Genomic DNA, 143,077 nt, shown 5'->3' on the forward strand with positions numbered 1-143,077 from the left:
TGATATAGCAATAAGTTATAACAGTCACATTTATAACGTAATAACAATATTGACTTAGCCTTGAAATATAACTACATAAAAATTAAACACGGATTTCACTCAAATGTTTTTTGTTCCATTGGTCATGCCTGAAATGAAGATAGAAAGTTGCAATCAATAAATGAAAAAAAAATGATAATAAAAAATTGAACACGGTAAAAGTATAATTTGATTCTTACCAAGACTCTCAAGGGGCGTCCGTTCCAGACTCTTAATCATCGGCAATTATGTTAGAGTTCACAATTAGATCTATAAAATCATAAAAATTAGAAGTTAGAAACATTAAAAACAATTAAATCATCATTTAAAAGCATATAGACTTACCTGATTTAAGTCTATAGCTCTCGGCATCAACGCCAACGGTATCTAGTCCAATGAGCGTTTCACTTATCCAATTCTGTGTGCAAACGAGGGCCTCCAAGGTTGACAGTGACAATGAACTCCGATAAGCATCCAACACGTGACCTCCAGTGCTAAATGCTGACTCTGAGGCAACCGTAGTGACAAAAATGACTAGCACATCTCGGGCTACACGGGAAAGGACTGGATACTTGGTAGAATTAACTTTCCACCAAGTTAATAACTGAAATACATCACTAGGTGCCTCGACAGCTTCCATAAAATATTGTTCAACCTTAGATGTACAATGCATAATATTCCTTGTTGACATGAGTTGATGATACTGTCGTATAATACGATGGCCTCTAACCCCTACAGATGGGTCAGTATCACCTGAGGAAACTGTTGATCCCGTCGGCCTCGAATGTGAGGAGCTACCAGCTGCGGATGAAGGCTAACAACTATTACTGTAGTGATTATATAAGTCATCAATATCACTTCTTAGTAATGTAATAAACTCTGCAGCCTTCACTGCCCCGAGGACGGAATTTACCCAAAATTCTAGAACGGTCAACTTAACTCGGGAGTCAAGGATCACAGCTACAAATAACAATCTATTTATCTTCTCAATATTCCCCCAATATTTATCATATTTGGTCTTCATCCTCGTAGCCATAACAGATAACAATCCATCAGAGTCAGTACAACTATTTTCCAACTGGAAGTGAAGCTCCGAGAGCTCGCTGAAGAATGAGTTCACAGTCGTATATTTGGATCCAGATAGCCGCATGGTTATGTCATAAAAAATTCTTAAAAATTCAACAAAGTAGCTCACACTGGTCCAATCATGTGCGTCCGGCGCATCGAGCCCCCGTCCTGCTGGCTCCAACAAAGCATACCTCAGGCCCCTATCCTCGACCTCCATCCGCTCGAATGCTTTTTGGTACTTCTGTGCCACATCCAACATCATGTATGTAGAGTTCCATCGAGTCGGAACGTCCAAGCACAACATACTAGAGCATTCAATTTTAAGATCTTCTGCAATTGCCTTAAACTTTACAAGCCTTTGAGGAGAACCCCTCACATATCGTACAATATTGCGGACTCGGGTTATGGAATCATTAACCTCTTTTAACCCCTCAACAACTATGAGGTTAATAATATGAGCATAACATCGAACGTGAATAAACTCGTGGGCCCGAATGACATCATCTCTCACCGTCGTGTTCCGCTTAAACCATTCAATTGCTGTTTCATTGGTACTGGCATTGTCAACTGTAATACACAGCACTTTTTGAATTCCTCAGTTCTTTAAACAATCATCCACCTTCGCCCCAATGGATGCACTTTTATGATCCACAATATCTTTAAAGCCAATAATTTTTTTATGCAAAATCCACTCACTGTCAATGTAGTATGCTGTAATACACATGTAGCAGACGTTCTGTATAGACGTCCATGTGTCAGTCATAAATGACACTCTCTAGCCAGTGGTAATAAACATCTTCCTCATCTCTGCCTTGTCTTTCGCATGTCTCTTCATACAATCTCGCATCACCGTATACCGTGATGGAATGGGAAGTCGTGGCTCAACAAAGTTTCGAAACTTTCGAAAGCCTGTTTTCTCGACTGTGGTAAATGGCATCTCATCAGTAATTATCATCTCTGTAAGCATGTTCCTCAACATCTTCTCACTGTATTGAGGGATGACCAATTTCTTAGTCTGTGTACCATCAGTGGCTGTAGAAGTTTGGTAATTGAGGTTGATCTGATCAGTGGCCGCCAATCCCTTCGCTATCTTATATCATTGGCAACCATTTAGATGTGCTATTAACACACTGGTACCTTGCTTCTTCGAATGGCATCTACAAAGTGATCCACAGTAATGGCTACTGGGTTCGCCACATCACCAGAAATTTTGGTGAAATGCTCCCATGTCCACGACCTCTTTTTAGAAGGCCGTGGTGGTTGATCTTACTCAATGGGCATTTCCTCCTCTTCGTTGAACATATCTTCATCCTCTATATCAACTGGAAGTGGGAGTCGACTACTCGCACAAGATGTAGCTGCTCTAGATGTAGCTGCCCTAAATATGTGTCTAGGGATGGAAGTACCCACCAGTGTAGGAGTTGTAGCATTGGCATCCACCACACCCCCTTGTAGATGATCATCTCCACTACATTTAGGATCCATATCACAATCAATGAAGCTGAAAAAATAAATTAGAAGCAAAAAATTAGTTTAAAAATAAACTAGGCTATATCAATGAAGCTAGAATGCATCTAGTTAGTTAGTTAGTTTGTTTGTTTTTCAAACCTCAATAAAAACATATAACACCACCACAAATAAATGGAGCAACTCCTACTAAACTATTCGGTTTGAGAACATACAAGTTGAGACTTGAGAGTAAACATCTATCAAACCTTATGAGTTTAACTTGCCTAAAATTATAAAGACAGGCCGATCGAGAAAGAAATATGTAGCTAACACCCTAATTACGTACGTCTTACGATCAATTTAGATTTAGAATTCACATCTCAATTGTGCTATTATTTTTAGAAATGCTCCCATGTCAAGTGCTGCATGCATTAATATCTATGCATTGGCCTGGTGCAATCAAAAAGTCAACCAGCTGCAGAATTTTGAGTTAAAAAAGCCCATAAAATATGGATTTAATGTACTTTTTTTCTTGGCAGGATTTAATATTATTGTGTAAAGGGAGATCATGAAAGCATAAAGTACTCCTGCAAGAAGAATCTTACATCGACCTTGTAAATTTTATAAGGAAAACATCCTAAATTTACAGGAGATACATAAATATATAGCAAAAAAGAAAATAACATGTTAAATAAATATATAATTATTGAAGGCTAAATATTAAAGCCTAATTATAAGTATTCATACTAGCTAATTAAATCCTCTCATAAATTAATTAAGATGAAAGTATATAAAGGAGTAGTACGTACGTAGATTTTAAAGCGCACATAATTAATTAGGTAAAGTCATAATTAAGTAGAATTAATGCATGAAAATCGAGGAGGGTGTGGTGGGAAGTGGGATTTGCATTGGAGAAAAATCAGCGGAGGAGAGCCCGTGCCTTCTTGGAAAGAATACATGCATGCACTACCTACCAAACCAAACCATTTCTTCTCCCTGTCAATTTCAAACAGGAAAAAAAAAAAAAACAAAAAAAACAAAATTACCCGGAGGGCAATTTTTGTTATTTGTTAGTAGCTTTAATGATAGACAATGTGTCTATATTAAGCCTCTCCTTTGATCAACAGGGTCCCTTGGAAATTGAAATGCTACTACATGTCTTCCAAATAGAAAAAAGTATGAAAGCATAATGGCATTGGTCAGCGATTTAGTTGTCTTTTTTTATTAACCCAGATATCAAAAACCCACAAGGGCAAGACAGCATTGAGTAAGAAAAGAGGCATTGGTGCATAATATTTATTTTAATTTCATGATGTTTGATCTGCGTACACCCAACGAAAAGCTTCGTATATATTTTATGTTAACAACAGAGAGCTCATTTCTTGATTCAAATAGCCCATTTACATCTCTTGATTCTCTTGCACATTTTATCAAACACATTACATGCATACAACACAACATACAATTCATCAAACACATTTCTTTACTACAAATTTATAAAACCAATTCACAAGAATCACTCAAATATCCAATTCATAAGAGACAAAATGAAAAAAAAATTAAATTGCTAGTGATGGAATTTAGGGCTCGGAACCCCTTACTCTCACCGTAGGTGGAAGTTGAACAGAGGAGTAATGAGGAACGGCAGCACGCCGACAATAGAGACCCTCGACGTGAGACATGAGACACTTTAGCTACTCACTGGTTCGGACTCCGTGAGACAAGTGAGAGAATTGAGAAGGAAGACCGAAGAAGGAAGGGGGTCCTGCTTTTTGGACCCCCTAGTGTGATGAAACGACGCCGTTCCACTTAAACATTAAGTGGAACGGCGTTGCTTAATTTTTTTTTTTTTAAAACTCAGCTGTAAAACGAGCTGGGTTTTTGTTTTTAAAAAAATCAGAGTCGGAGTAGGAGTCGGAGCCGCAGGAAGCTCCGATTCCGACTCCGACTCCGATCATCTATTCGGAGCTACTCCGAATTCATATGACTCCGACTCTGTCGGAGTCAGAATCAGAACGGATGTTGGGCGGAGTCAGAAATTTCAGAATTTTGCACAGTCCTATATGTGACCTTGCTTATAAAAAAAATGCAAAAGATATCAACGAGATCCTATCCTGCTTTATTTTACTTCAAGTAGTTAATATTTTTTGTTTTTATTTTTAAAAATTAACTTATTAACCTAGAAAAGCATGCCACACGCATTAGGGTGTGCAAAATTTCAAAAATTCTGACTCCGTCCGAATTCCGTTCCGATTATGACTTTGACGGAGTGGTAAAAAATCGGAGTAGCTCTTAATAAATAGTCGGAGTCGGAGTTCGGAGCTTCGAGGAGCTCTGAACTCCAAACTTCGACTCCGATTTTTTTAATTTAAAAAAATCCAGATGTAAAACGACGTCATTTTACATCTGGATTAAAAAAAAAAAAACTAAACGACGCCGTTGAATGGCGTCATTTCATCACACGGGGTGTCCAAAATGCAGGACCCCCTTCCCTTCTTCCTTCTCCTTCTTCTCTGAACCTCTCGGATCTCCTCTGCAACTCGCAGCCTTTGTTCCCTCTCTGTTGCCGCCGTTGCCTCTTTGCACCTCTGTAGTGCGTTAACTCCGTTCTCCTTCACTTCTCATGCCAACCTCCATTCAGTTTCAGCCTTTAGTGTGAAATTGTTCGACTCCAAGCCCTGAATCAAGGAAATTTAATTTATGTTTTATTTTTTTCCATGTTGTTGGGTTGCCTATTAGTTGTTTTGGTGAGAAATTGTTGTGATTCTTGTGAAGTTGTGTTGTAGTAAGGAAATGTGATAGAATTGAACATTAGTGATGCATTGGACCGTGCAAACCAGTATGCATGCAATGTGTTTGATAAAGCATGTAAGAGATCCTACTCCTTCAAAAATCAAAACCACATGAGCCAATAGAACAAAGTTAGTAATATAAATTGTAGAATAGTAAACTAATAAACTAATATAATTAAAATTCAGTACTTTTTAATTTCATTCTAATAAACTAAAATCTTGTAGAGATGCAGGCCGATTCTTTGTACAATCTGTGTAATCTATCTACATATAAGGCTACTTAATGTTTAATGGAATATTTTAGGAGAATTTGGGCCAAAGAAAAAATGAAGTGCACGTGTTACACGTCACTGCATTAGCTAGGTTTTGATGATTTTAGTGAAGATTGGAGCTAGACATGATTGGTGTAGAGCTAGCAAAAGCTACAACTTCACAAGAAAAAAAAAAAAAAAAGCTAGCAAGAGCTACGTATGAAGGATATATATATATATATCGTACTTGATCTGCAGATAACAAAAGCTATAAGTTTCTTGTAAAAAAAAAAAGTGGGGTTTGAAGCTTGGATGATAGCCTGTCATTAGATTATATATATTATTGCTATATATTCATATGATCAACTTTTCTTTTACTTTATTATAATCAAGTTCACTTATATAATTGATACAATACTATCACTAATGTGATTAATAAAAAACATTATTAATATTTCGGTTTTTCATGATTGTAATAGATTTTACAATATTATCAATAAACTTATGATTATACTTACATGGACACAAAAGATCAAAAGGATAAGAAAGACATGTGAAAGAGTTTTAATAAAGTAGTCTTGCATATTGAAGCGCCACAAATCAATATTGGCATTACCCTAAGAAACCCTAACCAATATACTTAGATTCCACCACATATCATAGACAAGGTCATCACATTCACTGCCATATAATGTATTCAGACCCCAATTAAAGAAGAGAAATCACTGTCAAGCTGGGGTCTCCTTGCCTGCACCTTTCTTGAGTCATCAAGTCATATCTACAAAATTTTTTTTTTTTTGAATGATTCTTCCTCCATTTGTTTAATTGGTTCTTCTAATTTTTTCTTTCTATATTATTTTTCATACGCAAGCATTATCGTCAGATCATGCATATTAGGCAGTGAACGTGAGTTATGATTTATTTCAGTGGTCACAAGACACTCCATCTTAAATGAGTTGATGCCTTTCAATGAATTGATGTCTTTGTTCATGTATGTTTGTTTATGTTTAGCTTCTAATTTATTTTTCTCCATCTTAATTTCTTAAATGAGTTTATGCCTTTTAATATAGCTTAGTTATTTTTTAAACTAATTTTTTGCTTCTAATTTATTTTTTTAGCTTATTAGATTGTGATATAGATCCTACACCTAGTGGAGACGATCGTCCACAAGGGGATGTGGCGAATGCTAGTGCTGCTGCTCCTACACCGATGGGTACTTCCACCCTTAGAGCCACATCTAGGGTAGTTATATCTAGAGCAGTTACATCATGTGCGAGTAGTTGACTCCCAATAGATATAGAGGGCGATGATATTCAACGAAGAGGAGGAGATGCCCATTGAGCACGATCAACCACCACGACCTTCTAAAAAGAGGTTGTGAACATGAGAGCATTTCACCAAAATTCCTAGTGATCGTGCGAACCCGCAAGCAAGATGCTACTACTGTGGGCAACTTTGTGGTTGCCATTCGAAGAAGCAAGGCACTAGTGTGTTAATAGCACATCTAAATGGTTGCCAACAATATAAGATCGCGAAGGGATTGGCAGCCACTAATTAGACCAAACTCAGTTACGAAACTTCTACGGCCACTAATAGTACACAGGCTAAAAAATTGGTCATCCCTCAATACAATGAGAAGATGTCGAGGGACATGCTTGCAGAGATGATAATTACTGAAGAGATGCCCTTTACCACAGTCAACAAAAGAGGCTTTAGAAAATTTGTACAAACTATTGAGCAATGATTTCTCATTCCATCACAGTATACGGTGATGCGAGATTGTATGAAAAGGCATGCGAAGGAGAATGCAGAGATGAGGAAGATGTTTATTACCACTGGCCAGAGAGTGTCATTTACGACTGATACATGGAAATCCATACAGAACGTCTACTAAATGTGTATCACAGCACACTACAATGACAGTGAGTGAATTTTGCATAAAAGAATTATTGTCTTCAAAGAAATTGTGGATCATAAAGGTGCATTCATTGGAGTGAAGATGCGTGATTATATAAAGGATTGAAGAATTCGAAAAGTGTTGTGTATTACAGTTGACAATGCCAGTGCCAATGAAACAGCAATTGATTGGTTCAAGTGAAATACGATGGTGAAAGATGATGTCATTTGAGCCCACTAGTTTATTCATGTTCGATGCTGTGCTCATATCATCAAACTCATAGTTGTTGAGGGGTTAAAAGAGGTTGATGATTCCATTACCAGAGTCCGCAACATTGTGCGATATGTGAGGAGTTCCCCCCCCCCCCCAAAAATCTTGACAAGTTTAAGACAATAGCAGAAGATCTTCAAATTGGATATTCTAGTATATTGTACTTGGACGTTCCGACTCGATAGAACTCTATATACATAATGTTGGATGTGGCACAAAAGTACTAAAGAGTGTTCGAGCGGATGGAGGTCGAAGATGGGGGCCTGAGGTATGCTTTGCTGGAGCCAGCAAGACATGGGCTCGGTACGCCGGACGCACATGATTGAACTAGTGTGAGGTACTTTGTTCAATTTTTGAAAATTTTTTATGACCTAACCATGCGAATATCTGGAATATCAACTCATTGCAACGAGGAATATTATGCAGTGTACGTTTGAGGTTGAATGATATTTTATGGAAGCTGTCGAGGCAACTAGTGGTATATTTCAATTATTAACTTGGTAGTAGGTTAATTCCACCGACTATCCAGTCTTTTCCCATATAGCTCGAGATGTGCTAGTCATTCTTGTCACTACGATTGTCTCAGAGTCAACGTTTAGCACTGGAGGTCGCGTGTTGGTTGGTTATCAGAGTTCATTGTCACCGTCAACCGTGGAGGCCCTCGTTTGTACATAGAATTGGATAAGTGAAAAGTCCATTGGACTTGATACCGTTGTCGCTGATGCCGAGAGCTATAGGCTTTATATGCTTTTAAATGATTATTTAATTATTTTTAATGTTTCTAACTTCTACTTTTTATGATCTATAAGATCTAATTATGAACCCCTTATCTTGATGTGCTATGTCTCTATAGAAATCTTACAAAAATAAGTTTACACACTGGCGTGGCTAAAAGCGATACGTTAAATCTACTAATGTACTTTATAATTCAATGTACCATATCAAGCCACATCAATTTATTAAAAAAAAATTATAAAACCAAACCAAGCATTTCTCTTAATTGATTCGAATTAAAAAGAAAAGGGTATTTATTAATACTTTTCTTTTTCCTCCAGAGCAAGGTATAATTGATGCTTTTATTTTCCTAAGCAAGGTAGCAAGTGATATTTCTTAATTTTCTGAGCAAGGTATTAAGACATTTGAATTTTCTTGAGCAAGTTAATGATCGATGTTTCTATTTCCTAGGGTAAGCCATTAATTGATATTTGGGTTAGCATCCTTATCCTATTGGTATTGTATCACCCAACACTACACTCAAGAAGTAAATTACCACGGTTAGATTATAATTGCAGTCAGACATTGTCTGGATCAGTAGATCAATCAGTAGCGGACAAGATATATAAGCTTGTTTTTTCTGTATATAAGTAAATCATTAGGAATTGCACCATTCACATGGATATAATAATCATTTTCAACAGTAAAGATTATTCGTCGTGCCTGAAGGTTGCAGTCAGAGTAAGAGAAATTAGATTCCAAGTCTTTTCCTTATCTCACTGGAAGATATATCCATGCGGAACCTCTCTTCTGGTATTGATATAAACATGTCTTGTAACTCTTCTGGAATGTCCAATTCTTCGAGAACCTGCAGAAGGTTTATACATTGGCATTCATGAAAATGATATCTTGACCAGAAATAAGATCGATGAGAAACTAGTGTGAAGACGTAGCAGACATACCTTGAAAGTACCATCGACATTACGACCACCCACAAGGAAAGTGCATCCTGTGTTCTTACATCCGAGGAGTATCTCTATCATCTTCTTGTAGTTTCCATCATAGTATTTGGGCTGAAAAGGCAATATATATGTTTTGGTAACAATATGCTAAATCATCATGCAATGTGATGCTTCAACCTTCACAATATCTATTATCTAATCCCATGAAACAACTAGACATAAACTTCTTAAAAAATCTAAATATTAAAGGTTCTATTTTTTACTGCTTTTCTATATCGCCTTCACTGTATGTTCTGGGGATTTAAGTGCAAGTTTAGTTAAAGAAGCTTCCCCTGGTCTTAAATTTATCAGGCTGTGAAAGTGTTTCTTCCCTCTTATAAATGAGATTTTGCAGGTTTTATTAATTGTTTTAGTAATTACTTTATGTAACTAAAAACATTTGTTTCAAATTAATAAAGCAGTAACTATTCTCTAAAGTTCATATGTGATTGGATTTATAAATTTCTTGTACGAACCTTTTTCTTTTATCGATCTTGTCTGAACTTATTTTAACAGTTTTCTGCAAATTTTATGTGGATTGTTTACATGTAAACAAGTCGTTAAAAGTTGGGTGCCCATTAAATCAAATTCAGGGGATTGTTTGAAATTTCTCTGAAATCTTATTTCTTCCTATTTTTTGCACCAATGATCAGTCCAGATTCCATATAAGTTGTTTTATTGGTCTTCCCGAACTCAAAACTACAGTCTACCTCTAAATGCTAGCAAATAGATTGAGAACACAATGTATGCTACAAGATAACATAATTTTGCCCAGTAGTCACAGCCCCATCTGGAGGACAAAAGATTTAGAGATTTTCCTAGGAGCAAAATATATGAAAGTAATTGCATTCTTCTCAAAAACCTGACACCAGAAATTGATTTCAAGGAAAAGAGGTTCAAACAAATGAAAATCTTAGCTAGATGGATATATCAGAGAATGTGATTTTTTTTTTTTTTTAGTTAATAAGAGATTTTATTCCAAGTAAATAAGCATAGCCCAAATACACATGATGTATACAAGTGAGTACTCCTAAATACTAGCTAAAGCAAAAACAGTACTAAAATAAAACATGACAAATGTTCCCATCCCTTACAAGATTCTTCACCCAAAAACTTAAAAGTGCTAAAGAAAAAATCCCTAAACTCCCCCATAGAACATTCACAAGTAAGCTTAAACAGAGAATGTGATTTAATAACATCTGCTTTACTTCCATTGAAATAGAAAACAATGATGATGATGATAATGATATAAATGAACCATATGTCAGGCAAATAAGCTTAAAATTACCGTACATTAATTAACCTTGCTGCAGTGTCAGCACCAATTACAAAAGCAGAGCCTGGAAATAGCTCAGCTTTCTTATAAAAAAAGGGCTGATTGGATATAATTACTGTCTTCCCTGCCATTCAAAGAGAGAAATCATTAGGAAGCTGGGAAATATATTAGATATAGAGCTGCTATCTTGAACAACAATCAGTTTAATGAAAATTTGAGAATAAAGAAAAAGGTGCAAATTGTTTTCCAATAAGAAAAATATATTGTTCAACCATGGAATTCCCAACACCATACGAATCATAGGCCGATCACCAACATGTATCAATCCTAGATCAGCATAAATATGTATGCATACGAAAACAGTGAAACTAAATATAGAACCTCTCACCAAATTTTTCAAACTGCTTGACACGATCTTTGATTTGGGATACTGATAGTGGAGGTTTGTCGGCATTAACTGCAGATATTTCAAAACACGGATATCCGTCACCACAAATGCTGCACAAAAGATAAGTAAAACGGATGATAAGTGTTTCATATATATTTTCATTAGCATTGGGATACATAGTCTGTGAGTTGTATGTAAATGTTTAAACTAGAAAACAATTTCTTGAAGGTTTCCTTAAGGAGAAAACCCAACATCCTCCAAAATAAATGTATATCCCACATTCCCATTTTGATTTGCACTGAGATCATTCATAAATTTTTTTGAAATGTTTCGTATATTCCATATCTGGTATTTAATCACTTAACTAAAGTAAAAGTTCAGGAAAAAGGAAAAATTAGTCATTAGCCAATTGACGTAAGAGACATAAGCTCTTTTCCAGTTGCTATTTTTCTAAGATTCAATGGTTTTCTTTTTTATTTTATCTTAAAAGCAGATTAAAGTAATTGCTAACCAGACCTAGGCCAACCAAAACACCCTAACGAAATCTCAAGGACCATGCAGGCCACATAATCAGCGAGACCCCTGAAGAAACACAAAGTCACAACAATTTTTTTTTTGGCACCGGGTGTCCCGGGGGTGCACAGGCTCTCGGCAAGGAGTTTCTTGCAAGTGCACCTCGGGTAATTCAAAGGGAAGTTCCCCCCAATCCTATGGCCCCTAGAAATTTTTTGCATCCAAGAGTATTCAAACCTTAGACCCAGAGGGAGCATACCACCAAGATTAAGGCCTTTACCACTTGAGCCAACTCCTAGGGGGTTACAAAAACAGAAAAGTTGTATGAAAGAGAGTTGTCAGTTAAGGCTTTGTTGAGCTCAAATGGCCCAAAAAAGGAAGAAAAAGGTAAAACCAATACAAACCCTCCCAAAACAAAGCTCACAGTCTCCAAAAAGAGAAATTATAGTCTCTACTAGTTTCTAGCAACATGAGAATCCTCCCGATACCAAAGGATAGCACAATCAATGTGAAGAATAGCTAGCACATGCAACTTTCTGGAAACCAGCCATCTAAAACGTGACAGCTTCTAGAATATAATCAATATACCTAGCAGCAACTTCCAAGAGCTTGAGGTGGCCATCATGTAACGGATTGAAAGAACCAGATAGAATTATCTTCCTTTCACTGCTTGATGTATTTGTGTCTGCAAAACAGTTCCTAGATGATTGACAGAAAACAAAAACTAAAATTCACTATACTAATCGAGATTGATACGAGCCAAAGGTCAATACCGCTTGAAAATGGAAAGATCTTAAAGCATATTTGCCCATTTATAAGTTGCTCCAATTGTTGATCGACATCGAAATACTTTTCACATTCATCAGATACATCAGATTCTGTCAATCCAGTATCAAATGTCGCTGTAACTCTGCATGCATTTGCCATTGCCTGTAACCAAAAAATAAGAGTCTAATTAAAATGCAAGTGTATTTTAGTGAAAACATAAGAAACAGATTGACGAGCTAGATCAAGCATGTCATGTTTAGCAAAACCGGTTGTAAAGAAACAAAGGGAATGCTTTCTGTTGCCAAAAAATCCTTTTCTCAAAAATAAGCAGAGAAAACACATTATTGGCAAAGGAGATAAAAACAATTAGCTCCTCAAATATCAAATATTTGAATGATTAGACTTGATTATCGTTTTTACATTCAACGCATACCTTAAGTAAAATATGACTTGAAACCTTGTCTTCTTGCTCTCTAGTTTGCAAACCCTACATTAGTCAAGTAACAGGACATAAACACACGTCACAATAATTACAATTAGATGAGAACCTAAATTATACCATAAATACCTTTGACAGTGTAACTGTAGATACCCAAAGCCGGTCAGCTGTCCTCGTTGACAAGCAAAACCTGTATATGATGATGAAACAAAAGGCTAAGCAGGGATGAGTTAAAAATAAATAAAAAATCTCATATCAGAAGGAACCTTGCAAAAAAAAAAAAAAGAATTTTACATACTACAAGATCAGGAATTTTCAACAAATGAATATTAGAAAACTAACTTAAAAAATAAACTTGCAAGACCAATAGTAATATTCTAAATATGATTTAATTCCAATCTCTAGCTGAGATTATCTTTTTCAATGCCTAAACATTGAGCCGACAAGCAGAAATGGAGAAATGTATTATTAATAGCTACAAGACCAAAACAGGGTGCAAAAAACCGAAAGCCCTTCTATTAAGTTCAGACTATCCTCTATACAGATAGATATGTCACCATGAGCAACTACACCGATCTTTATATGTATTTGTTACGTCTGAATCTGCTCTGAAGAGAAAGGTTTAGATCTTTCGATCTTATGTCGTGAGGGATGTGACCCATGTTAGGTCCATAAGATACCACAACTTTTGGTGTTCTATGATTCACCTCCAAATAGCGAGTAGGTAGTTCAATCCTTTTTATTATTCTCTTAACACCAACTATATCGATCTGACTATTTAGTAAATAGAAAGCGGAGAAGTGTGCTAATGGAAGGCATAATTTGTACCGAATAGTTAGATAAAGATGCCTAAGTTAGTTAAATAATGTCATGTTCATAAAACCCATGAATCCATTAAAGTTGCCAATTTTCTCGAGAACAAGAAATGCAATTCACTACTCTAAAAAAAGGCTTATTCGCAAGAGAAAATGAGTTCCTCTGTCTGTTCATCCATGATCTTTCTTCTTGATACTAAAAATTAGATAGAACATACCGATGGTCCCCAAGTTTTGGGCTCATGCTAGCCAAAGAACCGGTAAAACCCAAACCAACAACTGGATAACCTATTGATTTCACAAATAAAGGCCATATAAGCATATGATTAGCAAGGTTGTTAAACATTCAATCCTTTTTTTTGATAAGTAAGATATTAGCCATGTAATAAACATTTAATCCTTAAACTGATAATGCCAATGTAAAGCTCTGGAGAGAGTCTGGGGGCAGTCATAGTTCTGGCCAAACCCAGTTTAGAAAGGTGGGGAAGGAGTGGAATAAATAAGAGACCGAAATATGTGGAAAAGAAACATGTAAGCTCAGCTTCTGAAACTACAACAGTCAAATCATGTGCAAAAGTCAAATCATGGAAATCTCGTGATTAAAACTACAACACCTTGAAACAAAATAAAAAATCCAAGAGTTTCAAAATTTTGCAAAACAAGGATCATCAATTAAGAAATATTTTTTTTATATAACTAAGAAGTTTATTAAATTACATAATTAGGCATAGCCCAAATACACAGGAAGTGTACAAGAGAAAGACACCTAATTACAAGCTAACCCTGACAAACAGTACAAAAAAAATTAAGGTGCGATTTGGATAGTGAGTTGAGATGAAAGTTGAATAAAATGTTGTTAGAATATTATTTTTTAATAGTAATATTGTTTTGGGAATTGAAAAAGTTGAATTGTTTATTATATTTTGTGTGAGAATTTGGTAAAGTTGTAATGATGAGATGAGATGAGATAAAACATTTCTTGTATCCAAACGGGACCTAAGACTATTCCCATCCATTACAATAACCTAAGCCCAAACTTATAAAAAAAAAAAATAACCTAAGCCCAAAGCAGCAAAGTATGAAAAAGAAAGCTCTAATCCCTTCCACTGATCATTCTCTATACTCAAAACAGAGCCCATTCCTTGCATTCCATATGCACCACATAAGACAAAGAGGTACCATCTTCCAAGCGGTTGCTATTTGACGATTTCCTAGAATCCCTCTCCAAAACGCCAAAAAGTTCATCACCGTCTTGGGCATCACCCAAGCAATTCCCACCTTAGCAAAGACCTCGTCCCATAAAGCCTTCAACACATCATAATGAAGGAGAAGATGATCCGCCGATTCACCACATCGTTTGCAAAGAAAGCACCAATCCATTGCAATGACACCGCGCTTTCTCAACTTATTGATGGCAAGAATTTTCCTGTGAGAAGCCAACCACCCAAAGAAAGCTACCTTAAGAGACACCTTGCATCTCCAAATATTTTTCCAAGGAAAAAAGTCAGTAGAAGAATGTGGCAAAGATCTAACCGAGAATTTCTTATTACCAAACTAATTCCAAAGTAATCTATCCTCCCCTCCAGATTTTATGTTTAAAGCATAAAGCAATCTGTAAAGATCAGTAATGTCCCCCACTTCCCAATCCTAGATGTCTCTAATAAAGCTTACTAACCACTGAATAAATCCAGCAGTGTTATCCAAGTAATCAGCCATGGAAGCACCTTTATTCAAAGCAATTATGAAGAGAGAGGGGAAAACATTCTTCAAGGCCCCATCCCCACACCATAAGTCATGCCAAAAACTGATCTGGTTTCCCCCACCCACCTCAAATCTGAAATTTCTGAAGAACTCCTCCCATTCATTATGAATGAATTTCCACACTCCCACACCATATGCCCCTCTTATTGTTAACGGAGATAATTTAGGCTATAAATACATTGGAGATACTTACCTTGTATATCACTTAGGTGTTGGAAATATGGCAACACTGATGTGAAATCTCTTCTATATAATGAAAGGAAACCAAAAGGGCATTCAGACCATTTTGTCACTTATTTCGTTGGAGCACCAACCACCCCAAGTACTCCCATACTTGGCATCAATAACAATCCTCCAAAGAGCATCCCCTTCTTGATACCTCCACAGCCATTTCCCTAAAAGTGTCTTATTGAAAGTTTTCAGCTTTCTAATCCCCAAACCTCCCAATGAAAGAGGAGTACAAATCTTATCTCACTTAAGCAAATGGAATTTCTTCTCATTCTCCATTCCGCCCCACAAGAAAGCACGAAATATCCTTTCTATTCTATTAGCCACTCCTACAAGCAAAGGAAAAAGAGATAGGAAATAGGTTGGAATATTGGATAAGGTGCTCTTGATTAAAGTGATTCTACCACCTTTGGACAAATAAATCATTTTCCAACCAGCCAATCGACATTCAATATTCTCTATAATCCCGTCCAAAATTGCCTTGGATTTATGAGGTGCCCCCAAAGGAAGGTCAAGATACTTCATAGGCAAGCTAGAGACTTTGCAACCCAAAATATCAGTCAATTCCCCTAGATTATTGACCATACCTATAGGGATCATTTCAAACTTTGATAGGTTCACCTTTTAAGCCGGATACGGCTTCAAAACATAGCAAGAGTGCCCGTAAAGAGCGGATCTGATAAGGATTCGGCTTATAAAGGATCAAAGTGTCATCTGCCTAGAGTAAATGAAAAACATTAATGCTGCCATACGAAGGACTGCCCAAATGAAAAGCCCGAGATGAATCCCCTATCTACCGCCGCCTTCAACATTCTGCTCAACACATCCATAACTAAAACAAAGAGGAAAGGGGACAATGGATCCCCTTGTCTCGATCTTTGGGAGTTGTTAAAAAAACCAGCAGGTGTGCCATTAACCAAGACCGAAAATCTAACTATAGATATGCAATGCTTCATCCAATTACACCACCTCTCCCCAAAACCATATCTACCAAGGGAATAAACCAAAAACTCCCAATTGGCATGGTCAAAAAGCCTTCTCCATATCCCAATTTACAAAGGATGCTAGGAACACAGCCTCTGATTCTACTCTCCATGCACTCATTAGCAATAAGAACAGAGTCAAGTATTTGTCTTCCCTTGACAAAGGCATTTTGAAATTTTGTGATGATCTTCCCCATAACTACACTCAAACGGTTGGCGAGCACCTTCGAAATGATCTTGTACACTTCTAATAAGACTGATAGGAAGAAAATCCTTCACCTCCACGAACCAAACTTTTTGAGGAATAAGTGCAATGAACCGGCCCAGTGAGTCCTTTCTTCCGTGATGAACTGTTGGCACCAGTCCTACATTTTGTCTCTGTGGACCGAGAAGAAATGGGGCTCAGCGGGAAGAGGGGAGGCGTGCAAAGGTTTCCTCGGGCCAGACGGAGATTGGCCGTAGCATTAAGACTTTACTCAAATTTCATAAATGAGTGAAATTCAAGAAAAACATTCATGACGTCCTCCTTAACAATGTCCCAACATGCCTAAAAAAATATTATGGAAAATCTATTTGGACCCAGAGCTTTATCTATGTCCATTCCTCTTATCACGTTGAGCACCTACTCCTCTTCAAACATTCTCTCAACCCAAAGTGCACTAGGCTGGTCAATTGAATCAAACACCAGCCTATCAACCTTAGGACGCCAGGAATGAGGCTCCATAAGGAGCTTTTTATAAAAATGAATGATGTGGTCCTGAATTTCAGATCGATTCGTAATGACACTACCTTCCGAATGGAGCACCTCAATTGCGTTATTCCTTCGAAGAGAATTGGCAACTCTATGAAAGAACTTGGTGCACTTGGTCCCCTTCCTTCAACCAAAGGGTCCAAGACTTTTGTTGCCAAGAAATCTCCTTCATGAAAATGATTTTTTCCAGTTCAGTAGCAGCACCAAGTTTCCTTTCCTTCTCATCAACCGATAGAACCCCAACAACCTTTTTTTCATCAAAGAAAAGTAGCTCCTCAAAAGGAAACTTTTTCTGATCCATGATGTTCCCGAAGACTTCCTCATTCCATTTGCTCAAATCCTTTTTCAATGCTTAAAGTTTTCCTGCTAAAACAAAACTAGGTGTACCCGACAACTGATAAGAGGACCACCACTCTCTCACCTTATCTACAAACCCATTGGCTTTTAACCACATGTTCTCAAATTTAAATTATTTCCGCCTCTCATGAATACCTCCATAGTCCAAAAGGATGGGAAAATGATAGGAACTTAATCTAGGGAGATTTACATAAGTTAGGGAAATGCGCCTCCCAAGAAGAGGAAACAAGAAATCTGTCCAACCTGGACCATGCCCTCCCGTTCGACCAAGTGAAATTGCCTCTGCCAAAGGTAAATCAACCAAACCCAGGTCAAATTAAATCAGAAAAATCAACCATGGCCAGACCAATACAAGAATCCCCCGACCTTTCACAAAGAAACCGAGTGATGTTAAAATCGCCACCAATACACCACGCACCCTCCCACCAACTACACAAGCCAGAAATCTCATCCCAATGAAATCTTCTTTCACTATCAACATTAGGCCCATACACGAAACCATCATTCACATTCATAAAAGAACAAGCCACCAAATATTACCCAACGAATTCTTCGACCAGATTTACAACTCTTTTATCCCACATCAAAATAATACCCCCAAAGCCCCTTGAGAAGCTAAAGAGGCTCATCCCACATAAGAACAACCCCACAAACTTCTTATAATATTTCTGTCAATGAATTTCAGTTTGGTTTCTTGCAAACAAATGACATCTATTTCCATTCCCAAATCAGATTTCTTACACAAAGGCGCTTACACGGGTCATTCAACCCCATACATTCCAAGAGAGGATTTTTGGCTTCATATAACATTGTTGTTCATCCTGTCTTTGTGCCTACCTCTACTAGCACTACCTTCCTTGGTGTCATAATTGATAGAGCAAACCAATCTCTTAAGCTCTCTTTCTTTTTTTGACCAAGATCTAGCCAAGAAAGGTTGTCCCAATGGCGATGAGAAGAGCTTTAAATTGCTCTTTGAAACCTTCGCAAGAAATCCCTACACAATCATGGATTTCACCCACCTTCTGTAACACCCAATTAGAATGAGCACCTACACAAGAGCAAGCTGGAGGCATAAAGCAAATGGAACTAGGCTCATCCTCTGAATCTTCCAATCCATTAAGAGAAGCATCCACCCTAGATCCCCTGCATACCAATTATAAGTCAAGCTTTTCAATAGACCCATCATTCAAAATCCCCAAAACATCATCCTCAGTAGTGCACAAAACCCTAGAAAATTCCTCCTCAACATTCAACTGGGGAGACACCCTCTCAAATCCATAAAAAACGGCTTAACCAGAAGCTAAGGGGCGCAACTGGGGAGAATCCGAATGAATAGGGACACTAGGAGCGCTAGCAACGCCTTGAGGACCGGGAGAGACCTCATTACGCATGGCCAAAGAGGTTTCCTCAGCCTCTCCACCACTGCTCTCCCTATTCAAGACAGAAATCGGCACTAATTCAAGAGCTAGAAGGACATCGGCGACCTATTCTATGACGGTGAAGAGATGCCCTAAACGACCGCCCACAGTATTTGAGAAATATTCACACTCGGGCCTGAGGAAGAGGACCCAGAAGGGTGTTTGACCTGCCAAGATTTGGAAACGGGCCTTGAAGTCGGTCCTCCAGCCTTTTTGGTCAAGCCCAGCCCATTGCCCCATCCATTTGCCGTCTTAAGCCCATTGGCGACTGGTGAGAGTGAGTTTAAGGAGAGGTTTGGATTCAAAACTCATCCCAAATCATCTCATCTCATCTAATCATTATAACTTTCACAAACTTTCATACAAAATACAATAAACAATTCAATTTTTTCAAATCTCAAAACAAAAATAATATTAAAAAATAATATTCTAACAATATTTTATTCAACTTTCATCTTATCTTAACTCACTATCCAAACCTCTCCAAGTCAAGTGGGACATTTATCCCACTACTCAAGCCCATAACTAGATTCAAGCCCGTGTCTATTTTAGTCATTAAAACTTTAATCTTCTCCATGACACCTGATAGCTCAGCTCTGGCAACCCACAACACCCCTTCTACTTCTCCCACCATTGGGATACCCACAAAATACGAACCGCCACCCCCACATTCCTCCTTGTGATGCCACTTGTCAACATGTGATGAAAGCCGCGACCATTTTGAACATCATCGCCAATAACCTTCCCCTTCCTCTAACTGTCACCCTCCCCAGTATGTGAACTATTTCCTGCCGGAATAAATGTCGGTTTCTTCAAGACTGATACATATGAAGCACCCTTTGAGAGGGGGGCCCTCCCCGAAGGCAACAAACCATCGGACCCCTCCCTATACTGAACCTAAGCATTAATGGCCTGATCATTTTGAGCTCTGTTTTCATCTACCAGAACAGAGAATTTAGAGCCAACCACTGTGCAAGCGTTGAACCATGAAGTCTTCCCAGCCTCTACCTTCAGAGAACCCCTCTTATTCTCATTCCCATATTCGTTCAAAAGCAAGAAACGGTCCCTCGAATTGGCATGTCGCTGTATAATAAGGACATCATGGCGATCCCACAACTTTCTGACAAAACCATCCCGCCAAGGGTGAGCCAAGCAATCCTCCATCACCTTAACCACCCATGACACCGTCGACACACAAAGAGCTCGTTTGGATAGTGAGATGAGATGAGATGAGATGATTTTAAATAAGTTGAATAAAATATTGTTAGAATATTATTTTTTAATATTATTATTTTTTTATTTAAAAATATTGAATTGTTTATTTTGTATGTGAATTTGGAAAAGTTGTAATGATAAGATGAGATGAGATAGGTTGAGAGTGTTTCTATATCCAAATAAGGCCTAAGAAAAGACCACCATTCTGCTCCTCTTAGTAATGAGAATGAAACTTCCACCCCCATTCAAGGAAAAAAAAAATAATCTTTGATTCCACCTTCAAACATCTAGAGCTCGACATCAATCCCACCTCTCAAAAGAAAAGAAAAAGACCAACAGAAATAAATGATTTCCCGATTAGGCAAAGAAGAGAAAGGACAAGATTAGTTCCGGCGAGAAGCGCCAGAATTAGTCATAGTTGACCGTCAAAGAGAAAGTCAGAGAGAGAGGGACAAATCCCCGTAAAATTTAAGAAGTATTTTTGCAATAATAATCTACTGATTTCTGGTTGCAGCATCTTGCATTGAAGATTAATGAGAAACTTTTTACTTGATCTTCTTAATCCACATCCACAGATGAATAAACTAATCCAGTTTGCAAAACTTGAGAATATCAGTCATAATAATAGTCCGGAGTAAAAATTCTTCAAAAGTCAAATCATTGAAATCTCTTAATTAAAACTACAACAGCTTGAAACAAAATCAAAATTCCAAGAGTTTCAAAGTTTTGCAAGACAGGGATTGTTGATTAAGAAATATTTTTGCAATAATAATTGACTGATTTCTGGTTGCAGCATCTTGCAGTGTAGATCCATTTTTACTTGCTCCTTCTTAATCCACATCCACACATGCCTAAACTAATCAGAGTTGGACACAATCTGAATGTTTTAACTTTTAATTAAATGTTGTAAGCCTATCAAAATTGGAAGCCTACACTGATTATCGGCCATGCCTAAAAATGTTGTAACAAGCTCCGATTCAGTAACTGCTTTTTGCATTAAAATTTTGAACAATACCATCCTCTCGAAAAAGACATATTACTACGGAGAACTTTTAATTATTGGAACAGTACTTTTATCACTTAAAAGGCATAAAATGACCAATAAATTAAGCACGCTATAAGCTGGAAAACAATATATGAATACCAATCACTACAACTATTACGTCATTTCAGGAAGTGAACATATTCTCAGGACCATTACTGACCCGGCCTAGAGAGCTTGAGTGCGCGGTTATAAGCCGACAAAGCCATTTCTTCTGCCGTTTGTTGGCTACAAAACTGAGCAGGAATCTACAACAAAATTTGCAAACAAAAATAAATCCAATGAACTACAAAATTCAATTGAGAATTGGATAAAGGACGGAAACCACGAAAAATTTTACAACCTTGCCAAGTAATTGGATCATGGACATTCGGGAATAAGGTATCACGGCTTCAAGGACTGTATTTGAAGCTCCAGGCACCGACAGCAACCACCCTATAACCTGAGCATATGTTCTATTATCGATTAATGAAAAACCCATTCATTCATTCATGTTTATGTAGTATAGACACATATTATGGATAGTGAGAGAGAGAGAGAGAGAGAGAGAGACCAGAGAGGCTCCGCCGGCGAGATAGAGAACAGCCTGATTGGAACTCGAATGAACAGATTCAACGACGGCGCGGATGCAAGCGTCCGTCATTGTCTTCACGTCTCTACTCTGAGATCAAATCTTTGTTCATCCGGGCATCCTGCGATGGATTATGTAGGACCACTCAACATCGTCCTTCGATTCCTTTGTACTTGTTTTAGACAACCAGCGAGAGCGTAACTTGAACACAGGGTGTCCGGCGTCAATCGGTTGGGCAGACCGAAATTAAACCGTTTCACTAGTTAATTTTAAATTAATTTTATATAAATATTAAAATCATAATATTTATAAAAATTATAAAATTAACTACAAGTCTAAAATTATAATTCAAATAATAAAAATATCAAAATTAAAATCTTAATAATTTTATTTTTATATATAAAGATATAATTTTAATTTTAACTTTATGAACAGATTATAACGAGTCAAAACAGATTGATTCGTTATCAATTCGTTAAGAAATCGTATTTTAATGAGTTATCATATTTTGATCTAAATCTATTAAAGTTAAATTTTAATCTATTTTTATTATATTATATTCGTATTAAAGTTATATTCGTGTTATATATTGTTATGTCGCACTGCACGCAGTGGATTAGCCAGATAGCTCGCACTGCACGCAGCGGATTCCTTCGTTTATGAATGATCCCTTTATTTTCCTCCAAAGTTGGGCCGCTCCTTCGCCCACAGCGTGAAGCGTAATGCTAAATACTTGAAATGCTTCAGCCCATGTTTTGTAGGCCACATGGGCCTGGCCATGCGGAGATTACCCTCGTTTTGAATATGGGTCGGGGGCATCTTATTATCCTTATATTCACAAGGGCTAACCTAAAACAGCATGCTTTACGTATTGTATCAGATTTAATTCACTAAAAACAAACAAAAGTTAACGTCCATTTGGATAATAAGAATATTTTATCTCATTTTATTTTATTCCATCATTATAATTTTTTTAAATTTTTATATAAAATATAATAAATAATTTAATTTTTTCAAATCTCAAAATAATAATAATATTAAAAAAATAATATTCTAATAATATTTTATTCAACTTTCATCTCAACTCATCTCATCTTAACTCATTATCCAAACGGCACCTAAAACAGCATGCTTAGATTGAACAATATCCTTCTTGAATATGATGTTATGAGTTGCATACTATAATTGGAGCTCTCCTAAATCCTCTCTCGCGCTATAAGCTTGCTGATAACATTCATTGAAATACTTGAGTTGGTCTTCTCTAATAATATCATATTAAGATCTTCTATAGAGTTTTAAAACTTAGAACGTATGTGAGATATGTGAAGTGTGAGTCCTATAGTATTTATTGATGTAGACAGATCTCTTGGTTAAAAGTTTGCAAGCCAACCCAAGAAGGTGGACGGGATTAAAAAAAAAAAAATGGTCTTCATAAAGTGGTACAAGCTCTCCAAGTCAACTATCATGGAGACTATTGGAAGAGATAGAGAAACGATGCAAAATACATATTGGAGCATGAGTGAAAATTGTCATAAAAGAGGAGTTCCAAACAAAATTAAAGGAAAGTGTTAAGAGCACAAATGACGTATTGGCATCATGTTCTATTGATCAGCAAACTTGATCCTATTTGGGTTTTAATTAAGTATATATAGTTAAGTTGAGGTAGAGTTTGGTTAGAGATCCATCACAAAAAAGGTTCAAAAACTAGCTAAACCTAAAGTTAGCTTGATATTGGAGGGGTTGATGTTGGCTCAAACTAAACTGTATAAGACTGCGTTTGGATGTTAAGCTGAGTTGAGCTCTCTATGAATAATAGTGAGTTGAGATGGTGAAATGAGTTACGTGGAGCTCACTTAAGATGAGTTTAGATATGTTTAGATGTTAAGATGAATTTAAATATATTTATAGGAAGTTAAAAAAAGATTGTGAGTTTCACGTGTAAAGAAGTGTGAGTTGAAAAATATTGTAGGTCCCTCGTATAAATAAATTTTGAATTGAGATGAGTTTAGTAATTTGAAAGTTGGGTATTTAGATATTAGAAGTGGTCCAAATATGAACTGAACTTAATTAAATTGAGTATAGTTAAGGAACCAAACGAGCCTAAAACACTTGGCATTTGCTCGAGCGAGAATGTGGTAGAAATCATGCTCAAAGTGCACTCAACTCCGGCTTAAACAAGATTGAAATATTGCAATTCTAATAGATTTTGGAGTTTCTATATGTGACATGACTAAGCCAATAACCTATATAAACAATATTATATACGATTAAAAAAGATCAGCCATCTTGTCTTACTTGAGAGAAAACATTGTTGACAGAGATTGCCTATAGTATATATTGCTTGGTTTTTTTTTTTTTTTTTTCAAAGAGTGAGGAGGGGAGGTCAGTGTACCTTTCCCTCTAGGCGAGACCGGCATATTCAGATTGAGATGTAGCTATTGACTCGTGGGAAGGGCAGTCCGTCATTGCAATCCCACCAAAGTGCCGGCGTGCAAAGCCCCTAAAACTTTAGTTTATAATAAGTTTACTAAGACAAAACATTTTGAACTGGTGGCAGAAAAAAAATGATCCCAAAATTTTGCGACTGGACTAGCTAGTCCTTGGTGGTTATATATTGCTTGGATAGATGTCTTAAATTCCATTATATTTTGTTAAGAGCATGATCCAGATCATCCATTCTACTAATTATGTGGCCACCGCGAGCTAGAAAGCGGCACACAGCCTGTTTCCAAAACCTGCCTAGACTCATAGGCCTCGCATGAGTAGACTGGTGTCTTTGTCCGCGCGATGTGCGGAGGAGCTATACTCCAATGTCCATTCATTATGATGATAATGGCTCCTCTTTACCTATCAAAGCCGCCTCTCGTCATTAATCATTAAACAACCTACAATTACGCTGTGTCTTCTTTTTCAGTTGAAATTGGACTTTTAACCTTTTGAACACTGTTTTTTTTCCTCTCATATATACTCAGCCCGGACCCAACCACCTTCCTCAAGTCTCTGCAACTTTCAGTATCTGCATCCATTTTGAAAGCTTGGAAGGAAGACGTAGAGACAACGCTACTGGACCCATTGTTTCTCTCGGTGGCTGCATGCCATTAAATATATTAAAAGAAAAAAACAATCAACACCACCAAAAATTAGAATAAATATTGCTTTTATCGAATTATATATGTATCAGATTATATATCCAATGCAATGATTAACAGCTAGGAGAAAAAAAAAAAACAATGTGCCAATGGCCGAGTTGTGTGTGGAATAAAATGATCGGCAGTATATAAAAATCCCAAACAAAGTACCCAAATGCACTTATAATAATGAAGAAAACAGAAGACAATGATTGTAGCCAGAAATAGAGAGGAAAAATGGCTTGGGAAATGGCAAACACCAGATAGATATATAGGGGAGAATTAAAGAGATGCTCCGCTCCCTAATAAAAACCGTCTGCTACCAACAAATATTCTGTGGAACAGGTGTCAACCCGTGCACTTATGAGTGAAAGTAATCACTGTTCAGAAACACAGACAGATCACCAAAAGGTGTCTGTCTTTGTTGAAGGGAAGTGTCGTATATTTAACTCTTATATTTCTGCTGTAAAGCATGCATGCAGTAGCCCTGCCTTTGTTTTGTTATATATGACAATGGCCATAGCCAGGGCCGGGCCGGGCTCGATGCATGCATTTACATTACATTAATCTCACGCAGCGCTTGCCCTAGTCCTGTCCTGTCCACGCAAAAGTTCTGTATCTGCTATAATATAATAATATATCTACCAGGGGCGCTCCACCTCTAACAGAGACTATATATGCAAGTGGAAATAATTTGTACTGTTTGCATGGATCATGAAGATTTCTTATAATTTTTTAGTGAAAAAATATTATCAATTTGAAAAGATAAAAATATTATAGGTGAATGTCACTCTATTTGATGATAAGATCTTTAACGATTACAAGCTGTAATATTTAATATTGTGAGGTTTAGATAATATTATTGATCATGTATCTAAAAATATATATTCTTCGAATCTTCTATGTATTTTATAGGATAGAAGATGAGGAATGGGGTATAGTGCAACGGTCTTGTAATTATGATCATAAGAGTAATGTTAAATATGGTAGTGTAGTCTGCAAATCTCAGTTACTCATTTATGAGCTTGCATTCAAAAATGAATTTGAACGAGTTGTTTTTCAAATGGATCTCAAATTTGTCTATTTTTTTAAAGAAATTGCGTGCATGGAGTTTACATAACTTAATATTGCATCTAACGTTACTCATTACGGTAGTAATTCATATATGTTCGGCGACAATAAAGTGAAGTACATTAAGATTGTGTTTGGTTGTTGAACAAAACTTAGTTCATTTCAAACCAATTATTGATGAGACGTATTACTTTTTTAGCTTTTCATGAAAAAGTTAAATTCATATCTGCCTACTTCATACATTTTAACATAAAAGATTAAACTCATCTCAACTTACTTCATATATTTTAATTTCAAAAGTTAAACTTATTTCAACTTAAAAAAATTAAACTCATCTCAATAAAACCCACAAAATACTATTATTTACAACTTAACTCAATTATTTGCTGTAGCCTAAAGTAAACTTAGTTATGGAATAAGAAACGAATAAAATATAGCGTCATTGTACAAAAGAACATTAATGTAATTTCTTCTTATAGAAGCTCGTGTTTAAGATGAAAGGATATTAATTAATAAGGAATTTGGGTTCATAAATTTATAGGGATTTTTTTTATTATTTTAAAATAAAACTATGTATAAAAAAAGAATTCTTACGCCATTTATGATTTATAGGTCGAATTTGACCAAAACGAAATGAAGTTACAAAAAGGGATCACCAAATGTAATAATTAGGAATGTAATTGATCCGGTATATACCGGTTTTGGAAATTGAAAACTTTGGATTTTTTCGGTTTCGATCCAGTCTGGTCCGATTTTCCAAATTACCATTTACACATATGACACTATATATATATGTTTAATATTATAATTTTTTTAATATTAATTGTGAGAATTTAGTAGTTATTATTAACAATTACTTATTCTTTAATGTTCAATTATAGTAGTATAACATGAGTAGTATCTAACTTATCAGAGAGATTAATAAACTTGAATAACAATATTAAAATAGTATAATTAGTGTCTAATTATACTAGTATATTAATTTTATGTTATAAAATTAAACTTGAATAATAAGATTAAAATTTCATGTTATATTAATTATAAATGTAGCATATAATACATATAATAATAATAATATAAAAATTACATATAATATAAAAAATTAAAAATATATATATACCGTTCCGGTTCGGTTTAAAGTGGTTTTCAAAATATAAAAATCAGTACCGTATCAGTTTAGGATCAGTTTTCGTTTTTAAGAATTGATGGTACTGCACCTAACCAATTACAAACCGGACCAACTCACCGGTTCGGTCCGATCTAGTCCGATTCAACCGATTTTTCGATTTTTTCTTACACCTCTAGTAATAATGTATAGTCTGTTTCTAATTACGAGATTGAAAGTGGGTCATCTAACTCTTGATTATTTAAACCTAACTATTTATAGATCAAAGTGAAATAAAGCTATGATGGGTCCATAAGTACTCATCCAACCCTTCAAATAATTGCATGAACACAACCATTTAATTTGTATGTTTATCCTTACAATTTTTGTTTATAAAATTTGATCCAAATTAATCGGAATAAAAAGTTATGATGGATTCACGTGATGCATTGAATTCAGAGTAGTTCATCCAATCCTTAATTGGTTAAACCTTTAATTTCTCAAATTTTTATACTCAATCATAATTTATACCAAAAATGCTTAAGACAGTCGCCTGCCTCAAGCGCTGTGCAAACGGTTGTTGAGTTGGCAAAAAACAAAACACTGCGTTTTGTTTTCTTTTTTAGTTTTTATTTGTCCTACTGCAAGACCTTTCCCTTTCCTCCATCCCAAATCACGCTGCAAGACCTTCCCTCTCTCTCCTTAGACCCACACTGCAAGATGACAAGACCCTTCCCTCTCCTTCATCCCAAATCACGCTGCAAGACCTTCCCTCTTTCTCTCTATCCTTAGACGCAAGCTGCAAGACGGCAAGACCCTTCTCTCTCCTCCATCCCAAGACCAAACCATTTACCAGCTGCTATAGTGACAAGTTAGAAAAATCACACAAAAGTCCCCCCACCCTCTCCTAACATTAGCAATCAAAGCTCAACAAAATTTCAGCTCCCTATCAAAACCAGTCAGCCTCATCACAACCTGATACTCTAAAATGAAAAATAAGCAAATTCTCACTATTTTAGGAACAAAAACCGAATTTCTAGAAAGAAAGAGAAATATTAACAAAGGAAGAGACTTAACATTTTGGAGAAAAATGAGGTGCAGAAACTTACAAGACCATTTTTTGGAAGAAAAAACTTTTTTCAATATGGAAATACGAAATAGAATATGTTAAACGAAATTATCCTATCTCGTAGACGCTAGAAACTCAGAAAGGAAGTTGCCTGTTTTAGAGTGAGAGATGAATAGTCTAAGGAATGAGACGAACATTTGTTTTCGTTCGAGCTTTAGCACTTGAAGATCAATGTCTCACACACTCAGAAGCAGGAAATAGAAAGTGAAATGAGTTTTTCTACTTTTGTTTTCGCTTCTGTTTTCATATTTTTTTTAAAAAAAATAGCAGCTAACGTGGCATGTGACATGTCAGCCAACTGCACGACATCTATATGGGACGACTGTATATAGAAGAATTGAATTTATTCACTTAAATTAATGACTCAATGTGTTTAGTTCATAAATTATCAAACATAATGGATTGACTTAAGTGGTAAAGGCCTTGGGTACTAGTAGTATACATGTTTCCTTTATTAAGATCTAAGATCCGAATTTTCTTGGGTGCAAGTAATTTATAGAGATTATCAGACTAAGAGATTTTCTTATTGAATTACTCAATGAACCTGTCTCTGATACCATAACAATGTTTGTAAAACCACCACACTTCTCTAGGGTGGTGAGTTTTCATTTATATAGGTATATACGAGCAGAGTACAATTTGAATATAAAGAGATAAAATAGGAAATATAATTACAAGAGATAAACTGCATCTCCTACAATTAAGGAGGAAAAGATTAAGGAGGATTCCGTAAATCAATAACTGATTTACTGGAATCCTCTACAATGTGCACTTGCGGGAAAGTACTCCTTGTCGAGAGCTTGTACACCCGACTTCCTGAAACACTCTCTTGAGTACCTAACTTACATTTATGTCTAGCTTGTTTTTGTAAATGAGATTAATTGAAATAAAAATTAAAAGTTAAATAAAATATTATTTAATATTAATTTTATTTTAAAATTTAAAAAAATTAAATTATTTATTTTATTTTATATTATAATGTAAAAAAATTATAATAATAAAATTAAATGGGAGGTGAATAATAATCAAAACAAACGAATCTCAACTTAAAAAAAGGACAATTCCTTTTATATCCCCTAAGGCCTTTTTATGTGGGGTTGAGCACCACTGGCAAAAACGGCTACTTCGAGAGGTTCACATGTCAAATTAGCGCCAATTTATCGCCCCATTATCCATAGTCCATGTCACGACATTTTCCAATCAACTGGTTTGTAACAATACACTGGCGTGGTCAAGAGCGCAGTGGTCTTTACACGTGGCTCATCGATAAGGAATCGTACTGTGGATCCACTAGGCAAGGAAAGATCGGGACCATTAATATATGGATGATGCTACAACTTCCGCTGGGCTCCCGCTGGAGCTATAATATATGTTTTTATATGTTTTGATGTGTTTTTTTAAAAAATTATTTTTTATATAGATTTTTTAATTTTTTTTAAAAATAAAATAAATTTAAAACATCATTAAAAACATTTTCTTAATTAAAAAATAAAAAAAAATTATTAAAAAATACTTCTTTAATCACGAAGTAAAATAAAAAATTATAAAAAAATATTTTTTATTTTACTCCGTGATTAAGAAAGTATTTTTTAATAATATTATAAATTTTTTTTATTTTTTAAAAATATTTAAAATTATTAAAAAAATCTATATAAAAAAAATTAAAAAAAAAACACATAAAAATATATGCTAGGAGCTCTAGCATTATTCTTAATATATTGTGTGGCCTTCGATTTTTACTGGCAACCTAAGTGACCACAATCATGCCACTGTCTCCCTAACGGTTGTTCATAAGCAACAGAGCTTAACCATGGCTGTCCAACGCATTGACTCTGGCTATCTCTTCCAGTCTGGACCGTTCGATCATTTCCCTTCATTAAAGAAAAAAGGATGCCCTTTTCCAAAGAAGATATATAGGAGGATAAATTTTCTTTCTAAATTCTAGGGAAGAAATTTCATTCAACTCATTTATAAATATAACAAATATTTATTAAGTATGTGACAAGAGTATATTTTTTTAAAATCGAACTTAAAAATTAAAAAAAAAATAATTTATTAAAAATCATTTTCTGTCGCATACTTAAAGAGCATATATTAGTTTTTAAAGTGGATTTGATAAAATTTAAGTCAGGTGAAACTTCCTCCAATCCAATTTAAGAAAAACTATATTTATTTTTCAGAAAAAAAAACTGTAAGTCCATCCCATTAAATTAGTTAAAGAATTCATTTTTTTCATGTCTCTATCTTTTTAGAGAAACTAACATCATTCATTCATAAAAAAAATTTACATCCATGATGGATTTATTCTGAAATGTCACCATAACAAACATGACATCATGAACTAAAATAATACATTTGAAACTTCACCAATACATCATTTTTTTTTATGACTGATCTGGTATTCACTATTATTGATACTCTCTATAGATAAACGTCTTAGAGACAATAACCTTTATCTAAATCAACATCACCATTCATAGAAAGAGAAGATTCATGTTTCTATCTATTTATTTGATTTTTAATCGAGATATGGGTTAAATCATAAAGAGCAGTGCTACTCTGCCATCTGAGTAGCACTGCTCATTTTGACTACTAATTCAAAATTCTATTTTTTTTAATTTTCTTATTCATATTTTTTATGATTTCAAAATATTTTTAAAAAATATAAAAATATATTAATATATTAATAATTACTTTTTTAATTATTAAGTAAAAAAAATTAAAATATATAAGATGTCAAAATAATGAGGCAAATGAAATAGATAAAGTAGTATTTTTCAATGATAAAAGTGTTCTGATTGAAGAGTTTGAGATATGAGTTGGTATAATCACTACTAACCTATCTGAGATTCTGAAGTCATGTTCTTATACAAAAAGTTATGGTATATTAGCCGAAAGCAGAAAAGACTTGAAAAAAAAAAAAAAAAATGGTTCACATGATATGATATGGCAAAAGTCCACATTGACAGCAAACTTCCAACAAAATATCGCGCGAAATTGCTTGAACGTGATATTAGAGCAACTTTTTCTCTTTTTTCTCTTTACTCTTTTGTTTAATTTTCTATCTTCCCGAGGTATTGCTTGCAGAGCCTTTACCATTCTTCAACACTCTTTTCCATCACCGTCAAAGCTTTCACTCTCTCTCCCTCTCTCTCTCCCTTTCCGTCTCTCTCTCACAGAGAGACACACCTCCATTCTCTCTTGCCAACCTTTCTCAACGCTTGGTTTTCTGCTACAGAAAGGTAAGCCTGTGAAATTGTGAATCCCATCATTTAGGTTTCCTCCAACGGTCATTTTTTCTATTTCTGGTTATGTTTCCTTTGGTTATATTTGTTCTTCTATTCTGCAACTCTCATTGTCTAGTGGGTTCTTTGAATGATGAGGGCTATGCCCTTTTGTCATTCAAACAGTGCATTACAGTAGACCCGGAAGGGTCTCTGAGCAACTGGAACTCTTCTGACGAGAGCCCTTGTTCATGGAATGGGATTAGTTGCAAAGAGCAAAGAGTCGTGTCTATTAGCATCCCAAAAACGAAACTTTATGGGTTTCTTCCTTCTACTCTTGGAGTACTCCCTCAACTCCGCCATGTAAATTTGAGGAACAATAAGTTATTTGGAAGCTTGCCTGTTGAGCTCTTTGAAGCTCAGGGGTTACAAAGTTTGGTATTGTATGGGAATTCCTTATCTGGGTCTGTGCCAAGTGAGATTGGGAAGCTCAGGTACCTCCAAACCTTAGATTTATCTCAGAATTTCTTCAATGGGTCTTTACCCAGTTCAATTATTCAATGCAAGAGACTCAAAACCTTTGATCTCAGTCAAAATAATCTCACTGGTTCTCTGCCAGAAGGATTTGGAACTGGTTTGGTTTTTCTGGAAAAACTTGATCTTTCATTCAATAAATTCAATGGTTCCATTCCTAGTGACTTGGGAAATTTGTCCAGCTTGCAAGGCACCGTTGATTTGTCTCACAATCTTTTCTCTGGTTCGATCCCAGCCAGCCTTGGAAACCTTCCCGAGAAGGTTTATATTGATCTTACATATAACAAGTTGAGTGGGCCTATACCCCAAAATGGTGCTCTAATGAACAGAGGGCCAACAGCTTTTATTGGGAATCCTGGGCTTTGTGGCCCTCCATTGAAGAATCCTTGTTCTTCAGATACACCTGGTGCGAGTTCCCCTTCCTCCATTCCATTTTTGCCGGATAACGTACCTGAGAATCCTGATGATAGTGCTGGAAAGAGCCAGAAAGCAAGAGGGTTAAGTAAGAGTGCTGTAATTGCGATTGTGGTGAGTGATGTAATTGGCATTTGCCTCGTGGGGTTGCTGTTCTCGTATTGTTACACGAGGGTTTGTGCATGTGGTATGGGTAAGGAAGAAATTGGTTATGGTTTTGAGAAGGGTGGCAAAGGAAGGAAGGAGTGTTTGTGCTTTAGGAAGGATGAATCAGAGACGTTATCAGAAAATGTTGAGCAGTATGACCTTGTGCCATTGGATACACAGGTGGCTTTTGATTTGGATGAGCTTCTTAAGGCATCGGCTTTTGTTCTAGGAAAGAGTGGAATTGGAATTGTTTACAAAGTTGTGCTTGAAGATGGGCTTACCTTAGCTGTGAGAAGATTAGGTGAAGGAGGTTCTCAAAGGTTTAAGGAATTTCAGACAGAAGTAGAAGCAATTGGAAAGCTAAGGCATCCTAATCTTGTAACCCTCAGAGCCTATTATTGGTCTGTTGATGAGAAACTGCTCATCTATGATTACATACCCAATGGAAACCTTGCTACTGCAATTCATGGTATGTTTTACCTGGCCCTCTTGCTTGAAGTAGGTTTTTCTTTTAATATATTCTCTTTATGGTAGTTAATTACCTTATTTTGATTTATGAAAAGTTTTTAGTATTGTCTTTTGTTTTTAATTGATTGCATTGGTACTTCAGGGAAACCTGGAATGGTATCATTTACACCACTATCTTGGTCTATTCGGCTGAAAATTATGAAAGGAATTGCAAAAGGCTTGGTGTATCTGCATGAGTTTAGCCCCAAAAAATATGTACATGGAGACCTGAAGCCAAGCAATATATTGCTTGGACAGACCATGGAACCACACATTTCTGATTTTGGACTCGGGCGCCTTGCTAATATTGCTGGAGGGTCCCCAACCCTGCAATCTAACCGAATGGCTGCAGAGAAACTGCAAGATCAAAGACAACAAAAGAGTGCAACCTCAGAAGTTACTACGATTAGTTCAGGTACTAGTATGGGATCTAATTATCAAGCCCCTGAGGCACTTAAAGTGGTCAAACCCTCCCAGAAGTGGGATGTTTATTCGTATGGGGTGATCCTACTGGAAATGATTACCGGAAGATTGCCCATAGTTCAATTGGGTACCTCAGATATGGATATTGTTCAATGGATTCAGCTTTGCATTGAAGAAAAAAAGCCACTTTCTGATGTTTTGGACCCATATTTGGCTCCAGATGCAGCAGATAAGGAAGAGCAGATTATTGCAGTTCTCAAGATCGCAATGGCTTGTGTTCATAGCAGCCCGGAAAGGAGACCGGCAATGAGGCATGTGTATGATGCTTTAGACAGGCTTGCCATGTCTACTGATTGAGAAATCCAATAAACTACGAATCTGGTCATTGATGTAGCTTGCCGTGTAGTTAACGGAGATAGACAGGGTTAGCTGGATTTTCATAAAGATAAAATGAAAAAGAAGAAGGAAACCATATTGGAATGGAAGTGGTGGAAGTGAGAATGATCAATTTCTGTAAGATTCGCTTTGTCAGTTGTCATTGCATAGGTGCTAGGTGAAGATAGGTCTGCTAGAAGGGCATTTCATGAAGGTTGTAACTTAGGTTGTATGAGATGGCTGTTTGGTATATTTCTGAAAGAACGTCTTTTTCTTCTTGGTCTTACTGCAGACCTCTTGCTTTTTCCTCTCCCTTTTTTAAATGAGCAACCATTGTGTCTTGTTTCTAGGTCCACGAAGTTAATTAGTTGTTTGTTATTTCTTTCGTTCTACTCTGTCAAACAAAATAATGATAGGTTTACTGCTTTTTACCTTTCATTTACTATTCTATAGTGTATTTGAAACTTTTATTATTGTTATTATTTTCTTTTAAGTATTTTTTTAACATTCTTAATCATTAAGAAAAAATTTAAAAAATATAAAATTTTATTAATAATCGCTTCTTTAACTATTAAGTAAAAATAAATAAAGAGAGTAATAAATGAGTGGTTGAAAATAGTAAATCTATCATTATACGTCAAATAAATCCTGTAACAATTGAGTACAGAAAAACACTATATAACACTCATTTGTTCAATTTCCTGGTTGATGGTGATGGGCACCAATTTTCCACAGAAGATGTACTTCAATGCAGGATTATCTGGGAGCTAGTCCATGTCCTTTCACTTGTAAAGCAAGAGAACATAGATAATGGATCAATGTTAATGAAAGCGTAAAGGGAACATGGTATAACATTCTAAGACCGACTTTAACGTGGTTTTGCCTTTTTTGTTTTTGTTTTTCCGGCATTGTTTCCGGTAGTCAAAGGACATGGTTTAGACACAATCTGGTGCTTATTCTGTAATCTTTCTTTTTATTACTGATTCTACCCATGCTGCATGTCTGAATTGGCATGTTGTTCTTTCCGACTTCGTGCGATCTCCATACACGTCAACTTCATGCGATCTTCGCGTATCATTTGTTATTCTATCTTTATTCTAAATATTTTTACTTTCTTCCACTTCTCTGTTCCAATGTTGAGTGCTTTCTCCTCATGTCAAAGATAAAAAGCACTTAACAATGAGTTGATTTTCTTCTTACCCAACAACATGGCGCGAATATAGGCAGTGGACCCCAATCAATTAAATCAATCTGCCAGAAGACTCTTGGCTGTCCTTTGGATTTATCTGTTAATCAATCTGCATGTTTTTTTGACTTGGACAGAGAGCTTCTTGCCAGCATGTATTTGGTCAATGAACCATGAAGTCCACCCAACTTTTCAAAACCCTCCCTGCGGAGCCTCAAGTTTCCTCCAAAAGTGCTCCACGGCGCACGAGAATTTCTATAGCAGTATATCTTTTGTCGAAATATTAATTCTAGAGAAGAACAAATTACTACAGCCGATGGAGCTCAAAGACACTTGACATAAAAATCTCATCACACAAAATGTAACGAGACTTCGCGGGATAGCTATAAGGGATTTAATACTTCCATAAGAGCCCGCGGGGTGCCATCTTGAGTCTGGGCCTTTACGGCCCAATAAGGCACTTAAGGCCTAAACCCTTCTCCAAACTTACAAGGTTCAGGTTGAATCATTAAAGTAAATACTCGCTCATTTATCTTGGGATTATTAAGATATTCATTTATTCAAAATAAATGAATAACTCAAAGGAATCAGGATTCAAGTTTCAGATAGTGGGTGAGACCGTTAATCCAGGTGATCCCAAGAAGTCAAATCCTCTATTTAAAGGGGTGAGGTATGCTAATGACAGTTTGGAATATTTTAGCTCTAAGATGATATATATCATTACTGATTTAGTTATCGGAGAGTCCCCCTTCAACCCCCAAGCCTTATTACTCTTTGGTTGCAAGAGGTCGAGAGTGTGCAGCGGTGAAACACGTCCTCAACAAATTCAATATTAAATTCAACTAATCTCTTCTTGGTTTGACTATTCTTGATCTATAATATTAAACTCATCTCTTCTTGATCAAGAAGAAGAACTCATTATCTCTTGTCGGTTTAAGTTTTCAGTACAATGGGGGATGAAATATGGAATTAAAACATGAAAGAGTTTGATCTATATTTGAGAGAGTGCTGGAATAGCAAATCAATAATTAGCATTGTCATGTCTACGAGAAGAAACTTATATGTAATTTTGAGAAGAAACTCACCATGTCTAAGAGTTATTTGGATGTTGAGATGGTCTCGTCTCATCCCATCTCATCTCATCTCATCACATCTCAACATCCAAACAACACTCAAACATATACTATGAAATTTCAAATTTTCAATTTTTTCATCTAATCATTACTTAATCATTACAACTTTTCTAAATTTCAAAACAAAACACAAAAAACAATTCAATTTTTTCAAATCCTAAAATAAAAATAATAATAATATTCTAACAATATTTTAACTTTACAATATTTTTATTCAAATTTTTCTTTCTCTTTTCCCAAAACCCGATAAAATATCATATCTCAAACAATTTTACTATTATTCACAAACCATTTCATTACAATTCACAGATTTCTCTTCTCATCTCCTTACCCAAGCATTCCTAACTTATATAAGGGTCAAATTGAGAATGGGTGGACACTCGGCATTACTAGCTAACTAGTTTTTGTTTGGAAAGTTGAGAATGATATGTTTGTTGATCTGTCTAGTTCTACTTGTCAGTTGCCCGCCCATATGCATTGATTGGAAGCTTTTCCATGTAATTCCAGAGTATAGCAACATTGGTTTCTCACCTCCCTTATATGCAGAATTGCTTAATTCCAAAACATGCATGGATAAAAAAAGGTTAATATTTGAGCATGTTTTATGAACATTTATGTTTTCGTGGTTTGCAATGGATTACAAGGCTTGGCTTGTTTAGCAGACAAGCATTTGCGCGACAGATAGTAAGGCTTTGAAGTAATGTTTTTTCTTTCTTCCTTCCTTCTTGGAGGGGGCAAGTCCATTATAGTGACACTTAGAGAAATTTCTTCATGATATGAGGAGGCAAAGGTTTTTTTTTTGTACTGATTTTATGGACTCTGTAAAACGCATGAGAAAGAGCTGTAAAAGAGTCGTGAGATAAAAACTTTTTGATGCATGTTTCTCTATTTTGCAGTCAAGCCGTCCCTTATATATATATATATATTTGTTAATGAGCAAGTCAATCCCTAATTAACGCTCATGTCCTCCGGTTAGTTTTATGACTACATCTACATCCACATTATCAGTTTGTAAAATGCTGCATAATGACTGCATGTTTTATCGATGTGAAGCCCTCATTGCTTTTTGATTGTACATATACTCGTTTTCAGCAGTTTCTCACAGTCTGTGCTTTTATGGAATTCTATTTAGAGGTATCATTTCTTTAAACCTAATTCTGTGTTTACTTTTTCAAACGCATTTGAAGTACCTTGAACACTTGCGCCATGAAATTCATTTTTAAGTTGACCTGATGTTTGCAGTACATGTGCAGCTAAAGTACAAAGTTTACCTGTTTATATACATATACATATACATATATATATATATATATATATATTACTGCCTCTTCCAAATTACCACGCTTGAACGAACTTGAGCTGAAAAGTCTGATCCCAAAAAGAACTCATCAGGACCATGTATGCAACTTACCTGAAAGTTAGATTTTCAAAGGCGTTTTCTTACAAAGTTGCCACCTTGACTTTACTTCTAAGCCAGAGATGCTTCAAAAACATGAGAGGGAGATGGGGGAGGGGGGAGGGGGTAAAGAAAATTTAGGCAAATTTTGATGAACCAGGAACAAGAACTGCATTCTTTCGTGCTATCCTCAGCCGCTTCACATACTCCACAAACTCCCTGTTGCAAGTGAAAAGAACCCGATCAACACAATGGTTCGAATACTTTTGTGCACTTTATTTTCTGGTCCAAGAAAGAACAAGAAAAATGCCAATTCTAGAAGTATAAGATTACAGCTTTAAAGAACCTACTTCCATGGCACATCGCCAACAGCCCTCCAATTCTCTCCTCTGTCTTTATAAAGCAGTGTGAATTCTGATCCATCCTCGAACAACCTTAACCCGGATACCAATTGTGTACCTGAAATATTGAACGAATTATTCAATGGTTATTTCCTAAATGCATCATGCTCAATCTTCTAAGAATATTGCTGTTACCTACCAAACATGTCATCCAGCTGACGTGCGAGGCTAGAGTAGCCACCATGATCAAGAATGCCCACTTTCCGGCCGACAATAACACCATCCATGTTAACCTTCACGTAAGCCCACCTCTCTTTGCTTTGGACTCCCTCCGACTCTTCGTCGCAATCTTCTGGGGTACTTCTTGAGTAGATGGTGTTTGAGCTTTTCAAGTTCAGGTTGGCCTGAGGCCAATCTACGAGCTCATCATGTACCTCAAGGTTTAACACTGATCCATACGACTATAGTTAATACATTGCAACTGATGTTACTAAACAGACACTCAAAAACAATTTTGCCTCTCAAGCATTATTTGAAAGCATAACTTTACCAATAGTATCACAAATGTTTTGAGAATACACGATCTACAAAGAGAATTACAAAAAACTACCTTACAAACTGATATAGTTTGATTTGTTATATCAAATGTACTTTACAGTAAAAAAAAACTTCAAAATCTATCCTACAACATCGAGCTTTATGTGTGTGTGTGTGTGTGTGTGTGCGCGTGTGTTGTGAATCAAACATTTCTCAATGATTTATTAGCACATTACAACGTCCCATGTGAGCCTATTTGTTCTTGTTTCAAATTAGTACCATGGTTAGCAATAGTGGTATTTTCTGCACATGGTTAATCAATTGAGTGGAACAGTCTTATTCTAAACTAGAAATGGTTTAAAGCTAGTGATTACCATATAAACAACAAGAAGAAAAACCCAATCACAAAGGAAGGGCATACATTGTCCGGAGGGATGATAAGCTTCAGGTTGCAGAGTTCTCAGACTTAGACCCAGATCAATAATATCATTATCCTCCTTGGCATGGAAATGAACTGAGTGAAGATTTGAAGAGTTGAGAAGAAAGCCTGATGTGTTTGAATCCATTGGAATATTGGACAGGACAACTTAGGCAGTGTCGATTGCTATGGTGTGCCGATTTGCAGTCAATGGAGGTGCCTATTTATAGAATGTTAGGGCCAAAACCAACTGAACATTAAAGCAGAAAAGCAACTGCCAGTGGGGCCGATGAAGTGCATACAGAAGACAAGAAATAGTCCTCCATTATGTATTATTGAATGATGCTTATCTTCTTCTGCTACTATCAACATGCAAAAACATAAGGGAGTCCAAAACACCACAAGAAGTCAAGAACAAGGGATGGCCAAATTGATCCCATTAAAAGTAGTTTCGGATTCTGCTACCCAACATTGCTACAAAGCTTCAGACTTCTCAGGTTGGTCTCCCAGGGTGACGGGGGCAAGTAAGTAGTAACCAATGCTGGATAACGACCGACTATGAATGTGATACCCCGTACTGATTGGCTAAAACTCCCACCAATTTCTGTAAATGATGCTTCATGGCTGCGGTGGAAGTACAATATCAGCAATGTTAGCACCAGTACTGGTGGTCTGGTTTAGGATAAGGCACATGCATTTTAAGGGCTAAGTACATATCATCACGGAAAGACGATTGTTGATTATCGATGTGGGATTGGGAGCTCCATTTTTACTCACTATTGCAAATATTTACTGATCTAGACAAAAGGCTGGCAATACCATTCTGCTAGATATTTGTTTTAGTCATTCTAAATGATTTTTTTTTTTTCTCGGTTAACAGTACTGCCACTTGTGGAGGAACAGAGATCTGGTCGAAACCCCACTTCCCACTACGCCCCCCCACCTTCCCCCCAGAGCTTAGGCGAGGATGCTATTATCACTATCGCTATAAATGAAACTTCAGAAGACCCATTGTTCTTTCTAATTTGCCTTCTTCCTGGCACCAGTAACACGACCACCTTTGATCACCCTTGGATTACTCCTACAGACCACACTCCTATCTCACCGTATAAAATGTAACACTTTTTTATCAATCTTGAATCATTCTTTATATTTTTAAAAGAAAAACTCAAAAACTGATATGGCATAAGATGAGAGTACAGGTTATAGAATTTTCTTACTACAATTAGTAGGAATGTGTGATGTAAATTAATAAAAGCGGAGAATCTAAGTTGTCCTCTCAATCTGTTATGGTCCTATATTGGTTAGGAGTCAAATGATACGTGTGTATATAAGCTTAGGGGCACCTCCACCTAGCAAGCCGATTTTCTAGGATGTGAATCCTTGGCCATATATGGACATATAACAAATGGTATCAGAGTCGGTTATGGGCTCCCATGCTTGCTCACCCAATGGGTTGGGCTTGTAGAGTGGCCGGCTATGGATCAAGTGGGATGGGCCATGTTGCCCCAACCTAGTGCTCCCATATGTGCTCGACCAACATGGCCCACATTGGTCTTGAAGGGTGGGACCATAACACAGTCTTTCTACTTATTATATTTAAATTTTAATCCATTTATAAATTCTTTTCAATAAATTACAATAGTTTTTTTTTTTTTGAAATTTATGAATTTTATTTGATCATGAAGATACATATATAATTGTGTATATATGTATCTCCATGATTGATAATACGAGCACATATAGATCTGTAACCGTAGTATTGAAGCAGACTAATTGATTACCACCTCAGCCTTACATTTTATAATTTCTTATCTATGGCCTTGCCCTATTATTTGTTTTTTTCGCAAACAAGAAATATAGAATTAATTTGAGAAGAGGATATGTATAGAATTAAAGAACTTTGGAATCATCCAAATTGAGAGATTCCGATCCACATTACTAAAATCAACCAACTTGCAATATTGACATTGGAGGGAGCTGCAACCATACTGCTTTCAGAAATCGAATATGATTTCAGGCCTGCATTTTAGGCCCAGCCCAGACTATGCATATACTTCTTGACCTCCTAGAACTGGGCCACTCGGCCCACTACTACAACCGTCTCCTTCTTCTCTCTCTTTCTCGACCCCGAGTGGCCTTCAGAATTCACGGTTGGCCGCCTTCTGATAAAACCTCTCCTCTGCTCTCTTTCTCTCTCTCATTTCAACATGTCAATGAATGGGGGGGTTGAGGTGAACAGAGTGTTCATAGGAGCAGGATGCAATAGAATAGTGAACAACGTGTCGTGGGGCGCCTGTGATTTGGTGGCCTTTGGTGCCCAAAATGCTGTAGCTATATTCTGCCCCAAGGTTTCCCCCTGAGCATCTAAGATTTATCTTTATTGCGTTTAAGTCGCACCTTGGCTCACCATATATATTATCAAACTGAGCTATTTCTTCTTCTTCTTTGTTATTTTTCGTTTTTGCAGACTGCTCAAATCTTGACCACGCTTCCGGGTCACAAGGCCTCTGTGAACTGCACGCAGTGGCTTCCAAGTAATAAATTTTCATTTAAAGGTAATTTCTTATATTGGGTGCAATTAGATGTGCCTGTTTTAGCTTTTTTCCTAGTCTAGTATGACCTTGATGCAGATTGAGATGGCATAATATAATTTCTGAACCCTAACAGTTGACATTAGTGGTTTTCTGGGTAGTTAAGAAACAATAGAGAAATAAAAGAAAGTAAAGTTCTGAATTTTTTTCCCTTTTTGATCGTGGATAAAACCCCCTACTCCGGTGTTCTCAACAGAAGCTTGCGTTGCGGACGGAAGGATATTTTTAGAAGTATTTCGGACGGGATGATTAATACCTTAGGAATAAGTATTAATTGTTGATATCTCTCTCGGTTGGGAATGACCTTTATCGTTTATCTGCAGCTAAACAGTTAGAGAGGCACTATCTGCTCTCTGGGGATGCTGATGGTGTCATTATCTTATGGGAACTATGTCTCCTTGACAGAAAGGTAATCACTTGTGCAACTGAGTAATTAGTGAACTCTTCTTCGACTTAGTTTCTTGCCAGGATCACTCATTCATTTGATGTCCTATTAAATGTATTATATTTTTCCGTGTTTTAGCTGAACATTAATTAATTAATAATGAATATTTAACAGTGGAGGCATGTGTTACAAGTACCACAATCACACAAGAAGGGCGTCACATGCATTACTGGAATTATGGTTTCTGAAACCGAGGCAATCTTTGCCTCTACTTCTTCAGACGGTACAATCCATGTATGGGAAGTGTTGTTTCCATCTACTACTGGAGGTTAGTTATAAATTACTGGAATAAACTATAGCATTGTTACTATCAGGCTTATATGATGGTACCCTAGTACACAGTAAGCATCCTGCCATGTGCTAGAGGATAATATGAACACCGTTGTGCTTTGTATGCTTTATTTATTGGAATGGTGATCTCTCTTTTCCAAAAACTTCTTTCAGTTTTGGTTTGGGACTAGAGGTCATTTGGCTTCTTATTTAGTCCTTTACTTGAAATGAATCTGATGGGCGGAGCTTTGAAAATTGCAAGAAGACAATGGATGAGCTTAGATCCATAATGCTAAAAACTCTTTATGCCCGGATGTTGGCTCATGATGGTCTGGGCCACTGTTAGAGTTGTAGTTTAGAGCTAAAGGTTATGTTATCATGGTATGTTTATAGTAACATATACGTATGCTTTCTACTTATAAAAAAAAAAAGTAATATATACGAATGCTTTCTGGTGAAGGGACTGTAGCAAACAGCCCTAAACCATTTCTAAATATTATCTTCCTTCTCTTCTCCTTCATCCTCTTTACAATTCAACTTGGTATCAGCACTTGGGGAAAAAATAAAATAAAACTTGACACTGACTATGTTCAAAGTGGCTTAACCCGTAGGGGTTGGCTCAAGAGGTAAGAGCTTTGGTCTTCATAGTATGCTCTCTCCAGGTATAAGTTCAAACCTTTGGGTGCAAACAATTTCCAGGGACCATCGTACTAGATGATTTTTCCCTTGAATTGCCCAAAGTGCACTTTCGGGAAGCTCCTTGCCGAGGGCCTATGCACCCCCAAGTTTGTTGGGGCTTTGTTCCCGGACACCTGGTGCCACTAAAAAAATGTTTAAGATGGCTTTCAAACATGTCTTATTTGAAGATAATTTTCATATTTAATTATCTGGATTGTGTAATTCTAAGCAGCTTTTTTGCTTTCACTTCATTCTGAAGCAACTAAATTCTGTTTCGAAATTTTGATAAACAAATGCTTGGGTTTTTAGGTGACTGCAAATTGCTTTGTCTGGAATCTCTCTTTGTTGGTTTGAAACCTATGGTAGCACTTTCATTAGCAAAATTGCCTGGAAATACTGGGCATTTAGTTCTAGCAATGGGAGGATTAGATAACAAGATTCATCTATACTGTGGGGAGAGGACTGGAAAGGTATGGAAACACTGACTTGTGAATCTACACCTTAAAGTTCCCATGTAGTCTTTATTGTGGCCGTCACTTATCTTGGGTCCTTTTCTTTGGTGCATACTCCCAGTTTCTTCATGCTTGTGAATTGAAAGGACATACGGATTGGATCCGAAGTCTGGACTTCTCATTACCTATATGCACCAAGGATGAAGCAAAAAGTATTCTACTCGTAAGTTCGTCTCAGGACAAAGGCATACGCGTATGGAAACTGACTCTACGGAGTTCTCTTGGCAGCACTCAGCGTGCATACAGGAGAGAAGAAATAAGCCTAGCATCTTATATTGAAGGCCCTATGTTTGTAGCTGGCTTATCCTCTTATCAAATATCTTTAGAATCTCTTCTAATCGGACATGAAGATTGGGTATATTCAGTGGAGTGGCAACCCCCTTTAACTGCATCTGTAGAAGGAATTGACTACTATCAACCTCAAAGTATCTTATCTGCATCTATGGACAAGACAATGATGGTCTGGCAACCTGAAAGAACTTCTGGTATCTGGATGAATGTTGTTACTGTTGGTGAATTAAGTCATTGTGCTTTAGGGTTTTATGGTGGCCATTGGAGCCCAAATGGAGATTCCATTTTAGCACATGGATATGGTGGATCCTTCCACCTCTGGAAAAATGTTGGGGTGAACCTAGATAATTGGCAACCGCAAAAGGTTCCGTCTGGACATTTTGCAGCTGTGGCAGATGTAGCATGGGCAAGATCTGGTGAATACATACTTTCAGTCAGCCATGACCAGGTAATATATTAAGGTACACAAAAAATTTTTTCATTCTTCTTGAATATGTCAAATGTTTTTAATACATGGTGCACTTTCAGCCTTTTTAAAGAATTTACAACAAGCTGTGTTGTCGTGTTCTACAATTCTTGCCTGAAAGTTGTAAATCTCTTTTAGACATAACAAGAGCTTGAAAGTGATCCTATGCACTAAGAGAAAAATATGATTGACACCCCTGCGGTTTCAGTGTGGAAAAGTGTACGTATGGTGTTAATAAGGTGTTTAGCAAGCATTTGATTGCATCATGAGGTGAAAATGTCTTCAAGTGGTCTATGACTAACAATGTAAATGACACAAGGTTGGTGGGCAATGCATATCAGTGATTTTAAAATTGCTGTTTAAATTTGTAGTATTTAAAAGTCTCAGGCTGCCAAGCACAGGTTAGAGTCTTGAGAGCAGTTACTTCATACAAAAAATGCTGAAGGCTAAGACCATATCCAAACCACCTCTCCTAGTTACATTGGGCGAATGCTTAGTAGTGATCCTTTAATTTAGCAATTTTAGATTTAACCAATTCTAAAATTTTTAGGGTGTGCCATGGTTAGGGGTGGTAATATGTGACACGATCTGTTAACCCAACATAAATACAACACGAAATTAGTGGGTTTGGGTTTGATGTTAATAGGTTCAGGTCAAAAAGGGTTGACCTCGTTAAGACAGGATTCATTAACGGGTTAACCCGCGTAACCTATTAGCGACCCATTTAGACCCGTTAACTTTTGTTTTACTCAAAATTATGATTATGTCCTTTTTAACATAAAAACAAAAATACCCTAACCCTATTTCATATTTCCTAACTTTCTCTTAGACCCTCACTTTCTCAGTTCTTAGTTGAGTAAGTTCTCACAGAGTCAACGACCGTCTCCCACACTTCCTTTGGATTGTAATTTTGGACTTATGTAGTTAGTTTTATATTTTTTGAAGATATTGTGATTTTAACTTTTATGTAAAATTATGTTAATCAGGTCAAATAAATTATTTAGGTCAATTCAACCCATTTACATAAACGGGTTGTGTCGTGTCATTGTATTTTTAATTAATTCATAACGGGTCAAAATGGGCTGTGTTGTATCAATCTGTTATTTTAATGGGTCGTGTTCGGGTTGACCCATATTGTATAATATACACAACTTGACACGACACGAACATGACCCGTTAACACGATTTGCCACCCTTAGCCATGGTCCTTGATTGTCCCCTTTTAGGATCTAGAGTTTTGGGTTGAGCTTCTAGAGTGTGTTTAACTTTGGGAGAAATTACATGGGAAGTTTGTCGACACTTGTCTTGAAGGGACCCATGAGGATGCTGTAATATAGTTTTAGAGAACAATTTATCGTAGCTTTTGAGAATGGAGTTCAAATTCTAGGTAGGTGATAGGCCTTATAAAACAAGCTAGATAGATGTTTTCGTACTATCAAGTTGACAAGTCAGAGGAACAAAGAAAGTCTTAATGTTTAGTTTGAAAGCAGGACTTTTGTTACCTTAAGATGTATTTTGGAAAAAAAAAAGGTTTGGGATCTGTGATGCAGTTGATAGAGGAAAATAAATCCGACTATAACACTGTTTCCCTCACAAATTTTGGATGAATAGGCAGATGCCTTAAATTATTATGATTATTTGTTTCATGCAGACATCTCGAATATTTGCTTCATGGAAAAATGAGGATTCTCTTAGAGATGGGGACTCTTGGCATGAAATTGCTCGCCCTCAGGTTCACGGTCATGATATTAATTGCGTGACCATTATCAGAGGAAAGGGGAACCATCGTTTTGTTAGTGGAGCTGATGAGAAAGTTGCCAGAGTATTTGAAGCTCCATTGTCTTTTTTGAAGACCTTGAACCATGCTACTTCACAAAGTTCTAGTTTCTCTGAAGATATCCAGGTAGATGTTCAGATTTTGGGTGCAAATATGTCTGCTCTTGGACTATCACAAAAACCTATTTATCTTCAGGGTGAGTCTCTCTCTCTCTCTCTCTCTCTCTCTCTCTTTCTCTCTCTGATTTGATATTTTTATGGATTCCATATTTGTAGTGTTATGAATGTTGCTTCTTCCCATTTTTAAGTAAAATAAAGTTTTATTGAAACAAGTACTTCTCAAAACAAAAGTTGTACTAAAACAAGTAAATAGGTATAGCCTAAGTACACAGGAATATACAAAAGACAACACCTAGTTACGAGGAGCTAGTAATGGATACAAAGAAAGTCATGGAAATTGGCCCCATTAAACACAATAGCGGAAGCCCATAGGAATAAGGTATGGAAAAGAAACATCTAAGCTCTTCCAAATAGCACTCATGGTCTTCAAAGCTTCTGCCATTCCTTTCAACCCAAATGCACCACATGAGACCTAAAGGAATCATTCTCCACATGGCAACAACATGAGAGTCACCCTGAACGTTAGAGAATTTAAAATGTTATCATGCCGGTTGAATTTTAATTTTAATAGGCATTTCAAACGTCCTCTTTGTATTCTAGCCTGCACCAAGTGTTTTGATTCATTCTTCGGTTTCTCAAAGGTACCCTTGGGTTCGGTCTCACTTTGCTGCTTGGCCTTCGACTTGGTACAAGTCACATGGCATGTTTGGCCTCATTTTCTGCTTCTATCCAAGACGATCACAGCCGGATTCACTTCGCGATGAAATCATATACTTTGAGATGGGAACAAGTGTAGTTAGCTATCCAAATGAAATATTCAGTGTAAAAAATATTATCCTTATTTTGGAGGCCAGCTAGTGAATCTTTTGCCCACATATTTGGTTTTTTGTCCCTATCTCACTGTTCCCCCCTAGAAAAAACAAAAACAAAACGGTGGAGGTGCTACCCGCATGGGCCATGGGGGGGGAGGGGGAGTTGGGCCCCCAGGCCCTGGCCCTATTAGAATGGCCGGGGGTGGATTAGCAATGCAAACCGGCCGGAATCTGCCAAACAACCCAAATTTTTCACCAAATCCACATATCTATCCCTAAGATCCATATATCCATCATCCAACAACAAATATACAAACACAGACCCAAAAAATATCATCTTAAAATAAATCATGATGACGCAAGCTGCAAGACTACGGCATGGCCGTGGGTCTGAGAAAAGAGTCACAGCCACAACTGGCGTTGGGTCTCTTCGCAAAACCATAGCCATTCGTGGCCTCAAACCCATGGCCACGGAAGAGGTGAAGAACAAAAGAAGAGAGAAGGGGAGGTAGAAATTGAACCGCGGAGGGAGGGAGAGGAGAAGAGAATGTGATTTAGGGTTTTGTGATTTTCCCATATATGCTAAAGTAAAACACCAAAATGGCATCGTTTTATTATTATTATTTTTTAATATATATATATATATATATGTAGGGCGAAGCTGGACGCGGGAAACCTCGGGCGGGCTTGGGCCCCTTCCCCCCGGTAGCCCTAGGCGTGCTGGCATCCACCCACACGCCATCCGTTTGCGGATGGAAGCCCTTGCCCCGACCAGGCTGGGGCCGGGCAAGGGTGGCGAACGAGCCGGATCTGGTGGCCCACCACCCACCCCTAGGGCTAAGTAAATGAAATAAATTCTCATGATTTTCTTGTTCTAGCTTTCTTGCCATTGGAAGGTTAACATGTTGTTCTCATCATTGCAATCTTTTTTCCTCGTATTGAAAGCTCTTGTGATTCATGTTTTATGTCAAAATCTAAGTTGGTAAATGAATGTTCTCATCATTGCAATCTTTTTTCCTCGTATTGAAAGCTCTTGTGATTCATGTTTTATGTCAAAATCTAAGTTGGTAAATGAATGACTTTCATACAAGTTAGGAATGATCTAATAGGCCATTTTTTATGCAGCCACACATGAGACCCCATATAGAAGTGGGAATGATGGTCCTGACACCCTTGAAACTATTCCCGATGCGGTTCCGGCTGTGTTGACCGAACCCCCAATTGAGGATCAACTGGCATGGCATACACTCTGGCCAGAATCACACAAACTTTATGGTCATGGAAATGAGTTGTTTTCTTTGTGCTGTGACCATGAGGGGAAACTTGTTGCTTCGTCATGCAAGGTAAGGTATATTGTGTCCTGGTAACTCTCTTGCTATTACATATGTGAGTTTTAGAAGTACATTTCAAAACTGACTTGGGTATATGATTGTTCTAGTGTTGTATTTTCATATAGTACATTATTGCTTTTACGTCACGTCTCTGCAGGCCCAATCTGCAATGGTAGCAGAAATATGGTTGTGGCAAGTGGGTTCATGGAAGGCTGTTGGTCATATGCAGTCACACAGTTTAACTGTGACACAGATGGAATTCTCACATGACGACAACATGCTTTTGGCTGTGTCAAGGGATCGCCAGTTTTCTGTTTTCACTATCAAAAGAACAGGTACCTGAATCCTCACTTTGTCCCTTAGAGTATGCTTGCTGCTTCTAAGGTTTGCATTTTCACATTTGGAATACTCTGGATTGAGTATAGAAGGTGGAAGATGGGATTCCACGTTCTTGGAAGGGAAAAATATTGCCCTTTATAATGATTCCAAGTGTAAATTTTACTAGTGCTTTTGGGGGTAAGCCCAGATATGGCGTTGTTGTATCACTAGTAAGACTTTCTGAAATAAACAACGAAATTGTCTGAAGTAAACAATGAAGTTGTCTTCTAATTTTTTTCACCATATTAATGGGAAAAATATTGCCCTTCATAATGATTCAAGGAACTCAAAATATAACCTTGACTAGTCCTTTTGGAGGGATAAGCCTAGATGTGGCTTGGGCTTTGCTTAGTTTCTTACGGCAGTAGTAACACTTTCTGAAGTAAACAACGAAGTGGTTGTTATGCCCCAAGGAAGGCCTAAGCCACATTTGGGCCTATACTCCAAAAGAACTAGTCAATGATGGCTCCATTGGAACCATTATAAAGAAGAAGAACTTCTACTTCTCAAGTAATGTGAGATTTCATAAACTACCTACCCTTATCACTTATCAGTCAATATGGAGTATCACAGTTGTGTTTTCTAATTTTCACCATATTAAGATAAGATTCCCAAAAGGCTTAAATAGCATGCTGTCTGTTTGTGGATGTCATTCATTGTAAGATTATAAATAAGGGTTTCTGTGTTTAATTTTCGATGTTACCAGAGATATAGGGAAAAGTGCAAAAGATAATGAGAATTTCTGTACAATCTTCAATTTTTGGTTTTTTGCTTCTAATACACTGTCATGAAGGTGGAGAATCTAATAACCACTTCAAGAAGCACAACCATGACCGTCACTGCCTTTTTTCTTTTGGCATTCTTATGCATTGCTGCCACTTCTCAATGTTGTCATCCTCTTGGCACACATACAATTTTCTGTCTTTTCCACAGTAACTTTACCATCACCTCCTTTGGTTCTCCTGTCTCCCAATGTTTTAATGTAATTTTTTTTTTCTGTCATGATTGAGCAATAAACAAAAAACGACAAGTGATTTATTCTTTGAAAGTGGAAGTAAAAAGAATTATTGATATTTGCTGGAATTTTGCAGCAATTCATAATCACTTGGCTTATTTGATATCTCTGGTTAGGCAACAACGAAGTTAGTTGTCAACTTGTAGCAAGGCAGGAGGCACATAAAAGAATCATCTGGTCGTGTTCATGGAATCCACATGGTCACGAATTTGCTACGGGTTCACGGGACAAGACAGTGAAGATTTGGGCTGTTGACAAGGGATCTTCTGTTAGGCAGCTTCTGACTTTGCCGCAATTCAACAGTAGTGTCACAGCATTATCTTGGTTTGGTTTTGGTCACCAGGGAAACGATGGGTTCCTAGCAGTTGGAATGGAAAGTGGACTGATTGAACTGTGGAGTCTCTCTGTTAAAAGAACCGATGATGGTAGCATTGCAGCAGCAGGTGTAGCTGCTGCTGCTGTTGTGCAACTCGATCCGTTCATGTGCCATGTCTCTGCGGTAAACCGTCTAGCATGGAAAAATACCAAGAGTGAAGATTCCAGGAAAATGCAGCTTGCTTCTTGTGGTGCTGATCATTCTGTAAGAGTGTTTGAGATAAATGTTGTTTAATAACAACTGTTTTTTTAATCTTTAGACATTATTTTCCCATCCCCAATTTTGATGGCCAATCTTCAATTTTCATATTTTCTCATCCCCAATTTGATGGCTAATCCTCAAGTTCAGAAGCATGCATGCACATACTGTTTATTCTATATTTTCTCAAACACTGACAGAGTGTATTCCTGTTCAAGCATGCTATGAGCTTTGGTGGGCCCTTATATACGCTTCGGTGCATTTGCTTATATGGTTTGTCATCCGGGATGCCTATATGCTGTGGTCCTCATTAGGGATGGCTACGTCCATGAGCTGGTCGCTGTATAGGCTGCCTAGCTGGTCAAAGTAGCACAGCCTCTCTCCCTCCAGCTAAAATGTAGGGTTTTCAGACGTGTGTTCAATACCATCACCAAGCAACGAAACCCTCAAAATCATCTTTAAAAGGACGCAATATATAGAAGCCGACAACTTTTTTATTTTCAACAAACTTGCGTTGAAATTAAAAAAGCAAATACCAGAGGTGACATGGGAGGATCCCTAGAAAAATTCCTCCACAAAAATTAGAAGGACAATGCTAAATCCACCACTTGGACTCTTATTCCTGCCAGGTGTATTTTTATATATTTTTTTAAAGTTATTTTTTACATAAACTTTTTAACACTTTTAAATTTTTACATAAATTTTTTTAACACTTTTAAATATTTTTAAAAAATAAAATAAATTTAGATTATTAAAAAACATTTCCTAAATCATAAAGTAAAAAAAAAAAAATTAGTAAGGAAGTATTTTTTAATGTTGTGAATTTTTTTATATTTTTTTAAAATATTTAAAATTGTTAAAAAAATCTATATAAAAAAAGAACTAAAAAAAACATATAAAAAATACATGCAAGCCTAGCGGGAGCCCCAGCAATGGTTCTAGCATTCATACAATAGGAAGTAAAAATAAATGATCAGCGGCTCGGGCCCTTATTCATTGACTTGGCTAAGGAGGGGACCGCTACAATGGTGGTGGGATTGAGCATTTATGAAATCCAACCGGTAGATTTGTCGAATGTTGTTGTGATCCGCATCCGTGAAAGTCGCACTGCAACCATTTGTTATGAAGTTGCCGGCGGCAATTTGAAAGAACACGCAACAGAATTGGCTTTTGAGTTGCACACGCTGACGAAGCCAACAATAACTTAGTTTGAAGATAACTTTACCCCCTATGCATATGAATATATGACTATATATACATAACAAAGAAGAGGGGATGGATGATGCACTTTTGTGTATGAGTTTGAGCCACATGCAATGCAAGTGTTAAATTCTTAAGTGGTAAAAATATCGAGCTACCTCCAAAATTAATTATAAAAAAAAGAAAAAAAAAATGTTGATTTATTGGCCGAGTGGATTTTCTGTCAAAAATAGTGACTTGTCCTCCCTAAGACTAAAGTGAGGCAGCATTGACGTGGATCAGAGTCAAGATGATTAAAAAGGGTCCTTCTAATAAAAAAAAAAAACAACAGAAATACACTATCGATGCATTCTATCAGTGCAACCCATCGTCCTTTTAGCATTTTCCTATTAAAAAACTATGAATATCAAGGTGAGCAGCCACCCTGAATGCTTAGCTGCAAATAAAAAGATGCTGAACCACGTGTTGTGTAAACACAATTCACAAACACACCCTCAGTCTCTCCCATTCCCAAAAGTAAAGACAAACCTCGTACACTTTATCCAGAGATAAAAATCTGATTAAATGCAGACTTAGGATAGTAGTAGATCACAGAATCTAAGTACTGTCAAATGAGCGCTAAGTACATTTCAACTATCGTTGAAAGTTGAATAAAATATTATTAGAATATTATTTTTTAATAAAATTATTATTTTAAAATTTAAAAAAATTTAATTATTTATTATATTTTATGTATAAATTTAAAAAAATTATAATAATGAAAAAAAATAAAAACTTTGATTATCTAGACGGGAACCAAGTGACGAGAAGTATGAGTGAGCCGATATGGTGCTTTCAATATTGTACTAATCTGTTACTTTTCTTTGCAGCAAAGAACTTATGACTGTGTTCCCCAAAAGAATCTTCATTGCACCATCTAAAGACAGAATCTTGACTGGATATCTGCATCAGATTTGCTTTTGCGCACGACAAATTATGGAGCACAACTTAAATATTTTCTCAAAAATTATCTGGATAGTCGTATGAGGTACAGTGACAAGGCAAATTGGAAAGAAAAAATGACAGAGATGGTGAAAGTTGAACTCAAAACCTGTGTTAGGGATGACGGGTACTCGAAGACGTGAGATGCTTGATGTAAAAGGTGTAAAAAAATACATAACCACAGATGAGGCATCAGAATCAGCATTTTTTTTTTCCTGAAGGGTGTTTCACAAAAATATGAAGTTCGAATGACCAAGAATGGAAAGAGAATAATTTTTTTTTATTGACACCGGCCCACCGGGTGTCCAGGAACAGCATCCCAACTAATCCAGGAGTGCACAGGCTCTCGAGAAAGAGTAAAGAGAGAATAATGTTAGGGAGAAATACACAAACCATATCAAATTATTAACCCGATTTACAATCATTCCCTAAAAGCTAAACTATCAATTTTAGCACCTCTCTCCCAATCACAATGTATTCTCTCCAAAATTAAAGAAATAAAAATAAAAAGTACAAAAAAATAGAATGCAGTACCTGGGAAAACAAGAAGCATTGGAGCAAGAACAAAGAAGTTCAAGTATTCATTCATGAGAATTTAGTTGGGGACATTTTCGTTTGGTGACACTGCATTACCAATGCAAAGCAAACCAAACAATTAGCAATCGAATCTGATGTCAATTGAGGTGGAAACAAAGAGTATGCCCAGAGTCAAAATGATCGTGTTTACTGAATCTATAAGAAGAATGTCAATCTTGTGCAGACCAAGAAGTAATGGAATCGAGTTGTGGTCTTTGATAGATCAGATGGCAACAGGAAATAATGTGGCCAACCAAATTAAAATTACATAAGAAAATATGCACCCACCGACAGATTATTCTACTTTCATCTTTGCATCATTAATCCTGAATCACAAACCCGAAATAGACATATAGCCATAAACTCTTTGTGACTTATATACCATTTATTTTCTTAACCAATATATGAACTGCACAAGCACACAATACACGAGTTTGAGCTTTTACAGTATAGCCTCAGACCACTTTCATTTCCTATGACAGTAACAACAATATGACATATAAGAAGGTAAAAATACAGTTCAATACTCATTATTATCTATCACAAAATACATATCACAAACCAAACAAAACAGACGCTAAAACAGAAAATTAAGAGACAAACCAAACCCGTTCCTTCAAAATTGTTTCTTCTTCCTGAAATGATTCATAATGGCTGCGAAGTTCTGATCTGCTGCTTGCTGTTGTCAGTGGGAAGCTGACCAGAAGTTTCTGGCAACACAACAGCAGTGGCTGGTGTCATGGTCTGGTATTGAGAATGCATTGTTGGTGCCAGCGGCTGAGTATAGTATATCTGGCCATGAGCAGGATCAGCAGCAAAGTCATAAGCATAATTAGCCGTTGCAGCTGAAGTAGGGGCCATTGATTGGGATGGGTGATGAATTTGAGAGTAACCAAGATATGGTTGCTGATGCTGATTAGAAGAAACTTGAACTAGTTGGGGAGCACCTGTGGTTGCTGTTCTGTAAGCACCCGTAGTCATTTCAGGTTTTGTCATAGTGGCATTCCTTGTGGGATTGTAAACTGCAGGAGGAGGGGCCATTGCAGCAGTGGGAGGTGTTTGAGGGCGGCTAGAAGGGACACCAGTGGCAGCTTCACTGATGTTAGATTGCTGCACAGACAAGTTGTACGCTTGGGCCTGCCTTGAGGGCAAATAGTATACCGAGTACTGCTGATCAAGTGGATTATGCTGGTGATGATGGTGCTGTTGTTGGGAAGGATAGACAGGGTAGTATGCCGAGATTGGCATAACCCCAGAGGGGGAATGGTGGACATAATGTGTGCCCTGCATGAATTGCTGCTGTTGGTGCTGTGTTTGCTGTAGTAACATCTGTTGTTGATCAAATTGGGATTGCAATACATACGCAGAATCTGGAACCTGTGGTTGCATCTGGACTCGAGTGTTGGGGTCAGAGATATTAAACTTTGGATCCACAGGGTTCGCAGGAACCCTCAAGGTTCCAGAGGGGATTTGAACCACTGGGTCTTGATAAACAGGTTTTAGGCGAGACAACGGATTGGTCATACTACTATCACTGTAGAATTAAAACAGACAAGTAAACCTAATTCAGGATTTGATCATTCCTCCATAAGAAACAAAACAGTCTAATCAAATTGATATTCTCATAATCGATTGGCTTTGTGATTTAATGAGCTTGTGCGATCCATTGCACAGTAGTTACAAATAATTTTATATATTCATGCAAAATCGACAATTTCTTTTGAAGACTATAGTAGTAACATGAACTGGATGGATCAAGATGGTACGATAAATCATAACTTTACCGTTGCTTAATCCAGCCGCTAATTTATATTTCACGGGATCATCATTTTTGCTATTCATATATATATTTGGAAAGAGATTATTAAGTATAATTAGTCGAAAAGGTACCTTGAAACTGAATCGGGGGAAGGTAAATCAAGGCCACCACTTGACTTCGGCTGGGATTGTGGGGGCAGAGTGTGAGGCTGTGACTGAGGGTGAGCAGCGGGCACTCTCCGATACCCAACCGGCACACCGTGGTCCGATCTTTCGTCATCCGAAATAACCCGATTTGGGTACTCACCGACGACCATCCCAGAACTCACTGACATAGCAGGTGCAACCGCTATATTCACCGGCATAGGAGGCGGGGAGGAAATAACGGAAAACCCCTCATCTTGCTTGGGCCCTGAAGAGACACTAATCTGAGCAAACTGCTCCTCTATCCCTACCTTCTGATCCAGCACCCTCCCCCCACCACCAACACTACCACCTCCATCCTCCACGTGGACCCGAATCGGCGGCAAGTTCGCGAGCGAAGGCGACGAAGAAGTGGACCCGAAAGACGATGTCGTTTCAAGCATGGGTGAATCCGGCACAGAGTGAACATCCTGGCCCTGCTTCGCACTCTTACCGTTCCCAAACGATCCGGGCTGAGCAGCCTCCAAATCTCTAGCACCGCCGGAGTCCAGGTTATTGCCACCAACGCTATCATCGTCCAGACCCAGCAAGCAATTGACCGAGGCGGGGTCGGAAAACCCTCGATTAAGCAAGCCGGCCGCGTTCAGAGCGTTCAAGAACCAGTCCTCGGACTTGGCGGAGTTTTCGAGAATCGGGCCGATAGATTGCGAGGAATCGGGCTTGAGGGGGAAGAGGAAGAGGCGGAGGCGAGAGGGTTTGATAGAATTGGAGGAAATGCGATCGTACTCGTCGATCATGTTATCAAGGTCTTCATCGGTGGTGACAGAGATGAGGGAGTCAAGGTCCTCGTTCGGGAGCTGGTATTTGAGGGTGAAGGGGCGGTTATTGAGGAGGGTCTTGGAGAGGCGAGACGAGAGGTCCGAGAGGGAGGTGTGGCGGTCGACGACGACGATGCGGGTGTCACCGCCGACGTAACAGAGCGACTTATCATGCGGGCGAGGGACGATGTGACCGCCGTAGCTACACATGAGGCGGAGCTTGGCGGAGGTGGGGGCGTTGTTAGTGGGAAGAGTATCATCCCAAGAGTCCGTGTTGCGGGAGCGAGGGGAGGAGTCTAGGGAATCTGGGTAGGCGAGGTGAGGAGATACGGTGTTGGTGGCGGCGTTAGATAGAGACAGAGCCGGTTGTGGTGGTTCCATTGATGGACTTTGGAAGGTGGTGAGGTTTGGTGGTGGATGAGAGAGAGGGAGATAGAGGAAAAGGGGGGTGTTAGGGTGTGTGAGTTGATGCTCTTATAGTTACCACTACTACACAACCTGGTATGCCTCTTCCAGCTGTTTCCTTTTCAATTTAAAATAAAAATTAAATAAATGAAAATCATTTAATAGTTTAGTGGTAATTAATTGGGTTTATTTATATATAGTACAAGTATTTAATTTAATTTTCCCTTTACTTGAAAACAAACAAGGACTATAGAGAGGGGGTGTTTTACATTGAAGAGAAATGATAGTAACAGTTATGAGTTCGTAAATATCGTGTAATTATTTTTAAAAAAAGTGAATAAATACGAAATTTATATAAAAAAAAAATTTTAATAATAAATTCTATTCCTTTTTAAAACGATTATACAATACTTATATAATCTACAACTACATATAACATTATTCAAAATAAAATTGTGTACAGTCTGATATGGCTTTTACAGCTCGTTTACTGATTGGCTTCAATTATAATTGGCATGCTGACTGTGTATGACCAATCAGCATGCCAATTATATTCTTAAAAGAAAAATACAAAAATACTTCCAATTATATACTTTGATTGGGTCCAGTGGGCTTGGAAAATTTAGGAGCACAATATCGCCATGTTCAACGGCTCTCCTTTTATGGGTTTTTATTTTTATTTTTTATTTTTATAATCTAGTTCGTTGTATACTCTTTCTATGATCCCCCTCCCCATCATTTTCTTTTCATGGGTGAATTATTGTATCCTTTTCAATCTAATATATATAATAAATGGTATTTCTTATGTCATCGAGATCGATTTGAAATCAGAATATTGATCAAGATTTATCTCAATAATTAGTGATGGATTTTTAATCAATTTTATCAATAAAAACATACAATTTACTATAAATATTCTTATAAGAGAACCTAGAGTTTTGACATATTATGGTATGAGAATTATACTATTCGAGTTGAGTTCGATCTTATTCCCATGAACAAATATTAAATCGGTATTTAGGATTTTTGAAGATTTTTAGATTGATAATTAAAAAAATCGACCAATAGCGAATCTTAGAAATGAATGTCTCTCACGTTAAATTAATGAGTTATTCTATCTTAAATCGGTGTGTAAAATACATAATTTAAATTTGATTCATAAGATTCAAATTTTAAAATTTATTTTTTAAATTGAATTATATTACGTAAATACTTTACTAAATGTATTATTCACACTAACTTATAAATAAAATGTTACTTACCGTGGCTGTATTCACTACCTTTTTCCAAAACTTTTATTTAGAAAAGAAAAATAAATAAAGAAATAAACTTTTTTCAAGTCGCGTTTGGAATACGGATTAAACAAATACACCACTTTTGCTTGGGGGAAAAAATAAAAAAAAAATCCCTACCTTTGCCTTTGCCTTTACCTTTACCGCTTTACGGCCTGGCTTTCCCTCACAATTTGCCAAACGGTGTCTTAGCCGCAATTCACCCACGGGTGACGCAGTCATTCTGCACTTTCAGGGCACGCCATACCTAGATGCCACGCTCCTCATTGCTTATTTCCATTCGCTGCTGATGCGGCAAGTCCACCAATCATTGGCGCGTGTGTTAGAGGAGCGTGGAGCCTCTCAGAGCTGCGCCCATGGATCCACTCAGACAACTAAGGTTGTATTTGTATATTGAAGTGAGTTGAGTTAAGTTGAATTGAGTTGAAATAATAAAATATTATTAGAATATTATTTTTTAATATTAATATTATTTTGAGATTTGATAAAGTTGAATTGTTTATTATATTTTGTATTAAAATTTAAAAAAATTGTAATGATCAATTGAAATAGGTTGATGATCCAAACGAAGCCTTAGGGTGTAAATAATTCATTCCGAACTGGCAAAACAGACCGGATCAGACCAGATCGTACCAAATTCTAGACCGCTCGGTCTTGATCCCAAAATATATAAACTGATGATAGTTGGTCCGGTCTCTGGTTCTATTTTAGACCTTATTGGATTGAACTCTTATATAAATTTTAAAAATATATTTAATTATTTAATATATTATTTTTATATAGTAGTTATATAAGTTAATAATATAATTTTTATTTAATTTATTATTATTGACCATATAAAATATAAAATAATATATGTTATCAATTAATAATAAATCATAAATCATGTCATTATATGTAAATAGTTAATACATCATACATTCATATATACTCTACTATTTATGTTTAATTAAAAAATTAGGTAATTTTTTAAAATACATAAGTTGCGAACAAGTATGAATAATCTATGTACAATGAAATTATTTGATATTCATTAACCATATATAAAATGTATGATATTATTAATAATTATGCATACTAAAAAAGTAAAGTCTAAGTTAGTAAGTAGCAACTGTCAATATCATAAATATAATTATAGTAAAATATTTTTTAATGAGTTAGTTACATAATCTACATTAATAATTCACTTAATTTTAATTTAGTAATTTAAATAATTTTTTATTAATTTCTTTAAAAAAAGATGAAAAATAATAATAAAATAATTAGGCCGGATTGAACGGACTGGTCCCTATGGATGTTTAGTCCGGTCCGGTCTGGGGAAAATGATGGAGAGAAAATTTCAGTCCATCACTAGACCGGATCGGAATGAACCGATTTACAGCTCTACTGACAACATTTTACAGTTTTATCGGCAGGAAAATCATGATGCTGGAGTTGTTTTATCATTCTCACATCACATATCAATATGTAATTTATTTTTTAATTTAAATATACACATTTACATATCAATATATGTGAATTTAAATAGAATGATAAAAATAATAAATTATATGTTAATATATGGTATAGAGAATGATAAGCAGATTTTTTTTTTAAATAATATAGATATATAATAATTATTTAGTGTATAATATTATTGAGAAAATCCACATCGGAAAATAATTAATTAATAATGATAGATATTCATTTTAAATATTTATTTTAATCCCAACATTTAGAAGCATGCCAAATTTGGGTCTAGTTTTAAAGCGGTGAAGGTAGACTATAATGTGCAACCCTTTTAATTTGATGTTGAGTTAAGTTGAGATGATTTGAATTCTTTATAAATAGTAATAAGTTAAGATGGTGGAGTGAGTTTTATGGAACTCACCTAAGATGAGTTTAGATATGTTTGCATGTTAAGATGAGTTTAGATGTATTTATAGGAAGTTGAAAAAGGTTGTAGGTCCCGTGTGTAAAGAGGTGTTAAGTTGAAAAATATTATAGATCTCCCGTGTAAAGAGGTTTTGGGTTGATATGAGTTTAGTGATTTGAAAGTTGAGTGTTTGGATGTTAGACTTATATTAAAATTAGACTGAACTACTCAATTCAAGTTCCAAACGACGCTTTAAAGTAATTAAAAGGAGAGTTTTATTTTCTATGGGCAAAAAGTGTGGGAGAGTGGTAAGAGGTAGTTTTCTTAATTTGGCATATCATAACAACATTCTATCTTATAGAAACCGAACATAAAGGGTTTAGATGGCGAGAAATCGTAGACGCTTTCTGAAATCAAGTTTAAACCATAATAGACTCTAACCTCACAAAAAAATGATGAGATATGATTGGGGTATAGAAATAATTTGCAGTTGGTTATTCTCCACATTTTGAATAATTCTATATACAACCATGAAGTACATAAATGCTGCATGATCATTTTGAAAAAGAGTGAGATCTACTATTAAAATATTAAAATTTTTTTTCACGTGGGTCCTATATTTTATTTACTTTTTTTGAAACGATTACGCGACGGTTGCATAATTCACGGTTACAAATATCTTTTTTCTAAAATTAATTCAAGTCGTATTTGGTGTCTTTATATGGTATGTATCGCAATTATTTCATTTCCTTTCTAAAAAAGGCATCCAGAATACCATTAAAATCTCCTTTTATTGAAATCTAATTAAGGACTTTAAGTTGGAAACATTATATACATGAAGTGGTTTGATAACATTTTGTTAATATCTGTCTAGAGTTTTAGGAAACGTTAAATGCTCAAAAAATACTAGAAGACCATTTCATGTGTTTGCATCTAGGGGTGTAAAAAAGAAACCAATAACCGGTTGAACCGGATTGGGCCGTTGGATTTGGTCCAATTTGTAAGCAATCAGGATTGGTCCCAGACTACCAGTTCTTAAAAATCAAAATCGGTCTTAAACTGGTGCGGTACCGATTTTTATATTTTGAAAACTGATTTAAACCGAACCAGACTAGTATATATATTGATAATTTTTTATATTATATATAATTTTTTGTATTATATTATATATATTATTTGCTAAATGTCTAATTAATATAATATTAAATTCTAATGTTATTATTCAAGTATATTAAACATAAAATTAATATAACATGTGATTATATAATATAAACTTTTAATCTTAAACAGAAACATTAATATTAAGTTATTAATATAAACTTACTTTTGATATATATATAATGTACTTTTGATATATAATATATGTAAATATCATATTATTACTAGCATAAATAATCCGTAAAATTGAAAAAATAAGACTGGACCGGACCAAAATCGAGAAAATCGAAAGTTTCGGTTTCAATAGTGAATCGATTCAGTATCGATATTTAAATTTTCAAAATCGGTGTACACCTATTCGATTCTAAAAAATTTACAAAATCGGACTGAATCAGATCGGTTACACTGTTATTTGCATCTCTTATTTAAAACTTTCAAATTAGAGAAAATGAAATAAGTTTTTTCTAATAATACTAATTTAAAAGTATCAAAATAGTAGCGTCTTTATGATTTTGTTAGCACTACTCCCCGCCCTTGTCTAGTAATTAATAAAAATTTATTTTTAAAAATCTACAGTAAAGTATTGGTGTTTGGAAAGATGGTTGAAAATTGGAAAGGTTTTATTTCTCAGATACACATTATTTAAGGAACAAAAACTTTTTGAGGCAAGTATGCACATGAACTCTAGGAAACATCAAGATAAAAAAAAAAAAAATATAGCAATTACCATATTTGTCTTCATTTACAAATGAAAAATGCTATCTATAGTTATAATTTTATTTACGTAATTACAAGGGGATGCTTGAGGAATAAGATGAGATGATTAGAATTTTGTAAATGATAATAAGATGGTTTGTGAATAATAGCTAGATAGTTTAAATTAGATGAAATTAAGACTCGTAATACAGAGCATTAAGCTAATTATAAGTGTGAGTCCAGTGGAACCTCTTCTCAATATATCGTCTTATCCCCACAAATCTCCCTCTTCTCAACTCCAAAAATCTCCCTCTTCTTAGGAGACACCATCGTTTCACCCCCATCATCTTTTTCCCCACAAATCTTCATTTTCTCAACCCCAAAAATCTCTCTCTTCTCAAGAGACACCATCGTCTCGACCCAGTGGTTTCAATTCGTCGAAAGCCTGGTCTCTCTCCATCATTCTATGCATCATCTCAACACCGAAAATCTCCCTCCTCTCAACCCATCGTCTCAACCCAGTAATGCAAGTTAATCTGGAAAACTATTGGATATAACTGTAAATATGATTAATTTCTCTATTTTTTTTTAACATCGTTTCTGTAAAAACAGGCCAAATACACCCACAACTGTAAATATAGAACAAATACACTCAGACAATCCTAAAATCATCATAACCATGCAATATTTTCATTTCTTACAGAAATTATGTGGGACAACGAATGACGAGAGAGGGGGGAGATCGAGTTTTATTTTTCAGGACATGCCATTGAGTGAATCGGGTTTTTAGGGAAGATGGCATAATAAATGGAATGCTCTACATGCATTCATATTGTTCAACTTAGTGAACTTCCTATGTGTCAAGTTTTTATTAGTGGGTGTAACCCTAATTAAGCTCACCCGACTGGCCCTTAGCTGCTCTCTATTTTCAAACATCCCCCAAGTGTTGATGCATCAACTTTTGAGAATAGTAAAAATGTTAACATTCGAAATTTGAAATTCTTTTGATCATAGGATTTATATATGCTTACATATTATGAATTTGAAGTTTGATATAATTGGATCTTTTCAATTTTTCTCTTGCATGATGTACCATCTAATCTTAATTTAGAAGAATAGAGATATATAGGTGAGATTGATGAGTCATCATGTTCTTAATTTTTCTAAGGCATTATTGAGGATTTTAGTCAAATTATAATTATTTTGGTGATATCATCCTTTGTAGGGTGAGAGGTATTGGACAAAGTTGTCTAATTCGAACAAGTTGACTCTCTTTTTGTTTTTTGTTTTTTTTTTGGGTGGGCAGCTAGAAATTGTCTGCTAAAGGGAAGGACAGAGTCATGAGTCCCTCGCACATATATACAGAATCCAAATTGATGACACATCTCATGATGTATGAACACAATTAATTCATAAAATATTCTTCTTATCAGTCACTATTCACTATCTCACACTCCACATCATATGAAAAATACTTTTATAATCTATGAAAAAAAAGCTGTAGGCATGGGATGTAAGAGCGAATAGTAATTAATGTATAATATTATTCTTAATTCATATTGACAAGTGATCTGTAGGTACCAAAATTAGATAAGTTTATGCCTTCGAATCAAAAATAGGAAAAAATAAATAAAATGTGTGAAATAATATTTTTCTGGTTGATTCAATTCCCAATAAAATAAAATAAAAGTGCACAAAAATAGAAAAAAAAAAAAAGAAGAAAAAGAGTAAAGGGGGTTAAACACGTACAGATTAAAGAAAAGCTGAATTATTTGTGCGCAGCCATGACTTGCATTGCATGCAGACTGAATTAATATTCCTGTTGATCCAAGTACTTCAGCTTAAGAGATCAGAGAGTAATGTGGCGCATCGCAACTCTCTCCGGCCAGCCCACCCTACAACGTCGTTACATGATGACATTAATATTAATAATCCTAAGTTGTAAATTAATAAAGTCAGAGGTCAAGCTTAATTAAAATACAATACAGGCCAGCCAGGCGTTGTCAATATCGATCGAGGTTGTACTCCCAGATCGAACCAATAAAAAAAATCATTAAAACTCAGTACAAGACTAAAGAATATTTATTATATTATCCCTAATCTCGCTTTATATTTAATTTCCTTTATAAAATACTAAAGGAAATAGCTGGAGATAACATTTTATAGGATGATTAATAATTTATTAATAATCTATAGAATCTTTCAAATCGTCTAAAAAAATTGTATTAGCTAGCTAGAGACAGGAAATTAAGATTATCCTCGTTGGATAATCCAACCATGACTTAATTAATTAATTAATTATAAATATATATATATAGAATTGAATTGATGATGATGATGATGATGATGAGCTCGAAGAATGGACTAAAAACCTAATCTCATGATTTAAATGTGCAAAAAGCTGAGATGCTCCAAATATTAAAAGACAGAGATAAGTTAGGCCTACAAAATATTTCACGGGAAGAAGGCATGCGATTCTGAGTCTTATCACCCACCAAATCAATACGTTTGCCTTTTCGTTTTCTTCGTTGATAATGGCCTCGAGACAGACTGCTTATTATTCACATATTGACGCTAATGTCGTTCCGACGGCTTTGCTGACACAAAAGTTGCATGCTTGCTTGCTTGCTAAATTCGTCCCCCCCGCCCATTAACTCCCTGATTACTCTCAATGAAAACGATATATAGATCTCGATTTATCGTGAAATATATATATATATATATATATATATCCACGTGTAAATGAAAGTACTAGGATTGTGGTCGGTCATTCATCATGATTACATGGTGGTAATCTGGTTTTACTCGTGTAGTCATCATATATAACCAGAAATTAAGAAAAACGTCGTACTACGACTGTTTTTCTATATATATATATAGGTTTGTGGGTAAATAAATATACGCGCGAGAGAATCGAGATCAATTAATAATCCAACAACTTGAGAAAAAGTAGGGTGCGTGCATGTGATGATGCATGGTAATTTCAGTACTGATCATGAACATGATGATAGTGATGATCACGATCAGGCTAGGGTTAATCCTTATAATTTACACTTCAAATAGATATAATTACGTTAAAGAAAGAGTAATTTTGTGATGAGGAATCCAACGGTTGTTCTATCAACGTCAGGCCGTACGTAATAAAATAAAAAAAGTGACCAAGCCTAGAGAATATATATATACAAGGACGGTTCGATATTCAATGTTTGATTTGGATGAATATTATTTGGTGCAGTAATTAATTAGGGTTCATAAAGGTAAGGAATATATATATATATATATGTACTATATATAAACAAATTATAATATAAAGTTTTATAAAATAGGGTAAATATATATATATATATATATATATATATATATATATATAGAATATTGCTGTGAGTCCTGTGACTGAGAGTGGACCATGGTTTTGTGTAAAACAAGGGTCCACACTAACAAATGCTCTTACTCACACGATATTATTAACACCATGCATGCATGCTTCCTGATCAACTTGGATTCCCATGCCATTAATGTCAGAGTACTCCCGGGGATTCTGCATGCAATTTAATAGATTTTAACCAAGGAAGGTTGGATTCCCTTTGCAAATTACTATTCTATCATTCTCTTCTGCATATATATGCACAAAGGTAATAGGACGTGACGACCGTCAATTAAAAAACACCACTTCACTTCAATCTGGCCTAGTATTCTCCGAATATTTAAGGACAAACATCCTCATGATCTCCGTTTCAAATAAAATGGATATCTAGTATTTTATGATCTCGTAGGCAGTACTACTTAATTACATTAAAATAATTAATTTTTGGGATATATACAAACGCATTAGTATAAGAAAATTACTTATTTACAATTAGTTATTTTCAACAAAATGACTGTTTCAAACTAAAATGAGTTTATTTTCGTCTTAAATAATCATTTTCGTCGTAAAAAAAGTCACAAATACCTATTTTTCTTGTAGTGACACACACTCACGGCATGTTGGCGAGGTTGGCAAGTGTCTTATTCCTTCACTACAATTTAACATATTTCTTTGATCAGTTACATGATTAAACATATATATATGAGAGAAACTGCAATGCCAGCCACCTGAAGACTGACACGATATATAATAAGGACGAGAAGAGCCGCAGCTTTGAACTATCGGGCAAGTTACATGCGGCTTTAGCGGAATTCCGGGGTTAGATCGAATAAATTTATATATATATTATAAATTGAATTAGGGAATATTCAAAATAACATGTTGCAATCATGTGTATCAACATGCGCGCATACGTAGTTTGGAGTTTAATATCCCAAAATCGATCGATTATTTATAGTTTTAAATAAATCATCTGAACCTGGCCCACTACATAAACGTACGTCACAACTGACACAAGCATTGATATACCAGGAAGGTACGGAGGTTGTGATGAGTTAAAATAAATTGTAAATAATAATATTTTGTGAATTCTGTTGAGATGATGTTAATTTTTTTAAGTTGATATGAATTTAATTTTTTAGATTGAAATGTATGAAATATGTTGAGATAAATTTAATTTTTTTTTATAAAAAATTAACAAAATAGTAAGTTTCATCAATAATTAATTTAAAATAAATTGATTTTGGTTGAACATGAACTAAACACAACATTCTCAAGATGCTTGTATTTAATTAGTATGACATCAAAGGGGGAGCCCTTGAAAAATAATTGAAAACTCATTTAATTATATGTTAAAGTTGAGTTTTTATTATTATTATTATTTTAACGAAAGGAGGTGCCCTAGAAGCTAACAAGTCAGTCTTATTTCCTTGTTCAAACATGCAGAATGAGGTGCTCCATTCTCCCTGAATATATCTGAAAAATCAGTAGTGCAAATGCTAAATATACTCAGAAGGGGTGAATAGGTGTTTTTTTAAATTTACTAGAGTATTTAAAATTTATAATCAATCAACCAGATCACAACAAATAATCAACACATCAATTTTGATAAGGAAGTAGAAACTCATTTGAAGAATAATTTCAAAATCTAAAACCACTCTAAAGTAAGTCACCACCTAAAATCTACTATAAAAATTTAGTTCGTTACAACCAATTTAGAAACACCACGAGTATATCACTCAATCTTTGCACCCTAGTAGTTCCAGACCACATATCTTTCTATAGTTTCACCATGCGCGCCAACTTAATCAATGCACCCTAACAGTTCGGGAAATCCTTCTGGCCAACAAACATGTCCACACCAATGGAATCAACAATACTCGAACATGAGCACAATATGATGAATGTTTGTTTATCAAGAGAGAATCGGTCTTCAATGCTTATTGAATCTCTTTAGGGCTTTCTCTCAATAATACAATGAAAACGGTAGCTCTGGCCTCTCTCCATGACCTAGGAGTTATGCGTATTATTTAAATATACTTAGGGCTTGAATAGATCACTAGAAAGTCCAAGTCTTAATGAAAAAGTGAATCTCAAAATTTTTGCTTGAGTGAAGTGTCGAGCAAACATTCTGTCCAGTTAAGTTTTCTGTTGTGACGTTAATGTTGGTCTCTTTTGACTCCATAAACGTTGGAATTTGAAGATCCTTATGAAACATGAATTTATAGATAATTGAGTTAGCTTTTCAATGACATCAATATCACTTTAATCCGATATGAGAATAAAAAGCAATGAATGATTTACTCTGGATAGGTCGATCTGATCATTAAATCTTGTGAGTTTGCAATCTTTGCACTTTTTGTTCCAATTGCAACCTAGACTCCACTCAATATATTTACAATTCAATTGGACTAAGTTTCCAGCATATTATTTTTACGCTAACAATATATATATTTCATGAATGTGGCAAGTGGCCTTGAAAGTTGTAGCCCTTCAGAACCATCATTTAAGGAAACTAATTAGGAGGACCTTTGTAATTAGAAACAAAAGGAAAGACTCTAATAGGGAGCTGTTTAGGTCCTCCATGCTGAACGGTCCTCCGAGAAAGAGAGAGTGGGGAGAATGACTAAAACGAGGGCCGAGGGGGCATGGATCCCACATGAGTGTGTGCCCTTTAAGGAACATCTACTCACAATTTGTGGGAGTTTGGGGGCACTTTAAGAAGCAGCTAAGCAAAAACAGCCCGATGCAAAGGGAGCTGGCATGCAATGATCTGCTTTTATTTTTAATGCCCCGAGGTGTCGACGTCGATCGAAGAGTACTCGAATCGAGTTTGTAAAAGAAAGAAAGAAAGGCTTCCATTCCTAGCCTCCATTCAACCTGTTTCATCTTTTTCAAGTTTCAGCCACGACCAGGCAGCTTTTGCAGCCAACTCAATTCATTTTTTGGGATTAATTATTGGTTTGTACGTTGTTTCCTCCTCTTCGTCTGAGTGCTGCTACTTACATTTGGTTTTTGAATGTCTATATATAGTTATAATACATACATGTACATGACCAGGCCGTTTTGTTTTGGTTGGGTACGTGGCTAAATATGGCGATCAGGTCCAACATCCAGCAGGTGCAGCTGACTTCGACATTCATCTTAATTTTATTATTTTTACCAGTAAAGTTACTCAAAATGTGTCGTATTTGTTAATTAATGACGATAGAATTAATGATAAAATGTAATTTTAACATTCAAACTATTATAATTTTGGGTTCATGGTTGGATGCTCTCAGCTATAACTTATATCTATACACACACACACGATACACATACGTTTAGGATAAGATTCTACTCATAAGCAGCTTTACGCCATACATCTGTTTTTATTTTTAATATTTTATTCTCAATAGACATGTAGGGCTGCTGAGTAGAAGAATAAATAAAAATAAGTTTTGATTCGTTTCAATCTATTTCCTTTGACTGATCTTTTCTTGATGGTGCACTTTTTCATACCATTTGTTTCAGATAAACGAGAATATATAATGCCAGCTTGATCAATCTCTTTCTTTTGCTGAACATGCATTTGATTGAAATCATTAGCGGTTGAACATGATATTTCAAATTTGTGCGGCAAGTTCAAGCAGAAGCTGGATGTGACCCATCTTATGAAAATCCCCATTAATTGACATGGATAGCTTGGAATTCTTCAAAGCTAATAGTCGCCAAAACCCATTTCACCATCATATATATATATATAATATATATATATATATATTATATAATATATATATATATTATATAATATATATATATATATATATATATATATATATATATAGATTCAATCCTGAGTGGAGGACAAATTAAAGGTACTGGAAATATATATTCTTAGTATAAAACATATGCTTATTGCTAATTAGTTCCTATATTTGCTCACAAGATACTACTGGTAATGAAGATGTTATATTTAGCAGATATTCACGTACGTCTAATAATTCCAACAATCACATTTCATTTAAATATGATCAAGGCTATCAAGACAAATTAAAGTACTATAAGAGAGCGAATTAAGGGTTTAAAAAATGAAAAATACTTTATTCACAAAAAGATTATACAAAAGTAAAGCTATAAACTGATATAGCTTGATGTGATACGTCAAATGATAAAATTATTTTTATTATAAAGTAGATCTAATGGATTCTATAAATCTACATCAGTTTGTGAGTTTACTTTGTGTCTGTAACAGTTCTCTTCAAATTAAAAGGAAAAAAAAAAAAAAAAAGAAGAAGAAGAGAGAGAAAGTGAGGTGGGGGGTGAGGTAGGGGGGACCTTGTATATGTTGAGCGTGAGCATGGGTTTAATATTGGGGACTCCTATGATTTGAAAGCTTTAAACGGTATTTAACAATGAAAGGGATATTGTGATTAATACCATTTCTTCACTTTGTGGTCCTTTTTTCTTGGCCCAGGAGTACTGGTTGTATATCAGTATCAAGAATGAAACTTATGACCATGTGTTATGCAGGTAATTGGTTACTGTGTAATATCATTATGTTTGTTTAAGTTAATGAGAAGATGTAAATTTTTATATTTATTTTATATTTAAATATTGCCTCTCATAGGTCAGACTTCTACTTAACCCAACATGTAAAATATTTAATTAAATATATAAAATATAGAATTAAGGTTCGAAGTCAAGATATTTGCTTTGATATATGTAAAATCATTACTTGTTTAAAAAAGTTAAACTAATGAAAAGATGTATATTTTTATTCTTTATTTTATATGTAGCATATAAAATATACCTCTTTTCATTATATTTTAACATATAGACTTATAAAAAATATTTTAACACGTATACTATCTTCCATATGCATGCAAAAAAAAAAAAAAAAAAAAAATTCCTCTCAAATATTATTCAAGCTGTTTGAATATCTCAAGAAGTGAGAGAAATATAGATATATAAATTGATTATTTATAGGTTATATAATATTTATTGTTATACGTGTAAATATCTTGGACAATATTAATTAATGAGCAATATAACTCATCGCATGACATATGATCTATTTTAAATATTTATCTTTCTTCCACTTTACGGCTTTTAAATATTTAAAAGGACCTCCACGGGCTCCAGCCTGGCAGCCTCCACCCTTTCATAGCGCATAGGGACAATAGCTTTACTAGTCATATTCAATTGAATGACTTACGCCTTGTTTGTATTTAAAATATATTTTAATTTATTTTATTTCATAATTATAATTTTTTTAAATTTTTATATAAAATATAATAAATAATTTAATTTTTATTTTACTATTTACAAATTATCTTAACTCATCTCTAAATGTAAATCACTCTAAACTCATTAGGGTAGTTAATTGTTACTAACTAATAAAGTTTAAACTAACGAAAAACTATAAACTACTGAATCTATTATTTATGTTACTATTTTTTTGGAAGAGCTCGTGCCTATAAAATCATCATTTGTTTAAAAATGTTAAATTAATAAAAAAAATATTTATTTTATATCTTAATACTACTTCCATGTGAGTCAGATTCATCTTCAATGAATGTGATCAATACATAGAATATTTAATTAAATAGGATAGAATATAAAGTCAGGATTCGAACTTAAAATCTCTTATCTGATATTATATGAAATCATCACTTATCTTAAAAATTTAAGCTAATAAAATAGATAGATTTTATTTATTTTACAACTTAACATTCTCCATATAATAGAAATTGAGAAAGTTTCGAGTCTAACGTGTAAAAGTAACTGTTATTTCGCGTGGACGCGTACCTTGTTATCTTTTTGACCATCCGACTTCTTAGTTCTTACTCTTCAACAATCCAATCCAAAAAAGGGATGCAATCTTCTGCCATTTTTGTTTAAATTCATTGGCACAATCCGAAGAGTAAGGATATTTTAAGACCTATACAACTCGTACTATCTGCATAACATAATTTAATTTGTCACAAATTACAAATCTATAACTCAATATTATTGATGTTAAGGATGTGTCCCACCATTGGTCCTATGTTCACCTGCAAATCGTTGAGTAGGCAGTATGGTGTGCCTGTGACATCTTCGATAATTAAATCAATAATAAATGAGAAATAACAATTCGAGAAAATATTCAATCAGAGAGATCGAATGTTACATGTTGCTCTTATATATAGGCAGAGAGAATATAGGATGGGTACTACAAATTGATTAACTTTGCACTATGCTCAGCCATTATGAGACTTATCTCTAATGTATCGAAATTATCCAATTATCCCTTCCTATAACGTGAGATTTATCCCTTCCTAATAGATTGGCGGCGGCTAGGGTCTCCGATAAGTCACATAACTCATTTGAGCCCTTCATGGATGATGGATCTTGAGACCCCTAATTTGGGCCAAACCAATATTAACTCTTCCAATCGAAATAAAGTTGAGAGATTTTTTTTTTTTTTTTTAAAAGATCAGATGAAGACTAATTCATATACATCCTCATCAAACTCAACGCGATCATAGCATTAGAAACACGAATTATCAATCTTATGATCGCTTAACCAAGCAGTAGTATATGCATGATTTTCTTAATTTATATATTTTTTGTTTGTTGGCTACCAAGTATCAACCACTACACATGAGAATGTTTGGTATCCTAACTAAGCCTCAATATTATTTGTTATTAATGCGGCTGGGCCAACATATTGGTGGCTCTAGACGCATGGAATTCATGTTTTATATGCAATATTACTAAGGCCACCACGAGCAGAGAAAATTGTAACCCGGGGATTATGCATGCAATGTTTTTCTCAATGCATGCAATGGGAGAAGACAAATAAGAAAGTGACACAAAGAATGCTCCATTTTACTATTGATACTCTTGTAAAAAAATTCTATAAATTAATATCATAAAAGAAATAATGATATAACATATAAATATAAAATGAGAGTACCACGTATCTATATTTAGAAATTATCTAATAAATACTCATGTCATTTTTCATGTTATCAAAGAGTTCGACAATGAAAATAGATGACGAGTGCCTGATTGAATTCATGATCAGGTTATGTAGAAATAAGGTTTAAGTCTACTCGTCAGTTAGGATGCATCAGCTGCATACATCAATCAACTTTTAGAACATTTTGTTGATAAGTAATGAGAGTATTTTTGGTTTTGAATGTTATGAATATTGCTGATTGGAAATTGATTTGTTGATTAGGATGGTAAAATGACACTAGTATGTATGTAAAAGTGCAATACAAAAATGTGAATCATACTCAAATAACTCTGTAATTGTTGATGACTTTTATTAGTAAGTTGGCTAAAAGGGTTCAATCATAACACGTTGGATATGGATTTACATGCATCAGCACTGTCGTCTCAGATGACTAATTTGGTTTCCAATTCCAATGGTAGGCAGGCCCCACCCGCCAACCCCAATGGACACTTAAAGCTAGAAAGAAGAAACATGTGTCATGTATTACACTTCTGGTCAGGTCACCAAACCGTCCAACTCTATCACCACCTGACCATTAGATAAATATTTTTGACTTATGTGTACTTTTCCAACCATTGATCTAAAAGGAAAATTCTATATAATACCACCATTTTATTTTTATCTCATTATATATAATATAATACATTTATTATTATTGAATAATTATTTATTAGATGATTTTTTATCATTTAATAACGATAAATATATCACATCTTATACATAAAATAGAAATAAGATGGTGGTGTGGTGTATAGCATTACGATTCATTTTGTGCAAATTTTGAAAAATATTTGGTCTACACAAAACTTTTATAAAAGAAAATTTACATGCAGACGGAGTATGATATGATTTATTAGATTAAAAATATTATTTTTATTATAAAATAAATAGGGCATATTACGTTAAGTCAATTCAGCGAATAAATTTTCTTCTATAAGTTTATGTAAAGATCTATATTTGCATATATTAAGCAAATTAAATTGAAACCCTCTTCAATCTATGTGCCGTTGTTCATCGGTCAGTGACATTCTTGCCAAACTATGTGTATGAGCCGTCTTGTTTTCTTCTTGTTGCAAATATTGTACCCTCCATGTCGTCCTCTCACTCAGCACAAGCTTGATATTTTCAATTGGGCATTCCCTTTCATAAACAGCCTTCTGGACTCCTAACTAGGGTGTAAATCGGTTTGGTTAAGTCCGGTCCGGTACGATCTAGTTCGGGAGGAGATGGATCAAAATTTTCGGTCTATCATTTTTTCTAGACCAGACCGAACTGAACATCTCTAGGGACTGGACTGGTAGCCATCGGTCTAGTCTAATTATTTTTTTTAAAATTTTCTTTTTCTTCTTTTTTTTAAATAAATACTAGCTTAAAATTAAGTTAATTATTAATGTGGATTATGTAACTAATTCAATAAAAAATTATTTTATATGGTGATAATAGATAAAAATTTTATTCTTAACTTATATAATTACTATATAATTAGTTAATTGATATTATACATTAGTTAATTGATAGAATATTAATTTGTTAATAATATATTTAAAATTTTATATTTTTAATAGTAATAAGTTAAATGAAAATTAGATAATTAAGTAATTAATTATATAATTTAATTATATAATTATTATATATAATATATATAAATACATATATTTTTTAAATTCGGTCATTCAGTCTGGTCTAATCCGAAATAGAAAAAAGTCTCTATCCTCTATTTAAGAGACCGAGGTCCTAGGTCGGTCCGGACCGACCCACCCACTTTAAGCAAAACCACAGTTTTTCCATAATGACAACCACCCGTTCTACTTCCTCTCAATTAAGTTTTCCTACAGCCAATTCCATAGTCTCCTGCAACACAAGGGACCATTTTCTGTAATGGACCATTTTGTATCAGCCTCACACTTAATTCGATTTTGATTTGTTCGTCCACCAATCTAGACCTTTATATGTCTATCTTTTCTTCGCTTAAATGATCTATATTTGCATATATTAAACAAAATTGAAACCCTCTTAAGCCCTCTATTCAAATTGATTTGTCTAATTAGAGATTTTTTTTTTTTTTTTTTAATACTCAGCATAGAATTCATATATCTCGAAAATTCTACGCAAGTATTATCATTCTAAAAAATTAGATCATCCAATTCAATCAAAAAATTTGAGAAGATCTCTGTTTATAAAAAGTAACATTAGTCTCCCATCTTAACATTTTAGGATATGTTTGGGTAATGAGATCAGATGATCTAATTTTGTGAATAGTAATGAAATAGTTTTAGTTAAGATATTTTCTTGAATTTTGAAAAATGAGAGAGAAAAATTTAATACAAGTATTATAAAGTTAAAAAATTATTTTTTAATATTCTTTTTGTTTTGAAATTTGAAAAAGTAATATTATTTTTTGTATTTTGTTTAGAAGTTTAGAAAAGTTGTAATCGTTAGATAATGATTAGATGAAAAAGTCAGATTTAAAATTAAAAAGTATTTTGTATTTGAGTAATATTTGAAAAAAAAATTATGAGAAATTATGAGATGAAATGATCTAACTTCCCCAAACAACCCCTTAATCTCTAGAAAATAAAAACTTACATATTTGTATTTTTCTAGTAATAATATTCTTTATTTTAGATTTTATAAATATAAAATTTAGAATTAATAACTAGTCTTCCTTCCTTCCTTTTTTTTTTTTTTTTTTTTTTTGTGTGTGTTCACAAAGAGGTCGTTAACTCGTTTCTAACGCTTATTTGATTAATCCGATAACAGCGGCGATCCAAGCAATGAAACCGTCCGGCGGCAAATCGTATAATTTCAAACGGTCTTCTCATCCTCTCTGATAACTGTTGTGTTCTGTAGTAGTTACCATTCTAATCTTTTCAGGGAACAGAGCAACTTTCAGCACTGCCTCATCTTATCTGTGTAATCACCCATATTGTTAGAATTTCCACCACTGTGGCGTGTAAATTCTTGCGTTTGTTCGTCCATGGCGTGGAGTGCTGTAGCATCGCTTTGTTCCTTTGGGAATTTCCGCAGTATCTTTCAGGTTTGCAAGTTACTTTTGTTAAGTTATGGTTGTCATCTAATCAAAGATTAATCTAATCTCTCTATTTCTGAATAATTAGAGGTGCATAAAACAGGTTATCTAGTTCTGAGCGTAAATTAACTTGATCTTCTGATCATTTTAGTTAATTTCTTACACCCGGAAGATGAGATGAAACACGTGCTTTAAGACAAAGTTCAGCTTTCATCTTTCATCGATGGAAATTTGTGCTTTCTTTAATTTTAGAGCAGTGAATCATGATGCAAAAGAAATTATCACCGGCTAGTTTGGTGTTTTGTGTATGTTGCAGCAGCGAAGAACGGAAGAGGTGGAGCTTGGGGCGCACACCATCAAATCTCATGGTGCGGCACTTGCTAGGAATCACAGGCATGATTGGCTTATATTGCTGCTTCTTGCTGGGATAGAAATAGTTTTATTTATCATTCATCCGTTTTATCGCTTTGTGGGAAAGGATATGATGACAGACCTCAAATATCCCTTGAAAGACAGCACAGTTCCCGTATGGGCTGTTCCTGTAAGTACTTCTCATTCTTCTTCTTCCTTTTATTTTTCGGATCAAATGTTGTTAGTTTAATTTTCATTTACTGCCTTAGAGCATTTCGATAATTGTACTCTGTTTTCAGTTACTCTGCGATAAATGTTTATGCAATCTTATTGAAGGATTCTTCATTGGTGACAGTATGCTGTCTGGAAAGGGACAGTTTCTATTGTAATTTTTTTTTGGAAAATCTAAATTTTGGCCTTAAGGTGGTGCTACTACAAAATGGAACGTTCTAACTTAAGTGTGTTAGTTTGCTGGAACCTAACGTAGACAACGGATTCTTTTTCTTTCTGTGATCAGATGTATGCTGTTTTGTTGCCTATCGCCATTTTCCTTTTCTTTTACTTTCGTAGGAGAAATGTCTACGATCTGCACCACAGCATTCTTGGTAATCTTATTTTGCAGTCGGTATTTAACTATAACTTTTTTTTTCAGTATAATGGTTAAAGGAATGACTAACATATCTGTTGAAGTGCAGGTCTTTTATTTGCTGTGCTGATTACTGGGGTTATTACGGATGCAATAAAGAATGCAGTTGGTAGGCCTCGACCAGACTTCTTTTATCGCTGCTTTCCTGATGGAAATGAAGTATGCTCCCAGTTTCCATTTTCCTCCAAATTCTTCGCATCTTTGCATCTTTGTTGTTATTATATGTGCAAGGGTTTTCCTCAACTCGGTTAGTGTACTGTGTCACCCTCAAAAATCAGTTTAATCAAACATTCTCAAGGAATTGAACAATGCACACTCTAATTGTTTGGGCTGCTCTCTACATTTACCTACAGGAAGAAAAAAAGAGGAGTGGTTACTCGCTAGCTCACTAGTTAAATGTTTTGTTGGATTTAAATGAATAAGTAAATTTAACTATTCTTTCTGTTAGTTGTCGTTTACAACTCTGAGTTGTTGCGAAACTCTTGCATTACCTGGGTCGTTGCTGGACTTCAAACATTTCATTGTTTAGATTTTTTTTTTTCTTGACCGAATATCCACTATGTCATTTATGGAAGTATGAGAATCTTCTCCAAAGCTCTCTTAGTCGTTGATCTCTGTATGTTTTTTTCCTTTTTCTAGCTCTACGATCAACGGGGAGACGTGGTATGTCATGGTAAAGATGGTGACATCAAGGAAGGACACAAGAGTTTCCCAAGCGGTCATACTTCATGTAAGCAACACTTCCCACTACAGGCTTTTAAGGGTTTTGGTGAATTGATATGAAAAATTAAGGGAATCCATAATATTTTACACCTGAAAGAACAAACAGTATAATTATTAAACCAAGTTGGCTTAAGAAGGCAAGAAAGTGTTCTTGAAATACTAGTCAATAAAACCTTCGATGATCTTCTCATGCTTGTAAATTTAGCTCTACCTTTTCCATATTTCTATTTTGAACGAAGCAGACAGTTTCTGAAGAGACTCGAATTATGAAGGTTGAAAAATGTATTCTGTTGTCAAAGTTAACGAAATCTTTAAAAGCAGTGCATGGATCTACTGATCTGATGTAGTTTATGATTTTGCTCCCTAGGGTCGTTTGCAGGTTTAGGTTTTCTGTCATTATACCTGTCTGGAAAAATTGAAGTATTTGATGGCAGAGGGCATGTGGCAAAACTATGCATTGTTATTCTTCCACTGCTCGTTGCATCCCTTGTTGGCATCTCACGGGTTGATGACTACTGGCACCATTGGCAAGACGTATTTGCTGGAGGTGTTCTAGGTAATATCACTTTTGGAGAAAATAAAATTGGAATTGCATTTTCTGCATGATCCAGCAGCTTTATATGTCTCATCTCTTGCAGGTCTAGTTGTGGCGGCGTTTTGCTATCGGCAGTTTTTCCCACCCCCTTATGATAACGATGGTATTCATCCTTCTCTCTTTTGCTCTTTGAAGAACTCAAATGGAATTTCAAATGCTCTATATAATGTTGTTACCTTTGTCCTGTGGACTAGGAACTGATATTTTCAGCTAAGATCAACTCTCTGCACATTTCAAAAGTTAGAGAAACACATGATGCTCGTATAAATATTTTACCGAGTCCACTTCTCATAGTTTAGTGATTATGAATTCATCACTAAACTTGCAACAAGTAAACCATTCTTTGAAGCTTTTGAGTCTGCTTTTAAAATGCCAAATTTTACTCGGGAGCTTAACCATCATATGAAGAGTTTCTTTATTTACAACAAGAGTCTTGCTAGGTAAAAAGTGATTTGACGTAGCAAACCGCGTACCGATGCTGACATAATTTTTTTTATTGAAAATAAAAATAAAAGAAGAAAAATTTTGAGAGAAGAAAAGGTTCTCTCTCTCACGAAAATTATTTTCGTCTTCAATTCGCACCGTTTCATTAAACGAATGTCTTACATATCAGCATTAATGCGTGATTTGATACGCAAACTCGCTTGCAAAAAGACTTTTCTTTACAACAAAAAACAACAGTTTCAATGGTTCAGCTCTTGCTTTCAGACTGCCATTAGTTAGTTTTCTGCCCTACTATTTTGAGCTAATATTTTGGTTTCAGGATGGGGCCCTTATGCATATTTTCGAGCATTGGAGGAGTCACGTACCAATACAAACACGGCGTATCATATGGATGCGCTTAATGTGCAGGCTACGGGGATTCAGGTCGTGAATCAACAGGCAGGACAAAATGGAAATGAGGCATTTTCTTTGAATAGACATCTGAGCTCACCGCTGGATGAAATGGAATCAGGGAGGAGGTGATAATCGCATAGATTTTTCATATCTTGTGCCTTTTGAAGTTTAACCCACGTCCCTTGGCTTGTGTATTTGTTAAGGAAAATCATGTTCTTTCGGAATTATGTCTCATTAGTTACACTAGGTGATGTGACATATATAAAGTAATAATACGCAGACATTGGTATTGAACAGAAGTAATGTCAAATTGTTAGAATATACATAGACCATTGTTTTGCAAACAATGAAAGGTCCATAGCAATGGTTATACAATCCATTCACTATAAATTATAAACTATCATTTGCTGTATTTATAGATGATAATAGATTACACTGAATATTTTCTTTATTTTAGTTTAATTTTTGTAAACAGTAGTATTATTTTTTTTATTGATAAAATAAATTCAACGCATTGAAAAAAATATATATTGGCTGGGATTAGAATATCCCAATGGACCCTCTCTAACAAATTGTGATGTGTTCAGGGATAAGACTTTCTTCTTTGGGAGGTGACAATCTGTAATCATAATGAGCCACTTGGATAATCTTTGCTGTCATGCTTAGTGGGCTCCCCTGGTTAGGCTTTTTTTTTTTTTTTTTTAATATATATTTTATTCGTTTTATTTTAGTTGTTTTCTCAGTCCACGACTCCACAATCCATTTTTTACGGAGAAAATTGTAATATATTTCTGAACATGTCAATTTTATCTGTTTGATTGCTAGAAGTCATCATGAAAAACGTAACGAGGAAAAAGAAGCTTAAAATTAATAATAGTTTCCCAGCTCTCAAACAAACTTAGAAGACACTTGCCCAGATAATGATTTTTATTTCTATTCGGTTTTTATGATGGAAATTTCCTGTTTCATATCATGAATGATGATTGATGACTGCATGTCACGCTCTTGCATTATGGTTTCTGCGTGGATCCCAATGGCAAGAAATTATCTCATTTTTCTTTCTCTTTTAATTCTTCGTTAAATAGCCAATTAATATGTTTTGTTTAGATTATTAATCTATTTCAATTCATCTCAACTCATCATTATAATTTTTTTAAATTCTAACATAAAATATAATAAATAATTTAAAATTTTCAAATCTCAAAATAATAATAATATTCTAACAATATTTTATTATCTCAACTTAACTTAATTTAACATTCAAATGGAGCTTTGAGAAGGATTTCTAATTTTCTAAAGACCATGATCATTCGAATGCTTGAGTTGATAAAATCTGATTCAATTTATTAAAATTTTGTTTATATTTTAAAAAACTAGAGGATCTAAATCAATTTTCAGGATTATTAAATTTTATTTGCTTTCCAATTTTGAATATTTATGTCCTTTTTAAGGCAAAATCTCTAGCTAGGCACAAGGGTACCGTATAAGAAAAAAGAAAAGGAACAATATAATGTGAAATAAATTATTTATCTCCCAATAAATTATAAGCAAAATACACATGTAAATATTCCGCCACCCGCACCTTTTCTTAAAGGCACTGAATGGGAAGGTAAGGATAAAAGCAAAATACGAAGAACAAGCAAAGAATTTGATAAATGCATGTCAGCATCATCATGGAATAAGAATTTCTTTGATTTTAAATACCCATTAAGCAAAACATAATATAGTGGAGGCAAATGGTATTTTAGCTCCATATTGATGTTAAAATAAAGGAATAAAGTTATAAAATAAAGCTCCATTTGAAAACGACGTGTAGCTTTTGCAAGTTTGAATCATCTTCATTTACTTTTTTTAGTCAGATAAAGAAAAATCTAAGATGTTTTAGAAGAATGGATGAAATATGATCCCCATCACGCTTGCTTTGACTATATATTTCACCTAATTAAAAATTATGGATAGGGAGACGATATGAATAAAATATTATTTTTTAATATTATTATTATTTTGAGATTTGAAAAAGTTAAATTGTTTATTATATTTTGTATAAGAATTTAAGAAAGTTGTAATGATGAGATGAGATAGATTAAGAGTATTTCTGTATCTAAACAGACCTAAAAGAGAGAGAAAAAAAAGGAAGAGAAATATAAGAAGAAGTTAATGTTCTCAAGAAGAAGAAGAAGGAAAAAAAAAAAAAAAAAAAACCTTAGCTCTGTCTCCTAATCAATTTGGGAAAAAAAATGGAAAATATTATTCTTTATTAAGGAATCCAAAACTTTACTTTGTTGGCACTTAATTGCATTATTGTGGACCATTAATGGTGGTAGATGAAGTATGTATAAATGTAAATCAAAAGTTGTGGTAACTGAAAATCGATATAATCACAACAATAAATCAGATAAGAAAATTGGATTTTATTTGATAAAAAAATTCAATTATCTCATAAGAATTGGAATGAATATAAAGTTTACATTTTATTCTTCGTTTGAATAGTGAGATAATATGTAAATAATAATTAAATAGTTTGTGAATAGTAATGAAATATTTAAGTTAATATGTTTTATAAGATTTTAAAAAATGAAAGAGAAAAAATTAAATAAAAATATTATAAAATTAAAGTATTATTATAATATTATTTTTATTTTGAGATTGAAAAAATTGAATTATTTTTTATATTTTATTTAAAAGTTTGAGAAAGTTATAATTATTAAATAATTATCAGATAAAAAAATTAAAAATTAAAAATTAAAAATTAAAAATTAAAAAATTAAAAATATTTATATTTATAATGTTTAGATATTGAAATGATTCGTCAAAACCAGGCCTGTGTACCTAACAGTCATATTTTATAGAGTTTTTTTGTTTTTTTAAAGCATTATTTTGTTTTTCAGTTTTTTTAATCACAAAAATTAGTGTAAATGATAACTAAAAATTATTTTTGAGAAATTTGTGATCACCTAAAACCACCGCCTTTGAATTTGAAAACAAGAAAAACTAGAGACCTCTCATATATTTCATTCAAAAAACCGCGTCTTTTCTTTCTTCTTCTTCTTCTTCTTCTTCTTCTTCCTTTTTTGGGTATCTCTTTGTTCCGTGCTGTAATGTGAAAGCCAAATATATATTTCCCTTTTATATCTCTCAGAATCTCGCATTTACTCACTCATTCCCCTCAGTTTCTTTCCGCGAGACAATCTGCGCACATACTCTCTCTTGATCTCTGGAACGCCCCCAGTCTCCCTTTCATTTTCCTGTATTTTCAGGTAATATCGGAATCTCAATTGCGTCTGTGAATCTGTGTTTTTGTGTGTGTGAATCCATTCCTTTTTTAATCTTTACTCACATTGTGCTCTCTTTCTCTAACTTGCTCCTATTGTGTTCTTCTGCACATTTGTTTCGGAGATTTTTTTTTTTTTACATGTCAACCCGAGTGTGGAATTCCCTGGCTGCCTTTTCCGTTTCGTTCTCCGGAAAAGGAAGGGAATGCGAAGAAATCAGATTTCTTAGTAATTTAATTATTTTTTTCGTCTAAAGAGAATAAGAAATGGAATTTAAACTGACGTTTTGAAGTTTATGCATAGTTGAGGTTAGTTTCTTTTTCGTTTATTTTGCTCTTTCCGCGTAGTATCTAGATGTTCGACTTCTTTTCTTTTCCTCTTCTTCAATTTCTTAGCTTCCAAAGAGGGTTTATATAAGAAAACATGCTTCAACAGACCCTAGCCTTTTGCCTTTGGTTAGTTTGAGTCGTTCAATCTGTTTAGGATCAGTAATCTTAGAAATAAAAAGAAGTACAACAATTCACTCCCTTTTCTGATCCTCTCCGAATTTATACTCGAAGTATGTTATATCACGTTCACTTTTAGGCAGTTTGGTTGTAAGATTTATTCACATAGGTTCTTTAAGGTATGTTGAACGTCTCAAATAGCCAGTATCAGTTTTCTTCTCGTATTTGGGTTTTCATTGTAATTAGGCCAGATGAGATAAAATAAGATATTTTGTTGAAAGTTAAATAAAATATTATTATAATATTATTTTTATTTTAAGATTTTAAAAAATTAAATTATTTATTATATTTTGTATAAGAGTTTGAAAAAATTATAATGATTATATGAGATTTTTCTACTCTCTTCGCTTCAAAAAAGAAAAAAAAAATGAATATCTCCCGAGCAATGGTGGTATTTGTTGCATTTAAAAATTGTAGGCGTAACTTCTGGTTTCCTCATCCCAATGTTTTTTATATGCTACAGTGCTGTAAAGGTCACCCATCTGGTCATTTTATAAAATTTAAATGTTAGTCATGCAACAGCTGTTTGGTTAATGACTGTATTACAACCGATATAAAAAAAAAAAAAAAAAAGATTGTACTCCAATGCCACTAATAAATATCGAAAGTGGATTGCCCGTCTAGACCTCCTAGCTTTCTGCTGGAGCGTGGCAATCATTCAACTCTCTGTTAGATAATCTTATTTGTCAACATGGTAGTACTTGATTCCTATTTTGATAAGCAACTGCCTCTCTCTTATTTTTGTGCTTATTCATAGTCCGTGGTCTTTTGTGTGTCACGGTGGGGATCCAAAACTTTTTTACAACTGCATATTATATTATTCAAACTGGAACTTGGAGGGGAAATCTGAAAACTTTCCACTTGACATTCGCTCAAGCTGGAGAATTGTTTTGCTCCTATTATGTCATGTCTCCATTGGGCCGCTCATTCCACTGGCACGCGTTTGCATGTTTGTCATTTTTCTTTTTGCTTTCCATATTTATCTATATTTCAATTTTGTAGTTGCTGCCTTCAAGTATATCACTTTGTATAAATCGTAATTGTCTGTGTAGGTTGCCTTCAGAAAATTAACTATTAAAGTTTCTTTCCACTTTCCTGTGCCAGCTAAACTGCACTGTTCGGGTGCTAAGATTTTATCTGTTCTCCACTAATAAATACTCTGTTAGGTTGTTAGACTCACGAAATTTTGTCTGCTAGTATCATAATAAATGGTTCGATTCACTAGTAACACATTCATACAGACATGTTTTCCTGATTAAAGTGAGCAATAAATCTTCACCTTGACTAAGTTAGGCAGTTTGCACCTCTACAAATGAGGAATTGCCCTAATTATTTTGGTCTTTTTCTTCCCACTACTTACAGCCAGACCCACATAAATGACCAAATTGAATGAGGCTCACATTCAAAGGTTATGCTATCAAATTTCCCTTTGAGTAATGCCTTGCTTTTTGGATTTATGCAGGACCTCATGATCCTACCTAATCTTGACCATGATTTAGGTCAGCCATGCTATGTGTGGATCTATACTTGATATTGGGCTTCCTATGGTTCGTACAACCTATGGTTTGGGTCTTGTTGTCTGTGGTTAGATGCTAATTGAGACTGCTTAGGCAGCAGTGCCAGTTCATATAGAACCTTTAAAATACCCTTTTACTTTTCTGCTTGCTTGTGGATCTATACCACCTTAGAATCCATTTGAAGACCTTTTTGTACCATTGAGTTATGGTTTCGGAGCTACTGTACTCATTTGCTTCATTGCTATGTTGGAAATGATTGTCCCAAGAAAAGTACACCTTTTGCATTCTGGAGAAGATTATGTTCGGAACAGAGTTTTTTTTTTTTTTTTTAATTTACTTCTGAACAGATATTAGCGTAGTTGTTCTTATCATATTTTGTTCATGGATTTGAAGGTGTTAAATGACCAATGTTTCAAAAGATTAAGTAGATGGGGAAGGGACGATTCTAATCATTTAAGTAATATTCACACACTGCCCCTCACTTATAGCTCCAAACTCTCCCTCAACAAGCAAGATTGGACACGTAGAATATTTAACTAAACTGCAGAATGAAGAGTAGAGACAGGTTGAACTTAAAACTGTTGGAAATGAATGAATGTTATCATTTGAGTAGTAGTCTAACAATGGAAATAATTTTCTTACTTTCCTTTTTTGTTCCTTCCCTTTTCAAAAACTTGAAGATTTAGTATAATTAGCATTTATTACTGTACATTATTTATTTGTAATTTTTTCTTTTTTCATAGTTTTGCTCAGTTGAAGTGCATTGAATTTTAATTTCATTAAATAACGTATTAATTTGCCCTCAGATCAGTGAAAAATGCCAGAAGTTCAATTGGGTGCTCACACTATAAGATCACATGGTGTTGCAGTGGCAAGATTGCATATGCGTGATTGGCTAAGTCTTGTGCTTCTTGTGGTGATAGACCTCATTTTAAACTTTATAGAACCATTTCATCGCTTTGTCGGAGAGGGAATGATGATCGACCTCAGATACCCATTGAAAGGCAATACTGTTCCCTTTTGGGCTGTTCCAGTAAGTTTGGCCCTTCGAAATAGTAAATCCGAAACAATTTTTCATGCATGAGGTAATTGGGTGTTACTTGCATGAAACATCCAAAACAATCTTTGTGTCCCTTTTTGACAGATTCTCGGGATATTGTTGCCTTTTATTGTCATTTTAATCTACTACTTCATCAGAAGGGATGTTTACGATCTGCATCAAGCTGTATTGGGTAGCTCTTCCTTCCTTCTGAAACTTTTGTAATGCAGGTTTTTGTTTGCATGTTCTTTTAGTATAATAATAACATTAGATTGATATTGCATGCATGTCCAGGTCTTCTATTTTCTGTACTTATAACTGCAGTTATAACCGATGCAATCAAAGATGGAGTTGGTCGTCCACGTCCAGACTTCTTTTGGCGCTGTTTCCCTGATGGCAAAGCGGTTGGTTTTCAAGTTCACCTACTCTTTTGGTTTTTCTTTTTTCAATGATGCTTAATTTAATATTTTATGATAAAGTCTTTGCTCTTCCTCAGTTCTTTTCAACATACACAGCTCGTGCATGACTGCAGGTCTTTGATCCTGTCACAAGGAAAGTTCTGTGTACTGGGATTAAGAGTGTCATTAAGGAAGGACACAAAAGTTTCCCAAGTGGGCATACATCTTGTAAGCAGTCTGATCTCTTGCAGGAAAGGGTTTATGTTGCTAGCTTAGTGGTCATGCTCTTCATGTTACCTTTCGTTCGATGCATTGTTTACATCTCTGGAGACTGTAATTACACGCGCACGCTCATGCTGGAAACAATGATTGAGTAATTGAGTAATAATGATTGAGGTGCTAGCAGTAATAATTTCTTTTCACGCATGCGCACACCGCAAAGAAGAGAGGGTTGAGAGAGGGATTTGGTTACACTTAGAGTTAATAGCAGTACATTTTCAGTTTTATATCTTGAGCTCCTTGTACGACAAGAACCTAGCTTAAACAAATTCTGGCTATTGGTTTCAGGGTCCTTCGCAGGTCTTGGCTTTCTTGCTTGGTATTTGTCAGGGAAATTCAGGGCATTTGATCATAGGGGCCATGTTGCAAAACTTTGTATTGTTTTCATGCCAATACTGCTTGCAGTTCTAGTGGGGGTTTCTCGAGTTGATGACTATTGGCATCACTGGCAAGATGTATTTGCTGGAGGTCTTCTAGGTCTGGTTATCAATTACTTATTTTGTTGTTTTTTCTTCTCTTTTTCGTTTTGTGCTATGCTGTTTGTTTAGACATCCTTCCCATTGCCCCCTTGAATGAAATCTTTTGTGCTTTTTCTTATTTAAATTTTCTATGCAGGGATGACAATTGCTTCATTTTGTTATTTGCAATTCTTTCCACCCCCATATGACGTAGATGGTAAAGATCTCATCTTGTTAATCAATGGTTATGTACAATATATTATTATTATTATTTTGTCTATGTTGGTGCTATGATCTAATCATTTGGTGATCAACATCTTAGTAAGTCTTATCTGAAAGGCCTAGAACATGTAGCAAACGATAGTTGTTCAACGAAGTCCATCATGCTATGTCTATTGCTGGTTTTAACTGAATGAATGTCTAATGCTGCCTTTTAACTTGATAAGAAATCTGTGGATGGCAGAATTTGTTGCTGGGGCATTTTTTCTTTTTTGGTTTCCTGTAAAATGAAGAACGATATTAGAAGGTTGATATGAACATTTTGTAGCACACAAAACTTTAGAACAGATAGATTGCTCGGCATAGTTCATACTAAACAAAGAAGCATTTGATGGGGTACCTGATTAACAATTTTGAGAATGTTTTTACTTCATTGTATTGTTAAAATTAATTAGAATAGAGACAATATGGTGGTAAAGTACTCTCTTCTTCCGTGACGAAACTGCAAATATCACACTGTGCAATGGAGAATGGTTCTCACTCATTACATTCCAGCTATTATGGATTTGGCATCTATGCCCCAGCTCCTCCCGTATAAGGTTTTAACATTCATCATTTCATATTATTTAGCCTAGACCACGAAGATGCCAGGTGTTCACTGCCGTACATTTTTTTCCATTCTAGTTTAAAAAGGAGTAACGTTCTGGATGTTAATTCAGGCATGTCTGATGTCTTTTTGTAACATGTGCAGGTTGGGGACCTCATGCTTATTTCCAGACATTAAGAGAGTCTCTAAATGAGTCCTCAACAACAAATGCGAATAGTCTTAACGTGCTGCAATCCGAACTTACTAGTGCATACATGCGACCTCAGCACGGCCTTGGAATATCAGAAATCAGTACCAGGGACTCGAGATCTATGCTGGATGCATTAGAAAATGGGAGGAGACTGGAGATCCTGAATTAAAAAGGCTTGGACTGCAAAGAACTCGACATACAGAAGTAAATACTGTTTTCGACTTTCTCATTTTCATGTACAGATGATTAATTGCTTGCAAAATTTCCGGGCATCGGGGAATAATGGCGTTTTTGCGCCTACAGGGTTTTGAGTTGGTTCTGTCAACTGGATTTATAAACGTGGTTTTGAAGTTGATGATGTTAGCATTGTAACATTGCTTTTTCCATGAGATTATGTCGAAAATTTTTAAAACGGGTTTTTTTTTTTTTTTTTTGAAGTTTTTGTAAAAGTGGTGGGGCATATAGAAAGTATTTTTGGATTGAGAGAAATATGAAAGTTAAAAAAATTATTGTTAGAATATTATTTTTTAATATTGTTATTGTTTTGGTATTTGAAAAAGTTGAATTGGAATTTGAGAAAATTGAATTATTTATTACATTTTGTGTGAAAATTTAAGAAAATTGTAATGATGAGATAAGATGAAATGAAACACTTTTTAAATCCAAACGGATCCTTAAAATATGTTTTTAGTTTGAGTTTAAAAAAATGGTAAGATGCATTGAAATGATGCTTGAGAGAGAATTTTGTATGAATGTTTAATTTGGTGTGTAAAAGATGTCGGTAATTCTTTTCTCACTATCTGAAGTCGGTGGAATATTGTTTGTAAAACTGCTTTAACACGGTTTCTCAACAATGTTTGTAGGATTTCTCAATTAAATGAACATGATGAGAAAAAAAGAGGCTGTGGGAGGAGCATTCTAAAGTAGTACAAAATGTGAAAAATTATTCCAGAATTTGACTCCCACCCTCCCTTGCTAATGTTCTCTGTTATTATTTTACAATATTGTTTTTAACTGACCACATAATGACTCTTTCTTGATAATAAGAATAAACAAGAGTGTATTTGCAAAGGAGGGACACTTGATTTCTTCATGTTAGTGCCAAAATGCCTTTCTAGAGTTTCGCTCTTGTGGGTACAAATCCCAGATATTCTTTGGTCAACACTACGAAGCTAAATATTTCTTCAGATATGGGTTAATTTACCAGTTTTTGTAGGCCCTCTTATAGAAAGTGAACTCTAAAAAGATTGGACTGCATTTTAATCCTACAATAGTGTGATCATGCACCCAAGTGTACTTCATTGACCAACATCTATCACAGCTGAATTAGAGCCCGATTAGATTCACATCTCATCTCATCTCAATTAAAAATCTTATTACTATTTACAACTGATTTCAATTCATATGATCTCATCTCTAAATCTAAACAGCCCCTAATCTTCTTTTGAATATACACTTGTACGAGTGAAAATGACTTCGTGATATGATCTCTAATTAATTATCAAAATTTTGGTTTAATTCTCCAATTTAAACTTAATCTATAATTTTAGTTGTTAAGATTAAAACAGAAAAATATTTTTCATCTTGTTAACTATCATTTTTTCAGTGTTTTTTAATATATACAATATCAAACATCTTATTCGTATATTTGATCCATCAATTTGTACAAATTCGTACATACGTACTAGTTAATTTGACTATTTCAGCAATTAGTTTTTGAGAGCTGACGATTGACCAAACTCCATCCGTTGTATATATATATATATATATATATATAGGTTACATCGAGATCAATTAATTATGAGTATTATCCATTTACTTGGAACCTGTGAAGCAAACCGTGTACTGGAATATGATGAGGACTTTTAATTTAATTGCTATTTAATTGGACGGATTATATTGACCAAATAAGCAATAACTTTCTAATTGGCCTCACGTATTTTCCCGGAATATCGATAACAACAATTCCTTATTCAAAGTTTCAAACGGCCCATTAGAATCCCTTATATATAAAGCCTCTCTCACTTTGCTCTCTTTCCACATCTCTCAGATAAACTTAGTTAACATATCTCTCTCTCTCTCTCTCTCTCTCTCACACACAAACAGACACACACATCAATATAAGTAATAAATGGAGATCGTTAATCCTTCTGCATATTATGACAAATTGAAGAGGTATTGGAGGAGGAGAAGATACCAAAGGCTAAATGGTGAAAATTATAGCAATAAAAGGAAGCTCAAGATTACAAGGCTTGGGGGTTCAGGTCGCCGGCGGCAATGGAGGATAAGATCCAGCCCAAAGCTGAGGTTGAGCTTTATTGTTTCACCCATTAAGCTTTTGGCGAAATTCCACGATTCCTATGTTAACATGATGCTTCGCTTGGCTGGCAATGTTGGGAAGTCAAACAGTGTTGATTTGTTTGGAGGAAAGAGGGTTCCCAAAGGCCGACAGATTTCCCTGGTCTCTGGGGGTGAGGAAGTTGATGGCAGGTTGGTGATGGAAATCTATAAAAGGATAGTGTCTACTCGGGAAATTGCTGCCTTTTAATGCAACCTAGGACGTTCATTTATTTTTTGTCGTGTTTTTTGGATTTCTTTGAAAGTTATGTTGAAGCTGTTCCTCTTGCAATCCTCCTGGAATTAGCGGGAAATTTGTGAAAAAACTCAACCGTGTACTCGAAGTTTACAATTGTATATGTTTCTTTAGATTTTATGGCATGCTTTCAAGTCATGAAGTACTGATTCAGGTTATGATCTGCCATGCATGCGTGCATGATTTGCTTCATTTTTACATACGCACGTTCCTCTTTAAGATGAAACTAGAGAGAAAGAAAGAACGCATGTATACATATATATAGGTTAATTTTCTTGGTTCCTTTTATTATTAATTAAGTACCAAAGCATTCAAATCTAGTTATCAAATTAAGAAGGAAGCAGATGTGAGTGCACTGAAAATTTAGATGGTGATCAAATATATATCTAACGAACGTATATACGCACAGCTTGCATGCACATGCTGAGTGAAGAAAGGCAACTAGAGAATTGAATCAATGTTACATGATTTATAACATTTTGTATATAGTTTGTGATGATTTGCTGAATAACGATCGACCTCTGATCTCCTTGTGTCAAAGATCATAGCTCTTTGCATATATCATGCCTAGGTTAAGGTTTCTCCTCCATCTCTCAGTACGTACGCCTCCATATCTAACCATGCATGATCCTTCACTGGCCCAAGCTAGGCCAGTGGTACTACTCCTCCCCACCGAGATCGAACTCGATCGATATTACTCATTTCTCCGGCTAGCTAGAAAATGTGTCAACTAAGCTTGCTAGCTTGAGAAGTCAGACCTCAAATTATTCTCACCATCACTTACCTTCAGAGAAAAGCCGGCCCAATGATTAGGAAAAAGGACTTCATCTCTGAGTACTTTTCTCATATTCTTTTTTCTTTGATAAATATTAGACGCCGTACTGCACGTTTTCATGTTTGAAAACAAACGTAACAAAGAAAAAGTCATCCATGCATGACTCACGAGTCATACAGGTGACTTTACAGTGAGTTCACACAATATATAATAAGAATTTTATACATTAGTCACTATTCATTTTTACACTCTATATCTATAATTCTTTTTTTTATAAGATATAAAGTGTGAGATAGTAAATAATAACTTATGAGAATAATTTTTCATATAATTATAATTCCATCTTTGCGACTAAGCAGCAATAATTTGCTTGAGCAGATAACTCTCTTTATAGAGACTACTAATACTAACTCCTAGCTCCATTTTAAGTTGTTTCGTTTGTTTGAAACAAAATAATAATAAAAATTCTAAAATTTTAGTTTTATTTGGAATGGATAAGACTAATATAAATTTTTTCTAGACTCTACTTTTTTTAAATGAAGTGCAAGAGATTTACGCTCTTAAGACTGTATGATCTACCATTGCTTAAATTTTAAAGTAGAGATCTAACAGCTTATACTAGCTAGCTAGCATTTCATTGTGAGCACCGAATGACTGACGTACGACGTACTACTATTTCATAGGAATTTAAAACATGGATATTAGTGGAGGACGGGGTAATTTAATTAGTACTAATGTAAATCCATATAAATAATTAAAAGATCAGATAGAAATTAAATGTTTCGTGTATTCTGTGAAATAAATAAATTAATAAGAAATAATTTATTTAGTTGTAGTTTGGAATATTATTATCCATAGGATCACCATGGCTATTTAAAGCCATGTCTTGTATATCATAATTAAAAAAGAACTTTTGGCGTTTCCCTCTGGACTTTTTGCTATTTGGAGACAGATCCCAGAATTTCCTTGGTCAACAGACTCAAAACATGACAACGTTTATGATCAACTACTTAATTTGTGATTTGGGTTTACCAGTTCTTACTTAATTATTTGCTGGTAATTATTGGAAGAGTTGACCACTTTGATCGATCATGAAAATTCGATTAATCCAGCTAGCACGTAATTATCTCCAATTAGATCTAGATCCCCATGCAAGTTTGATGAAGATATACTGATCACGAAGAGTACCAGTCTGTCCAGTCGTGCTAGCTAATTGATTGTAGTACTTGTACGTATAGAAGTTTTCTATATAAATATAGATGATAGGACTCTCATTCTCACACAAATACCATCTTTTTCTTATAGAAATGATTTGTATAAGTTCTTTTTTTTATTAGGATTTGTATAAGTTCTAGATAGACAAATTATCTACGAATATACGTGCAGTCCCTTTATATATAGACCTATTTTTTTAATAAGATCTACTTTTTTACAATAAGCGCAAGACTTGTTCGAGGTTTTTACTCAGTATTACTCTTTGTTATTTTCTGCTTAATTTATTATACGTAGCAATTCCGTACCGCATGACCCAGACCTGTGTAAAGGGTCATCACTCTGAATCAGATAACTACATAAGATGGATTAATCATGGAAATTCAACCTTTTATGTTGGTAATTTGATGAAACAACTAGCTAGGGGTGCATGATCAGGCTAGATATTTTTTTTAAATGCTCAAAATGGAGGCAGGCATGCAAGACGTTCCAATATTCAGTTCAAAATTACGAGCACTAGAATATTTAGATAGACTCTTGACTTGGACTTGTTAATCACACCATGCATGCATATATATATATATATGCATTAGAATATCAAAACTTTTTAACTTATTCGACTCATAATTTTTAACGCTTACCTGGTCATGAGTGTTTGATAAAATGACTGAGAGAAGAAAAATGCTTCAATGGTATTTCATTCTGTTTTGACAGAGTCCATAAATAGACTATTACAAGCAAATCAAAGGATACGGAAATAACCAATTACAGCAGAGACCAACAATATGTACAGCAGAGAATAACTAACTACCGTACCTACAGTGAAGTTCTAGAACAAGCATAAAACCACTACGGTGATGTGTGTATCTGCTGTGATGGTAAACCTGAATGTGTTATAGACTTATCAAGGCTAATACGCCCCCTCGAATCCAAGGTGGTGTCAACCACATTGAGAGTCGATTTAAAGTGTACAAATTTGTCTGCAACCAAGGGCTTGGTAAGAACATCTGCAATCTAATCCTTAGAGCTGATGAAGGAGACACGGAGTGTATTGGCAGCAACCCTATCTCTGACAGAGTGGTAGTCTATGTCCATGTGTTTTGTCTTTGAATGGTAGACTGGATTGGCTGAGAGGTAAGTTGCTCCAAGGTTGTCACACCAGAGAATGAGAGTTTGATGAAGATGAATTCCAAGCTCACGAGTAAGGGTTTGAATCCAGATAAGTTCAGTATCTGAGGCAGCAATGGCCTTGTATTCCGCTTCTGTCGAAGACCTGGCCACAGTTTTTTGTTTCTTAGATCTCCATGAAATAAGGTGCTTGCCGAGGTAAATGCAATAACCTCCTGTAAACCTTCTGTCATCGGGACAGCCACTCCAGTCTGCATCGGAGTAGGCTTGAAGAGTAAAGCTGGACTGAGGATTAAAGATGAGGCCATGATTAACAGTGGCTTTGAGATATCTGAGAATTCGTTTTACTGCACTCCAGTGTGACTCTTTTGGTGAGTGAAGGAATTGGCATACTTTGTTTACTACAAAAGAGATATCAGGTCTTGTTAAAGATAAAAACTGTAAGCCCCCAACCAGACTTCTATACAATGTAACATCATTGAAAGCTGGTGCATCAAACTTGGAGAGCTTGAGGGAAGCAACCATGGGTGAAGACATCGGTTTAGCATGTAGCATGTTACTGCGAGCAAGAAGGGACTTGATATATTTTCTTTGAGTCAACAGAACACCATTCTTGGTGTAGTCCACCTCAAGACCAAGAAAGAAGGAAAGGTTGCCGAGGTCTTTCACAGGAAATGCAGTGCCTAAAGCTTGTATAAGAGAGGAAATGGCTGACGAGTTAGAGGCAGTGATGACGATGTCATCAACGTATACTAGCAGAAAAATGGTAAGATCAGCATGATGAAGAAAGAACAAAGATGGTTCAGTCTTAGATGCAGTAAAACCATAGTGTAGAAGCCATGAGCTAAGTTGAGCAAACCAGGCTCTTGAGGCCTGCTTGAGGCCTTAAATGGCCTTGTGAAGCTTGCACACGTACGTTGGGTGAGCTGGGTCGATGAACCCCTGAGGTTGCTACATGTAGACATTATCTGCGAGGGTGCCATGCAAAAAGGCATTCTGGATGTCCAATTGTCGCAGGGGCCATTTTTGAGTGACTGCAATGGATAAAATGAGACATATGGTGGTGGGCTTTACTACTGGACTGAAGGTCTCATTGTAGTCAATTCCAGGCTGCTGGTGGAATCCTTTGGCAACTAGGCGTGCTTCTCGTCTCTCAAATGACTCATCAGCGTTGGTCTTCGTTCGGAATACCCACCTGCATCCAAGCACATTAGAACCAGTGATAGGAGGAACTAAACTCCAGGTATTATTATGGAGGAGTGTAGAGTGCTCTTGAGCCATGGCATCACGCCATTCTGAGAATTTAGAAGCAATGGAGTAACTGGAAGGATCATCAGGAACAGAGGTAGTGGTGATGAAACACTGTCGAGTAGGATATGGGATGGTTCCGTCGGTGACAATACATGGGTGGGAGGAATTTGTTGTTGCTCGGGTGATGATCGGCGAACGTGGAGGAACAAGAATAGGAGAAGAAGAAAGTGGAGCTTGAATGGATGCAAAGGAATCGGAATTTAGGGAGGACACAGTGGGTCTCGAGGTTGAAGATGATAAGGATGGATGTGGTTGTTGGGTTTGAGCAGGCCCGAGTAAAGAAGGAGAGTTATGTCTGGGAGAGGTTGGGCTAGATGTTAGTGAATTTGGAAATGGGCCGAGCAAGGAAGAATTAAGAATGGGTAAGGAAACATGTGTTGGAAAGGAGGAAGTTGGTGCGGTATTGGGCCGAGATTTAGTAAAGGGAAATGAAGTTTCGTGAAAAAGAACATCACGGGAAATGTATAGGCGTTGTGTATTTAGATCCAAGCACTTGTAACCCTTGTGAGTGGTACTGTAACCTAAAAAGAGACAGGAAGTTGACCGAAAATTGAGCTTATTTTGTACATAGGGTCTTAAATTGGGCCAGCACTCACAATCAAATACTTTCAAAAAATTATAATCGGGTTCTCGTTGATGGACCATAAAATAGGGTGATTTGTTTTTGAGGGTTGGAGAGGGAAGCAGATTATTTAAATAAACTACAGTCTCAAAGGCCTTGGCCCAATAGGTAAAAGGAAGAGATGAGTGGGCCAATAAAGCAAGACCATTTCCACAATGTGGCGGTTCTTTCTCTCGACAAGTCCATTTTGTTGATGGGCGTATGGACATGAGAGACGATGTTTAATGCCAAGTTTTTGACACATAGAGGTAATGAGTTTAAATTCACCACCTCCATCGGGTTGCAAGGTAATTAACTTGGTTTTAAACATACGTTCAACAAGAGGTAAGAAATTTGAAAATACATGAAAAGCATCATATTTGAGTTTAAGAGGAAAAATCCATGTGAAACGAGTAAAATGATCAACAAAGGATATGTAATATTTAAAACCAAGGCGAGAAACATAAGGGGCTGGACCCCATAAGTCTGAACAAACTAACTCTAAGGGCCCATTATACATAGCCCGACTAGAAGGAAAAGGTAACTGATGTGATTCTGCTAAAGGACACTTGGGGCATTGAAAGAGAGAATCGGTTGGGCACACTGGCAAACGTATGCTGTGCAAAATGCGAGACACTTGTGTAAGAGAAGGATGACCCATCCTCCGGTGCCATTGTGCCACAGATGTACGTTCACCAACATGCACAGAAGGAGAAGGAGATTTGGAACTGGTCACCGTGGTGGGAAAAATGTAGAGGCCGTTACGGGTTGGTCCAGTGAGGAGGATTTTCCCGGTCTGAGAGTTCTTCACAGAAAAGTGAGGAGTGAAATTCGAAGAAACAACGATTATCAATGCAAAATTTAAGCACAGAGACAAGATTCTTTATTATCGAAGGAACGTGTAACAAGTTACGAAGAAAAAAAGAAGAAGTTGAGGTGGATAGGGAAAAATCACCGAAACCATGAATGGGGAGACCCATACCATCACCTACACGAATTGTTTCATCACCAGTATACTGTTCTGAAGATAGATTCAAGTTAGCCATGTCATTTGTTATATGGTGTGTTGCTGCAGAATCTGGATGCCAAGAGGTATCTGAAAGAGAGCTTGGGGCAGTGTAGTTTGCTGAGAAGTTTGGAGCTGCTTCAAATTGATACGAGAGGTTGAAACGATTTCTGCATTGAAGGGCTACATGGCCTGGTTTGTTGCATACTTGATAGGTAGCTCTGGAGGAGTTCTGTTGTGATGTTGTAGAATTGAAGTAGGAGCGACCTCTGCCAGTGGAGGTAAAGCGTCCTCGATTTCTTCCTTGACGGCCACCTCTAAAGGATCCACGACCCCTTTGATCACAGGGTGTTGAGGAACTAAAATTTGCAGACATTTCAACCGTAGAGATGGTATTTTTTGTATTGTGAGAGAGACGAGTCTCATGTATTAGAAGCAATAGATAGAGTTCATAAGAAGAAAGAGGATCAGTTCTTGTAGTTATGGAAGTAACAAAATTCTCATAAGAAGATCCTAACCCATTTAAAAGATAGGTTACAAGTTCTTTATCAGAGATAATGCTTCCAGTAGCAGCCAAAGTGTCAACAAGCATATGTATCTTGCCAAAGTACTCGAAAATTGATTGTTCTCCACGAGAGAGATTGGTAAGTTGAAATCTTACCTGAAACTCTTTAGCTTGTGAGTGAGATGAAAACATAGAGGAGAGTTTGGTCCAGAGATCTCGAGTCGTGATGGAAGAGAGAACATGACCCAAAATGGACTCGGATAAGGATGAAAAAAGCACACTGAGAACCAGCTGATCAGTGCGACGCCGAGACAGAAATTGTGGGTTGGGTTTGGGTAATGGGTCGGTGCTAGTAGTGAGAAATTCTAGTGGAGAAAGAAGAGAGCCATCTACATAGGAGTATAAATCTTGGCCCCGTAAGTAAGCAGATGTTTGGACCTTCCATAAAAGGTAATTATCAGTATTTAATTTGGTGGTGACTATGTGGGAAAAGGAGGAGGTGATGGAGGGGATGGAAGAAGAAGAAGAAGAAGAAGCCATGGATCAATTTTGACAATTTAGTCGAATGGCTCTTGATACCATGTTTGATAAAATGACTGAGAGAAGAAAGATGCTTCAATGGTATTTCGTTCTGTTTTGACAGAGTCTATAAATAGACTATTACAAGCAAATCACAGCAGAGACCAACAATATGTACAACAGAGAATAACTACCGTACCAACAATGAAGTTCTAGAACAAGCATAAAACCACTGCGGTGATGTGTGTATCTGCTGTGATGGTAAACCTGAATGTGTTACAGACTTATTAAGGCTAATAATGAGAAAGGCAATACTGCTGAACAAATATATACAGCTTTCTTGTTGTCTCTTACATCCACATGATTGATGTTCTTTCCAGGAATTGTCGATAACAACAATCCCATATTCAAACCTCACACCAAGTATTCGCTTCCCAATCTATATAAAGCCTCTGTCCCTTGCCCTCTTTCCACATCAAACTTCAGCAGGTAATTAATAGTAACATATCAGTACTCTCTCTCTCCTCTCTCTGTCTCTCTCTGATCATATAGCAGTAAATGGAGATCGTTAATCCTTCTGCATATTATGAAAGCTTGAAGAGGTATTGGAGGAGGAGGAGATACCAAAGGTTGATTAATGGTACTGCAAATAACAATAAAAGGAAGCTCAAGATTATAAGGCTCGCAATCCGCGGGAGTTCTGTTGCTAGCCGGGGGTTTTGGAGGGTAAGAAGATCAAGCCAAAAACTGATCAGGTTTAACAATAATATTAATGTTGTTTCACCGATTAAGCTTCTGGAAAAGTTGCATGATTCATATGTTGACATGATGATTCGATTGGTTGGCAACGTTGGGAACTTGAACAACGTTGATTTGTTTGGAGGAAAGAGGGTTCCCAAAGGCTGATAGATTTCCATGGTCTCTAATGGTGAGGAAGTTGATGGCAGGTTTGTTTTGGAAATGTATAAGAGGATGGCGTCTACTCGCGAAATTGATGCAACCTCCAGCGGATTGTATATGTAATTTGAAAGTTGATTTCTTTTTTGGGTTTAGTTGTTGTTTTTGCTGTAATTTGAAAGTTGTGGAAGTTAATTTGAGACGTCTATTGTTGGGTTTGCTCCTTTGGAGTCCCACATCGGTGGGAGAGAATTGAGGAGCAGGCCTCAAGGCCTATAAATAGGGTGCTTGGCCTCTTAGTTAATTACACCAAGTCATAAGCTTAATTAGTAACTTGTGACTCTAAGAAAAGTCTTCTATTAGCATTTTCTTGTAAAAAGGAAAGAGGTGAGAGTTAAAGTTTTACTAGTGGGAAAGCTTTGTGGGTGTCATTTGGGGTGAGGAGAAAAATTGTGTGATTGTAATAATTTTTCACATAGTGTATTTTTTTATGGGTCTGGTGGTTTTTCTCCTCGTAAATTCTTGCGTTGTTATTATTTCTCTGATTTTCTTCATATTTCACCAAAAAGTGGATCCTGGGGGTAAATTTGGTAGGTCCAAATTCCTAACAAGTGATATCAGAGCCACTAGGTTCTTTTTGGTGGGTGGAGCTTTGGTGTGGTAGTGTGGATACGTACAGTCTAAGGAGGTTCTGTCTAGGAGATTGATATTTAAGTGGTCCAGTGTGACCCTCCAATCTTTCCTGGAACCTTGAAGTTCTGTCTAGGAAAGAATAATCTTTCCTGGGAACTTACTTAGTGAGTACCATTCATTTCTACAGTAAAATTCATCGAGACAATGTCAGGAAGTAAGGCTTCAAATTCTATCAGATATGAGGTGGAGAAATTTGATGGAGAATCAATTTTGGCTTGTGGCAAGTTCAAGTCAAGGAAATTTTGATTCAATCAGGATTACACAAGGCGTTGAAGGGCAGACCAATCCCTGAAGTCAGCAGTGATACTAGCGTGACTGATGAAACAAAGAGCAGATCTGTAATGAGCGATGAAGATTGGGAGGATCTGGATTTGAGAGCAGCAAGTGCGATATGTCTGTGCTTGGCCAAGAATGTTCTTGCAAATATTCATGGAATATCTACGGTAAAATAACTCTGGGAAAAGCTCGAAGAGTTGTATCAAACAAAGGGCGTCTCAAATCGGGTGTACCAGAAGGATCAGTTTCATACACTGCAGATGAGTGAAGGTACGACTATTTCAAATCATTTAAGTGTTCTCAATGGCATTGTCTCTGAGCTAGAATCTATTGGAGTTAAAATTGATGATGAGGATTAAGCCTTGAGGCTCATCTGGTCTCTTCTATCTTCCTATGAGCATATGAAGCCTATTTTAATACATGGGAAGGAGAAAATAATTTTTTCAGAGGTTACCAGTAAACTCTTTTCTGAAGAGAGAAGACTAGGTGGTGGAAGAAATGGTTCACCTGAAAACTTAGCATTGGTAGTAGCTGGTAATGGGAAGAGAAAGAACTCTATGAAGATGAAAGTAGTCTGCTAGGGGTGTGGACAATCTGGGCACGTCAAGAAAAATTATCCAAGAGCAGGAGCAGGTTCAGCAAGTGGCTCCAAGTCAGTAAATGGAGATACTGGTAATGAAACCAATGTTGTATCTCTCTCCATGGAAGACGATGTCTGTTAAATGGACATGTACATCCTCATGGCATGCCGCTAATTCCTAAAGTTGCCATAATAGAGGATGTGTTAATGTTAGTGGGTCCACAAGTTTGCACACATTCATTGGTTTGGCATTAATGCATGGTGTGTGGTGGAAATTTATGTCGATGGCTGATGAACTTCCAAGAAAGCCAAACGTGGAAGTTACACCATAATTTTTTAGCAAGGTTATTTTCGACATGGGTCAAAATTGAAATGCTTGGAATTGGTTTATTCTAAGTGGGTATGCTTTTATGGTGGAGCATAATAGCAGAAACTATGAAGATCTTCATTGTAGTGGAGCGTGGCTGTGGGACCAGCCAAAGTCGCAAGGTGGAGATTGTTGGGTTTGCTCCTTTGGAGTCCCACATCGGTGGGAGAGAATTGAGGAGCAAGCCTCAAGGCCTATAAATAGGGTGCTTAGCCTCTTAGTTAATTACACCAAGTCATAAGCTTAATTAGTAACTTGTGACTCTAAGAAAAGTCCTCTATTAGCCTTTTCTTGTAAAAAGGAAATAGGTGAGAGTTAAAGTTTTACTAGTGGGAAAGCTTTGTGGGTGTCATTTGGGGTGAGGAGAAAAATTGTGTGATTATAATAATTTTTCACATAGTGTATTTTCTTTTCTGGGTCTGGTGATTTTTCTCCTATTTTTAAGAGTTTCCACGTAAATTCTTGTATTGTTATTATTTCTCTGATTTTCTTCATATTTCACCAAAAAGTTGATCCTGTGGGTGAATTTGGTAGGTCCTAATTCCTAACATCTATGACTTGCATGGCCTCCCCGATGATCTGTAGAAAAGCGTTGTAACGTAAATTGCATGTATTCTTATATACAATGATCCTTTCGAGTACAGTGATTCAAATTATATATAATATATATCTATATATATATATATATAATCCATACCTCAAACCCAATTATATATATACCTTTACTTTGAAACCACTATCTATTTTAATGCATGTGAAAGTTTTTTAACAAGAACACTAATTTGAAATTAAAAAAAAACAAAAAGTGATGGAGAGAATGTAATAAGATTAGAGAAATGATTTGTACAAGGCTCACCATGCCTTTGTAGAAAAGGTGGACCTCACCTTAAAAAGTGTAAAATACAATCATTCTTTTTTATAATGGGATTCACTTTTTTACAAAGGGTTTACGCGAGATTTGTTTCTTTGGGACTTCTACTTATTACTCATAAAATTATAGATGAACCGATTCAAATAAATAGCACTAGTAGTCGGGCTCTATTCATTTTACTTTTATTCAAACACGAATCTAGTTCAAACTTATCATTGAGTTATATTCATGATTATGAACAATTTATTTATTTATTGAATAAGTTGAAACATATTTCACAATTTTAATTGTAACAAAACATATAATCATCATGTGTATTGTGTATTATATATCTTGTCAAGTTATCTACAAATTTTAACAAACCTACTTTGATTTTTTTTTTAATTATCTTTATCTAGTTTATATAATTGTATATATACATATATATATATATATATATATCAATGGTTAGATCATAAGGAATTATAATATTTATCAACGATCGATCTAAATACCTAAGATATTCACATTATAAAGTTTAAAATGATATTGTAAAAACTAACGAATACGTAGTTATAAGAGTTTATACAAACTTTTACTAATTGATTCAGATTTTATACAAGTTGTATCGTCTAATAGTGATTATTAAAATCTTTGCATAAATCCCCTTGATAAGAAAATTAAAAATTAATAAAATAATTCAATTCTCTTTCAAGTCAAATTCTAATGCATCAGTAATATTATATATATATATATATATATATATATATATATATATATATATGCAAGTTGATGCGTTCTCCACATCAACTCATAAATAGATTCATAAATAGAAAAACTTGAATAAAAAATGATGTATTAGTATTAGATGTCAGTATTAATTGAAGAAGAAAATTAAGCCGACCTACTTCTCCCCCTAGGCCCAAGCTAAATGAAGGTATTTATATATTCAGTATGTTTTATTTGGTAATTTTATTATTATATATTTATTATTATTTATAAATAATTTATTACTATTTATAAATTAAACATGATTTTTTATTATTATTTTTATTAATATTTATAAATCATCTGAAATTAGCTAATCATCCAAACGCAAAACTAAATTTTTACAACCACTCTATCAAACTAATGCATGCGGGCGTTAATGAAGAAGGACAATAATGGCCTCAATAATTGCATTAATGCCGGGTACATGTGGTGAACAAATGCCCATCTACTTCTTCCCTAGTCTACCTTATTACTAATAGAAAATGATTTATATATAATATTTTTCACAATATTTTTTATAATTATCTTTATTTTATAATATTATTATATAATATATTATTTGTGTATATCATTACTTGTTACTAATTAACAAACATACTGCACGTACGTCTCACCTCTCTCACTCATTCAATACCGAAGTTGGAGGCCAACCTTTTCGGCGTTCATCATCGTCGACTTGTCAAAACCTCTCTCCCTCCACTGCTTTTAATATCATCTCGTTTTCTTTTTCTTTTAAAATATGAACTTTGACTGTTAGATTTGACTTGCCCCCAACAAACTCTTCATATTTTAGAATCACTTATATTTAAATTAAAATCAACTTCTGTGCCCAAAAAAGATACGATCTTTCTTTCCGAAGGAATTCGAAAGGAAAAAAATGGAAGGTAACATTCGAATTAGTGAAGATGGAGGCTCTTGCTATCACCCTTTTCTAGACTCTGCAGACTCCATTGTTTCCGATGATGTCCGCTTGCAGCAGCTCGGTTACAAGCGTCAACTCACCCGGGGCCTCTCGTACGCTTCTCTTTCTTCTTCCCTCTGTTTTTTCTCCTTAATTTCTGTATTTTTTTGTTTTGGAATCTCGATTCAGCTTTTCAATTCAGAACCCAGTGTTGTTTTATTTGTTTCTGCATGATTATATATCTCTTGCATGTTCTTGGTTTTTCCCAAGTTTGATTGGCGTAAGCTTTTGAATTTTTCAATGATTATAATTATGAGAGTATAACTTTGAGGTTTCCTAAAGCAATATAAACAGCTTGGGAAATGAAAGTGAAATTGGAATCTTTTATTTGGAATGGAGATCGATTTACTTGAAGTGATCCCACTTGCCAAACATATCCTAATAACTTTTGTACTTATCAATTCAAGATCGACATCCAAATCCATCTTGAAGTTAAAACAACTCCATTCAATGCCTCGCCTCTTTTCTTTTTTCTAATCATACTTGCTTTTGTGCAGGGCAATGGCAAATTTCTCGGTGACCTTCTCCATAATATCAGTGCTAACGGGTCTGACGACGACGTACGGTACGGGTCTCACTTACGGTGGGACGGTTACAATGGTATACGGATGGCCACTAGTAGGGATGCTGACTATGGTCGTTGGTGCGTCGATGGCTGAGATTTGCTCTGCTTTCCCTACTTCTGGTGGACTCTACTTTTGGAGCGCCAAGCTCTGCGGCAATGACTGGGGCCCCTTTGCCTCTTGGCTCACCGGCTGGTACGCACTAGTACTTATACCATTATTTTTCTCTTCTTTTTTAAAAGCAAATGATTTCAATATAATAATCAAAGTACAAATCCCACTCTCTTTGCTTAAAGTAGAGTTTTGCTATTTACCATCTCATACACTATACAAAATCATGAAGTTGGATTTTATAAACAGTCCTCAAAGTGTTGCGATTAAAGAAAGTCTGTCTTCTACTACTTGATAGAAGAGCACGTGTACTCTAGATTTAGAGAAAGCAATAAGATAGGCGAGAATAGAGAATCAATTCGATCAATGCTTCGTAGGTGTTCGAGAAGCACGCAAATCTGTACCCACGTACTGACTGTGAGGATCTAAGACTCGAGAATCTAATGGAGCGGCACATGTGGCATTTGGAGCTCTGGTGGTGGACAATGCATGAGGCCCACATGCCATTTTTGGACGGTGCATGTAACATGTTCGTCCACCGTTTTACAACACCGCTTATTGTTCTTTGTAGATTGGCAGCTTGCGAATCCGATAGTGCATCGCGTGTAAATTGAAAGTATCTCGAAAGCTATAGATAAGCCAATTTTTGTCCCTAATGAGAAAAAACATAGAAGAAATTTTACATCCATAACTTCTAAGCCATGGAAAAGGAAGGAGAGGGGATGAGAGAAGGAGGGAGGAGCTGAGACTCTTCCCCCCACTTAGATATACTCTTTTTATGCATTGAGAGAGGGTGTGGATTGTGGGTTTAGCATTATTCTTTATAACAAAACTAAAAACTCCTTAAATGAAAACAAGATCTAAAAAAAAAAAAAACAAGGCCACTGCCCTATGTTTTTTAGGTAATTTAGGTAATTGAGGGAATGTGATTTGTTGGATTCTTTCTTTCTGTAAGTTGATATAAATATTTGAGTTGTAATCTTCTCAATCTAACATGTAAGACATGTAAAGTATACATGCTCTATGTCGATTTTCTTTGAGGATGTTCCATGCCAATTCTTATCTATATTTAATGAGTTGAGGCATCTTAGTGACTTCAGATCATCCAAAAACTCATCATCCTAGCTATGCCTGTAAACATCAAAATGCTATCTTGCTCATATCAAAGAGTAATTTTAGACCTTTCTAAATTAGTTAACATGAATTTGGTTTAACAATAGATCATCATCGTGGTACGACGTTTATGAGTGTTCAAGACAGGTATGGTATGTCTTTGCTAACGATGTATGTAAGTTTGAGATATATTAGGGTCAGCTTTAGGGATGTAAGAAAAAAACTAAAAAACCGATCTTTCAGTTTCTAAGAACCGAAACTGGTTAAAAATCGGCTCGGTTCTGATTTTCATGATATGAAAATTGAATTGAACCGAACCGAACAGAACTAAAATATATATATTATTATTTTTTATATTATATATATTATGCTATATATTATATATTTTATAAAAGTAATATAACATGAGATTTTAATTATATGATTTATGTTTTCTTAATATAAACTTTCTCCTAAACATGTACATGAATATTAATATTAAGTCATTAACATGTTATTATTTATTGGTACATATTAAGTTACATACTTACATATATAATATAGTATTATTAAATGCATGTTTTAATTACACTAATTAGAGCATTTTGGTTAATTATTTTTAACATTTATTTGGTTAATTGGTTATATGCATAGTGTTTTGAGTTGAAAAGTCTAAAATCGAATCACACCTGTAAAGTGGACCGAAACTGAAAGTTTCAATTCTTTGGATTAACCGGTTGGTTTTGATTATCAGAATTCTTAAACCAACTTAGACCGGTTCGATTTCAAAATATATTTAAAATTGGACTGAACGGAACCGATTTCACCCCTAATCGGGTCAATGCCTAGACAAGTTAGGCAATTGCCTAGGGCCCCCACTACTTAAGGCCTCTTGAGGGAAAAAAATATATTAATGGCCTCTATCAAGAATTAAGTCCTTAAATTTCCTAAAAAATTAAAATTATTTAGGAAATAATATTAGAAGGCTCCCAAGAAAGAAATTCTCTGAAAAAGAAATTAAGAAAGACTATTACAAAATAAAAACTTCTAAAAAACTATTTATGATTAATGATTATAAATAATGACGAATTAACCAGCTTATTAGTTCATATAATAAGAGAAAAAATTGTTACTGTAATTAAGAAAAAAAATTAAATAAAGACAAACGGAAGCAACTACAATAATTAGTGGCTAACTGTAAAATAAAATAAAAATCTGTATTTTATTATATGGAAACTAAAAAGCATTTTAAGATTGTTGCCATAAGCCTCAATTTAATCCTGCAGGTAGTTCAGCTGGTTCGGTTTTAGATTTGCTCTCTAATAATCACTAGTTCAAATTTTCTTAGGGTTACTAGAGGTTTATCCGATTGTTAACTTTAAGGTCCCATAAGATTAGTCGAGGTGCACAAGCTTGCCCGAACATCTGCTGTTATAAATAAAAAAAAAAAAAAAAAAATCGGTATTATATATATTTAGATGCATTGCGTGACTTTTTGGGATCCTCGAGAACATAATTTTGGCGTGATATTCTAAATTTCTAATGCGAATATCATGACTTCATCAAATGGTCAAGAAAGAAGAAAGAGTGCATGTTTTATTTTATACAAGACACGTCTTCTTCTTCTTATTTTATTTTTCCAAAGGACTCCATGATCTGTAATTTGGGTCTTAGATTCCTCCCTCAAAAGTCAAATTAAAAACGTAAAGTAAGAAAATTCCAATATGAGAATAATTAAGCATGCAAACCAATCTATAAGCTGTCAATATCTTGTTTAATTTATTCCTTTAAAATGAGATTCGTTAAGGATTCGAATCTTCTCATCTTCATCTTCATGTGCAGAATCTGACTTTTCCTAGTTTGCTTTAAAATTTCTTTTTTATATAAATATAGTAATATCTAATTTATACATGTATTTATCTTATTCTATATCTTAAAATTTGAAAAAAGAAATTTAATTCTACCTATGGTGGGAACATTAATTAATACTATTCATAAGATACTTAGATCCAGCTTTTGCGTTACAGCACAGTACCCAATAAAACAAATTAGATATTTTTGAAAAATTTTCCCAATTTGTGGAAAAATCCAATTTATTGTAGCATATGAAAGGTGGAAGTCAAAATTAGATATTTTGTCTGGCTTTCATTTTTAAATTTCCATGCAACTTGCTGTATTTAAGGAAAATTCTATTAAATATCATTTATTATATTTTTTTTTATCATCTAATAGTGACAAATGTGTCACATATTATTTATAATCAAAATAAGATAAAAGTGATGTATATCGTTACTCTTATTCATAAATGAAATGACAATCAATAGATGTTTTAAAAGGCAACATGTTGATGCATGATTGCGGGTCACGTTTGATTTAAATGTAAACAACATCAATAAATTATATTTAATCTTAACCTTTATAATTTTTTCCTTTTTCTATGATTTTAAAAGTCTTTACCATATCTATTCAACATTTAATAATGTCCAAAAAAATTTATGCTCGGAGTAATAAATATTATTAGACTAATTCATATTTTTATCTTTTTTTATCCTTGAGATCCTCAAATTCGAATAAGTACTTAAACAAAATTCAATTTTAATCTTAATGCTACAAACTACGTATCCATTTTAAAATTTAAGTTATAATTTACACGTATTCTTAAGTTTCGAATTAAAATATTATGTATAAAAAATAGAAGTCTCGAAATCCCATTTTGAATCTTAAAATGAAAGATTAAATTGATCTGAATGAACAATAAGATTGAATCGATAATGTTATTATATAAATTAAAGATGAGGTTGATCAGGCCCAGTTTGTATTCGCAAATTATCTCAACTCATTTCAATTCATCTCACTACTATTCATTATTATTCATCAACTTTAACTCACAAATCTCACTACTATTCATAACTCATCTCAATTCATCTTCGAATCCAAACGACACCTGAATCGAAGTGAATAAATGAATAAATCAAATTTTGATGTAAGATCTAACTTTTATGACTAAGGTCTCGTTTGGATATAAAAATAATTTTCTTTCATCTCATCATTATAATTTTTTTAAATTCTTTCATAAAATATAATAAATAATTCAACTTTTTAAAATTTTAAATAATAATAATATTAAAAAATAATATTTTAATAATATTTTATTTAACTTTTAATTTTTATCTAAAATCATCTCATCTCATTTTACTATTTAAACTTGACTTAAATAACATTTTAGATTTTTTTTTTTCATTGAAAATATACAATTCTATAAGTACAAAGACAAATTAATTTAAAAAAAAAAACATGTTGCTTACCTCATCTTTTTGTTTTTTTTTTTTTTTTATGAAAACTACCTCATCCTATTATTGGAACATAAAGTCATCCATGTTTGGTCAGTCAAGTGTTCTTTGTGATTGGGCAGCTCAAGCCGAAGTCAGTCCAAAAGTTATTTATTGTATTGCTACATCTACGGACAATGTTAAAAAAAAAAAAAAAAAAAAAAAAATGGGAAATAGGAACTCGAGTGTCAGGAAGCCGAGCATGGTTGGGAAGTCCAAAGCACGTTGTCGGCACCTTCTGCTTCTGCTATCCAAGTTGCGTATTCCGCTATCGGCGGATTTGTTTGACCAGTGACCACGGATGTGAGCGAACCCACGGTCCGACACTCGCCATTTCTTTAGCGCACAGAGATTATTTTGCGATAATATTTCATGTGATGGGAATGCTTCTCTGAACAGAGAAGGAGACCATCAGTTTCAGAGAGGAATCTCCGAGAAAGAAGGGAAAGAGATTCGCTTTTTGGTTGAAAAAACCAAAGCCAATCTCTCTGTTGCGGTATTCTGTCTATCTGTCTGTCTCCTACTGTGAGAAGATGGGTTTGGATCGTGAAAATGGAAACGTCTTGATTGATTCAGGGCATACCCGTCTCCATGAGCTCGGTTACAAACAAGAGCTCAAGCGTGATCTCTCGTAAATATTCTCGACTGCACCCTTCTCTATAATCCTTTGCTTTGTTTTGTCGTTTGATCCTCAATTCATAGCGGAATATGAACTGGGTCAATCGGGTTGACATGGTTTTGTTGTGGTTTTTTGGTTTAAGGGTTTTGTTGGGAATTGCAGGGTCATTTCCAACTTTGCGTTTTCATTTTCTATCATCTCTGTGCTTACTGGTGTAACCACCCTTTACAACACTGGGTTAAAGTTTGGTGGGCCAGTGTCTTTGGCTTATGGCTGGCTAATAGCCGGGACTTTCACCATGTTTGTTGGGTTTTCCATGGCTGAGATCTGTTCCTCTTTCCCAACCTCTGGTGGTCTCTACTATTGGAGTGCTAAGCTTGCTGGCCCAGGCTGGGCACCTTTTGCCTCATGGATAACTGGCTGGTAATCTTTTTCTTGGGTAGTTTTCTCAGGAAGTTCAATTTCATTTACTTCGATAGTTTGACCTATAAACATTGAACCACAACATTCATCGAAAAAAATAGAAGAAAATAATTTATTCACACCTTGATTGCTTTTATCTTTTTATTTTTATTTTTATTGCCTTTCTTGTTATCTGACACCTCATTGCAGTGATTAGACTTTAGAAATGTACGTAATTACTTGCTGAGAAACTCGAGTACTGCTTGGCATTTAAGAGTTATGTGTTCTTGGAACCTGTAGTGCTTGAAGGAATTTGTTGTTTGTTATGCTAAAGCTTCAATCACAGCGGACAGCGGCATAAGAAAGTCCCAATTTTTAAGGTTTTTCCTAGTTGATTGTATCGCTTTTTTTGCTTCCATTTGGACTAGAAAAAGGTGTACTGCTTACCCACGCAGGGAACCTAAGTTTTAAAGGAAGAAACTATTTCTCAAGTGCTTGAGGGAGAAGCTTGATTTCAAGTAATGGGTTAACTCTAAAATAAGCTCGGCACTGGTTTGCTTGCTATTGTCTCCTTTTTTCATAATCGGTAATTAGGTTCTTCTTACAGTGTTCACTGTCTGTCATAAGCAAAATTGTTATAATCGCTGTTTCTGAGAATTAGGAATACAAAGTCCTAACTTTGCAACTTTTCGTTTCTTTTCTTTTTGTTCCGCTTTTTATTTTTCTTTTTCTAGAGGGGGTGTGGAGGGTATGTTCTGGTTTTACTTTTCCTTATAAAATTAGACTATGTTAACATATAAAATAAATAATAAAATCGAAATTTTCCCATCAGCATAAATTTTTAGGGCAAGTGGTGATTTCACATGGTATCAGAGTAGAGGTCTTGAGTTTGAACCCTGACTCTATACTCTACTCTAATTAATTAAATATTTCATTTGTTAGACCACTCATTGAGGAGGAGCCTGACCTACACGTGAATGAGAGTATTAAGATATAAAATAAATAATAAAATTTATCTCTTCCCATCAGCTTAAGCTTTTGGGACAAATGATGATTTCACATATTACAATTGGGAAAACCCACCGATATAGAAGTTGTTAGCGGGAAACGTTGATGAAGAAGTTCTTTGACGTGTAAGATTTTGTGGAATGAATTGCAATGCAGAACATTTTGTGTTTTTACCAGCTCATATTAGATTGAGTTCCGTTGTTCTCAGAACCAATGAGTGTAGTGTCCAGTTTCGTTTTCTTGTTGTCACTAAGCCTAAAACTTTAGATATATTGCTTAAGCAGCATCTCAAATTAATCATAAAATATGGATAAGTTTCTTGCTGCAACATCTGATGCACGGTACATGATTTTTATGTTTATGCAGGTTCAACATTGTTGGTCAGGTATTACTCAACCTCATGTATCCTGGAATTTCATGTCCTTCAAAATGTACAGGGAGATCAAGCTTGTTTTGGATGTTATTAACCACTTTGGATACTTTTTCATTTGCAGTGGGCTGTTACAACGAGTGTAGATTTTTCACTTGCACAGCTGATTCAAGTGATCATTCTACTTAGCACAGGTGGGAAGAATGGAGGTGGATATGAGGCATCTAAATATCTTGTTATAGGTTTCCACGGGGGAATTTTACTCCTACATGCTATCATTAACAGTCTTCCAATCTCTTGGTTATCTTTATTTGGACAGTTAGCTGCAGGATGGAACATTGTAGGTATGAAGTGTTTACCAGAATTTTTCTTTTCTTTTTCTAGTTTTTCCCCATGTTATTATTTGGGGCAATCTCTTTTTTGGACCTCTGATGTTTCTTGGTATATTTAGGTGTATTTGTTCTTATGATTCTCATTCCCTGTGTTGCAACGGAAAGGGCTAGTGCCAAGTTCGTTTTCACTTACTTCAACACCGATAATGGTGATGGAATCAATAATAAATTATACATATTCATTCTGGGCCTTCTAATGAGTCAGTACACGCTTACTGGGTATGATGCCTCTGCTCATATGGTGAGTTTCTTTTTGTCATTTTTTCCTCTATTTTCCCCTTTCATCTCCTCAATATAATATAAATAAAATGCACTGCATTGTTCACACTGTATCAAGGGAACTCCAGATGTTATTTAACTTTACCATGGATGTTTTGTTTTGTTACGTTAATATGCAAACCACCTTTGTAGTAACTAAATCTTTTCCTTTGACTTTCTGTTTCTAGACAGAGGAAACTAAGAATGCTGATAAGAATGGACCAAGAGGAATAATAAGCTCCATTGGGATATCTATTATTGTTGGATGGGGTTACATACTTGGAATCACCTTTGCAGTTACTAACATTTCCTACCTTCTAGATGAAAACAATGATGCGGGTGGTTATGCCATTGCTGAAATATTCTACCTAGCATTTAAGAATAGATATGGCAATGGAGTTGGGGGAATTATTTGCTTGGGAGTGGTTGCCGTCGCCATATTTTTCTGTGGTATGAGTTCAGTTACTAGCAACTCAAGGTAGGCTATTTTCTGACCTATTTCATTTGGTAGGATTCAACAAGAGAGTTTTGAACCCTTAGGTACTTACTGTTTAATATTCATTTGTAGGATGGCTTATGCTTTCTCTAGAGATGGAGCCATGCCATTTTCATCAGTTTGGCATAAAGTGAACAAGCAGGAGGTCCCCATAAATGCAGTGTGGCTCTCTGCCTTTATATCATTTTGCATGGCACTGACGGTATGCACACAATTTTTTTTTTTTTATTTAAATAAGAAACAAGATGTGCTGATCTTGCAATTATCATGGCCAATATAACATTATGAACAAATATTTGTTGCTTATGGTATGCACTAGAGTTGCTGATTTAGTGCAGGCAATTTTGTCACTGTTTTGTTTGATACCAATGAGAATTGATGGTATATTTCTGGATACACCTACAAGGGAGTCATATTCATATCATACCAATCACGAAGATGATACTATTAAAATACCTCCTAACATTTATCCAATAAACATATTAATTTTGAAAATATATCTGAAAATTTAGACATATTCTAGGATAAGAATTGGATACTCCTTGATAGTATATAGACTTTTTGGGTAAAAGAACAGCTATAGAGAAGTCGTTGGTACCAAATAACAAATTTGACATACATTGAAGAGTTATATTTGTTCAATAGTGTATTCTCACTTTTCTGAATCCTTCAAGACTTCGTATTGGCGTATCCATGCCGGAGTGTAGATGTACCCCTTGTCCGGATCCATATTATTGGGAATAAGCTTGACTATATTTGTTTTCCCTGAACCTGCCCGCATGCATATTGGCACCGAAGGTATGTGGCCACAAAGAAAGAAAGAAAGATGATTTTAATTAATAATTGGGTCTATGCAATTGCTTAGAAAAAATAAGGTCTATCTAGTTAACAGCAAACAAAAGAAACCCTGGCGTTATTTGCATGTGCAAGAGTTGTGAAAAACACAATAAAGCTTTAGATTTAGGCGTCCTGCATTATTGGTGACGACTCACAACTGCATCTTTTTTTCGTCATTGGTTACAGGATGACAGTTCGAAAGATAGATTAGTCCTTAAGAGGTAGACAAAATGCTATATTAGAGATGTGATGTAAACTTGATTGGGTTGGGTCTGCATGAATTTGCTTGTTTCTGCTATTCCTTGAACTTGTCAATTTTATAATTATTCATTCTAACCTATTATTTGCAGTCTCTTGGGAGCTTAGTGGCATTTCAGGCTATGGTATCCATAGCAACTATAGGACTGTACATTGCTTATGCCCTGCCCATCTTCTTCAGAGTGACTTTAGCACGCAAGTCCTTCATCCCGGGACCCTTCAATTTGGGTCGCTATGGAATCATTGTTGGATGGGTTGCCGTTCTTTGGGTGGTAACCATCTCAGTTCTCTTCTCCTTGCCTGTAGCCTATCCCATTACCAATGAGACTCTAAACTATACTCCTGTAGCAGTTGGCTGTTTGTTTGTCCTTACTGTTTCTTCTTGGATCTTCAGTGCTCGTCACTGGTTTAGAGGTCCTATAACCAATGTAGATACCTGAAACTCGAATGTACATTGATTTTCATATCCAAGCAAAATATTATTTTGGGTGGTGGTTCATGGCCACTCTTGGTTGGAGTTGGAGCAATTTGTCTTTGTTTTCATATCTTAGAAACATAGTAGAACATAGAGATTTTCTTAACCCACTCTTATATTTTCTCTTTTCTCTCATGACTCACATTAGTTTGTGGGATTATTTTTGTGTAATTCATTTGTGGATGTAGCAATACTCTTCCAGTAAAGAACACCACAGAATACAGTCCATTGGAAATTTATTGATAAACTCTTATCATCTAAATACAAGGGTTTGGAAATAAATTGAGCTTGATTGCCCTCCCCAGGCTTTAACACCGCATCAGAGATAAATTGGTATTGATAAAGAAGTTAATGAAGAATATATAATACATGAAGTTTTTGAAACACGAGAAAAGCTATTTATCATCATTTTAACCGTTATCCTCTCAACATTCTTCAATATGGTATAACTTGTAGACAAGTAAAATATAATAAATAATTTATCGATTATATAATATCACATTATAGGATGATGTGAAAATAATGAATGAAAGAATGATAAATAGTATTACTATTGAAACATAGTCATGTATGTTATGAAGATTTAAATACTCGTTCTCATCTCATCTTATCTCAATATCTAAACATTATAAATATTTTTTAATTTTAAATTTTAACTTTTTCATCTAATCATTACCTAATTATTATAACTTTTTCAAAATTTCAAACAAAACATAAAAACAATTCAACTTTTTTCAAAGTTTAAAATAAAACTAATATTAAAAAATTATATTATAGTAATATTTTAACTTTATAATATTTTTATTTAATATTTTTTTATTCTTTCTCAAAATTTCATAAAATATTTAACCCAAATCATTTTATCATTATTTTTAAATCATTTTAACTCAACTCAATCCATATCATCTTTTAACTCTTTACAATCATACGGTTGCTGACACCTTCTTTTGTCATTTATGCCTGCTCTGATTTAAAATATCGATGCATTTTGGTTCAAAATTATTGTCCTTTTCTATTTATTTATTTATTTTTGTTGAATATCCAATTTAAAATTTGTTAATTGGGAAGTGATTCCAGTGAATATGATTTCTATATGTGGTTTTGAGGTTTCATTTTTTCCTGCGGTGATGAGCTTAATATGAAAAGCCCATGTCTCGGATAAGCATCACGATTCGACTCCTACTTTTACACATCATATCTTAACAAATCTTCGTGTTTGGGCGGGACACTCGAAAGTCATCGACCGTAAGAGAGCAAGCGCGGTGTAAAATGGTGAGGCTCCCTTTCTTCAAGTCGCTTTCAATTCGAGATCTTTCTCTCCCATGTTCGGACTCTGAGTTTGGGTTTCAGGCAGATTCCACCGAAGAACTCGAGCCCCTGTTCGATTACAGCCGCGTTCAGCCTCTCAATTTCGTGTGCCTCGACGGTGAATATCGATTCCTTTTAGAATATCTTCACGCATCCTTTTCGGCTTTCTATCACTCTTCGCTTTTGTTTCGTCTCCAATGAGATGGAGGAATTGGTGGGATCATTAAATTTTCGAACTTTAGGTGTTTCGTTTGTTCTATACCTCTCGGGGAAATGAAAATTTCATCTCGTCTGAGCCTTATTCGACTGCGTTTTATAGATATTGAAACAATTGAACCGTGATATTTGAAGTTTTATTCTTTTCTTTCTCCTTTTTTTTTTCTAGGTAACCAGTTTGCATTTTCTCCCCTTTTTTTCTGGCAGATGATGATGATGCGAATGCGTCTCCAGCTTTATCCTCTAAACGGAGGAAGATTTCCGAACCTATTGTAAGATTTTCTTCAATCCCATACATGTATACGTGCAGTACCTCCTGTGTGGTATATTGTGTGAGGATTGAATTTTATTTTTTTTATTTATTTTTTTTTTTTGGGGGGGGGGGGGGGGGGTTATCAATTGGGGTTTAGGTTGTCGAGGATGTGGAGGAAAATCCGAAGATAATACATATTGTGGACTCTGACAAAAAGGAAGAGTTGGATTGGCTAACTCCTCCACCAAAGGTTTCAACCAATATTCAGAAGATGATTCAGGAGGATCCTACCATCATGAATCTAAGGTATTTTTCTCCTTTCTTTTCATATTCTTCCTAAAGTAGAAACTTCAAAAATCTTCTAAAAGGTTACTTTATTTAAACATTGCATCCGTACAATATATACCCAGTATCTATGCCTATTAAAATCCATACCTCGTAAGAGCAAATGACAACTCTTGCTATCTTATTTGACATAAGTAAAAAATCTTTAGTGCTGTGCGTCAACAGTTTGTTCTTTGCACCTGTAATCATTTATTTGGCATTTAGATGCATATGTTGAGACGTTAATGTTTTTACTTATACATGTAATTTGCACTGCTATTGTGATGATGTCATGCAACATGTAGTTGATAACTATTGTTATACTGGCCATATGTGGACGTTTAAGTTGTTATAATCAATCAAGCAACCTTGTATGTATTATCTGGTGACAATTTTTTATTTTTTATGCCTCCAAATTTTGCCAAGGCAGAGCCCTTAGGACTCACCCCTTGGTAATAATCCCTAGATACACGACCCCATCATCTATCAGGTAATCCAGGAGAACTTTTAGTGTAGAATCAAACCTGGGATGTCTAAGTATACAGCTTGTTCTAAGTCCCCCTTGACCACTAGGCTGCACCCTTACGTGTATCTGGTGGAAATTTTTAGAAAATTTTTTACTTTTTAATCATGAGCAGTTTGCCAAGAGTTATAAAGTCATGAGCACCTTTTTTTCTTGTTTATTAACACCTCTCCCTTCCCATGTTTTCCTATCAAAATTTATCCTCGCATATAGGTTAAAGAAGCAAGAGCTCGTGTCATTTGCACAATCAGCTGAAGAGGTGTTGCGAGCTGTGGAGGAGTCTGCAAAAAGAGAACTTGGCTATTCAATTCAATCTTCTTTGAAGACTGTCGCTGACCAACCATCAAAGCCTTTCTGTAAAAGAGTTAAGATAGTTATTTCAATTCAAGACAAGAACGGGCTGAAGCAATTTCGCATGTACATGGTATATCTTCGTGCAAGAACTTTGGAATTATTTACTTAGTACAATCTTAATGTTCATTTTTTTATTAATAATTATTCCCTCATTTATTGTCAACAGAATTGTGGGATGAATGTTTAGCTTATGCACTCATACTCTCTGCTATTCTCCCGGATCATTGCACAATTCTGTCAATCAGTTTCTGATGAGAAAAATGATATATATATTTCAATATAATTATGGTGAAAGTTCTGTACTGTTCATGATGCATTGCAATACTTTTTTTTTATAAGTAAAAAAGAGGGAAGAATGTTGAGATGTACCAGGAGACAGATAGCACAATACTTACTGCTGGATAGAGTAATTTGTTGATGAATCATAGGGCTGAAATCAGTATAGTGCATGAACTTCTTTGTGAATGTCAACAGTATATCGAATGTTCTTAAAAGATTTGATGATCATTTCTGACGGGAAGCTTAATTCTGATCTTTTATTCAACCATATGGTGGTTTAAGATCAATATTATTTTGTTTTAATTGAGCTATTACCATCTTTTTTAATTCATTTTTCAGTATCTATTAAAAATCTTTCTAATTATTTTTATCTCTGTATGTTTCTTGTTTTTCATTCTGCCTATTCATACAAGAATATATGCATTTCTTATGTGTTTAAATCTTATCTTTTTTCCATTCCTTTTTTGGCTTTATGTTTTCTGTATTGTAGTGGTACTGAATTCAGCAATTTCAAATATGTAAGTTGATTTCTTTTAATCTCATAGGATGACTACTTTGAGCGGCTCTTCAAAATGTATGCAGATAAAGTTAAGCTTGACATACAAAGCTTAGTATTTTGTTTTGATGGGAATAAAATAAGTCCAGCAGAAACCCCTGATGGCCTTGGTATGGAGGACAATGACATTATTGAGGTACATGTAAAGCCAAGCTGATTGAGGTAAGATGTTTAATATAGTTTGTATTCTCCTCTTTGATCCTTTTATTTTATTTTAATTGCCATTTTAATTTCAAATATTATGGCCATTTCATTCCCTAGATCGGCATTAAAATTTTCCATAAAAAATTCTTTAGGAAAATTGGCATTTGAAAAGTTAGAAACCTGCGGGATCAATATGGGGAGCACGCATATTGTTGTTTCAAGATTCAGCTCGTTAACATTTTCAATGTTACTCTTAGCAACATGTTTACCAACTTTTCAGAAGCATAGGACGCATTTCGTAGAGAATTATTTTTTGATTTATGGCACGAATAATTTTTCAAGCAAATAGAATTGAGGAGGTTTGTGTGACCGACCTCTTGTTGATGTAAGCCTCCATAAAGTGGTTGGTTTTGAGCTTTGATTTCTACAGAAATTATCTATGCTTTTTATTAAAACAAATTGATAAGCATTGAGGTTGGTAATTTATAGTTTGAGATATCATTGTGAGATAAGGTGCCTTGAGTATATAGCATTGTTGGATGTCACTAAAAGAGGGATCAAATAGAAACTAACACTTATTGTTTGGATTGAGAGAGCCTCTCAACTCATCTCATCTAATCATTACAACTTTCCCAAACTCCCACACAAAATGCAATAAATAATTCAACATTCTCAAATCCCAAAACAAAAATAATATTAAAAAATAATATTCTAACAATATTTTATTTAATTTTTAACTTTCATCTCATCTCAACTCACTATCCAAACCTCCTGCTCCATTAGGAGGAAAGCCTTTTGAGTGTTCAAGTAGTCCATGAACATGCAAAATAAATTTATACGATGCAGTTTTGATGAGATATATTCAATGCATTGGCGTTGGCTGGCTGAAGTGGAGTTCTTTGGTATGTTTTGTGAATGGCACATTTGTTTTTTTGTAAGTGATTGGCACAATTTTGAAAATAGAGAATCAGCCATCATGCTGTATTGTTGGTTCACGAAAAAATAACCTGTTACAGTGGTAGTGGAGCACAGTTAGAATCTTGTTGAAGGGAAAAAGCTTTTTGAAGATATGGGTTGGTTTGGGGGTGGGGTAATGGCCTCCAGCAGCCCTGAATGTCTATTTATTCTGGTTTTAACTTGGGTTTTTATTTAACCATGGAACTTAGTATATGTGGGTTTATTTTGAGCATTAACCTTTCGAATTTCAAACTGCATTGTGTTGTTTCAGGTTCATACTTCAGTCACGGCACTTGAATCGTCTTTGTGCCACTTTTGGGAGATAAATGTTCCTGGTAGTGATACAGATTAAAAAAAAAAGAAAAAAGAATTGGGCCTGGTGGCTGGTAGTGGGGTTACTCTTCAGATCCTTTTGTACAACTATAGTTCTTTTCTGTTTTTCGGTTATATGATATCTAGCCTTCAATTGTACAGTGTCATGGATATTACTGAAATCGTTTAGGAACAACAGTTATTGCTACAAGCTGAAGCAGCTCGGTCGTGAACAACAAATCGAGAAAAGAAGAGAGTGCCAATTGTAATGTCTACCCTTGTATTTATGGGAACTTTTTTCTTCATGACTAGCTCAAGCTTTATGACAATGGAATGCATATAATGTTTATGCAGATGCTTTAGCATATTTCGAATGTCCATATTGTGTCTTACATTTGTCTAAAGTACAGAATTTAAATTGGAAGGGGACATCAACCGAACTGTAGTTGATTTTAAAGCATATTTGAGTATACAATCTAAATTGTGTCTTGTGTCTAAAATGGATATGGATATGAGTACATTTAATAGGGTCTTTTTAGTGGGGTATGCATTCTCTATATTCTGGATCTCATTAAATAATAGGATCATGATGTTCCGGTGATTTCTCATCTTTTTGTTTAGTTCTGTCTGCCGATGTGAAAGGTGTTGGCCAAAGCTGGGGTTCCTAATCCTTACACCTAAAAGGCTATAGATTGATTATGCTAATGGCTCCGACCATTTAAGTCTGCACCAGATAAAAATCATCGAGTATGTCTGTGGACAATATGGCATTCTGGTAAGCGCAGCTCTGTTGTCATGACGTGTATTTCCTTAGCGAGTATCCTTTCTCATAGGGACTTTACCCTGAAGTCAATTCATAAGAATGTTTCGTGTGGGTTGCAACCAGCCATGGTAGGGGGTGGTGGTGGCCTAAGTGGCTAATTGCTTTTACCCAACCCATTCTTTCAGAAAAAGTGACGGGCAAGGGAAAGTGTTCTGCTTTTTGTTTTCGACAATTCAGATAACATGTTTTAATTTTGTTATGGAGGGTTTGAAGAATTATGTGAAACATAATCTGACATTTCTTGAACCTGCATATTGTAAAGTACTACGGTTATTCTAAACCAATTAGCGTCATGGTTGTGTAGTCAGGAGTAGTAACATTCTTCATCTTAGATTCTTAAGTTAGTTTAATCAGTTAAAAGATGTTGCATTACAGATGAAGTACACCGTTCATTCATTTTGAGGCTATTTATCCCCTGAAAAAAAAGAGAGAAGAAAATGAAATGGTTAAGCAGCAAGCAATCATCCTGAGAATGACAAGGATGTCGATCCGTATAACATAGGTTATATTGAGTCAGTTGGTTCGAATTGAATACTCTTCACCTACTGGGTGGTTGGGGCTCCCCATAAAATTTATTGCAAAGACAGAGCACGCTACCTTCACCCATACAAGTCTTCGGAGCTGAGTTGAGTTGAGCTTATATCCCTGTTGTCTGTTGGTCACAACCTTGTGGAGCAAAGGGAAGCTTCATTGGATGGAGAAAAAGGCTGCCTTCTAATCTCGTTGATGTCGATGGAGGGAGGACTCTGTTTTTGTATGACCAAAACAGGGCAAGAAGAGATTTTTGGAAAGTTGACACTCCCTTTCTGTGCTTTGTACCTTTTTACTGTTTCAAAATTCAAACCACCTAAATTACGAGAGGTTATTACTGGTGTACGGTCGCCGAGCTTTAGTCAATGAGATCGGGTCATGGTTTGGTTCCAATTCCGTAAAAAATATATAGTGGAAAAAATCCTATCAATTTGATCCAAATCCATGCCTTTTAGTATCTACTCAATCCTCCCGTAATCGTTTTTAAAAAAATTAAAATTTATTATTAAAAAATTTAATTTTTTTTTCATAAATCACTTATTTATTATTATTTTAAAAAAAATTACGTGACGTTTGTGTAACGTCACTAAGACAGATATCATTCATCTTCTTACAATTAGACTCAAACCCATCTCTCTCTCTCTCTCTCTTTTTAGGGCAAGCCTATCACTTTCAATTCGCCAAATCGTACAAGAATATGCTTTAACACTTAAATGCTACCTAGGTCAGAGATAATTGGTAGATAAAAGAAACGTTGGCCATTCTACTATATTTATCTATTTCATTCAAGTTAGATTTTTTTTTTTTTCTTTGTAGGCAAGTGTCATTGATGAAAAGGAAGTTATTACAAAGTTTTGATAGTAATTAGATAAATAATTATACAAATAAAGGGGGATCATTTCTACTGTGAAAGTCCACTAAATATTATGGGATTGAAATAAGGGAAATGCTTCCAAATTTGAGTTTGGATGTTACCCATTGCGCCAAATTGTGCGCACATCGATTTTGAGATCGATGAATTTTTTACACCTTCCAGTCTTTAAAATTGCATAAGCTGTATTGAATATCCCTTGTTATGACTTGCATTGTCCAGCCTGAGGCTGTATTTGGGTTAGAAATAGCTTGTACAACCTGTTTTGAATCTCCTTCTATCACAATTTTTTTTTATACCCCTGATTGCAGCCTGTTGAATTGCCATAAGAGCCACAGATGCCTCTCCTATGTTTGGGTTGGTGCTATGGATGTAATCTGTCTGAACAAATATTGGGATTCCACTCTCTGATCTGCGTATTGTGGCTATGCTACTTCCTTGATCTCTAACTGCTACATCAAATGTCAATGAATGGTAACCTTCTGGTGGAGCTTGCCATTTCAGTTCCTTTTGTAGTTCTTCTGTGATCCAGGCTTTACTATGTTCCTTGTGGAATTTTGTGACTCTGGAAACAAACCACTCAGGAGTTGGGCATTGAGTGTTGTGGATAACTTGGTTTCTGAGGAACCAAAAATTATCCATTGCAAGAGTTGCAAATATTTGGAATGAATGAATTTCTTCTTCTGGGAATTTTATGAGATGGGCTGGATTGAGGATTATTTGGATCCAACTAGAGATTGGTTGACTGACAAAGGTGGAAATGTTGATTGGTCATTGAGATTGCCTCCATAAGATTCTTGAAAAGGGACAGTTAAGAAAGAGGTAGCTGAGATTTTCTTCTTCTGTCTTACATATGGGGTAAAGGATCTGATCTCCTTGTATGGTGGGGATAACTCTCTTTATGACTGCTTTGGTGGGTAGAATATTATGCATTATTTTCCAGAGTAAGAGTTTTAGCCTGTCCTGCATTTTAAGTTTCCAAAGCTTTTTCCAGATTTCAGAGTTTTAGTTTTTTGGTGAGGAATTTTGAGTATTTGTTATGATGGCATAGGCTGATTTAACAGAGAAGTTGCCACTGTTATGATGAAGCCATTTTATCTTATCTTCTAGGTTTATGTAATCATTAGAGAAATACTATAAGAAAATATTACACAACACACATCTATTTAATCAATATATAATTTGTCATTTTTATCATTCTATTTAAATATAACATATTTAAGCATTAAGATAGAAAAAAAAAATGACAAATCACATATTAATTAGGTATATGTATGTACGATAAGGCTTCCATGTACTATAAGGCTCAACATTTAAATATCATTCAAATACAAATATTTTTTAATTTAAGATTTTCAGATTTTCAGTTTTTTCATCTAATCATTATCTAATCATTACAACTCTTCCAAATTTTCAAACAAAACACAAAAAATAATTCAATTTTTTCAAATCTCAAAATAAAAATAATAAAAATTATATTCTAACTCTATTTTAACTTTATAATTTTTTATTCAATTTTTTTTATCTCATTTCTCAAAACTCTACAAAAATTATAACTCAAATTATTTCAATACTATTAAAAACTTATCTCATTATTATTTATAAATTTCTTATCATCTCTATAATTAGAAAAAATTATTTTTATCAGCTACTATTTATTATCTCATATCCTATGAGAAGTATTTTCATACTCTATAAAAAAAAAATTATAAATATAAAATATGAAAATAAATAATAGTTGATGTTTAGAATTTCTCGTAAACTAGTGTAGCGTAAAAACAACTACGTTACCACAGTTTCCATAAATTTTGAAGCAACAACATGGTGAAATGACAATTGAAACCCCGCGTGTGGGTCCCCACCCAACGCGATACTCCCGTAGCCGCAATGCAAACAGATGTGAAGTCGTGGCGGATTACCATAGGTGGAAGCAGGTAGACTTCAAGATCACATGACCCAACTCGCACCGCCCACCACTTTCGCTCGTTCACATGCAAAACTCACGGATAACGTCGGCGGGCCCCACCTTACCCCACGCCACGTGCCCACTTCCACGCTGGAAAGTTCACGCTCAATAACGCACACGTCAGACCCAAAAGAGCCTAAAGATAGATAGAGAACAATAAAAAAAGGAGTGAAAGATAGATAGAGGGAAGCTCCAAGATTCCGACCGGAAAAGTTTCCATGGATTCCAAAGAAGATAAAGGCTGAACTCCTTGTCTTTGCCTCGAATCTCTTGTACAAAACACAGGTATTCTTCTTTCTTTTATTATCCGTTTCTGAAGCTCCTGTGATCCTTGAAATTTCAATGCGTTTAACTAATTTGATCCGTGAAGCGAAGTTGGGACAAGTTTTGGATCAATCCGTGAAGCGAGAAGGGATTTGGACTAGATTTGGCGTTATTTTACAGTTCTTTTAAATCAGAGATCGGCTTTTATCTCAATTCAGAACAATTTAAGTGGTAAAACTCACTATTTTCCATGAACAATTGGTATATTAGAACTCTAACTTCATTCCAATGCCTTAAAAGAACCTTGGAAATGAAAAAACTACAATTGATAGTTTATTTTGAAGTCTATATCTGACTTTCACAAGCCTTTGATTGTGAAATTCAGATATAGGCCTCTATTATATGTGGGGATCCTCAGAACCACCCATCCTTGAAGAAGTGTATATGACCTAGGAAAAATTGAAAATAAATAAAAGACTTGTTAAAAGAGACACCCTAATTGTTTGAAATTTAGGGCCAAAAAAAACCTAGTAAAAGATCTGTTTAAAACCACAGCCTTAATTTTTTGACTGTTGAGGTTTTAGATGTGGAATTTAATGATTTTATTTTTGCAAGGTGTATGATGTAGTTATTGACTATTCTTACAGAAAAAAATGCATTGATATTAAATTGGTCAGGTTGGTACTGTTTTTAACTTTTGAGGTTGTAGGGGGAATACTATCATCTTCTTTAAAGTTGAGTCTCGGAGCTTACAAAAGATCAGTGAATTGACTTCCATATTCATTGAAAACTCGACCAGGAAACCTCAACTAGTGAGGGTTTGGAGTTTGGTAGTTCTTTATGATGGAGAAAATCTGTGAATTCTGCACAGAATCGAGGCCAGTCGTTTACTGTAACGCTGATGCAGCACATCTTTGCCTTTCCTGCGATGCCAAAGTTCATTCAGCCAATGCACTTTCCAACCGACATCTGCGAAGTGTCCTATGTGATTTGTGCAGATACCGCCCAGCTTATGTTCGGTGTACAGTACACAGAATGTCCATGTGCTGCAGCTGTGACCAAAGCCTGCATGATAGTTCTTCCCAGCATCAGAAACAGGCAGTCAGCAGTTACACGGGATGCCCTTCGGCTAAGGATTTTGCAACATTGTGGGGTTTTCAACTGAATGAAGAAGACAATAGTACTCCTCGAGATCAGCTTGTGTCCATTTCTCCTAGTTCTGGGGATTCCAGTGTTGTAAACTTGGACATTACAAGACAACCTTGCTCACAATTCGGTGGCCCTTCAGTGTCATCTAGAGAGAATTGTGCAACTCTAGTCTCCAATGTAGGACCAGAATTAGGATCTACCGGTCAACAAAGTAAGGTAGGCAGGAATTATGCTTCAATGTGTGTGTGTATCTTTCCTTTCCGACTCTAATTATAACAGGCCATTGTTATGTCTAGATTCTCTTATTCTTCCACAATTTAAATGTTCATTCCCAAGTAAGAGGGCATACTGTTGGCGAATTTGGAGGAATTTTATGCAAATTACAATCGGGTGAATCCTTGATATTGGACAGGGTGCTAGATTTCAGGAGGTTCCTACCTATTTTACCCTGTCCATGTCATGGTGTGGTTATTACACATGAGTTGAACTTACGCATGAGTTGTAATATAAATAGGAGGATAAAGTTGCTTGTGCATCTGATGGTGATATGCTGTTTTTAGCTACTTAAAATAGAAAACCACTTACCTTAGCTACTTAAATTAGAAAACCACTTACCCAAGAGAAAATCTTACTTAAAGAGTTTAGTTTGAGGTGCATTACAATTTTATGTAAAATAACTCTATGATTCTTCTTAGTATTTTGCCTCACTTGCAGGTATATAAATGTCAACAGCAGCACACTAGCTATATTCTGCAACAGATTCTTGACCTGAAAAGGCTTCAGCTCACTGATGGTTCTGACCTTTCACCTTTGATATCTGGTCAAGAACAAATGGAAATAAATTCTTCAATAGAATATCTTCCAGTAAAGTTTGATAGAAATCTTGATCAGCATTTACAACATTCCCGGGATCTTAGTACCGATCAACAAAGGGGCAGTTCACTGCAGGACCTGAATGTTCCAATCAAATTTTCTCAACAGGAACATATACCTTCATCTTCAAATGTTGGGCTGCCTATGCAGGGAGAATCTTTCTGGCAATGCAAAAGTCCTGTTCAAAGTAGTCAGGTTTGTTCAGTATTATCACTTCATTAAATCAGATCATTGTGTCATGAACCACTTGTAGATTTGCCACACTGACGATTCATTCTTGCTTACAGTGCCAAAGCACTATAATTATCTTTTGCATTTAGCATAATATAAGCATATACAGAATAACTGAAACTACATCTCGCTAGAGGGGCACTGGCTTGATAATTTGACTGCAGAAGTCAGGCATCCCATGTGATTAATGGACACTTTTTGTAATTCAAATCAATATCATGCAAGTGGAATTTTCAATTCAAGTATGCCCTCAATTAATGTAGAATATATCATTACTTAGAACTTTGGTAGGCTAGCTTCATGTCTTTAGGATGTTTTGGAAGTGGAAAGGAAAAGAAAAGGACACATTTTTTATACAAGTGCCTCATATATTTTGAAATATTAACTGCAATGCACAGTTAATAGTTCCTTTTCACATGCAACAAGACTTGTTGCAAGAGAAGTGTTTAATGGTATATTAGGGTCTCTGTACTAACTCCAGTATCTGGAACAAAGTTTTGTTGAGTCGATTTTACCTAACTCAAGTTTAAAACCCCATGTCCCGAAGTTCAGTCTGTATTTCATATTCAACGCTCCTGTCTCCACTTATTACTTCAACAATATCATGACAACAGTGAGATTATCTCCTGCTTTCTTTCTGACTTAATCAGCTTCAGCAAGCGACCATATGTATGACTGCAACGAGGTCCTGATCCCAATCAATGAGCATTAATCTACTTGACAACCAGAGAGTATTGTACATAACTGATTATTGTTGATTGAATTTTGCAGTTATGGTCTCAAAATATGCAAGACCTTGGGGTTTGTGAAGAACTTGTTTGTGACGATGATTTCAACATACCTGATGTTGATTTAACGTTCCAAAATTTCGAAGAACTATTTGCAGGTTATCAAGATCCAACCAGGGCTCTGCTTGATGATAAAGATTTTTCATGCTCTTCCATTGAAAAGGATTTGTCCCGTAATACATCAGATAATAGCCATGCAAGAGCTATGGAGGTCTGAGTCATGACTCTTTATTTGTTTTTTCTTTTCTCTTTTAGCTTCTGTAAGCTGAATCTTTTTCTTTTTTTTTTCCAAAATCCTCGCCATTAAATAAAAACATCATCATCGAGGTTAAACTGTAGATCTGGAAAACATACAGTTTCACCGCGTGGAGCACCAAGTATTATGGAACGTAAACTTGTATGAATGGGTTTGCTCGCATATGTTTTCACTTCCCATGCAGAATGAAAATATTTGGTGACATCAAAGATATCCTGATTAGAATAACTAGTACTGGAATCAATATTACATGGATCTTTCAGGTTTCTGGAATTGCTATCACTATCTTGGCTTAGAGGGCTACATCATTGCTTAACCAGTTGGTACTATACTGTTGCTAAACTGGAGCATGGAACATATTCATATTTTAGCTAGTTGATTTCTGATCATAAATATTGATAATATTAGTACTTTTTTATGATTGACTCTTCAAATACTCTGTAAATCTACTTCTATGACATTTTCAAATTGTCTAACAATATGTGAATATATCGATCTAATACTAATGTAACCTTCCAAGTAAGCATGAAGGAAAGCTATTCTCTTTTCTCGACTTACAAGGGAAGTTTTTGATGTTATAAAAATGGGGCAAAGTTATGCTGGGACTCACTCGAGTTTGGGTGGCACAGTGAAACAAAGCTGGCAGCTCAGTCAATTCCCTGAGCTTTTACTCATCATGATAACTTTGACACGAGCACATGAGTGACTGTAGTTTTTGGCCATCAATTGTGTTACATGTATTCATGGACCTTCATGGACCATTTGTCTAAGTAGATGACGAGTTTAGCATTGATCACAGACATACAGAATATTTTAAGGTAACATGAGATATGTCTCTAGTTCAATATAAAATATTTTATTTCTTCTACTCCTTTTGTGTCATGACAGGATGGCTCAGTGGCTTCTTCTCTTTATATCACCCGGTCACCTCACATGGACAATGACATAGGTCCTTCTAACCAACTTCACAGGCTTCCGGGAAGTGAAGATTGTCCCCATCCGATTCGAACATCTTATTCAACTTTGTCATTCTCTATTTCAAGGTTTAGTGCCGATAGCTATGGCACTGATTGTCTTGATAGCGGACTTTCTCCCTACATTACAGGAAAACCTACAGGCAATTCACCTGAGCTTGACGGTGCACATTTGAAGGCTAGAGAAATTGCCAAGAAGAGGTACAAGGAGAAGAAGAAGTCTCGAATGTGAGTATTATATTTCTTTCTTTTAACAAGTTTTGGAATGAAGACCCGCAACCTTAAACGCCAACCTTTTCTCAAATTACATGTTGATAGTTTATCATTTCAGCATATCATTTTTTAAAATGTTCTTGACTTTTCTGTAATATATTGAGGTGGTAAAATTTGAAAATTGTAAAAACTTTACCATGGAATTACACCCCAAAACTCCAGAGGATAGTGATCCCAAGTACAATGAATACCTTAAATTGATGTGAGATCAGTCAATGCTATGAGATCTTGGTTGTCATTTCCCAGCCATATGTATCCACTTCTTAAGTAGGCTTATTTTATAGTCCTAATAACTTCAAAACTTCAATGCACAGTCACACCCTTTTCAATAGAATAAGATTCTGTTTCGGCCTCAGAATTATTTAGCTGAACTTCCAACAAAAAAAAAAAAAAAAATAACAGGAGATCTCACTGGAACTGTATGAATGAAGGTATAGATTACTACTACAATAAAACTTCCTGCTATGACCAATGCCCATGAAATACCCTAGCTCAAAGATTGGACCCCAGCATGATGATTGTAAAATTAAATAAGAGCTAGTAGACCCAATACAATCTCCAAGCAAAAGTAACTTAACTTTGACTATACTTAGAGCATGATCTATTATTTCTAAACTTTGTAATTTGACTTTTAGCTTATTTCTGTTGAGTAGATGCAGCTCAAGGTTGTGGTAATAAATGTGAATTATGTTTCTTTCAGCTGTGCTATCTTGTGGTAAAGTTAGTTCTTTTTTCAGGCATGAAAAACAAATTCGATACCCATCTCGGAAAGCTAGAGCTGATATTCGGAAGCGGGTAAAAGGAAGATTTGTAAAGGCAGAGAGCTATGACTCTGATACAGTTGACGTGGCACGAAGCTATTAGCATTGCGTCCTGATCTTGTACATAGTACAGTTCTGGAGTGAATTAGCGTATTGGTACTCTCATGTTTATTTAGCTGAAATGTAGCCAAATAATGGCACTCTCATTTGTATGGCTTCAATTAATTACATTTCCAATCCCCCTAGTCTCTGTTGAAGTTCTTACTGAGGTAAAATTTAAATTTGAAGGCTTTGTATTGTGGAAAGTTATTTATGCGACTTGGTGAAGAGACAGATCTTACAGATTAATTGCTGGTTTAAAAAGATCCATGATGGTTTATGCGACATTTGAAATGAGTCCAATTTGCCTGTTGTTCGCTTGTGTTACAACAAATATAAATCTACATCTTTATATTAGTTTAATCATTTGGGTTAGTTTAATCATTTGGGATAAATGATGATTTTAACATAGTATCAGAGCAAAGGTCTTTGAGTTTAAATCCTGATTCTACACTATCTAATTTGATTAAATATTCCACTTATTGAACCGCATCTTCTTTTTCAATGTGTATATGTGCTTATTTGTGCAGACTGAATCACATATGAGCCCCGTATGTTTTACATTTATAAGAGGAGCAATACAGACTCCTAGAAGTAAAATGCATCTTAATTCTATGATAATTAATTAATTTTTTGTTTATTTATTTTCTCATTATTTTCTCATTATCTCATAATGTGGTATTAGATGATAGGTTCACAAGTGAAATATAATAAATAGTCTCCAATCATCTAATACCACATCATGGAATGATGAGAGGATGATGCGAATTGGGATGATGAATAGTATTACTCTTTATATAATGTCTTCTGCCATGTATAGGGCTCTTATTGGAAGACTTTAAAATGAGATGTATAGGGCTTTCTTTTTCAGGGGATTGAGATTTACACCAGTCACCATCCTTCGATCTTGATAAAGAAAAATGTTATTTCATCGTATTTGAAATTATTTTCAGCATCAAATAATTAAAAATATTATTATTATTATTTTATAAAGACGACTAGTCGAGTGTAAGTGTAACGAAAATGAAAGAGAAACAAAGCATATTCATTATAATAGGTTACACTTACAGAAAACTTGTGCCTGGTTTAACAACCATCCCATCTGGGGGGGTAAAAAAGTGTTTGATATAGACAGGGAACATGAGCATCATGGGATTATTAATAAGCACCAAACATTTGATAATAGACATTGATAGCAGAACGATTGGGAAAATGGAAAGAAGTGGTTGTAGTTGTGACAAAGAAGCAAACCCCCAGCAGCAAGGAAATTAAAAAAAAAAAAAAAACAAAAACAAAAACGAAAACATATGATGGCACTTTCTTCCTAAATGGTCTATGTCTAATCTCTGCTTCATGACAAGAAGACATGAAACCCCAAAACCACCCTTAAAAGCTTCTAAACAAAGCAACGCCATAATCAAATGCCACTCTAACCGCAACGGGACCTTGCGGCCTGTGTCGCGGTGTCTGTCACCACCTTCTCTTAAGATGATATGATTGTCCAATACTAAGATAATATGATCGAATAAATGGGTCCCTCTCTTTGGGATTATCATGCTAATTAGTTTTCGCCTCTACGAAAGCTTTAGGGAACGTTTGGATATAAAAAGTTTTTTCATCTAATTATTATAATTTTATTAAGAATACACAATTTAACTTTTTTAAATTCTAAAATAATAATAATATTAAAAAAATATTCTGACAATATTTTATTCAATTTTCATTTCAATTTACTATCTAATTCTCATTTCATTTTATCTCATCTCATCTCATCTCATCTCAACTTACTCTTTTTCTTTAATTTTTTGGCTATTTATTTGGTAAAAGTACGTGTCGAGATATTAGATAATTTTGAAATATAAATAAGCTATCTCAATCTATCGGATTATTAAAAATTAAAAATTATAATTTCTTAAATAATTACTGTTTTTAGTGACACGATATTTCTGATAGGATGAGAAATATATAAGAAAAATTATAAATACTATATATACTATCAACTCATGATTTTTATTTCATTATATAAGATGTGACATATTTATTATTATTAAATAATATAAATACAGTGCATAACATTACTCTATATTTAAATAACAAGAAATCATTTTGGTTAACAACTCCGTTCTCGTCCTTTCATTGATTTATTTTTTATGGAAATCGACGATTGCTTTTGATGTTTTGGGTGACTAATCTACCACCAACTATCGATGGACCTCGTCGGCTCCTCCTAAATGGAGAAAATAATAAGTTATATGATGGGTCTGGCTTGACCTTGATGTGATTAATAAAGTTGAGATATTGAAATAAGATGAGATGAATTAAATTTAAATTATAAATAAATATTGATGAGATTATTAATTGAAATTAAATTAGACTGTATGCAAACGAGACTTTAGTAAATTATTATATATAATTGTCATATTTCTTTTTTCGAGATACACCTATTTTGTGTGTTTTTTTTTTTTTTTTTCAAATAAAGTACACACTGCATACATAAGCGAAAATGGGTACGAGAAGAGGAGACTGCTGCAAGATTTCAAGCACTCCTCAAAGGTGCGACCATCCAATTTAGCATATGTCTAATAATTCTATTTGAAAGCTTTTATATCATATGTCATTCATATGTTATAATTTGATTTTAAAAATAAATTTTTAATTTTATAAATCAAATTATATCATGTAAACGGTGTGTAGTATAAAAGTCTTCAAGAAACGTATAGAGGGACTAAGATCTTTTAGAGTTTGTATCTAAATTTGAAATCTTAAAATAAGAAAAACGTACCTAAATGAATTAGATTTCATAAGATTTATTAAATAAATATTTCCAAAAGATATATAAATATAGTTATAAAATGTATCTTTACGCTGTTTAACTCGTTATAATTATAAAAAAAATATATCAAATATAAATCTTCTTTATATGGAAATGATTGGTTTTATAAAGAAATTTCACAAAAATAATAAAATTTATAAATTAATCTAGCTAGATGCGATATATTAATTTTTTTTATAGTAAAAAAAAGTTTATAAATTATTAGATGAGTTTTGATTTTGCGACCCAAGTGGTATGTTTTTTGCAAACCGAAGAGTGAGTTGTTTGTTACCCTTTCCCTCTGGCCTTTGTTACCATCGTAAAGGAGAAAGTAGAGCTAGCTTCAAATGCAAGGGGATTACTGAAATGTCCCTGGTAATACACGAAGAAGCTCGTACCTTGGAAGTAGAAACGGCATCTTGCAGGACTGTTAGCATTGTCTCCCAATTCCCAAACGGTTTCAGATTCGTTGTTTCTTCTCCTTTCTTTCCCTCCAAACCCTCTCATATAAAACCAGCCCTACCCTCAACCTCCCTCAAAATCTCTCTCCCCCCCCCCCCCCCCTCTCTCTCTCTCTCTCACAAACCAGAGATAAGAGGCACTCTCTCTTTCTGCTCTTGGCTTCTCCGGGTGAGCTTTTTGTTTCTCTAATTTCAACTATATTTGTTTCATTATAAAATTCTGTTTTTTTTTTTTTTTTTATATTATATATTTCCGTTCGTGAATCCAGAGACGAACTGCTGCTTCAATCTCTGTTGCTTATTTTGGTTCGGTTTATAGACATATTAGTTATTTCGAATCTCTGTTTTTCCTCCTTTCCATTTACTCTCTACATTTTATGTTTGTGTCGATCTGTTTCAAACAACGTATAATCAGTTATCCGTAATTAGTTTTCACCTCTCTGATCAATTGGAAATTTCTGTGTCTTCGCCATTTTTTGAGAAATTGATGTATATCGGAAAATTGAATGCAACAGAAACTCTAAGAGTCCTCCGTAACATACGAGGAAAAAGAAAGAATAGATTGAAAAACACAAAGGAAGCAAATAATAATCGCAAAAGCAGTGTTGATTATATCATTGGCTTAACTATCATTTTCCTCCGATTATTTGTGCAGGAATACTCCAAGAGATCAAAATGCAAAAGGACCCCTCCTCTGCCCATGGCGGACCTACCGCCACAGCTACAACCAATATATCCTCCCCATTCAAGTCTCTATTCCATACAGATGGCGATGTATACAGCTCCCCTTACTCCTCAATCTTCCCTACCAAAGCTTCCCTCTCCGTGAACTCCTACTCGGACTCAGGCTTCTCCGACTCAACCTCAACCGTCGTCTCCAATCACCTCTGCCACTCCCATACAGTACAGGAACACCAGGAGATCGTGAACCGCCATTCTCTCTGCCTCACTCACCTCCGCGAGGCCAACAGAGAAGCCGAGGCCCTACGCCTCGAAAACACGCACCTCCGTGCAGTGAACCGCGAGCTCAACAAGCACCTCAGCCTCCTCATCCACGCCTCGGTCCGGAACCAGCTCGGTTCTTCCTCCACCGACTACATGGCGTCGCTTGAGGCTCTGGACGCCTTTCGCGGTTTGAGTATCGGAGATGAGGGGAGTGCTTGGGATGACGTGGCGGATGGGAGCCCGACGAGCGTGATCGAGAACAGAAGGATCCAGAATGTTGACGTGGAGCGGTTCTCGTTGCCGAAAAGTATCTCTGTGCGGTCAAACGGTTACTTGAAGACGGCGACTCAGGCCAATGCCGCTGGTGGCGGTCGGACTCGGAGCTCGAATCGGCTTCGCACCACAAACCCGCTCAATGCTACGGTACTCTAACACAAACACTTTTCTCCTTCTTGAGATCGAGAGTGAGTTTCCGTTTTTGCATTGAAATTTTTCGCAGCAGAATCGTTTCGCTTCTTTCGTTCCACGAGATTTACTTTGTTTTGATCCCTAACGTTGATATATGGGTGTTGACGTACCGCATGCTTAACCAAGGAAAAGGAGACCTCATGTTAGTTAGTAAAAGGAGATGCGAGCCTGACCTACCAGTTTTATAAGGTCCCACTTCTTATTATTACGAAATAGCCGTGTTTTTTTTTTTTTTTTTTCAATTATACTGTGTGCAGTATATAAGAAATGAGAATGATATTGCCGCAGTGTCATTTAACAAAACTAAATTAATATAGTTTTATGTGATACCTTAAATATATTTTATAATATGATATATCACACCAAGTCACGTTAATTAATAGTTCTACTTTTATAAAATTCCCTTAAGCATTTTCTTATAAGAAATTATATATCTTATATACTATTCTTATCTTACTGTATTATCATTGGTATTGTTCATCAATCATTAGATTAGTTTTTGTTTTTAAGAATTAATAGATAATATCCGATCAATAACACAATACGATAGAAGTGGGAGGAAGGCGCACTATATAACATTTTCATCTGAATAAAAAAATAGCACAACATTAAATGCTCATATGAGGTCTATACTGTTTTAAAGTCTTATATTCACAACATTAAATTACTCACATTATGAAGTAACTTATTATAAAATTATCATTTAATTCGATCCAGTAATTAAAAAATGTCTCTATTTTTTCTCCACCGCATCTCTCATGAGTGTTGAGTAAGCTACAATAAAAGAGCGTCAGAGCTCTAAGAGAAATCGCGGTTACAATCATAAAGGATTTTTAGATTTATTTTTAAAAGATGAAGTTGCATAAATTGGTTAAACAAGTATATTGCATGATAATTATAACATGTACATTTTTATAAAATCTGAAGGACAACCCTTTAACTGTTGGACATTTTATACTTTCCATCCTAAGCAATCAAAACTTACTAATTGCATCTTTTAAAAACTAAAAACGATAAATAAAATTGTTGTAATAATAAGAAAAGGCATGTGATGCATATATATATATATATATAATCTTTATGGTTGTATTTTAATGCATGATGTACATATAGTTTTTTAATAATTTGAAGATATAATGTGTAAATTTTGATAATTCGGTATGTAAAGTATAAAATACCATTTAGGTTGAATGCAAAGCTTTAATTACACGAAAAAGAATGAATTCATAGCCTACAGACAACAATAAAACCTAATTTCTGAATCTTTGATCTTCTTCTAATTTTGATCACAGTTGGTCGGTTCCCAGGCCAGCATGGTTAGCTATCTGCTTTAATAAATGAAAAAAATTCATGTTGGGATACATGTAAGTTGGATTCCGGGTCACGAGGGCCCAAACCAGCTTAGTGTAAGACACAGTCGCACAGACACTAGTAGGATGCCCCTATAGGCTCACTGATACGTACCCTCCCATCAAGACCGGATAAAACCACCAGTACCCAGCAACATCTACTACTTGGAAAGAATTCAGATTCAAATGACATGATAATGACTTTTATTCACGGAGATTATTGTCTTATTTTTCTTCTGCTGATTCTATAAGTTTTGTACAGCAAAAGGTGTACGTGCCAGGAGGGAAGCAAGAAGAGGAGCCACTTGAACTAGAGGTGTACAACCAAGGCATGTTCAAGACGGAGCTGTGTAACAAATGGCAAGATACAGGTGCCTGCCCTTACGGAGACAACTGCCAGTTCGCCCACGGTGTTGAGGAGCTCCGCCCGGTCCTCCGTCACCCCCGCTACAAGACCGAGGTCTGCAGGATGGTCCTTGCTGGTGTTGCTTGCCCATACGGTCATAGATGCCACTTCCGTCATGCACTCACTGAGCAGGAGAGAGCCATATATGGATCCGGCTATGCTCAAGGCAATAAAGCTTGATAGGTAAAGTAGCATTATCACTCAAAAATAATGACAAATCAGGGAAATTGTGGTACTTGATCAGTAAAGCAGAGATGAGAAGAATGGTACGGTACATAATAATACTCATTGATGTTTACAAGTAATTGCACAGTCATACAAAAGATTCAGAATATAATAGTGTGATAAGGCCGTAGCGGAAAAAGAAAAAAATACGGGAAGGTGTGAGTTTGGAAGGGGGGCTATGAAGATAGATGGTGCTCTTTTGATATATGTGTGCCACGTTTAAAATGACATCACTGAAACACTGCTTACATGCAAACATATTCCATTAGGAGGTGATTTTGTGTACTGCATAATCGTGTCATCGTGGCCGATTTTATGATGAATGCTTGATTCTGATCAGTCCGGAGCAGGGAAAGGAGTTACAGTCACGGGCCCAAGTAGATGTAATGAGCTTTGTGGGGAACAGTGATCCGAGTTGATGTTGGTGTTGCCCCAACCCAAGTTACCCAACCCAAGGTTGGAGAGCCCAGAGATGCTATTAGAAGCCCGATAAAAACCACAATTACCTCCTTAATGGGCCTGAACCTCCCTAACTTAACGGATGCTCCAGAACTGGCCTTGTGATTTACCCAAGAATAAAAAAATAAAAATAAAAAAGAGTAAACAGCATTCTCATGGGGCTCTTTAAATTATCTTTCTAACCAAAGTTTTTGGCAAAATATTACAAAAAACCTCACATCCGTCTCTTCAAAATATAGAGCTCATTTAAATTTTTTTAATCTATTTTTTAATTTCAAGTAATGTTTTTATTATTCCAATTATCATTTTAGGATTTTTCCATACCCTTTTTTTGGGTGTCGTGCCACATTAAAAAATTAGGACTAATTTGGTTATATAAAGCTAAACTATCTCATATAATCATTATAATTTTTTCAAACTCTCATAAAATATAATAAAAAATTTAATTTTTTCAAATCTTAAAATATAAATAATATTAACAAATAATATTTTATTTAACTTTCAACAACATATTTCATCTCATCTTATCTGAACTGCGCAACCAAACGAGACTTAATTTTTTAATAATTTTACAACATATAATTATTTTTTCGTATTCTTTACATAAAGAATACATAAAAATAACTTACATAGAGTTTTTAATTTTTTTTAATAATGATCATACTTTTTTTAAAATAAGAGCACAACTGTATTTAAGAACATAAAAAACAACAGATAGGAAGAGTCGAGAGAATATTTGAAATGCGTCCGTTGGGAATGGGCGGATTTTGGAAAATAATAGACAGCTGGATTATGGATACATGATATTTTGAATAACAAAAAAAAGGAGAGAAAATGAACTTTTTAAGAGGCGCGTGAAGGTTTTTTAATTTTTATTCGTCAATCACATGGGCTGGTTGGCCGAACGGCAGCCGTCCTCTTTTCTTTTTTTCTTTTGTTTTTTAATAAGATTGAGCTGCAACTTGCAATTACGGCAGCTTTTTCACTTTAGTGCTTCGGCCACTTTATTCCAAAAAGATATCATAAAGAACGGTAGAGCTGCCAGTGCCATCGCTTTGCAGTCCTTTTAAATGATTTCTTCTTTCTAATTTGAATAGTAATAAGATACACAGTATATTGTACAACATATTACATAATTATCTAAAAAAACCTCGATGATATATAATAACGCATAAATATAGTATACTTTTTTTTAAAAGAAGTAATAAATATAAAATTTATATAAAAAAATTATTTTTTAATAAATAATATTACATTTAGTCATAGAGTGCAGCCTACAAAATCGTTTTAAAAAAATAAGGTCCATTATTAAAAAATTAAATTTTTTTACCTAAGTTTCAAATTTATTTATTTTTTTTAAAAGGATTATGTAATACTTTATATACTTCATAACTGTAAATATAATTTTTCTTTTTTAGTAATAAATTACACTATTTTTTAAAATAATTATACAACATTTGTACATCAAAATAATTATTCTTAAATATAAGATGGTGGGTTGAAATATAAAATTTGGTGCACAAAAATAATACAATAAACTTATTTTAATGGATTAGAAATCAGTTTGGATGTCTAGAATGTAGTGCATGTATAGTCAAATATGGTGAAGGTGAAATTTGACCCAAATTTTAAATAAGCAATTAAAGAATCAAAAGCTTAGAGAGTATATTCATGCCAAAAATTTATGAATATGTTCAAAATAATAATTGGCTTAATAAAATTTGGGTATTTAATTATTAGGAATAATAGCATGGGTGTAGCACGAGACAGTCAGATAAGGGTAAAAAAGATTTTTTTTTAATTTTTTATTTATATTCTTAAATATTTTTAAAAATTATAATATTATTACAAATTACTTTGTTAATTATTAAGTTAAAAAAAAATTGTTGGTATCCAATCGTGACTGACTGTCGGTGACGGTAGATTTTTCTTTAGAGAGCGCGAATAAAGAAAAGAGAGGTGAGTACATAACCTATTTTCTCAACCTATTTTCTCCCACTTATAATATTTTATATAATTATATTTTAAATAAAGAATATTTATTAAAAAAAATATTATTTTATAAAAGAATAATATTAGAGAGATGTTATTATAGAAATATATATTTTGCACTTATTGTATAACTGATTCTAATTGATTATTTCTAATACTCATTTAGAGAATTATATAATTTAAATAATATCATATTATATATATAAAATAGATATTCTTAATAATAATTTTTATCTATATTTATTTTTACAAAAATATGTAATGAAATTTTTATTTATATTTATTCTTACAAAAATATGTAATGAATGTTACCGTTCAAGACATGAGTGCAAAACTTTTCAGACAGGCTCCTTCAGTACCTCATCGTGAGCTGTGCCCCTCACTTTTTTTCCTGGCCTTTTTTGTCCCTTTACAAAATTCAAGGCGTATAGGATGATTCCAGAATTCAAAATTTCTTCCTATATTACTGTCAAACGACTCACTGTGATATTACCACAAATCACAAAGAAGCTCATCTCCCGTTCTAACAAGGAAGCCAAGAGAGAGAGAAGGGGGAAAGAGCGATTGAGTTGGAGGAAGTTTTTGGACATGGGTGAATTGGTAAGGAAAAGATACGCTCTCTCCTTTGCCAATTCCACCCATTCCAAGGATTTCCTTTGGTTCCTCTCTTTCCCCTTTGCTCTGCACTGAAAATAATCTTGCAAGATTTGTTTGTTCTTACTGTGTTCCTTTCCTGTCCTTTCCTCTCCGAGATTTGTTTCTTTTTTTATAGTTTGGTATCACTGTTTTGTCTCTCCGGATCCCAATTTGTGGCAATCAAGCGATTGAAATCTAAATCAGATTTCAGACAGTACTTTCGACTTCTCTTTTGTTGAAGAAGAACGAGAAGAATTACGTCGTTTTGTAAGATCTATTTCACCATGTTATTGTTTTAGCAAAGTTATGCATTTTAGGATCGAATAATGGTGAATTGGATTATGAGATATTTTATATTAAAATATGAAATGAGATTTGAAAAAGTTGAATTGTTTATTATATTTTTTATAAAAATTTAAAAAAATTATAATAATAAAATGAGATGAGATGAAATATTATTTGAATCTAAACGGATGGTTGCTTGAGTTCGAATTTGTGAGTTTTTAATATTATTATTATTTTGTATTTAAAATAAATTAAAAAAAATTAAATTATAAAGAAGAAGGGATGAAATATTTTTGATTGCTTGAGTTCGAATTTGTGAGATTGGAAGCGTTTCAACCATATAACCCTTATCCATGTCCATCCAGGTAAATCCTCCACAAATCAACTGTATCACAATTCAAACTATTAAAATATTTTTATTTTTTATTTTAATTCAAATATGATTATTTTTCTAGAAAAACCCCTCTTTGTAGTATATTTTCTTTTTATATGCTAGAAAAAAGAATATTTTCTCGTAAATTTATAAAATATCAGGACGATACTACTAGACCGATATCCTACCAACAATCCAACGGATAAAATATATATATTTTTTAATATTTTTTTTTATAAAAAATTCATAAATTTAATAATAATGACTTAATTAGAATTTTTTTAAAAAAATAAAAATAAAATTGGATCAATTCATAAATTTTTTTGCAAGTGATTTTACGTGTTAATATAAGATATTTATTTAATGAAATAATATAAATTAAAAACGAAAATAATTTTGAATAAGAAAAGAACAACTTGTTAGAGCGTGAGCGTTGGATTTATCAGAAGTCTAATAAAATATAAAATATAATGAATTTTATCAAATATTGAATTAACTAAAGAGAGAAGTATAAAATTTTGAGTTATAATAAATAGATATATTTTTGAGTTATAATAAATGGATATATTTTTTTAAATTTAAAAAGTTATTATTTATTTATTAAATTTATTTTTTATTTATTTTTAATCTTTAATAATTTTTTTTATTTATGTTTAATTTTAAACCGTCTTATAATAATAATATAAAAATAAAATAAAATTATTAATTAATATATAATTATTGTAATTATAAAATATGAAAAAATAAAATATTTTTAATATTATATTATCATTTTGATGAATTTAATAGCTAATTAAATGTGAAGTTATAAATAAAGAAATTTTAGATATATAAAAAATATATACTTTTTATTAAAATTTAAAGATGAATTTGATGAGCTTAAGAGTATTAGTAATAGACTAGCTAAATATTAATATAAGTCTAAACTTTAATTAGATGTAAGAAAAAGTTTTCACATTAGATTAGCCAATAGTCTAAAACTTAAGATTTGAGTTACAATAAATCTTAAATCTTCTCTAAACATGGCTGGTTACTATTTACAATAAAAAGTAATATTTTATTATTTCATCATTTTTTTCTCTTTAAATGGTAAAATATGTATAGTATACATATTATTTATTCTATTGATTGTGAATTATAATAGAGTAGACATATTATTTTTATAAAATATGAAGATTTAAAAAATATATAAATTGTATTTATAAAAAATATATATAATATAATATTATTATTTTAATTTTAAAATAACTAATCTAATATAAACTCATTTAATTAAAAATTAATATTATAATTAAAAGTTAACATTCTATGCCGTTACCAATGCTCTAACGCCGGTACTCTGGTTCTCTAAAAAAAAAAATCTTTTATTTTTTTATAATAAAAAAAACTATGCGATCTGCAAATATTAATACGTTGTCGGTAAAAGTAAGATATGTCAGCGTCAGTACGTTAATGGATTTGCAGATCACAAGATGGAATCTTTCGGGCTAACGTGAACCCTACGTTTATATTTATTGTCCTCCCTAGCGTGAATACTACGTGGCTTGTCTCCTTGTCCTTGTCCTCAAAGTCACGCCGTGACCCACTTTCCCAATTGGCACAGTCATTGAGGATCTTTTCTTTCTTTCTTTCTTTTTTAACTTTCTCTGTTTTCATCAATCAATGTGATGGTGGTTTCATCTTTTCCATTTCCATAAGTCTCTGACATCAACGCGTCTTTGATTCTTTAATAATTTCCAAACTCTGAGAGGGAGTGAGACAGAGAGAGCTGGCTGCACGAAGTTCATGGATATGGGGAGGTGGGGAAGGAAATTACCAGGCGTTTTCGGTACACCTTCTTTCTTTCCCCAGCCACCCATTCCGCAAATTTCTTGTGGTTCCTCCCTACTCTCATATGAATGGATGTCCAAAAACCTGCAATATCTTTATTCCTTTCTCTATATGTATATAGGGGGTGATTGTTGAGAGAGGTGAAGGAGGAAGAGCGAAGGGGAAAGTGAGTTTAGGAATTTCTTCGGAATGGGATGGCAGGAAAGAAAATAAATCTGTTCGTCAGAAACATATTTTTTCTTTCCTAGTCCTCCCATTCCATTGGTTTCCTGCTATTCCTCCCTTTCGCTTACTTTTCCTGCTTGGGTTGATTGGTTCAGTCTAGTAAGTATATTCTCTCTCTCTCTCTCTCTCTCTCTCTCTATTTTCACTTGGCTAGTTTTTGTTACTTCATCAAGTTCAAAGTTTGTGTTTTTTTGGCTGGGATAATGATGCATTTTTGCTATGATAATCAAGAAGCGTGTAAGAATATCATTTTCTTCATAAAATTTTTCAATTATCCATGGCTTTAATTTGATGGGATAAAGCTCATAACGCAAGTCAGTCAAGCTTATTTTCTGCATCATCTGGGTGTCTGTTTGAGAATTTTTAGTATATTAGCGAGAAAAACTCAGCTCCGGCTACTGACCCCCAAAAATAAATCCAGATCTGGTGGACAAAATAATTTACTTTTATTCTAACTTTTGTTGTTCAGTGTGAGTCATGCGTAAATACAAGAGACTCAAGGTGGGATTGATACACAGTTATTGAAAATTAAATAAAATATTGATAAATATAATTTTTCAGTACTATTTTTATATTAAAATTTTAAGAAATTTTATGATGGGATGGGATGGGATGGAATGGGATGAATTACAAATCCACACTAGAGAGCCGGGGGGGTGAGTGGGTGGTGGAAGGGGCTGGAGTTTTTGGTCTGGGAAGCTAGGAAAGAATGACGGCTTTCCTAGACCTTCCATTCCAACGATTTCTTGACATACTTCCCTTTCCCTACTTTTTCCTGCTAGCCTTTGTTGTTGTTGTTTGATAAGATTATCATGTTTCTCCTTAGAAAAAATGGTCACAAATGATATTTTTCACAGCATATTTTACAATTAAATTTTAAAATAAGTGATATTATTGTAAAGAAAGTCTTCTTTTAACTACGTGTATCAAATGTACATCGATGTTAACATGTAAAATATGGTTTAATAAAACGGTGTGAATTAAAGACTGAAATAATTTGATAAAAGATTTTATTCTTTTCTCAAAAATTTTCTTCTTTTCAATTAAAAAAAAAATCATGTTAGCATCGTACGCCATTTGGAATGCCAAACTATCTTTACTTAGCAAGGCTCGTTTGTAAAATATAATACTATTTTACAAAAATATCTTCATTTTACATCATCTATTGGGAAAAATGTTGTGAAAAGGATTGTGGGTATTGTTACTCTTTTTTAACTTTTATTTTCAAGTACTTTTTAAATTACTTTAATCATTTTTAAGAAATTTATAAATTCATTTAAAAATACTTTCTTAATTATTAAGTAAAAAAATCGATAGTTTGGATGTATCATTTTTCTTAGTGAAATGATATTTTTATCACAATTTTTTTTTTTTTTACTTATTGATTAAGGAAGTGTTTTTTAATAAATTTATAATTTTTTTAAATGTTTTAAGAGTTTAAAAAGTGTTTAAAAATAAATAAATAAATTTTGCACTACCTGTAGAGACTAGAGACTATGGATGGGTTTCTTTTCTTGGTGGACTTGGCAGGATACTTCTCTTTATTTGTCTCCTGCATTATATTTTTATTTGCACCGATTATCCTTCATTTGCCTCAAACTTTGAATTTATAACCTCAAATCTAGTTTGCATTCTTTTTTTTTAAGTTTCGATTTCGGGGTATATCAAGAATGTTCTCGTCTTTTAGGATTTGATTCAAGTTGGAAACCAAGATCTTAAAATCAGGAGAGGAAATCCAGAATTGTATGATCTAATTTCTTAAACTTGTGAGCATCAAGTCTTTTGCTAGCTTTAAAGTGTGATAGAGGTGGCTTCTTTTTTCTTTTGCTTTTTCCATGAGAGGCCGCAATAATTAATAGAGATTGGCTGGGTGTAAATATTAAGAATATAATATAAATAATAAAATTTACTTTTCCATCAGTTTAGAAATAAAATAGTAATAGAGGTGAAGTTTTGAGTTTAAATTTTAACTTTACACTTATTTATTTAATTAAATATTATACGTTTGAGCCTATTTATTGAAAAAGAGACTGATCTACACGTGATGGAGTGCCTTAAGAATATAATATAAATAATAGAATTTATTTTTTTCAATCAAGTCGTGATTTTACGGTAAATACGTAAATGATGTAATTGAAGTGATAAATCAAGGCTAATTTGTATAGTTTATTTAGGCACGCTCATAGCATAAGGAAGAAAGGCCATATGTGAGGCCGAAGCGAAGAAAAAACCTTTTTGGACGTGATTCTCATCTTGACAAGCATCCGATTTTACGACGACGAGAGGGAGAGTGTACTACCATGACGTACGGCATGTAGGATCGATGGGAACTAGATAATGATATTTATATAACTATATATCTTAAGATTTTGTTTATAATTAACTAATGTAATAGAAATTATATATATTCAAATTGTCCATGTGAGAAATATTTCTCAATTTCCTCACTCACATATAGATCAGTATTTTATCTGTATTTTATCTGGTTCTTGTCATAGGATTAGTAGTATGGATATCATTCATCTTGTGATAAGCTCTTATATTATGAAGAAATTTTTAGATTTAATTTATTTCATAAAATCGGTTTTACAAGAAATGATTGTTCATTCTATATAAATATATTTAAGCTAGATCTTGTTTACTTGTAATATGTGATTATTCTTCGACAAAAATAGGAGATATAGTAGCATTATTCAAAAATAAATGGAAGAAGACATGAGTGAATCGGAATGATCCTTTGTTATCTTGCAATGGTTGAAGCGAGCCCATGCCTATGAGTTAGCTAGCTAGCATTTGAGTAATGAACGGCAAGCAAACTTATAAAGTTAGAGCACTAGTAGTGGGTTTAACGAAGTTAAATTTTGGTCAAAGAATAGTTAAGGTGTAAAATAAAGTGTAACAATGGAATCAACAAATGAACAGTGATTTTAATCACAGATTATATCACTAACTAAATTTGTTGAGCTCAAGGGACTGCCCAAATATTATTCTTAGATTAAAAAATTATCTTCTCGCTGCTTGCTTCTGTCCCGGACAAGAAGAAAAAGTGAAAGAAAAACACACGCATAAAACCTGCCTGCCTTTCCTCTCTTTCATTTGAACAAAACCCACGCACCAAACGCCATCAACTCCCATAGTTGCAACTGCGGAATGCTATCGACTCCCACAGTTAGAAAATCTTTAATACAATCTATATATCAGTTGAAAAAATATGACCGTTCTAAAAAAAAAAAAAACTGTTAGAAAATCTTATCTGTTGGAATAATATGAACGTTAAAAAATTAATGTATAGTTTTTTTATAACGAATAAATATTCAAATTATAATTAGAATTTTTTTTTATAACAACAATTAAAATAAATGAAAAGTTCATAATCGATATTTTAATAGAATAATGATAGATTTGTTAAGCCTATTATTTTGATCAAATTTGTAAAATTGAATTTTTTAGTCAAATTTTGATAAAAATTTATTGAGTCAACTACTAATACTCTTACAAGGCAGTAAGAGCTGCTCAAAACTAAAGCCCATGAAAATGAAATGATCGATAGCCGATCGAATAAGCTATGCTAATTACAAGTAAGAGATAACAAAATAATTCCAGGAAAAACAAATTAGAAACTATATATATAAAAAGGCATGTCTGCCAATAAGACTATATATATGATAAGGTGGAGCTGGAGCTACTGCATGTCTGAAGTTGGGGGGATGCCTGCCCGAATACTTTCAAGGTGGCTGAGATTTCTTGTTGAGCCAGTTTGCAATACTGAGTTTCAAAGTTAGCAATCGATGATCAAGTGTATCGTTTGAGGCACACCCTTATAGAAAATCAATATTAATTCTGGTCGTCTTATTATAAACAATACATACGGTATTCACCTAACTTATGTAGCCTTATTGATTTCTCGCAAAATGTACATTTATAATATAATAAATTGTCTATTTAAGAAATACGAAATACCTTTCGACTTTAACCCAAAAATATATATATATATATATATATATATTTATATATATATATCTTGACGTGATGTATCATTCTTAAAAAATAAACATGTTT

At 34.7% G+C, this 143,077-nt stretch overlaps 12 protein-coding genes and 1 long non-coding RNA gene across 22 annotated transcripts; 10 read left to right on the forward strand and 3 right to left on the reverse strand.

Moving 5' to 3' along the window:
* Positions 1-9,085: 9,085 nt before the first annotated feature.
* LOC121255616 lies at positions 9,086-22,202 on the reverse strand. 2 transcript variants are annotated; one of them, XM_041156012.1, is made up of 12 exons: positions 21,968-22,202; positions 21,758-21,856; positions 21,578-21,662; positions 13,878-13,947; positions 12,974-13,034; positions 12,839-12,892; positions 12,411-12,567; positions 12,226-12,322; positions 11,125-11,234; positions 10,754-10,860; positions 9,422-9,532; positions 9,086-9,327 (listed from the first exon to the last, which is right to left on the reverse strand). In XM_041156012.1, exons 1-12 carry the CDS (start codon positions 22,055-22,057, stop codon positions 9,211-9,213), a joined length of 1,158 nt encoding a protein of 385 aa, XP_041011946.1. In that variant the 5' UTR covers positions 22,058-22,202; the 3' UTR covers positions 9,086-9,210. The 2 variants fall into 2 exon arrangements, with proteins under 2 accessions (XP_041011946.1, XP_041011947.1); XM_041156013.1 differs by having other exon boundaries at positions 21,758-21,869.
* Positions 22,203-31,456: 9,254 nt separating this feature from the next.
* LOC121255711 (receptor protein kinase-like protein ZAR1) lies at positions 31,457-34,432 on the forward strand. The gene is made up of 2 exons (XM_041156195.1): positions 31,457-33,206; positions 33,348-34,432. Exons 1-2 carry the CDS (start codon positions 31,730-31,732, stop codon positions 34,022-34,024), a joined length of 2,154 nt encoding a protein of 717 aa, XP_041012129.1. The 5' UTR covers positions 31,457-31,729; the 3' UTR covers positions 34,025-34,432.
* A 3,366-nt stretch (positions 34,433-37,798) lies between these two features.
* On the reverse strand, positions 37,799-39,342 carry LOC121256547 (auxin-responsive protein IAA32-like). The gene is made up of 4 exons (XM_041157387.1): positions 39,057-39,342; positions 38,298-38,546; positions 38,108-38,216; positions 37,799-37,976 (listed from the first exon to the last, which is right to left on the reverse strand). Exons 1-4 carry the CDS (start codon positions 39,199-39,201, stop codon positions 37,895-37,897), a joined length of 585 nt encoding a protein of 194 aa, XP_041013321.1. The 5' UTR covers positions 39,202-39,342; the 3' UTR covers positions 37,799-37,894.
* Positions 39,343-41,154: 1,812 nt separating this feature from the next.
* LOC121255576 (elongator complex protein 2) lies at positions 41,155-50,397 on the forward strand. The gene is made up of 10 exons (XM_041155950.1): positions 41,155-41,404; positions 41,524-41,611; positions 41,971-42,056; positions 42,207-42,360; positions 43,350-43,510; positions 43,614-44,291; positions 45,961-46,282; positions 48,143-48,360; positions 48,506-48,683; positions 49,858-50,397. The coding sequence occupies exons 1-10, from the start codon at positions 41,264-41,266 to the stop codon at positions 50,349-50,351; spliced, it is 2,520 nt and encodes an 839-aa protein (XP_041011884.1). The 5' UTR covers positions 41,155-41,263; the 3' UTR covers positions 50,352-50,397.
* Positions 50,398-53,425: 3,028 nt separating this feature from the next.
* Positions 53,426-56,292, reverse strand: LOC121254318. Its single transcript, XM_041154310.1, has 2 exons — positions 54,963-56,292; positions 53,426-54,606 (listed from the first exon to the last, which is right to left on the reverse strand). The coding sequence occupies exons 1-2, from the start codon at positions 56,171-56,173 to the stop codon at positions 53,718-53,720; spliced, it is 2,100 nt and encodes a 699-aa protein (XP_041010244.1). The 5' UTR covers positions 56,174-56,292; the 3' UTR covers positions 53,426-53,717.
* A 17,944-nt stretch (positions 56,293-74,236) lies between these two features.
* On the forward strand, positions 74,237-78,023 carry LOC121254880 (putative lipid phosphate phosphatase 3, chloroplastic). 2 transcript variants are annotated; one of them, XM_041155071.1, is made up of 8 exons: positions 74,237-74,584; positions 74,892-75,116; positions 75,444-75,531; positions 75,622-75,731; positions 76,212-76,302; positions 76,663-76,851; positions 76,934-76,993; positions 77,654-78,023. In XM_041155071.1, exons 1-8 carry the CDS (start codon positions 74,525-74,527, stop codon positions 77,854-77,856), a joined length of 1,026 nt encoding a protein of 341 aa, XP_041011005.1. In that variant the 5' UTR covers positions 74,237-74,524; the 3' UTR covers positions 77,857-78,023. The 2 variants fall into 2 exon arrangements, with proteins under 2 accessions (XP_041011005.1, XP_041011006.1); XM_041155072.1 differs by having other exon boundaries at positions 76,675-76,851.
* Positions 78,024-80,761: 2,738 nt separating this feature from the next.
* LOC121254881 (lipid phosphate phosphatase 2-like) lies at positions 80,762-86,580 on the forward strand. 3 transcript variants are annotated; one of them, XM_041155074.1, is made up of 9 exons: positions 80,763-80,984; positions 82,968-83,052; positions 83,829-84,055; positions 84,167-84,254; positions 84,356-84,465; positions 84,594-84,687; positions 85,027-85,215; positions 85,354-85,413; positions 86,167-86,580. In XM_041155074.1, the coding sequence occupies exons 3-9, from the start codon at positions 83,840-83,842 to the stop codon at positions 86,379-86,381; spliced, it is 972 nt and encodes a 323-aa protein (XP_041011008.1). In that variant the 5' UTR covers positions 80,763-80,984; positions 82,968-83,052; positions 83,829-83,839; the 3' UTR covers positions 86,382-86,580. The 3 variants fall into 3 exon arrangements, with proteins under 3 accessions (XP_041011010.1, XP_041011008.1, XP_041011007.1); XM_041155076.1 differs by lacking the exon at positions 82,968-83,052 and having other exon boundaries at positions 80,762-80,984; positions 84,386-84,465; XM_041155073.1 differs by lacking the exon at positions 82,968-83,052 and having other exon boundaries at positions 80,764-80,984.
* A 1,763-nt stretch (positions 86,581-88,343) lies between these two features.
* LOC121255302 lies at positions 88,344-88,870 on the forward strand. The gene is made up of 2 exons (XM_041155565.1): positions 88,344-88,702; positions 88,816-88,870. The coding sequence occupies exons 1-2, from the start codon at positions 88,344-88,346 to the stop codon at positions 88,868-88,870; spliced, it is 414 nt and encodes a 137-aa protein (XP_041011499.1).
* Positions 88,871-100,959: 12,089 nt separating this feature from the next.
* LOC121254879 (amino-acid permease BAT1 homolog) lies at positions 100,960-111,519 on the forward strand. Of its 3 annotated transcripts, XM_041155068.1 has the most exons (9): positions 100,968-101,310; positions 101,755-102,015; positions 107,134-107,394; positions 108,748-108,766; positions 108,876-109,095; positions 109,203-109,384; positions 109,590-109,879; positions 109,970-110,099; positions 111,085-111,519. In XM_041155068.1, exons 1-9 carry the CDS (start codon positions 101,174-101,176, stop codon positions 111,430-111,432), a joined length of 1,848 nt encoding a protein of 615 aa, XP_041011002.1. In that variant the 5' UTR covers positions 100,968-101,173; the 3' UTR covers positions 111,433-111,519. The 3 variants fall into 3 exon arrangements, with proteins under 3 accessions (XP_041011003.1, XP_041011002.1, XP_041011004.1); XM_041155069.1 differs by lacking the exon at positions 107,134-107,394 and having other exon boundaries at positions 100,960-101,310; XM_041155070.1 differs by lacking the exons at positions 100,968-101,310; positions 101,755-102,015 and adding an exon at positions 106,446-106,983.
* A 1,070-nt stretch (positions 111,520-112,589) lies between these two features.
* Positions 112,590-117,046, forward strand: LOC121255874. The gene is made up of 7 exons (XM_041156416.1): positions 112,590-112,739; positions 112,818-112,893; positions 113,199-113,263; positions 113,402-113,550; positions 114,305-114,515; positions 115,270-115,442; positions 116,653-117,046. Exons 1-6 carry the CDS (start codon positions 112,737-112,739, stop codon positions 115,435-115,437), a joined length of 672 nt encoding a protein of 223 aa, XP_041012350.1. The 5' UTR covers positions 112,590-112,736; the 3' UTR covers positions 115,438-115,442; positions 116,653-117,046.
* A 3,966-nt stretch (positions 117,047-121,012) lies between these two features.
* LOC121256248 (zinc finger protein CONSTANS-LIKE 9-like) lies at positions 121,013-126,801 on the forward strand. Of its 4 annotated transcripts, none has more exons than XM_041156969.1 (6): positions 121,013-121,169; positions 121,858-122,513; positions 123,012-123,365; positions 124,173-124,400; positions 125,334-125,647; positions 126,430-126,801. In XM_041156969.1, the coding sequence occupies exons 2-6, from the start codon at positions 121,989-121,991 to the stop codon at positions 126,554-126,556; spliced, it is 1,548 nt and encodes a 515-aa protein (XP_041012903.1). In that variant the 5' UTR covers positions 121,013-121,169; positions 121,858-121,988; the 3' UTR covers positions 126,557-126,801. The 4 variants fall into 4 exon arrangements, with proteins under 4 accessions (XP_041012903.1, XP_041012900.1, XP_041012901.1 ...); XM_041156966.1 differs by having other exon boundaries at positions 121,016-121,169; positions 121,948-122,513; XM_041156967.1 differs by having other exon boundaries at positions 121,027-121,169; positions 121,826-122,513.
* Positions 126,802-129,764: 2,963 nt separating this feature from the next.
* On the forward strand, positions 129,765-133,298 carry LOC121256219 (zinc finger CCCH domain-containing protein 15-like). The gene is given in 4 exon segments (XM_041156908.1): positions 129,765-129,994; positions 130,481-131,193; positions 132,850-133,131; positions 133,133-133,298. Coding segments are annotated over 3 exon segments (1,023 nt in total). The 5' UTR covers positions 129,765-129,994; positions 130,481-130,500; the 3' UTR covers positions 133,181-133,298.
* A 5,145-nt stretch (positions 133,299-138,443) lies between these two features.
* Positions 138,444-140,747, forward strand: LOC121256220. The gene is made up of 2 exons (XR_005938942.1): positions 138,444-139,117; positions 140,665-140,747. It is a non-coding gene; the product is annotated as an uncharacterized LOC121256220 (long non-coding RNA).
* The last annotated feature ends 2,330 nt before the right edge of the window (positions 140,748-143,077 follow it).

Source organism: Juglans microcarpa x Juglans regia, chromosome 3D (assembly GCF_004785595.1).
Source record: "Juglans microcarpa x Juglans regia isolate MS1-56 chromosome 3D, Jm3101_v1.0, whole genome shotgun sequence".
In the NCBI taxonomy this organism is placed as follows: domain Eukaryota; kingdom Viridiplantae; phylum Streptophyta; class Magnoliopsida; order Fagales; family Juglandaceae; genus Juglans; species Juglans microcarpa x Juglans regia.

What these genes read in the sequence shown, in the direction of transcription:
- LOC121255616 (XM_041156012.1), bottom strand. Translation starts at nt 22,057, where the DNA reads ATGACGGACGCTTGCATCCGCGCCGTCGTTGAATCTGTTCATTCGAGT. An exon ending in CTCTTGGAAGTTGCTGCTAG is followed by an intron (nt 11,235 to 12,225) that starts GTATATTGATTA and finishes TCTTTTGTGCAG; the next exon opens with CATTTGTGGTGACGGATATC. An exon ending in ATGTCGATGGTACTTTCAAG is followed by an intron (nt 9,328 to 9,421) that starts GTATGTCTGCTA and finishes AACCTTCTGCAG; the next exon opens with GTTCTCGAAGAATTGGACAT.
- LOC121255711 (XM_041156195.1), top strand. Translation starts at nt 31,730, where the DNA reads ATGTTTCCTTTGGTTATATTTGTTCTTCTATTCTGCAACTCTCATTGT. An exon ending in CCTTGCTACTGCAATTCATG is followed by an intron (nt 33,207 to 33,347) that starts GTATGTTTTACC and finishes TTGGTACTTCAG; the next exon opens with GGAAACCTGGAATGGTATCA.
- LOC121256547 (XM_041157387.1), bottom strand. Translation starts at nt 39,201, where the DNA reads ATGGATTCAAACACATCAGGCTTTCTTCTCAACTCTTCAAATCTTCAC. An exon ending in TTATCATCCCTCCGGACAAT is followed by an intron (nt 38,547 to 39,056) that starts GTATGCCCTTCC and finishes CGTATGGATCAG; the next exon opens with TGTTAAACCTTGAGGTACAT. An exon ending in TCAGCTGGATGACATGTTTG is followed by an intron (nt 38,217 to 38,297) that starts GTAGGTAACAGC and finishes TCAATATTTCAG; the next exon opens with GTACACAATTGGTATCCGGG.
- LOC121255576 (XM_041155950.1), top strand. Translation starts at nt 41,264, where the DNA reads ATGTCAATGAATGGGGGGGTTGAGGTGAACAGAGTGTTCATAGGAGCA. An exon ending in TATGTCTCCTTGACAGAAAG is followed by an intron (nt 42,057 to 42,206) that starts GTAATCACTTGT and finishes AATATTTAACAG; the next exon opens with TGGAGGCATGTGTTACAAGT. An exon ending in TTTCAGTCAGCCATGACCAG is followed by an intron (nt 44,292 to 45,960) that starts GTAATATATTAA and finishes TGTTTCATGCAG; the next exon opens with ACATCTCGAATATTTGCTTC.
- LOC121254318 (XM_041154310.1), bottom strand. Translation starts at nt 56,173, where the DNA reads ATGGAACCACCACAACCGGCTCTGTCTCTATCTAACGCCGCCACCAAC. An exon ending in TCCCCCGATTCAGTTTCAAG is followed by an intron (nt 54,607 to 54,962) that starts GTACCTTTTCGA and finishes TTAATTCTACAG; the next exon opens with TGATAGTAGTATGACCAATC.
- LOC121254880 (XM_041155071.1), top strand. Translation starts at nt 74,525, where the DNA reads ATGGCGTGGAGTGCTGTAGCATCGCTTTGTTCCTTTGGGAATTTCCGC. An exon ending in TTCCCGTATGGGCTGTTCCT is followed by an intron (nt 75,117 to 75,443) that starts GTAAGTACTTCT and finishes TTCTGTGATCAG; the next exon opens with ATGTATGCTGTTTTGTTGCC. An exon ending in GCTTTCCTGATGGAAATGAA is followed by an intron (nt 75,732 to 76,211) that starts GTATGCTCCCAG and finishes TCCTTTTTCTAG; the next exon opens with CTCTACGATCAACGGGGAGA.
- LOC121254881 (XM_041155074.1), top strand. Translation starts at nt 83,840, where the DNA reads ATGCCAGAAGTTCAATTGGGTGCTCACACTATAAGATCACATGGTGTT. An exon ending in GTTTCCCTGATGGCAAAGCG is followed by an intron (nt 84,466 to 84,593) that starts GTTGGTTTTCAA and finishes GCATGACTGCAG; the next exon opens with GTCTTTGATCCTGTCACAAG. An exon ending in CCCAAGTGGGCATACATCTT is followed by an intron (nt 84,688 to 85,026) that starts GTAAGCAGTCTG and finishes TATTGGTTTCAG; the next exon opens with GGTCCTTCGCAGGTCTTGGC.
- LOC121255302 (XM_041155565.1), top strand. Translation starts at nt 88,344, where the DNA reads ATGGAGATCGTTAATCCTTCTGCATATTATGACAAATTGAAGAGGTAT. An exon ending in GGTGAGGAAGTTGATGGCAG is followed by an intron (nt 88,703 to 88,815) that starts GTTGGTGATGGA and finishes TTTCTTTGAAAG; the next exon opens with TTATGTTGAAGCTGTTCCTC.
- LOC121254879 (XM_041155068.1), top strand. Translation starts at nt 101,174, where the DNA reads ATGGAAGGTAACATTCGAATTAGTGAAGATGGAGGCTCTTGCTATCAC. An exon ending in GCCTCTTGGCTCACCGGCTG is followed by an intron (nt 102,016 to 107,133) that starts GTACGCACTAGT and finishes TGGGAATTGCAG; the next exon opens with GGTCATTTCCAACTTTGCGT. An exon ending in TCAGTTACTAGCAACTCAAG is followed by an intron (nt 109,880 to 109,969) that starts GTAGGCTATTTT and finishes ATTCATTTGTAG; the next exon opens with GATGGCTTATGCTTTCTCTA.
- LOC121255874 (XM_041156416.1), top strand. An exon ending in GGAAGATTTCCGAACCTATT is followed by an intron (nt 113,264 to 113,401) that starts GTAAGATTTTCT and finishes ATTGGGGTTTAG; the next exon opens with GTTGTCGAGGATGTGGAGGA. An exon ending in CCTACCATCATGAATCTAAG is followed by an intron (nt 113,551 to 114,304) that starts GTATTTTTCTCC and finishes CCTCGCATATAG; the next exon opens with GTTAAAGAAGCAAGAGCTCG.
- LOC121256248 (XM_041156969.1), top strand. Translation starts at nt 121,989, where the DNA reads ATGATGGAGAAAATCTGTGAATTCTGCACAGAATCGAGGCCAGTCGTT. An exon ending in CTACCGGTCAACAAAGTAAG is followed by an intron (nt 122,514 to 123,011) that starts GTAGGCAGGAAT and finishes CCTCACTTGCAG; the next exon opens with GTATATAAATGTCAACAGCA. An exon ending in GAGAAGAAGAAGTCTCGAAT is followed by an intron (nt 125,648 to 126,429) that starts GTGAGTATTATA and finishes TTCTTTTTTCAG; the next exon opens with GCATGAAAAACAAATTCGAT.